Raw genomic sequence first — 144,179 nt, forward strand, 5'->3', positions numbered from 1 at the left:
AAACATAAAATATGCATTGCTGGAAGTCCTAGGATTGAAATAACCTTTAAAGAATCTCTCAGTTCACATTGGAAACCAACAGTTTTAGGGCCAGAGGGATGGCTCAGCAAGTAAACATGCTTGCTGCCAAGCCTAAAGACCTGCGTTCAATCGGGCACACCATACCAAAGGAGAGAACTGACTCAAACAAGTTGTTCGTTGGCCTCTGAGTGTGCAGCATGGCACAAGTGCCTCTCTCCCCTCCTTATCCCTAAGTAAATAAATGTAAAAAAAAAAAATAATTAAAAAACAGCATTGTCTTTCATAAGTTCTATCACTGGGCATGTCCGTGTGTTCTCATTCGACAGATACTCATGAGCACCTCCACTGCTCATACACATAGACACAGCCCAGCCACACCCAGACATATACACACATGAAGAACCATACAGACCGTAGCCCCCTCCCATGTTCACAGTCCTCCCCACATACTCCGCACCTTCTACTGACATAAAGCATCCCCATAAGAAAGTCATCAGTAGAGAACTTCTATTCCCAGAAGGTCATAAAGAACTAGATTCTGTCTTTTGTTCTCCAGCCTTTCAGGTAGGAAACTGCAATTTACAAGAACTCCCTTCAGGCACACAGGGTGGCATACACAGGGACGCTCTCAGCTGATGCCCCTTGTAAAGTGCTGAAGACATAGGTTGCAAAGACTTCTGGGCACCCATCCTATGTTGAAAACAGCCGACTCCGTACAATAAGATGATAGATAACATATCAAAACCAGCATGCAAGGCTTTTAAAACTTCACATTTGGCATTGAGCAGCATCAATTATTTAAACGCAAACTGAATTAACAAAATATTCAACATATGTTCTTTTTAGATTCTGCTAAATCGGATGAGGCCTCCAAAAGCTGATTTAAGGGTCAATTGTTGAAAGAAGAGTGCAGGCATCCTCTGGAAGGGGTCACATTAAAAGGCAGAGGAGGTGGTCAGCTTAACGTAGCACAGGACACTCAGCTCCCAGAGGAAGGGTGATTAATGCCTACACCTAACCCTGACCTCATCAGACCCTGCTGCCACCATCTGCTGGCTTAATTCCTCCGCAATGCCTGTATTTGCTGCCTCCTCTGACAAAGGGTGGGGGCAGGGAGGAAATGCTCCCTGCGCCGCACCAGCTCGCTGGTTGGCTGGCTGGCCCCAGCAGAAGGCATCTGTTGCTCATGGTCTGGCAGCATCTGCTACTATTTCTCACTTTCCCCACCATGCTGTGAGATACGGTTTCTCCCAAAGGTGGCCTTGCCCTGCACATTGTCAATCCCGGCATTGTCTGCCCCGCCTGTTCCCACGGTGCCGTCCTCGCTGCCATGCTGCTGAGCTTTGCTGTCTGTCTGTCTGTAATCCAAGATATTATGTGATTGATTCATGCCATTAGCCCTTCCCTATGCACTGGGACATTCAATTAAGCTCAGAGGCAGGCAGCTCCGATTGGGAGGGTTTTTTCTATCCCAGGAAGCTTGAGGGCTTGGGATGGTCCACAGGGTGCTGGCACAAACACATTTAATGTCCAGAAAGAAATAGCTTTGGCAGGCTTGCTTTCACTTCCCTGGATTTTCTTTTGAAATGCTACATAGGATGCACTGGTTTTCTCGGGATTCTGCTCCAGGTATTGAGCACTGAAACAAGTATGTATCAATACTATTCAAGTATCTATTTTTGAAACACCTCCAGGTATTGAGCACTGAAACAAGTATGTATCAATACTATTCAAGTATCTATTTTTGAAACACCTCCTGTTGACAGGATACGGTTTGACTGATGGTGATGCAGCACCCCAAGCTGTCACTTTCCTGTCTACTCCAGGCATATCCACTGCTTCTGGGGACCTTCAGAGCTGGCATCAGCCCTTACTCCCACAGCTACTTCTAATTCTAATGCTGTCCTTAGTCACAGAGTGAACAGAGAATCAAGGGCATTGGGTTCTCTTATTCTGGACATTCAGAGTTCAGGAGAGGCCTCACACCTGAACACCACCCTCCCTGTGGGCTGGGGAGGTTTCAAATGCCTGCAAGTCATAGAGCAACACGAAGAAGCTGCTGTTGTCTGGATAGTCTGTGTTTTATGTGTGGGCTACACTTCAAGGCTCTAAAACTACACAACTGTTTTGCATACAGTGGAAGACCACAAAGTAAGTGCTACAGAGGAAGTTCCAGATAGGACTGAACTACACAGGGGGAACTTAAAAAAAAAGTACTGATTTCCTTTAAAAGAATTTAAAGTGGGGAGAGAATTTAATTTAATGCTCACAGTAATAATATACCAAGTACTCAGTAATTCTTGAATATTCTAAATTTGTACATAAGTAGCAATTTGTATTCACTCACTCTTCATTAACCACATGCAAATAAGAATATGCCTTGGCACGGTCCTGGCACATGGTAATGCTGCGCTAACAACCAATAGACAGAACTCCTGCCTGACTTGGGCTACTAAAGCCTTGTGACCATAAACTATGGAGGAAAAATAAATACATAACATGCAAGGAAAGAACCACAGCTCCACTGCTCTCCTGGGGTGATCAAGAACATGGATTTGCTCAGCCTGCCGAAGCAGGTTGAAACTCCAAGTCTAAAGCTACCATGAAGAGCTCTCACTCAAAAGAAAGCTGCTCATAGTAGTCAAGGTACAAGCATGCCACATCACAAAGCGGGGAGCTTTACAGTGTGACCTTCTGCAGAAGGAACCTCCCTCTTTCTGTTCCCTTTGGGGTACTACCCAGCTCTCTTGTACAGTGGATCTTTGGGAGCAGAAACCCTGCTCCCCATAGCTTCTAAGAAACCATCAATAAAGTCACTTTAAACTCCAAGGCCCTCAAGACTCTCTTGATGAGGACTGGGTAGCACCTGGACATCTGGGTGCCTGGAGAATGTGTGGCATGATTGATAGGATGGGGCTCAAGAAGCATTTGCACACTCCACAGGAGCAGAGGTCCAAAGAAACCTGTCTTGGTTTGTCCTAGAGCTCTCATGGGAAGAAACTAAACTTGAAGGAACATTGTCAAACCATGCCACTAACAAGTACAGAGTAAGCCTGAAAGACCACATTTCTGTGGACATTACCTGATCACTTCACATTTACTGGCTGGAAGCAGGGTGAGTACAACCTAGCCTCACTAGTACCAGGACTCCGTCATCATGGATTACACAAGTCTTTCTTGTGTATAACCCTCACCCCCAGCGATAGGACAAGGAAGGATCCATAGTTGGGGCCAAGCCACCCACCCACCCAGCCCACCCACCCCCCCCACCCCCCCACACACACCTTTACCACAGACAAAGCATAAACCTGGAGACAGGAACTGATGCAGATGCCACAGAGAGTGATGTTTACTGGCTTGTTTTCCCCTGGCTTGTTCAACCTGCTTTCTTATAGAACCCAGGACCACCTGACCAGGGGTGGCGCCACCCACTATGAGCTGGGCCCTCCCCCATTGATCACTAATTGAGAAAATGCCTTACAGCTGGATCTCATGGAGGCATTTCCTCAGCTGAGGTTCCTTGCTCTCTGATGACGCTAGCTTGTGTCAAGTTGACACACAAAACCAACCAGTACACAGACTCAGAAAGCCAACACCATGGGAGTCTGTTAACTTTCCTTGAAGGTTATTAGAATTATTTTCTATGAAGAAATTGTCAGGGAAATTGTGAGTTCAAAGCTCTAGACCTGGCTACAGGTTATAGCCTTGTGTGTTGCCTTGGGGCAGGTTGGCCAGTGGTGGTGACCCTCATGATGGAAGTGGTGGTATTGGATACATTTATCAGTAGCTCACCTTTTTTTTGGATCTGCTTATGCTATTTATAGAAATGGTCTATTCATCTCACTGCATTCTATGAGAAGGTGGAGATGGTTTTTTAAAAGGCAATTTTTGAGAGAAGACACAAAGTTACAGGAAGAGAACACTTTTTATACCAGACAGTAAGTCATGTAACAGGAGGAAAACTTTTGGATTCTGTGAAACCATGTGCTTATAGTTTTGAGCTACTATGTTTCCTGATTTCCCGACCCAACAATGAGTCCCTATTCCAAGATGCTAGGAGAAAGGGTAACAAGTCTTACTCAACAGGGCCATTGTGTTTAGGTGACTGATTGATGCACTGAAAAGTCTAGGGTAAAAGAGAAGGAGTGAGCAAAAGACACTGGGCGCTTACTGACTGGTTCATGGTTCCCAGTTGTAGACTTTCAGCAAAAGGCAAGTTATGGTCCCTAGGACTCAAAGAGATTCCCAAAGATTATCCTGGACCTCAAGAAGGATCTGCAAAGGCTTCCCCTCAAAGCCATTTATCTATGGATCCAAGTCATGGGATTGATTTTTGTTCCAGATGAAAGTGGTCTATAAGATGTTATATCTCTTTATCCCACAGTTTGACTCTTGACAGATCTTATGGCATTGAGTCTGGTGAGGGAACCTTTCCTGAAGAATTAGGCATGTGCCTCCAGGAATGGCTCTCAGCAATGTCCCAACATGGCTGACAATGCTCAGAAGACCAGGAACCCTGCAGGCACAGCCCAGACCTTAGGATCTTCTTTATCCCCTCCAATAGAGTGAACTCTACAGCATGTATGATAAGATGAAGCTTTCCAACACAACCCTCGCTCTCTAGAAGCCCATATGGACCTAGCTTTGGACCCTGGAAAAAGCAGAAGTTATTTCAAAGTCAGAATTCAGATGGGGAACATCACAACTCATGACTGCTCATTATTCATTAAGCATGTGAATTCACTAGACATTCTGCCCCCTGACAGAAAAGAGAATATAGTGTCTAATACACAGAATTCAGGTACTATGCAGGTGAGGTGAGTTGAGGTCAGGTTTGACCATTATAACACAAAGCCAGGATTTAAATTTTTAATCCCATATGCTTCTGAAATTTACAAAGAGAACCAAAATAAAATGTCATCTATGTGTCTGTTGTATCCAAAACATTGTGTAAGGAACCACATGGTTGTGGAGCTGTGTGTTACCTATGAGTTTTCAACTCCTATTACCTTTGGTCTCCAGCTATGAGTTTTTCCAGCTAGCAATGGCAAGCCAAGAGCCCTGTAATTATCCTTGAAAAGTCATGGTAAATAAGCCACTCATTTGTCTGTGGCAGAACAGATACCACTGAGAGACAGGTGGGACTACTGTTAGCTGAGCAGCTGGGAAGGACAGGCTCACAGCAGTGTGGATGCTCAGCCTGTGGAAGCTAGAACAGCCTGGGAAAATGCCCTGACTGTCTCAGAAGCTGATTCCACATGGATAGAGGTCATAGATCAGATGGCAATGAAAATTCCTAGTACACATATACTAACTCAGTAATTTTATTTATCTTTTAGATTGACTGACCACAATCCGAATAAGTTCTAAATATGGTCCAGAACTGTTCTAGATTCAGGAAAGAGATGGAAAGTCATTCATCTCTGGGGAAGAAGCAGACATACATCCCTCAGCCTTGCTGGAGAAACATTAACCTTAAACTGTAATTGGATGGAGACTTCCTGGAGGAGCAGACATAAAGGATAAATAGGACTTTCTTAGGATCACAACATGTTAGATACAGTTTGTGGAACAGAATTATTGGAGTTATCTGGAGCCAGCAGGTCCTGTCCAGCCAAAGTGTGAAGCTTGCTGAGGAAGCAGGCAATCTGGGATGGGTAACTCAGGGTAACCATGCAGGTATCCATCTCCTGAGGACATATGGGCCACCAAGAACACTTCTCCATTCACTGACTTAGACCCTTGCCAACATCGCCACAGACTAGCAAGAACTAGGCACTATGGAAATGTTGAGTCTCAGGGAACATTTCTTTGACCTTCTTCCATGGAGACCACTCTGGGATGGGAATCTCTACAACAGGCTCAAGAGAGAGCCTGGAGACCATGCCTCCAGGAGAAGCTCAGCACTCATTGAGAAGGCTAACTTCTCAGGAGGGGACCCAGCTGTGGAGGGCTCTAGGCCCAGAGCCCAGAATTCACCCCCCTGACACACACACACACACACACACACACACACACACACACACACACACCCCTCAGTCAGAAGCAGGGAGCTACCTGCTCCAGCATTTAGACAGGAGATGGGGCTATGTAGGTCAGACCACTCAGTAGCACAGGTCATTAGCACCTTTGGTATCTGGTTTGCTGCCTTATCTATTTCCAATCTCTCTCTCTCTCTCTCTCTCTCTCTCTCTCTCTCTCTCTCTCTATCTATCTATCTATCTATCTATCTTTCTATCTATCTCTATCTCTCTGTCTGTCTCTGTCTGTGTCTATCTCTCTGTCTGTGTGTGTGTGTGTGTGTGTGTGTGTGTACCTTTCTCCACACCTCTCTACCCCTCTGTCTCTTCATTCCTATGTCTGTCTCTCCATATCCCTATCATCCAACTGCCCTAGGCTTCAGTGATGATGTGAGTGACAGGTCTGATGACACCTCAAAGAGCTCTATGTCTCATTTTTCTATAATGAGCCATCCTGTGGAGGCTGACATCTCTCTTAAATCTACCCTATCAACCTAAGGACGAGAAAAACCTTATCCATCCATACAGTAGAGATCAATGGTGCTTCTTCCTGTAGCTAAATGAACATCTTGACTAATGGCATCATGGTCCTCTTCAAATTCTACCATAAATAAAAATGTGTATTCTTATTTCATCTTAAAGATCCTCATTCTGGAAAACACATGGCATTTAGCTTCATAAGGCTGGATATTACTGCTGAAAAACATTTCTGTTTCTAGTGAGAAATTAAGGTCTATGAGTTCTGGGCACTTACCTAGAATAAACCATGAACTGACTTCCCAACACCATTGTTGTCAGGGAATCCTTTACATAGTACCAGAGGCCCTTAAAGCTGTTGCCCATCTCCTGTTGGCTGGGCGCACACTCATGACTGCACTGTCCTCAACAGTAGTTCTATAAAATGACTAGGAAAAGACAACCTGAACAGAGAACAGTCACTATCTGCTGCATCCCATACCTATCACCCAGCCTGACTGCCCCCATCAGCCTCCACCTGCCCACAGTGTTATTTGATTAGGACTCTCTCTGTGCCACTCCACACTGATGTACATCTTCTCTTGTCAGATTGAGCTCACATACTCTCCTCAATGATGCACCATGAGTGCTAGGGAGGCAGTCATGGCCCTAAGAGGAGAAGCTGAGAGCAGGCGGCTTATCACTGGCTAACCCTCCAGAGAAGGCACATGAAACCCTGAAGTGGACATGAATCTCTAGGAAATCTGATAAACTGTTCTCAGGCTTTCGGAGAGGAAATGCACTCTCTCCTTCTACCAAGGTAGGAAATAACAGCTAACCCAAGACTACTCAAACTCCATGGAACAAAGCCTCAGGTAGACCAGACAAGCTTCTCAGACTGAGTACACACCATATGCCAGGGATAGGCAGAATTCAGGCTCAAGCTTAATGAAGATGAGGCCCCAGTGCCAAAGTGTGGCTGCAGAGAAACAATCATTCTCAAGTAAATCTATTGGTGATGACACCTGAGGCCTGACTGCCACGTGAACATCTTGGGATGCAGAGCCTCTTGTGTGCCATAATCACACTGGGATGCTATAAGTGTTGCATTCAGACATTTTCAAACTGCTGACTTCATTCACCAAAGTTCTGTGCTGAAGGACACAAGATGAAAAAGAAGAAACAGGCTCACTGCCTGTCATTTTTTTTAAAATCTCTTTATTTTATGAGTGTTCTGCCTGCCTATGTGTATGTGCACCAAGTGCACGCCTGATGACCAGAATGGTCATAAGATGGGGTCAGATCCCCTTGAACTGGAGTTATGGATGATTGTGATCATGTAGTCACTGGGAATCAAACCTGGGACCTCTGCTGCAGTAACAAGTGCTCTTAACCACTGAACCATCTCTCCAGGCCCCATCACTCGTTCTTAATTCTTGTGTCTCTTTAGAGCAGTCTCAAGTAGCCCAAGTGGTCTTCAACTCACTATGTGGTGGACAGTGATACACTGACCTTCTTCCTCCACCTCCACTTGCTGGGATTACAGACGTTCACCACCCATTCTCCTCTCCTTTCATTTCACTCTGTGTAAAACCACGTGCAGGATGTGACCAGTGCCCAGCCTGGAGCCAACTGGTGACAGTGAATTTTCTTTGGATTATCCTGTATGAGTGCAACAATGCTAGCTCCAGAGAGCACCATGGGCTTCTGGAGTGACTTCATCCCCTGAAAACTGAGGGTTTTGTCTCCATGCAGCCAGCTGTTCCTGTCGGCCCAGGGCACATGGCACTTTGGGGCCTCCCCAAGGCTGTCATCAGCACAAAACACATGGGGCAAAAATAAACCTTCATGCCAATAAATGAGCAAATGAAAATAGAATTTCTTTTTTTGGTTTACTGCTGCCACACATAGACCTGTGTTGGGGATGGGCTGAGGCACTCAGAGCACTTGGTCCCACCCTCATCTGACTCCTGGGAAGCTGAGAAGGTTGACAAACATCGGCACATTCCATGCTCTGTTGCCAGTATGTGATGAGGGCGCTGCTTGCAACACCACAGCCCTCTCAGAAGAGCAAACACAGCAGCTACTCGTGGTCACTGATACATGGCTCCTTCCTTCAAACAGCTCACAGTCCTGTCTGGCACAAATGTGCCTACCCACTCAGGCACAGATGTAATCACTCCAAGACTTGAAGTGAAGCAGCAAAGATATGTGCCTAGGACATCAGTAAGCTTTCTTACAAATTTATTTACACCCAAGAATGCTCTGAGCCATAAAAATAAAGTGTGGCCCAGGAGACAGTACCTTGTCTGAGCAGAATAAACATGAGGGCTAAGAATTCATATAGAGTATGTCTCTAAGCTCCTTCACAACTACTTATAGGATCAGCCTTCCCAGAAGGAAGTAAAGTAGCAACTATTATCCCAACTTTTCAAAAAAGGAGAGCGTGTGACAAAGTCAGGCAGAGGATTCAGATGGAGCTAATGATGGAGCCCTGCTAGAATGCTGGAGGCTCAGGCCCAAGCCCTCACAAGACCCAACGGTGCTTGGAACTCCTCAGGCACCTTGCCATGATACTAAAAACTTGCCACAGCAATAGGGAAGAGGTGCACAATTCTCCCTTCTCATCTCAGTGAGCTTGGTCAAACTCTGGAAGGAAATTCTAGGGCAGAACCATGTCTTCTGCTTTGAGCCATTCACTACTGCTTTGACACCACGCCATAAGCTTCACAAAAATGTTCAAAGCACTTGCTGAGCTTCTCTGGAACTTTTGTTGCTGAAAATCTTCTAATTATATAAAAAACACAAAGAAGAAAGTGAGTCCCTAAACTATGTATCTGGGCCACAATGTCTAAGCTTGAGGAAGAGATTCAGGTGCACAATGGTGAAATCTCAAAGAAATGTATGTGTGGGACAGCTCCCAAGTCTCCCCTTGAGCCAGGAGCCAGTGAACAATATGATAGAATCATAGAGGACCTGGGCATCATTCCTCACCAACTTTGTGGCCAGAAAAATATTCTCACCTCTGTGAGCTTCCAGTCCATGCATCCACAGTTAGCAACACCAGCCTTTTAGAACTCCCTTAAAGGATGAGGATGTTGTGTAAGAGGTTGAGCTGGTCACCAGCACACAATTAATGGCAGGTACTTGGATGTAACTGGCATTGGCCTAGTTTTCTCCATGTATTGGATGCAGATTATTTGAGAATTTCATGCATACAGTTTAAAGCACAGAACCAATCACTCCTCACTGACCAGCAATCATGCCAGGAAACTGAGCCAATGCCCTGGACATTGATGGCTCTGGGCAGGAACCAGATCATGAGCTGAGAAACCAAAGCTGACACTGGAATTCCTGGGCTTCTTTCAAGCTCTTACTACAGAGAAAAAACCATACAGACTCTTCTTCTATGGCTGAAATAATTTCTGAGAGATTGGTGAGTTGGACAGCTACCCACTTTGGCAGCTGAATGCACCTTTGGTCCCCAAAACAGTAACACATATCAAAGTAGAAATAAGCAAGGTTTAAGCAAGAAAATAATCTTTAAATCCCTAAGTTTCCTGACATTCTGATAAGAGTTACATCAACATTGAAAAGAGATGTTTACTATGTAATAAGTTCATAGGAAAATCATTACTATGCTGCTAGACAGTGGAAAAAGAAAGATCATAAATCCTACAACACACTTAGGAACAGCACACTGGAGTCATCACATGCAGGAGCAGCACACCGAGGTCAGCACACTGGGGGAAGCTCATTGGGTACAGCACACTTAGGATCGGAACCCTGGGAGCAACACATTCAGGGATAGCACACTCAGGGCACACACTGAGAACAAACACACTTTGGGGTGTCACACTGGTGATAGTCCACTGTCAGCAGTACTAAGGCGGGGAGGAGAGGAGGGTAGCACAAGCAGGCATCCCACACCATGGCAACACACACACACACACACACACACACACACACACACACACACACACGCCTTGGACACAGCACACCTACTTAGGCATAGCACACTTAGGCTAGACCTCCTTGGGCCCATCATGCTAACAGGTTGCTTTTGAGGGTTGAGTCAGAAGCTCCAGGTTTGCACCAAGGTCCCCCTCGGATCAATACCTGAGCCCCCAGGCACCAAGGTAAAGGATAACATAGACAAACTCTAGATCCTTTTCCATGGCATAGTACATACCAGGTTTATATATAAGAACCTGTCACTCAAAGCTGTCTTTCCTAAAAAGTGCTTCTCCTGACCAGATTAGAGCCTGTTTCCATAGCCAAGGGAACAAGGAACACTCAACGGAAGTAAGATGTAGGAGGAACACTCCAGACCCCAAAACCCAGTATGCAGGGAAGCCAGGACATTTGATGGGCTGCATAGAAGCCCACATCGATGAGGTCTATCCTCAGTCCCTCTGACCTGTCCTGTGGGTGTTTGTCCTCTGAGCATGGGACTATTTATAAGCAGATGATGCAAGCACATAATGGATGATGTACGTTCATGAAGGCAGGCATGAAGGGAGTCAGTCCCACAGGACACCAACCTCAGGAAAGGCCTCCACAAAGGATAGTTAGCCCCCTGCAAAGGGCTGACCCAGTCTGGAAACAATGAAACTTCTCCTGCTGGACCATGCCATTAGCATTTGGGGGGAAACGAGAAAACAAACACTGAGGAATTTCCGAGAAAATGTTCAATGTTCATTTAGCTGATGGTATTTACTCTTTTAAATATACTCTAGAGTACAGGTGTTGAGGAGAAGCAGGGAGTGGTGGGCTGAGAGACAGATGCAGACAAGGACCTCTAACTCCTAGATCCCTTTCCTGCAGCCTGAGAAAAACAGAAGGAAGTCGGGAAAGGGCAGACTGCTCACCATGGAATCTGCACTGACCTCCACCCACCCGTTATGGCTGTGATTTGGGCCTTAGCTGTTTGAGACAGTCATTAACTTTCTATTTTGTTTTTCAAAGAGGTCAAAGATTGGAGGCCTAAGATGAAGAGGCCAGAGACTCAGTGTGGCTTCTTAGAAAACAGGCCTCCTACCAGGAGAAACACTACTGTCAAAAAAGCCAATGCCAACCAGATGTCACTGCCTCTTTTTCTTTTTTTCCTTCACATGTCCCCTCAACAGCTGGCAAGAATATCAGTTTAAATTATTCACTACAAGCATACACTTTCTATTTGTCTCCAGATAAAGGGATTTAAACGTTGTTTGTCAGTAATGGGTGGGAAAAGCTATGGAATGGACTTTTCTAGACAGACGGTACATGCTTGGTTCTCCATTGCCCGGCACCATTTCCAGCTGTGGCTACAGCTCCTGTAATTCAAGGACAATTCCCTGGACTAAGCAGGCTCAGCAGACCAGGCCACCTGTCCACACAGCTGCAGCTGCTGATGGAACACCACTCTACCACATGTTAAGAGTTTCCCATAGTTTTCGCAGTGCCTGTCACACTTGGTATCTGGTCTAGAATGTTCTTCCACATCCACTCCTACAGGCTTTCCTGGAGGACCTGGTTGGTTCCCGAATCAGTCAGCACCTCTTTACCTCAAGAATATTGCTACACTTCATTCACTTCTCTGGGTACTTCAACAGAGAGCTCTCAGAAGTCACCTGCTGAGGAAAAACCTGGGACAGAGGAGCTTTTGAGACCTTGTTTGATGATGGTGATGGTGTATCTGTAGAAGATATGATGGGGCCTCTCAAACTCCAGTCCACCCACTCCTCACATATGACTCTCACTAAAGAAGGGCTTTGCTGTAGTTCTGAGCAGAAGTGAGGTCGGCTTGGTCTACACTGGACCCTAAATACAGACTGAGATATGTAGGGCAGAAGGAAGACAGAAAGAGGATATGTCTACACACTGGAGTAAATTGAAGACTTTAGCATCTGCAGAGGCTTGAGGAAGACAGGAACAGACTCTCAGGAGAAGCCCACCCTGCCTTCCAAATCTCAGACATCTATTCTCTTCCATCCTTCCATTTTAAAAAAGTAGATTGTGATCCTAGCCTACTCTATTTGCAGGATTAGTTATAGAGATTCTAGGAAAAGCCAAAGAGAGATAGGTACTAAAGTGAAGCATTCAAGGTAAAGGCCTGGCTTCCCCTTGATGGAGGTCAACTTTCTATGGAATAGGGCCCCTAGATTAATTGATGCCATAAAGGGGCTAAAGAATCTATCAGAGAAGACCAATTTTGTGAGGTGAGCACCCCCAACCATGTCCTCAGCACCACAGGGATGAAGTTTCTCCCCAGAGGAGCTTCCAGAGACCTGGTATCTCAGTCACTGTTCTATTGCTGTGGGGAGACACCATGACCAAGGCAACTCTTACAAAAGAAGACATTTAATTGGGGCTGGCTTACAGTTTCAGAGGTTTAGTCCATTATCAGCCTGGTGGGAAGCATGGCAGCATGCAGGCAGAGGCTGGAGCAGTAGCTGACAGCTACATCCTAATTAGTAGGCAGAGAGAGAGAGAGAGAGAGAGAGAGAGAGAGAGAGAGAGAGAGAGACTGGGCTTGTCATGGGCTTTTGAAACCTCAGTGCTCACCCCCAGTGACACACTTCCCCCAACAAGACCACACCTCCTAATCCTTTTAACCATTTTAAATAGTACCACTCCCCAAGCATTCAAATATATGAGCCTTTGAGGGCCATTCTTGTTCAAACCACCACACCTGGTCCCTAAGAAGTTAACTCTGGCACTGAGCTAGTGATGGGATGGGAAAGAAAGCCATTGTGTCAGCTTGACATGCTACATCTTCCCAAGTAGCTTTGGAGGTGGCTGCTTAGATTTAACTAGATAATTTCCCATTTTACTTTGGGATTATAACAGCAGAGAAAGCAAAAGACCAGACACCTTTTCTACCTACCTGGAAACAAGGAGATTCCACCTAAAGTTGAGTAGTAGTTTGTTAGTTATAGGCTCACGGAATAACCTGTAGCAGGCCCATGGAAGGGTCAGGCTCTCAACCCCAGATGGGGGCAGTGCACAGTAGAATGCCATGCGTAATGTGCTGTGCCTTCATGCATCAGGCTCAACAGAGTCTGGGTTCTTGAAGGCAACATCCTTTGTCAATTCTGAAAATATCTGTGGAACTATTTATTCTCAAGGCCCTGCATTAACACCCTCCCAAGATTTGGACATGCAGCACCTGTCAATAGGCGCCAGAGTGAGGCTGTTTCCTCACCGTTCTCCAGAGTTTTGCTGCAGTAGCAAGTGAGGGCATCTTTATCACCAAAATAGAGAAACAGAGTTATTGAATGAAAATCGAGAGTAGAAATTGTTGATTTTCCTGGGGAGTCTAAGCGCTGTGAGGCCATGGACCCAGGTTCCAGCTTGCAGGCACAGGGCCTCATTTTATCTCCCATGTACAGTAGACACATTGCACATCTGTCCTGTGGGCCATAAATGTTCTGCTGTGAGCAAGCACAGGCTCAGTGCCAGGTAACTCAATAAATATTTGTGGAGTGAGTGAGCAAATGTAATTACAGCCTGGGATATGCCGTGTGTCCTGGCTTGCTCACAGGACAACCAACAGTGCTAGAAATGCTGTGTGACAGCAATACAGAAGGTGTCTGCAGAGACCAGACCAACCCCTAGCTTGGTCCTGCCCCTCCCTTCTCCTTGTGCCCTTGAGACATTTGCACAATTCACACTCTCTCTGAGAGTTTGTAGTGGTCTAGGCTTGCAATGGAACCAACAATTCATCTCAGAAAGATACCAGGGAAGAACCAAATGCTGTTTCAAAGCAACTGCAAGGGGTTAGTAATTGAGGTTTTTCCTCTGACCTGTGGCTTTTCAGGGCCCTACCTCCTGACTCAGCTCAGGAATACCAAAACTGCTGCAATAGGAAAAGACAGGAAATAGCCTTGAACATTTCAGACCAAAGCACCTCTGAAAGCCCTTGGTTTCCCCATACAAAATAGATCTGAAAGAAGAGCTACTGATCATCAGCAGCTGCTCCTGGCACCTGTTATTTATCCCCATTGTTGAAGCTCTAATGTCATTTTGGAAAGAACTGTGCATTTTTTTTTCCTGAAGAAGTACCCGGGGCTCTGGACACTCAGTTGACTGCATCCAACTGATGGTCAAGAGAAAGGGGCTGAGACGTGGGTCCACAGCAGACCCAGTCCCTGCTGACTTCGACCCCAATCTTCCTTGTACCCTCCCTCCCTTTTTGTGCCCACTCTGCAAGGGCACAGGAGTCCTAGAGAAGAACAGGGATGGCTAAACTGGTCTCTACTGTCATTAGCGTCTGGATTAACAGAAGCCTTCAAGGCATAAGAAATAAAATTCCAATATCTCAGAAGGCTGAACAAGATTCTGAGCACAGAACCTGCCCTAGGAACTTTTATCCCCCGCCCCCCATAATCCCTCCCAAAGGAACTGCCCTGTGCATTAATTCCCTGGCTGCTATAACAGCACACCATAGCAATGACTTTAGCAGCACAAGTTATCACTAGAGTCCAAAGGGCAGGAGTTAAACTGGGTACTTACTTGACTAAAGTCCAGGGGTCCTTAGGGATCTTTCCTCTTGAAGATTTCAGAAGAGAACCTATCTCTGCTCCGCCTCAGCTCCCAGGAACCACCCCAGTGGCTCATGGCTTCTCTGCACTTCAGAACACTTGCTTTCATCCCCCAGCCACTCAGGGTCACTAGCCCCATGGCTGCCTTCTTTCCTGACTCTAGCCCTCGTGCCTGCCTCTTCTATTAAAGGCCCTTATGACTCTATCAGGGCTCTAGTATTTGGGGGAAATCCATGATGTAAGCACATCGGCAGGGCTAGAGAGATGGTTCACTTGTCGATCTTGCAGAGCACCCTGGTCCAGTTTCCAGCCCCCACATGGTAGGTCACAATCACCCATAGCGTCAGCTAAGGGGATCTGATGCCCTCTTCTGACTTCTGAGGGTGGCAGGCACAGTATGCACATGCTACCTACCTACATACATGCATGCAAAACACTCATATAGAGATTTTTTTTTAAGTTACATCTGTAACAGGCCACTACCATATGAGGTTCCAGGATTAGAACAATGGCATTTTAGGGGATTATTGTTCTGACTACAGTACTGCTCTCCATAAGTGCTTAATGACCAGTTTTTGCCATCCCATGCCACAGACCTCTCCACCCAGTCTTTGACTTGGCTTGTAGAACTTGTGGTTTGTTTGTTGTTTGTTTGTTTGTTTGTTTGTTTGAGACAGGGTGGCCTCAAACTCATAGAGATCCTCCTATCTCTGTCTCTCAAGTGCTGGGATTAAAGGCGTGAGCCTCCATACCGGCCTTAGGTTGTAATTCTTCAGAGCTCTGTAGGATGGATGTTATCCAGGTATGGTGAAGGAAGTTTCTTTTAACTTTCCCTTCCACTAATCTACTCAGCAAATACTGATGAGTATACGTCATGTAAGACACTATTCTGGAGACATAGAAAGATGGTAGGTCTCAGGAGCTCTCCAGGTCACATTTGGGGCAGCTACCATTAAATATAGTGTGGCCACAAAGAATAGAACCCTATGGACATTGCCTAACATTTCTGCTGTAGACATAAACACAAAACCAAGGAGTCACCACAGAAGGACTACTCTCTTGCCCAGTAGATCCTGTCTTGAAAAAAATTAAAAAATAATTCAGAACCTGAAATCAGTATCATTGATCAAATCCCTGAGTCACATGTGGCAAACAAGCTTTTAATTACAAACCATCTTCTGGCATCACACTGTCTACACTATCTGAATAAAAAACAGTGTATGGTTAAAATAATAATAATAATAACATAGACCATGTTAACCTAAATGACCTCATGTGCTAATTTAGGACTTTTACTTCCTCAGTAGGCCAGAAGAACAAAGTGTAAATGTACAGAGTTGCTAGAGATCTATCTGCTTCCTACAATAGTGAACATTGAGATTTCCTAAGGGGAGGGGGTACCTGATTGACATTGTGCAAAGAGGAGATAGCTTCAGGCCCGAAAGGAGTCACCACAAGTAAGAACTGTCTATAGTACCTAGGGCTCCAACAGTCTGAGCAATGTCACTCATGGGTTGCCTCACGTTTTCTCATTATGTGGCCTACAGTAAGGAGCTGAATATTTTGGCACATTGATTTGGGGATATATAAAATGTGAGAGGGCAGCAGGCAGGTACCATGGCTTGGATATGATTTGAATATTCACAAGGCTTTCCTGAGTTAGTCCCCACTGTGAGGGGTAAGACAGTAGGCACTTCATCTGATTGTGGTGGTCAGGTAGAACATGTGGAGGGTGGTCAGATGAGTAAGACCCTGAGGGTAGTAGATAGAGCCCTGGGGTTGAATCCCTTGGGATTTGTAAGGAGAGAAAGACTACAGACACCTGAAGAGCCCCAGTCTTCTACACCTCAGAACCAATCAGCAGAAGGCCCTGGCTCCCAACCTCAGCGTGGGCATGGCAGGCTGTGCTAGAGATCCCTCACAGGCAAAATCATATAAAGACACTGACGTCATTTTGATGGCAGCAAGGCTGGTTTCTCCAATGAAGGTTCCAATGAGGGACCCTGGAGGCACATGTCCATCATCTGCTGCCAGCAATGACCAGCTGAACCAGACACTGTTTTTTTATTCAGATAGTGTTTACAATGTGATGCCAGAAGATGGTTTGTAATTAAAAGCTTGTTTGCCACATGTGACCCAGGGATTTGATCAATGATACTGATTTCAGGTTCTGAATTATTTTTAGTTTTTTCAAGTTAAGTGGATAATTGATTAAACTCTCCCTCACTTGGCATGAGAATGGGTGTTAAGATGTGTTTAGTGACTGGGAGAGGTCAAGTTCTGGCTCAGGCTCTGGGAAAAAACCCGAGAGGCCACAGTCTTGATGACAAATCCAGGTAGATAGTGGCACGGAGGTATCGAGGCACATCCAGGTCTTGTGTTTTCCATTCTCATACTTACAAGTCTCCAGACCCCAAGTCACATCCACAGCCCCTAGGTGCCCAATTTCCCTTCCCTGCCTGGCCCTAGGTATCAGCCAGAGGTGATGGTTTAATCTGACAGACAAATAATGGGTGGGGAGGGAGGTAGCGGCCACTCTTGCTCCTTCCTGAAGCCATTAGGAGGACCATTCCTTGCTGTCCTAGCCCTGTCCTCCAAACTTCCTAGAAGAGCTGGCATTGTGAACAAATGTCTAAGACCTTCAACAGGGGAGCAGTAACCTCAAAGAAGCAGAATGGCCCATTAGGTAGAAGGTCAGCAGATTCAAGGGTTCAAGAAAAGGGGCAGGGAGCTAATCAAAGCAATCACCATTGGGAGCCTCCACAAGACAGCATTAGACAGATTAGGAAGAGAAGACAGATCCTATCTTCTCATGTGAGTGGGGAATGAGATTATGGTTCCAATCATCTGTCCTATCCATAACAATTCTATGGAATTGCTAAACAATGAACTAAAACAGTACCAATTCCTACAAATGCTGAGGTATAATACAGACACATAAGAGAAAATTCCACATCATAACATTTTTATCTGCATACTGAGGTCAGACCTGTGGTCTCAGTGGCAAGAACTATCCAGAGTCTCTAGGTGCAATGGTGATGTTTTGCCTGTATCACAGATTGGATCTCACAGTGTATGTTCTTTTGTGCACATGACACATGCGCATTTGATTATGTGTAAATCATAGAAACACATCTCCCCTCAGTGTATGCCTCACTGTATATAACCCATAGACATATATCCACCACACTATATGCAGACCATTGACACATATCCACCACACAGTATGTAAGCCATAGACACATATCCACCACACAGTATGTAAGCCATAGACACATATCCACCACACAGTATGTAAGCCATTGATAAACACATCACCATATATAAACAATTGACATACATCCATTGTATGTAAATTATTGACACATATCTACCCTACTGGGTATAAATCATAGATACACATCCACCTCACTATATATTTAATAGGCACATGCTTATTTCACTGCATTAAAATCATAGACATATATGTCTATGTGTATGTCAATTATTGAGTTTGTACATCTCTGTGTAAGTCAATAATATGTATGCATATTGCTGCATGTGAACCCCACCTAAAATAATTCTAGTTCTAAAAAAAAGGACAAGCCAAGTGCCTGTAATCCCAGCAGTCGGGAAGCTGGTGTGAACTCAAGGTCAGCCTGAGCTATATAGCAAGACCCTTTCTAAAAAAAAAAAAGAAAGGAAGGAAGGAAGGAAGAAGAGCAGGAGGAAGAAGATAAGACAAAACCACACCAACAAAATAAATAATAGATAAAACACAAAGCACATGGAAGAATTCTCTAAATATCTGGTCATTTCAAGCAAAGTGTCCAATGATCTGTAGAGGAATGTCCATCAGCCAGGCCTTCCAGAAGGCGATGCCCACATCAGGCTATGTTAAACAGAATTTAAAAAAAAAAAAAAAAAAAAAAAAAACTGAGCCAGGCTGTGGTGGTGCACGCTTTTAATCCCAGCACTCAGGAAGCAGAGCCAGGCAGATCTCTGTGAGTTCGAGGCCAGCCTGGTCTCCAAAGCGAGTTCCAGGAAAGGCGCAAAGCTACACAGAGAAACCCTGTCTTGAAAAAAACCAAAAAAAAAAAGAAAAAAAAAATGTGCTATTTTTCATTTCTCACATTAACAAATGAATTTCTAAAATCATAGTGTCTCTTGATGAGAGAACAGCTGGTAACATTATGAATTGGTACACATTTTCTGATGGGAGTTCAGAAATACATAACACACTTTAGAATGTCTATTCCTCTTTATAAAACAATTACACTGCTAGAAATCATTGTAATTAAAAATGGGACAATCAGTGTGTTAAGTGTGTGATTATTCAGTAAAATGTTATTAAACTGACAATATTTTGAATCAATCTTGAGGAAATGGTTACATTTATTGGTTTGTTAGCTGGTTGGCCTGAATAGCAAGCTTTAAAGACAGATTATTTTTATAGGACTGGGTGTAGTACCAGACAAAAGAAACCAAGGCTTTAGGGATAGGGTTAATAAAGCCCAGAGCAGGACCTCAGCATGAACTGCTGTAGTCTAGGTGACTACATCTCCTCACTGTGGTTCCTTGGCCAGGATGATCATGTGGTCACATGCAACCCCAAATCTGAGGGAAGCATAACTTTCATGCTCCCAAGAAAAGCCAGTCCCTAGAAATCTGTGCCTTCAAAGTGTGTGTGGTTCTGTTATTGTTCTGTTATGGAGACCGGCATGGACACTGGATTCAGTAAACACAGGAATCCATAAACTGCTTTAAGGAAGTTCTCTAAAGCATGAACAAATAGTCCCAGTAACAGCATATGGGCATTTGTGTGGTAAATTGACTTTTCCAAGGTCAAATCATTCCAGTCATTTCAAATTTGTGGCCTCTTTTTCTTTAATTTTTATTATTACCTACATATATAAGCATGTCAATACACAAATACAGCCTACTCAGTCTGTTTTTTGTTGTTGTTGTTGTTGTTGTTTGTTTTGTTTTGTTGATCTTTCACATATTAGTTTATTTGTTTTGGTTGTATAGCCTCAGGATGAGCCCAGGGCCTGCTGAGCTTGTTTAATGTTGATTGTGATTTCTTGGTTGACCACTTGGTATTAGACAACCAATTAAGGGCCTCATCCCTGGGGAAGACCAGTTCTCCCTCTCCCAACATTCCTAACCTGTCTATAGTTTTTTGTCTAAGAGTGAGGCCCCATAAGCTCCCCGCCCCCTTTCATGTTAGCATGTCTGTTTGTTCAGGTCTTGTTTAGGGTGTAGCTGCCCTGTCATTTCTAGGAGACCCAGACTCACAGCAGAATTCCTGTCCTGGCTCTTAAAAATCTGACCACTCCATTTTCTGTGGTGTTCCCTGAGCCTTAGATTCAGGGGTTGTGCTGTAGATATAACCACTGGGACTGGCTATCCCATGACCAATTGTCTGCATTTTGACTAGTTGTGGTTTTGTGTAATAGTCTCCATCTTTAGCAAAGAGAAGCTGTTTTGATGAAGTGTGAGAGCTACATTTAACTTTGGTTATAAGTGTTTATAATGCAGATAGAAATTATAGTGGTTTAGTACTATTTTTTTTTCCTTTTGAGACAGGATCTCTATACAGCTGTCCTGCAACTTGCTTACGTAGACCAGGGTGACCCTCTAACTCACAGAGATCTGCCTACTTCTTCCTCCCAAGTGTTTAGACTAAAGCTGTATGTTACCATACTCAGCACCATTCTAATTCACAAAGAAATGATAATTGTTATTCTGCAAGTGAGAAAACTACCTAGGAGCCAGAAGTCCACCTACGTTCCCTCCCTCCCTCTCTCTCTTCCTTTCTCTCTCCCTCCCTATTTCCCTCCACCTCTCTGTCCCTCCCTCTTTCCATCTATCCCCTTCCCTACTCCCCTGAAACAATCCTAATCCTATCAAAGATACATCTCAGGTTACTTTTTTTTTAAAGCACAATGACCCTGAATATCTAGACCAAAGCAGAACCCACAGTTTGAACCACCATTGACATCTGCAATGTCTAAGTGGGGTTAGCTGGGGCAAGAAAGTAACAGCTTCTGATTCTGTCTCTGAAAAGAGATTTTACCCATCAAATGTCCACATCCAATTGTGAAGCAAGCCTCCTTGAACTACCAAAGTTTCATAAAACAGCCAGGACCTCATAGCAGATACGCCTTCTATCTGTCCTTCTCCTTTGATCACTGTGAAACTCAAGTTAACATAGAAAATCAGCAAGCTTAGCCTCAATGGTGTTCTTTTCTGGGACAAAGTCAGAGAAGCTTCAGACCTAAGAAGGTACGTGGCTGTATGAACACTAGCTCAGTTTGAATGCTCTGCTGAAGAGTCGCCCACCTCCTGGCCAGTCATGGGCCATGCACCGTCTTCCTCCTTTGCGGCAGGAAGTCCAGCCTGAGATCCTGAGCAGTTTACTGCCATGAAGCTGCAGTACCCCTGTTAAGATTTTGATGAGTGGTCCTAGTCTTGTCATTTTTCCCGTCTGTAAGGACATGATACATCCTACAACACAGTTTCACGGTTTCTGAGGTCGAAATATTAAGAATAAGTATCCAGAAAGGGCTGGCTGCAGAGACTTGGATGTTTCCTAAGAAGAAAAATGAGAACGCTTTGCTTCTCCTCAGCTGGAAGACCCAACAGTGGACCTGCTTCCCCCTCGGCAGTGACCTGAGATGGAGACACTGCTTTACTTGTGTGAATGAACATAAATACAAGCTGGTGTGCTAAAAATAAAAACAATGCTAATATTCTGTAGGGACACATATACTCCTAAAACGTTGTCTCTGACTTGTTTTCAAATGACAAATGTCAGAAATGTCAGGGAATCTTCAAGCATCTTGGACTCCCAGCGGAAACACTACTGTCAATACTATCTTATGGCACACCTCCTGAGTGTCGGCTGTGTTACAATCAGAACAGGACCCTCTTCCTGCAGGTTTCTAGGTATTCCAGTGCTATGCATTAAAACTACCTTCCCTGATGATTTTTCATAAAGCTCATAGACTGAAAAGTAGTTAACTGTGCTCACTCGATACCAGGTAAACATGCACTCACTGCATAGTTGGGCTGTATCTCTACAACTGGCTCTCAGAATAAACACAAAGTAATACAGTCACTCACTCAGGTAATTTCTATGCTTGGATTCATGTGATGGGTACAAATTCTTGGGACACTGATCGTGATCCAATGTCCAGGCAAAGCCTTCCTGAGTGCAGGGCATTTTTAGGGAGTTGATCAGAATGACAGCAGAACACAGCCTACAAGCAGCTGGAGAATGACTTGCAAAGTTCCAGGTTTAGGGAGCTTCCCACAGCCTATTTGGCTAGAGCCAAGGGCTAAAGGGTCAGAGGGAGAAGAGCATGAAATGAAATGCCGGGGACAGTCAGGAGCCAGATTACACAAAGGCCCAAGAGGCCAAGTTAAGAATTTGGAACCCTATGCTGAAAGCAGTCAGAAACTATTATTCATCTCAGCACATGCTCAGATTGGTGATTTGAACCACACAGTGGTAGTAATAGGACCTTATGCAGTCCCACACGCAGCATCAATACTGCATCACCACTAGTCATAGGCTCAGGGGAGCAGACTGATCATGTGCAGAGCCCACAGGTAGCAGAGTTTAGACCCGAGATTCTGGAACCAAAATCCTTGAATGAACTGCTCTCTCCACCCAACATAAATTGCTTACCTTGAGTTTTGTAAGAGCTGAAAGATGCTGAGATGGAAAGCCTCAGTTAAGCCCATCACACTATACCACCTGTTAGAACACCACAGCCCACAGAAAGATCACTGAACACATACTCACGGAAAAGTTCATCTTAAAAGTTCTGCTTATGGGAAGTTTCAAGCATGCAAGAAAGAAGTGAACTTGACTCTAATTATCTTTATCCAGCTTTAACCACTTGGTGTAGCTCGTTTTTTCCTATTCCCAATTGGCAGCACATCCCATCTGCGGGACTGAAATAAATTCCCCAACTCTTACTAATTCATTCATAAATGCTTCTGAGTTTTTCTCTAAATGATAAGGACTCTTCTGTTTATTGAATTCAAAGCAAGAATATATCTTACCTAAATACTGAGCAAGTACACTTTTTCAACCGCTGAGGTAGCTGGGCAACATATAAGTTTCTCCAGTTTGTTCATAAATTTTTAAACTGTTTGAAACAGGAACCAGATCTAGACATTGCCGTCAGTTGATACATATCATCCCCTTTTAATTTGTCAATTCTCTATCAATTTCTTTGTTGTTCCAGAAGCTCATCTGACCTATATAGTTCCCAGGATGCTGAATACAGACCCTGCTGTCCTTGAGGATGCTCTTGGTCACCTGTGATCCTCTGCTTGATCATGAGATTAGAACGCCGGTTCAATCTGGAGGAAAGAAAATACTTTGTCACTGCCATTGTTGACCAATATTGAATTTACATTTACCAATTCACAGCAGGGAATACACCTGTGGAGTTCTGCCCATTGGATGAGTAAGGTCATACGCTGAGCCCTTGACAAAGCATGTACAAAGCCAGCACATTGATATTTTTGTGACGGCCATTACTTTGAACTTCATAAACACACAAAATTAACAAAGTCGATGCTGGTTTTCCTCCACCAAAAGGAACCAGGGAGGCTGAAGAAAGGCAAATTGCAGGACGCGTATAATGAACTTGCAGGGAAGAAAGTGCTCAGAACACAAGATCTTGTGAGACAGCCCTACCAAGAGGCCAGCCATACTCAGCACCATTCCCTGCTCTGTGATATCAAGAGAGATAGCCACAACTGTCTCCACTGGGTGACAACCACCCAGGATTCCAAGCAAGCTGTGACTAAGTGGAAATGCAAACACTCACCCTTGGCGTAAAGTAGCTGACCCACATGGAGAATGATGAAATGGAAAACCCTCACAGACTATGATTTTAGTAATAAGTTTCTTCCCAGGAGTCATACATGTCTGGAAGCACAAAGTTAAGTCCAGACAAAAAAAGAAAGTAAGAAAAAATGAATAAACAAGATGTGGTGGTTAGAAAGAAAATTGGCCCCAAAGGGAGTGGCACTATTAGGAAGTGTGGCTGGTTGGAGTAGGCATGGGGATGTTGTTGAAAGAAGTGTGTCACTGTTGGGGTGGGCTTTGAGGTATCCTATGTTCAAGCTACTCCCAGTGAGACAGACCACTTCCTGTTGCCTTCGAGTCAACATATAGCAGCTCTTTCTCCAGCACCATGCCTGCCTGCACATCACCATGTCCCACCATAATGATAATGGATTGAACCTCTGAACCACCCCAATTTAACATTTTCTTATATAAGAGTTGATATGTTTGGTCATGGTGTCTCTTCTCTGCAACAGAAACCCTAAGACACAAGAATATATCCCTCCCTTCCTTGCCTTCCATCCCAACCTGTGGTCCTACTGAAATCCAGAGATACTGGCTATGGGATTTGACAGGAGGAAGTAGGGGGGAGGGGGGGTTGAGCCTCCTGTTCTGACCACTAGATCCGTGTTGGCACAGGTCTTTCCTACTAAGTTGGCAGCTAGCCATACTCCAACACTCCTCAGAACTTGAAAAATACTGAGATCCAGCTCAAGTATTATTCCCATTAAAAAGGATCTTCTATTTTTACACCATCATTTTAAGAGCATTCATTCTTCCTTCCTCGTTCCTTATGGCATACTTGGAGAGAGACACTGTGCAGGCTTTGGCAGGCATGACCAGAGGCTAAACATGGCTGGGCGCTGTTTGGTGTGGTGAGTCACCACTGGCCCACTCACGTCTATGGTTTTATATGGCTGTTTTTAACTGATGTGCTTGAATTTCCCACTACAAGTGGCATCAACTCAGACTCTGAAAAACCACCTGCACACAGACAATTTAGCTTCCACTAGGGTGCTGGATTCACAGCCGGAAGTTTTAAGCTACCTACTTTCTTCTTAAGCAGGTCACTTGCTTTCCCTAGATGAAAGATGAGTGATCCTTTGGTTTTGACAAGGTTGGGAAGATGAAAGAGGTGTTATGTTTAAACACTTGTGTAGACTGGGCTTCACAAGAATCCTAGCATGTTACATACTCCTGAAACTGGTGTGATGAACATACCAGTCACTGCTTATCCCTGACCACTTACTTATAGAAGGAAAAGTAGAGCTTTCATATTACCCCTCTCCAGCTCCCTGATTCAAAGAGCCCCAAAGAAATCAAGAGAGAGGTTGAGTAAGCGCTGGAGTGGAAGACTGGGCCCTGACTCTACTTCACTACAGACTTTCCCATTATTCTAAATTAACAGCCAAGGTGGTCCTCAGTGAGAACTGTGCCTGGTGATGCTCAAGACAGAAGAGTCTGTGGGTTGGGCCTCCTTAGCACTGTTCAATCCCTCAGCACCTTGATACAAAGACTGGTGTGTGACCAGCTCTGTCTGATTTTTTCAGATAGTCATACCAGGAAGGCTTTCTCCCACAACCTGCCCCCTTTGTACACAAGAGTAAGGACCCTCTTCCCCAGCATGGACTTACCATCTGAGAGCTGAGTCTGTACTAATTCCTTGGAAGGAAGACAAACATAGGTCTTAAATTCCCAGATCATGTTTGCCTGGATCTTAATGTTGATACAGCTACTTAGGAGTCCAGAACCAGTAACTTCACCTATAAGCTCCATTTTCCTCTCCTGTAAGGTAGGAATAATAACATCATCCATAATGAGGGCCTGGCACCCCATAGGTGGCCAATAAGGGAGACATTCACTAGTATTTTTCTTTCCCACAATGACTGTTTGAACTAGCCAGAAACTAGCCCGTTTGAGTTAACTAGAAATAAACACACTAAGAAGTGAGTAAGCATTGTTATAAGACAGAACACCTTTGCCACGGTAATATCAAAGTAACTGACATTTGATCCTATTGAAGCTTTGTCCCAAGTCTTTAAAAATATAAAATTTGGAGGAAGTCACAAGCTCTCCAAAATACCTTATTAACACTCAAATACAGCATTGAGGGTGCAAATGCCACTCTAATGAAGACAACTTGTCCTGGCAAATCAGGAGTTCCAGAGAAAGCAGAAGGAATAATGTCTCCCATGCTCCACTGAACCAGGCAAGGCCTTTATAAAGACGCAAACACTATCCCTCTTCTCATGGTCTCCTGAAATGGATGTGTGAGGAGGTAATGACTAGAAACTACACCTGAGGTTGTAGTTCATTATATTTATTTTGGAAAAATATTTTTAAGATGAATTTCTTCATTAACAAAACAGTAAAAAACTCAAATAACATTTGCACAATATTCCATAAATACATTTATATACAAAAAATATAGTCACATAGACCCGAAGTGCCTTTGTACATATTTACCAAAATTTAAATTATAAAAAAATGAACATCACAAAATACTCAAGCTTTACAGATATCATGAAAAATATTTTTACAAATCCAAAAAAATAACACACGTTTTTTTTCCATCTAGAAAAAAAACACATTTCAGTATCAAAAAAGGACAATAAAGGCAGTTGTGTTTCTAGTTCAAGAAAGACTGGCTCATAGTAATCCAAGATAGACACGTCGGCAGTGCGTGCTTCCTTTATGCATCCAGTCACTCATCCACTTAAATATATAATCTTCAAAGCAACTGTCCATAGTGCAATGGGATCATCCGGCAGTCAGTGCAGCAGTGGGGGCTGGCAGTGTCCGGCACCTCTGCTAACTCCGAGAGAACCAGCTCCGCCTGAACCTGTTTCTCAGCAGCAATCCCTGGGGTCTCCCTTTCCTCTTTCAGCAGCATCCGTGGGGGCTATATCCTTGGAATTTTAGTTAAGAGAAATGGGAATTTTACCACATCGCTTCCATCTTACACCTAGAAAGGCCCAGGAGACAGGACAGGAAGTTAACTTTGGGCAGAAATGGACCTTCCACCATATTGCCCACCTCTGTGACAAGAATGCTGCACACTGACCTCAGTTGCTATGACACACTCGTCCTTCTCTGTAGACAGAACATACACCGACTGGTACTTGGTGTCCTTTGAAGTAGAGTAGACAGACTCAGGCCTTTTTCTGTCAGGTACCTCTCCACTGAAAGGGAAATGAGAAAGAGCCACAATAAACACACAGGAATGTGGTTGAACAAGGACATATCCAGAACGTGTAATGACCTCCCTGCCCTCCTCGCCCAGCTCACAACACACACCCCCTGAGTGTTGAGGTGCCCTTCTCTTCTCCCGCAGAGCCCTGTGGCTGGCACTTGGTGTCACGTTTGCTGTGTGCATCCCTGATGGTGGCTTCCTCTCCCTTGAGGTCTCGAACGAGGTTATAGTCCACAGCAGGGTAACGGGCCTTAAAGCTGCTCTTGTCAGCTCCATGGTCTCCATGAAAGTCCGCCTTCTTGTTGGTGTTCTTGATCTGTGTAGCCCCAATGATGCTGACGGAAACATCCTTCTCACGCTGGCAATTGGCCAGGTTGTTCATGGTCTCTGTCTCTCCCCCACAAGGGTCAGGTGGAGCCTGGTGCTTCTGTAGCTTCAGCCGGACGCAGACCACCACAGCAGCACAGCCCAGCAGCAACATCAGGACAAGCACCACCCCGGCACACACAGCCACCCAGGGGAAGGGCCCGCCCTGGCTCTCCATATGCCTGTCAATAATGTCCACCACCATGGGGCCCTGTGGTGGCTCAGGGAGCAGGAACTGGCAGTTGGGGCCACCGTAGCCCTGGGCGCACTCACACACGTAGCGTTGGCCCCTCTGGTGGCAGGTGCCCCCGTTGTGACAGGGTGCATGCTCACACCTGTTGACGGGAGCACTGCAGTTCCTGCCTGTGTAACCAGGTGGGCAGGTACAGGAGAAATCATTGACACTATCCCGGCAGGTGCCCCCATTCGCACATGGGGAAGAGGCACAGTCATCCACGTTGTCCTCACAGTGCCTCCCAGAGAAGCCAGCCTGGCACCGGCAGAGGTAGGTATTGCCGAGGTCCACACACTTGGCACCTGGAACACAGGGCAGACCTAGTCATATATGGGCACACAGAAGTTTGTTCACCAGTCAGACATGTTGATATAGCACCTGTAAATCCATAATCTACACACACCACAGAGACAATGATACTTTAGTTTTGTACTGCATAGCCTAGGATCTCAAATACAAGGTTGTTGGGGAAACACCAGGTCAAGACCTACACATTAGAAATAATAAGAGTTTGGGGTTTGGTTTCCGTTGGCTTTTTTTTTTTTTTTGGCTGTATTAGGCAAACTCTCTACATCACCAGTACCTTTGGTCCCCACATTTCTGCCTCAAACAGGCTCTTGCTAGATTTGCCAGGATGGCCTTGAACTTGATCATTTTGCCACAGCCTCTGGAGTAACTGGGATTACAAGCCTGTGCCACCACATCCAGCCTCCAGATTAATGTTTTGACAACACTGTGTAAAGCATCTTGTCTGATCACTGTGTTCCTCTCACAACCACCAGACAAGGGATAAGACACTGCTAGATCCAGGTTACAGGCGGAGAAATTAAGGATTAAAGACAATGTCACATTTGCTGACATCATACTGTTAGTGAGAAAAGAGGACCGAAAACAGAGAGGAGGGAAGGCAGGCAAGAATGAAGAAAGGGAGAAAGGGAGGGAGGGGAAGGAGAAAGGAAGGGAAGAAAAAGGGCAAGAAGGAAAGGTAGCTAATGGGCCCGACTTCCCTAAGTCTATACAGGTATCCTGACCTCTCTCCCACTAGCGAGAGGTCCACAGTGCACAAAGCATGCCTCCTCATTCTTGGTACCCAAACTGCTATCTGGAGAGAGACTCCCTTCCCAAGACGCCATGGCTGTGTTTCCTCTATCTGAGCAGAGCCTGCAGAGCCACGGATGGTGCCAAGCAACTCCACACAGAGCCTGAGCAGGTTGTGGCCTGCTGACCAGGGTATTCCCTGCATTATGAATATGCAACTAATCCTCCTGATTGTCTTCCTTCCTCCTGAATCCTCATGGAATTGATTCAGGGATCCACAAACCCACAAAGCAATGTGTTCCTCTACTAAGGAATGCACATGCTTTTGGAGTCAGTCCCCAGACATCTCCATTGACCCTCACCATTAGAACAAGGGGAAGAGCTGCAGAGATCCATCTTCTTCTCACAGTTGAAGCCAGAGAAGCCCAAAGGGCAACGACAGGTGTAGCCTCCGTCGGGGTTGTCTGAACACCGTCCCCCATTGAAGCAGGGACCATCTGCACAAGTCATGGCACTCAGCTCACAGATCTTGCCATAGAAGCCAGGGGGGCAGGTGCAAGAGTAGCTGTCCTCAAGGTCCTGTTCAAGGAAGCCAAAGAGAGGCTTTCTTAAGCTGTTCCAAGAACTTGCACACTTTATTTAAAAGCCAGGATCCCTTCTTCAGGTAGAACAACACAGTGCACCTGACTCACCGTGCAGCTACCTCCATTCCGGCAGGGGCTTGGCGCACACTCATCTACCTCCAGCTCGCAGTTGGCACCTGTGTACCCAGGCCGACAGGAACACGTGTAGCTCCCCTGGCCCGTGTTGGTGCACGTGGCTCCATTCCTGCATGGCTTGTGATGAGTGCAATAATTCAGGTCTGCCAGGGTGGAGACAGGAAGGGGCAGGAAGCCCAAGGTCAAATACAGGAAAACGCTACTTTTCCAGTGGGCATCACCTGGCAATCATAGAGGGAGTGGCTTACCCTGGTTGCAGAAAAGGCCCCCCCAGCCTTCCTGGCAATTACACTGCCAGGGCTGCTGACAGGTACCATGGAGACAGCCTGGGTACCGGATGCATTCATCGCAGTAGCGGCCCTGCCATCCAACTCTGCACCTTGGAAAAAGCAAAACACAATCACATTGCCTTCTAGATTCATAATGTCCTTCTCACACACCAAAAAAACATATCCAGAAGCACCAATCAGCTACCAGTCCTCAAACTAGGCAGGATGAGGGCTAGGTTAAAGCCCCTGAACTGTCCACTCTCAAAGTCTTAATGAAGGGCACAGAGGCTGCCCTGGTTGCCTTTAACATGCAGAAGGACTATGGATGTGAAAGCTCATTTTCCACACAAACTTTGTAACTGAGGCCTATATATTCTCAGTAAGAATATGAACATAAGTTCATACAGCTTATACATTTTCAGACCCTTATTAGAGTAACATCTCCCACTCCCTGGGAGTGTTTTACATACTATATGTGAAGAAGAAAAAAAAAAGCAAGAGGAAAAGGTGAACCAGGCATGGTGGTATGGGGAGCCTGCAGCGAAGGACTGCGAGTTCACAGCCAGCTTAGGCCATCAACACCTCTGGGCTACATAGAAAGTCTCATAGAAAGAGGAAGGAGGAGGAGGAGCAAGAGGAGGAGGAGGGGACAAAAACAACTTTGCAAACTTACTTGCATTCCCCTGGCTTGTCACAAAATCCATGTTGGTCATCACACCCCGGCAGACAGATTGCTGCAAGCAAATAAAAATAGAGGTTGAAGCCCCACCCTGGGGATTCCCCAGCATCACACCAGGTGGGACTCAGGCAAAATTAGCGGTACCCACTCTGTAGGTCCAGGCTGAGTGGATCCCAGGCTTCAGAGCCTGGCCCACCCTGGCTGGTGGCTTTGGACTTCATTCAAGCCTGGGATGAGCATTCTTCTTAACATAGTGCTTCCAGGACAAAAGGGCTCTCAGAAGCCCCCACTCCTACCCTGTCCCTTTTTCTTCTAAAAGAGGGTCAGAAGTCTTCTCCCTCCTCCTCCCCCACTTCCCAATTCTATGCACAAAGCTCCACCTCTTAATATCCCAGAAAGTGTGTGTGCAGATAAGAGTGGACAGCTGGTGTGCAGCGTGCAGGGCAGGACAGCTGCTCCATTGTCTCTTCCCTCCCGCAGCTGCCCCAACACAACAATGCTGCCCCCACCCAACCCCCAGCCTGAGCATGTGTGTATGCACTCACACAAGCGCGCGTGTGTGCACATACCCTTCTACCAATGGGAACAGGCAGTGTCCCCACCGCCTATCCTCGGAGAGATCTAATCTATGGCACGTGTAAGCAGGGGCGGGGAGAGACCCCAGTGTTTGAATAAGAAGAAAAGTTTAGATTTCTGGCTACCACAGAACCATTGGTCCCTAGAGAGGAAAGCTACAGCGGGGGGGCCAGAGAGTCTGAAGAGGTGGGGGGCAGCCACAGGCTGAGGCTTCGAGCTGGCTCACTTCCCCAGTTATGAAACTCATTAATGATCAGCAACTCCAGTTCTTAAGAAAACAGCCAGCTCTGGCCAAGGCGGGCCATCAAAGGAGCTCCAAAGCCCTTAAGGATAGGGGAAACTAGGCAACAATGACATTCAGGCTTTTGCTGAAGTGAGGACCCCTTCTTCCTCGGCAAAAACTAAAGCTAGGAAGCTACTCCATATCCTCCCCCAGGCACTGACAGAGGTTCTGGGCCTCACAGAGTCCAATGTTCAACTGCTCCAGGGCAGGAGAACAAAAGTTCACCAATTCCTAACTGGAAAGAAATGCCATTCTTACGGGTTGGACAGATGAGGAGGGAGGTCTACTTATGAACCAGAACCAGAATAGGAGTACTCCCTTTGGCCCCGGCCCCCTGGTTTGCAAGGGCATTACAGGACATCAGTTACTGCATTTCCTTACAGACAGTCTGCTGTAAGCATTTAGACTACCGATCAAGTGCCCTTCACCAAGTGGTCCTGCAGTCTGCCTCGGCACACCTGCTGGCTTTCCCCAGCCCAAAAGACTGAAGACTTCACTACAGGACAGGACACAGAGAATATCACAGGGAATCTTTGGAAATGGATTACTCTGTGGGCAGGTCAGGCATCCTAACTCTGTGGAGGAAAGGGAGGGCTGCCCAAAGAGACATTGTCACAGCAAGGAGAACTGTTGGAAAATGAGCCCTCCACATCCCCTCTCTGTCCCTCCCTTCCTTCCTCCCTTCCCTTTCTAATACAAAGGCCTAGGGAGAGCACAGCCTTACTTCCTGACCCCTGGCCTTGTCTCTGAACTCCTCCCTGTGAAGAAAAGCGGCTTCCTACAGTGGATACAAGGTCTCCCTTGTTAAAATGCCTGAGTAGAGCCTAACTCTGACACTGACTATAAGACCTTAGCAAGACACATCTGCTCTTTAGGCCTCAGTTTCCCCTACTGGGCCATGGCTACCATCTCCTGCTGCTAAGTCCTGTGAATTTCCCCCTAAATGGACCCTTAGGAGTCATCCTCCTGAGGACTCACGTTCAGTGCAGTACTGGCCTTTCCAGCCAGGGTCGCACACCTTCTCCCCTCTCTCCCCGCAGGTGAAGTGGCCAAAGGCATCATCCCTGGGTCGGCAGAACACGGAGCAACCTTCTCCGTAGTAGTGTTCATCACACACAAAACGGTAAGAGTACCGGAGGTCTGTGCGCCCGCTACTGTGAAGGTCCTGAGACCACTCCTCTCCCACAGTCAGGTGTCTCTGCGTGGTCAGGCGGCTGATGAGCCTTTCTGGGTTTTCTGAGAGAGAAGATGCTCAGGTTGGTTCTGATACCATTCAGAGGCCAGGAACCGAGGGAGTGTCGGGGATGCTGTCAACATGGGTTGGACTCTGAACTCCAGGTGCAGGCAGAATGAAGACATCAGAGGATTTGGGTGAGTGGGTAAAATAAAATGTGTATCAACGAGGAGTTTGCACAGCTTGTGGGTCTGGAGTCTTACCTGTTGCGAGGTCATCAGGAGAATCTGTATGGAGGGCTTCAATGATCAGAGAGAAGGTACCCTGGGAAAAAGGGAAAGGGTGCATGATAAACCAGAAGTGTGGAGGAGGAGAAGGAAAGACATTCAGGGAAAACAAGTACAGAGTCAGACCTCTGTATGGTGCCAGTGAGGGTCAACTCCTATCACTTTCCTTAAGAAAACAGAATAATTTTAGCATGGTTTTCCGGTGTGTGGTCTGTTAATACGTTAATATAGGATATCGTGTTTGCTTTTAAAAAAGGGAGCGAGTGCTGGAGCCAACAAGGTGGCGTGGTGGAAGAGGAGAGGGCATCCGTGTCTGTAATTAGTTTTCTGGGACTGAAATCTCGAGACTGGAGAGCAAACGCTACTCTAGTGGTGATACAGTCAGAGGCCTAGGAGCTAGGGGACACGAACTCTCCCAGTCTTGGGAGGAGAAAAAGAGCACTCGACCCTCCAGATAAGTACCAAGGTGTATGAGAAATGCCCTGGCCTTGCGAAAGCTTCTGATGCTCCACATCCCCACCTCAACCTCCAGAGTCTGCAGGTCAGTTCTTGATAAGAACTCAAGACCATAGGCGTGTCTTTGTGGGGTTCTCCAACCCTTTGCAGTGGCCAGTGTCTTCCTCCCGCTGCCAGCCACCCGCCCGCCACCCCTACCCCTCCAGGCCCAACGGGGTGCGCGCAGGTGCCCACTCACTGGCCAGGTGAAGCCGAAGGGAAAACGGATGGGGTTGCTGAAGGCAGGGTCAATGCCTGCGCCATCAGGCAGGCTGAAGGAGTCGACACCCAGCACTGGCGTGACTGTGCTACCGTAGGTGCAGGGTGGCTCCGGGGACACGCTGGCCTGATAGTGCTTGAGGCATACGCGGAAGAAGGTCCTGCAGGCGCACGGCGGGCCTGAACCCCCGCGGCAGCAGTTGCGGTTCCCCAGCAGCCCCTTCTTGTTGACGAACTCCTGCAGCTTCAGCTCAAACACGCCAGAGCTCCAGACCTGCGCGGGGAAGGGGCGTGAGGACGCACTGGCGGCGGAGGGGCCCGGGGCGCGCGGGCTCTTGCTAGGACGCAGAGGCCGAGCGCACCGCAGCTCCCGTCCGGAGCCGCCCGCTGCCGGGCAGCTCGCAGGGTCGTAGCTGCCGGAGTCACTTGGGGATGGACAGCTGATCAGCTTGTCCAGCTCCCCTCCCTCCACCGCGCAGCAGCCCCGCCCGGCACCCTACCTGGCACAGCAGGGCCGAGACCACGGCAAGGGCTAGCGCGCTCCGACGGCCCATGGTACCGCTGGACACCCTTGCTCTCCGAGAGTATCCTCTGTTCTCTCTTCAAAGACCCAGGAATGCCACGAAAGTCTATGGTGACGCGTGGAGCACCGGCGGAGAGGCGTCTCTCGGCTCCAGGTGTGATAATGGGGGCCAGTTGTTTAAAGAGGGTGCGGAGCTTCAGATACGTCCCTGGCAGGCTCTGCGAGGCACTGAAAAGGGCAACTTTCGGTTTCCTCTTCTGGCTTTCAGTCCACGAGTAGGTGAGGGTCGCCCGCTTTCTGGTTTTGTCTTAAGCTTCTTCGCGGAAGGAAAGAGGAAAAAGGAGAGAAGACACGGAGGAAAGAGAGTCCAGATGTTCGGCTTAATTCCCAAGAGAGCTTGCAGTGGCTTCCTTCGGAGGCCTATTAGAGAGCGGCGCTCTGGAAATCCCACCGGTGAGGCGATAATCCGGGGCCCCGAGGGGCGCGGTGGGAACGGACGGCGGCGGTGGCAAGAACTGCGGCGCGCGCCCTGCTTTCCCGGCCGGGCGTCACTCGGCGGCCACTGCCGCTCCCGGAGGGTACTGGACCGGTATCTCTTGCGCCACCGCAAAACCCCGCGTCTTCTCCAAGAATTCAGCCAATGCCATGCGAGAACACACACCCAGGACCGGAGGCCGAAGCGTGGGAGGCTCCGTGCCGCACCGGTGCTCTCCCGTGACCTGCCTCGGTCAGACAGGGTAACCGCGGGTGCACGCCGGAGGATCTGGCCGAGGCAGGCGCCCGCCGCCCTTAAATCCCGCCGGCCTCTCGCATAACTAATGAGATGCAAATGAGCAGCCCCCCAATCTGGCGAGAGCTGTCACAAAGGAGCCACTTTTCCAAACCCTCCTCTCAATGGATCGCCAAATGGTCAGTGAGCTGTAAAATGTGCAACCCTCCTCCCCGCCCCCACCTCCCCGCCCCCTAGTCCTCTCTGCCTCCGCCCTCGCCCCTTCGCCTCCCTCCCCCAGCGCAAAACCCGCTCATTTACATTCCTGCAAAACGTTCGCTGCGACGAACTGCTCTGCTCCTGGAGCTCGAGCCGACGCCGTGTCTCCCACCGCCCTACCGACACAGGCCCGAAGACCCCAGGCACGCTGGGCCGCCTGCGCCTCCTACCCGCGGTCACCGATAGACTCGCGCGCAGGACACGGCCTCCGGACTCTGGCGTCTCCAACGCTGGCCGCCTGGGCTCTCCTCGGTTGTTCTGTCCTCGGGATTGAGGAACCGGGGAGAGGTTAGAGGCCCGCGTCCCTGACGCTGCCCCTCCTCCCTGGCAGGCTCTATCAAAGGAGGAGTCTCCCGGAGGGGGCGGGGGCGGGGACCCGGCAGGAAAGGGACCCTTGAAGAGGTGGGCAAAGGGTGGCAAGAAGACCGCGGCAGTTTTGGGAAGTTTGGGGAGGTTAGACACGCTTATACCTCTGGCGGAGGATGGCGATTGAACCTCGGAGAGCGCCGCTGGGCTCGCGATCCCGGTCGGGCTCCCCCAGAGACCGCAGCGTTCAGGAGCCCCGGTGTCTCCGTGTTGTCCGCGATCACTGGAAATGGGAATCCAGGTCCGGGAAGCGTGTTCCCTGAGTCAGGAGAGCCAAAAGCTTCAGCTTACCCCCTTCCCAATGCACACACCCTCTCCCGGGAGATTTTCGACCGCCACCACCTTCACTGGTGTCCCGGTCCCACTCTCCCGGGTATTCCCCTCAGGCCTCTCTCTGCTTGGTAAAAAGTGAGTTTGGTGTGTGTCGTTCGCGTGGCTGTCATTAAGGCAGTCTGTTATTGTGCGAGGCTGAATCAGTGGTTCTTTGTGCGCTCAGCTGTATGGTAATGCAGACAGCACCTGCTCTCCGCACAATGCGGAGAGAAAGAGCTCCCCTCCGCGCACGCCGCGGCCTCTGCGACAATGTCCGGCACATGTTCGAAAGACTCTCCCCCCCCGCCCCCCACCCCCAACACACAACCTTTACACAACCGTCACCTTATTAGGTTTTTACACATCCATCAGACACTAGAACTTTCGTTTTCACCGTTTTAAGGGAAATGAGTTTATTGGGAGGGCCCAGGACACATGTATCACTATGAATTATCTAACCTGCTCCCCTGTTACAGGCTCCAGGGAGAAGTAAATGGAGGTATAGACTCTGACTTAGCACCTAGCTTTGTGTTGAACATGCAATGAACTCGGTGTTCCCATCTCTGGGGGGTCCTTCTCATTCCACCCCTAACACCTTGGCCGCTTCGTTAGAATCCCAAGCTGTGATTACTGGAACTAGTGTTGCTTTGGTTGTAGAACAGCCCCTAGGGTGTGCGTGGCAGGTGTCCTCACTGTAGGTGTGTTGTCCTGCTGGTGAGAATGAGCCCTGTCCTGGCAGGGTATCTTTATCTTTTAGGCCAGTATCTGGATCAAGATCTCTATAATGCACAGAAAGAGAACACACACACACACACACACACACACACACACACACACACACACACCACAGCCAGGAAAACACTGGTAAGAATCTAAGCAGTTGCTTGGCAGAATCATCTCTGTTGGGCCATCTGGCAACTGGAATTATAGCTCCTTTTCTGATGACCCAGCCTGTCTTTAGCTACCCTGTCTCCCAAACACTTGCAAAGTTTCAGAATCAACAGGAATCTGCACTTCAAGTTGTCATTGCTGACTCATAAAAAGAGTTAACCAAAAAAACAAAACAAAAAAACAACAACAACAAAAAAAATAGAAACAAACCCTTGTGTACAATGCTCAAGGCTGAGTGAGGCAAGAGAAGCAGGGTTGGACCCCGCTTTAAGAAAAAAAAATCAACTGTTTATCATAGAACAAATGGGGTCTTCAAAAGACACTGCTAGCCCTCTGGCACACCCCCACAGCAGTGGCAAAAGCAGAGTCCCTGTCCTTTGTAAACTGTGTAGGGACTTGCTACATCATCACCACAAGGCTGGGCTAGCTTGAATCCTAACTTAATCTTGCCACCTAGTGTTGGGATCCCTTTTTCATTGGGTTACCATTTCCTCTAAAAGTTACTTTCCGAGAACTCGGCTTCTTCCAGCTCAGAAGCTGCTCTCTGTGGGGGCCGGGGAGAGAGACCCAGGTGAGAGCCGTCCTGCGGCAGGCAGAGGGGAGTCAAAGGAGAAAAGAAACAAGGTCAAATGCAGAGTCCTTCCTCTGTGCCTTCCAGATTACAAGATGACAGGAAATATCAGGAACCTTTCAATTAGAAGATGGAAGTGGAAGCCAGGGTCATTTGAATGCCTGTTTAGAAAACTGGAAATGAAAAGTTCCACGCGCAAGGGCTTAGACCTTGAGGGGGAGGACTTGTCCCAAATCTTTAACAAACCCCCCTCGGTATCAAGTATTTGTTAAATGGACATGGCACAGATTTCTCGATTACAGTGGCAAAGCAGGACTGAAAGGCATCGTGAAATCCATCAGAATCCTTCCCCAAGCTTCCATTCTTTTCCAACTTAATTTATGCCACACCATTCTGTATTGGGGAAATCAAGCAGAAAGCTCTTTTTTTTCCCTCCCTCCTACTCCTTCTGCTCTTCTTCTTCTTCCTCTTCCTCATCCTCCTGTTCCCCCATTCTCAGCCTCCCACCCCTAAGTTGGTTCCTATTCCCCTCTCTTTCAAAAGCAGAGCTAACGGGGAGACGGTTTAACTTCAGTGTTTCTATAGGAGCCTGTTGTAGGTTAACTCCTGCGTACCAGTAGCTGAGAGGAACAAAGGGGAGACTCGAGGTCCAACTATTCATCCTTTCTTTGCACTTTAATTTTCATTGATTGGGAAGACAAGGGGAGCCCTTAGGGATTCGAGCTGGAGGGGAGGACACGCCTTTAGACGCCATCAGCCCCCTAGCCAGCCATCTGCTCTGAACCAAATGGCGTTTTTTCACTCCCTAACTGCATGTCTCTATACTCCCACAGCTAAGCACTCAGAACCCCCCAAATGCAGGAGGGAGCTTAAGCCAGAGTATGTTAAATAGATTTGCCTGAATGTTGGCCCAGCCAACAGATTTCCCCTCCCCACACACCATAAATCCTCACCTTGACCATTAGAAGAAAGAAGGAAACTTTCTTTTAAATGCTTTTTGATGTTTCAGCAAATTTACTGTACAAAGTGAGGCTCATTAGAACTGAGAAGACACCGAATACATCAGATACAGGACTTGAAGGAAACATTTGTTGTCTGGTGGTAGTGTTGATTTTTTTCCACCACCACCACCCCCCAGTCTGAATAATTGCAGTGGGTGGATAGGGCAGACTCAGGTTGCATAATAATCAGAATTCAGACCACAACAAATGCATCTGGAGTTCTGTCTGTAATTGATCCTGATTGTTTTCTGTATTTTACTGGTCCATGTGGTAATAAAAACTCCCAGCCTCAATCTTATTGAATTAAATGGGCCCATCCTTAGCATAGGTCACCTAGCTCTGATCCAGCTCCTTCATACACACACACACACACACACACACACACACACACACACACACACACGGCTCAGTTTTCAAGGTACAGATATAACCGTGGCTGCAGACAAGGCAGTATCCATGAACAGCTCCCGAACAGTTTCAGACAAGACCAGCACAGGTTCAGTTTTCTGTGTAAACAAATCTGGAGACTTGAGTGGGGTTTGTGTTTTCTCAGACCAACTGAACACTGTATACACAACAGAGGGTTCTCTTATTCCTAAGAATTAGGATCCTTGTTCAGAACAACAAAACTGAAACTTCCAAGCAGCAAATCTGGTGTTGATCAAACATGCCAGCTTGCTTGAGAGGAGGAGGAAGAAGAGGAGGAGGAGGAGCCTGCGTATTAATTAGAACTAACATCACATCTTGCCCAACAGCCCTTCTGTCCACTTTCCTCAGCCAGTTTTAGAATCAAAAGCAGTTAAAACATTAAGGGGAAAAAAACCCTCCTTGCAGTGAGATGGAAAGCCAGCAGGCACCTGTGGCCCACCTGTCTGGTGTGATTATGGTAGGTATTTGCCAAAATCTTCCGCAGAACCCTTTTTTTAAAAGCCTCACTATAGTGTCGAGCTGTCCTGGAACTCGAGATTCTCCTGCCTCAACCTCCCGAATTCTGGGATTGCAAGCATGCCAAACATAACCCTGGCACACACACTTAATGTTTGTACAGACATGTGCATACTTGATTGCAGTTAGCATTTGGCTTCCATTTAGATGAGAGAATTCGCGCCTCAGATTCACCAGCACCAGGTGGGCCGGGTGGGCCTAGCCTCTCCTATGCTGTTGGCAGCACACTCAAAGGAGTAGTAGACCCAAAAGGTTCTGGCATGGCGCCCATCGAACCCCAGAGTGGATCAGGGTCCTAACTCCATCATGCCTTAGGATCACAACCCTTTCTTTTTTCGATGGAATCGGCTGTCGTGTCCTCTGACCCACAGAGTTTGTGGTGTTTTTCCTTTGGGTGGCTAGATAGGAAACTCTGAGCCATTGTATGAGCTCCGAGGACACCTCACCCTGGGGTGCGTGGGTCTTGGGAAGCCGGCTGCAGAAAGTTGCAAAGGCATGTGCTGATTTACATGAGAAAAGGGGAGGCGCGTGGCTCAGCTGGCGGCTGCCGCGCAGATGACAGATCGCCCCACCCGCGGCCCCTCCCCCTATGCCTCTCCTTCCGCGGAATCGTGGGTTGTCTGCTCCGGGCTGTCCTGCGCTGATTTCCATGACAAAGCGCGTGTTTACCTGCGGCTGCAGCCCAGGCGGGCGGGCCTTTGTCCCAGGATCAGATTACCCCAGCAGCTGCTTGTGGCCAGCCGGAGAGAGTCACGCACGCACCTCGCACTCGGAACTTTCCTCGGCCCTTGGTCGGGAATGGGTAGCAATGGGGTGAAAGGTTTGTGGGAGGAAGGGGGCAGCAGGGGAGAAGCTGCGTTTAGCTTGAGCGTAGGATCGCGACTCTCAGCTAGAGTTAGCGCCCCTGGGGGCTTCCAGACCGTGGCGATGCTAGGGAGGTGCGGTTGGGAAAGGGGTGTGTGTGTGGGGGGGGGTCATCCTTAGGCCAGTAGATGGGGGTACGACTTGAGGGCGTAGTAACTTGAGTCACGAAGCCTTGAGGCAGAAGTCGTGACGGTTCCATGCAGCTGGGCCCAGACCATGGCTCTCTCACCTCACCTGATAATGAGGAGGACCAGACGGCTCTGCGACCGACGTCAGAATGAGCCGCCCCCACCGCTTCACCCAGCGTCTAATTTCCCAGGCTCTGGCCTTGGGCTGGAGGGTTTAAAGATAAGGCTCATAGAGTCTCTTAAACAATAACCTCAAAAGCCTGGCGCTCTCCGGCTTGTCACTACTAGAGTCTGGGCTAGGCTTGCTGTGTGCGCACGTGTGCTTCACAGCCTCCCCGCCAAAGTCCCTGTGGGGCACAACAGCACCCAAAGGCCACTCCCAAGGAGCCCTAGACAAGCCTCGGGACCTTGGAAGCTTTCAGTGCTCCAGGCTTCCCTGGCCTCCCCCACCTCCCTTTTCTGTGAGCATCTGCCCTGGAGAACAGATGTGGGCACCTGCAGTGACAGGCCGCATATGCTCTGTCCTATTCACAGGCATTCAGACGTGGCACAATGAGCGGCTTTTGTGTGCCGAGAGTCACTAAATATATTAATCTGTACTCCCCAGAGCACCGGGCTGTTTAATTTTTCACTAGCAATAACATCTGATCTAATCCTTAAATCGGCTCCCAAAAGCCTTCCCTCCCGCACACCCCCTCTCCTGAAGAAAAAAAAAAAAAAAAAAAAAAAAACGTGTGAAGTTATTCAACTTCCCACCTGTTGCCTGCTGTATTGGGCCGGGTCACTTCGACTTCTAATGTTGGTTCCCGTAGGGGGTGAGTGGAGGGCACATGCTTGCTACATGAGCATGGCCACGGTGTGTTTATCAGAAGGAAAATGAATACTAAGTGTGGAGTGTGGCTCCCCAAATGTTGTGCAAACAAAGAACAATAATTGTTAGACAGCTTCCAAAGCAACTCAGCACACTTACCCTGCCTGTGTGAGCACCTTTAAAAATATACATTGAGTTCCCATTTATCTTTGTGTTTATTAAACTCTAGTGGTTATTATAAGTACTGGTCAATGGGCTATACAGCCCAGAGGTAACATAAATCTCAGATGTCTTTTTTTTTTTTTTTAAGCAATTTTGTTGCAGAACTCTTTTATCTTAGCATCCCTTATTCCATTTTGATTTGTTTTGGGCCACAATGACTCCTTTAGTGCCATTGTGGCTGTCACAATGCCCAGGGACATCAGGCTGTGAATGAAGACAGAAGCAGTCTAAACAAGCCAAACCCTTTCTTTCCTTTCTGTGCATTGTCTTATGAATGGGCCTTCGGCTGCATTCTGCTGCTAGGAGACCAGACTGGCAAAGCTCTACTCCAGTAAATCTGCTGGGCAGAAAGGGACCCAAAAAGCAGCCTGAGTACTAGAGAGGAAAGAAAGGGGACAAAACCATACTTTTCCACCGCAGTCAGCATGTTCCTTGATCTCAAAATGTAAAATCTCTAAATGTTTCTTGAATGTTGCGTTTAAGTTTTCTGTCTTCGTTTTCACCCCCTCATCAACTTCCATCAGGACATGGAGGACAGACAGCACTGGGTCACCGCCAACATTTGTTTTCAAAGGGTGATATTTTCTTTTAGGAAAGCGAGAGCATGTCCTTCCCAGTGCTTCCAGAATGTGCATGCTGCTAGTCAATGAGAACATGGTGATGCTCCCAGACTTTAAGTTATGATCACAGCTGTGACCTGTGTCAGTGATGACCGGAATTGTTCCTGTTGTTCCTGTTCCCGATGATAAGTTGAGACAAGAAATATCACTGCTTTCCAGTAACGAAGGTCCTAAGGACTGCTCTCACTACTTGTTAGCTGGTGATCCCTCATTCCTCAGGGATGGGTGGAGTCCCCTTACCACTGTCCAGGTCAGTGGGAAACCAGATGACTCAGAGGCAGGGATAGGGTCAGGCATGGCAGGGAGTGGAAGGTTGTTCATTCTCTGCTCCCAAGGCTTGGAGTCCGTCTGAAATTAGACATATTGTCTGTTTCTATAACAAGTATAAAACAAGTTTCAAAAAACTTTCTTGTTTTTCCATTTCCTGAATGGGTTTGAACAAGATTAGCACTCTTCCTTAAAAGCACGACAGAATTTGTCAGTAAAGCCATCAATGTTTGTTTGTTTTTTCTGCAGAAATACTTTTGCCCAATTTCTTGAATACACATAGGGCTCGCTCTCTCTCTCTCTCTCTCTCTCTCTCTCTCTCTCTCTCTCTCTCTTTCTGGTTTTTTGAGACAGGGTTTCTCTGTGTAGCTTTGCACCTTTCCTGGAACTCACTCTGTAGCCCAGGCTGACCTCGAACTCACAGAGATCCACCTGCCTCTGCCTCCTGAGTGCTGGGATTAAAGACGTGCACCACCACTGCCCAGTGGGTTTTACCTCTTAAATTACTTCTTTGGTCAGTTACACACAAGAAATTTCCTTGTCTAAAATTGCTCAAAATGTTGGGGCTGGAGAGATAGCTCAATTGTTAAAAGCCTTTGCGGCTTTTTCAGAGGACTGGGGTTAGATTCCTGGTATTCACATGGCAGCCCAAAACAGCCCCTAACTCTAGTTCAAGGAATCTGACTCCCTCTTCTGGCCTCTTCAGGTACCAGTCATGTACACAGTGCACATGCATACACACAAGCAAAACATACACAAAAAAATAATAAATCTTTTAAGTTGATCAAATATTCTTTAATCTCTTTACTGTGAGTGAGATCTACGGTAATATGATCTAACATTGTTAGTGGGGGTTATCTGTGTCTCCTCTCCTTATCACATCCTTTTGTTCATTGATTTTCTCTGTGGATCGAGGCAGCTACTGAAGCAGTTATTAGTCTCACTCATTTCTTGATGTCTGAATATGGTAATTTCACATTTTGTCAAGCTTTGTGGCTGTTTAAAGTGGGAGAAAAGTTCTGTTGGAATTACGCCTTCACAGGTGGAAGCTGAAACAGACACTTTGGATGCAAGTAACAGAAAATCCTAATTCTTTATTTAATACATGAACAGACTTTGCTTTATTCCATTAGTTGGGAGGGGTGGTCTGAGTGTGAGTAATTTGATGGCTTCACTCATCACTCATCCCAAGGCTTCCATCTACCCTGTACTTGGTGAGCTCCTATGTCCTGGAAATTTCTCATACAGCAGTGACCATGAGAAAAGAAGGGGTGTTTTATTCCTAGATGGTACCCTATACCAAGTGTGAAACACTAAAGTAACCATGTGACCATGTTTGCATAGATATGATTTTCTTCTTTCCCATTTTCAGATGATCTGTACCAAATAAAATTTTGGGCCCATGTGGTTGCCACATTCAAAGGCACTCATTTCAATATTGTTCTTCATTCATTATAATGATTACCCCTTTTGAGAATGTGACCACTGGTAAGTTTCCCATGCTCAAGTGAATGGCTCCACGTCCATGCACACTTGGGCAGTGCTAACTGGACTCAAAGGGTTATTAAAGCAAAAACAAAAACAAAAACATGAAGTTGGGAGGAGTATTTTGGATGGGACATTGGAGAATAGTTGATAAGAATTGAGCATGGGGCCACATCCTCAAAAAAGAATGATTCTTCCTTCCCTAGCAACTACCAATGGCCAGCAGCTCCTCAGTCTTGTCTACCCCATATGCCAGAATTTTGCCTTGTTTGATCTTGGATAGGTCTTATATAGGTAAACACAGCTATTTTGAGTTCATGATTGTGGTAGTTAATGTCATGTCCAGGCGACAGCATTTCACAGAACTCCTCCTCATCCTTTGATTCTTATATTCTTTGTAATTTTTTAAAATCCATATGTGCATTGGTATTTGGCATGCATGTTTGTCTGTGTGAAGGTGTCAAAGCCCCTGGAACTGGAGTTACAGACAATTGTGAGCTGCTATGTGGGTGTTGGGAATTGAACCTAGGTCCCCTGGAAGAACAGCCAATGCTCTTAACTGCTGAGCCGTCTCTCCAGCCCAGGTTCTTATATTCTTTCTGCCTCTTCTTCCTTCATGTTCCCTGAGTCTTAGTGATTGTGGGATTAATATAGATGCCCCATTTCAGGCCAAGCGTTCAGCACTTTGGCCACGTATGTGTCTCTCCACTGACTGCTGCCCACTGCAAGAGGAAGCTTCTCTGACCAGGGTTGAGAGCGGCCCACATCTAGGGGTATAAGCATAAATATTTAGGCAGCAATTTGATGGCATGAGCATTCAGCAAAATAACAATAATGGCAGGTTTATCCTAGGGCCTATGTCCTTCTCAGCCATAGGCTTCTGACTGAGGTTATACCAGGCAAGAAATGCCCTCCCATGGAGCAGGTCTCAAATCCAACCAGGAAGTGGTTACCATTAGGGTCGCTGTTATACCAGTAGACACATCTTGTCTTGGAAGGCCAGTATTGCAGCATACAGGACGCAGTGCTAGGTAAAACCGTTGATGTCTTTTCTCCCCAGAAACCTGATGACACCTCTGATACTGTGAAAGTTAGCCAGCAGGAAGGGAACTTTTCCAGCAGACTTAAGATTGATTTCTCTGTGTTCTGCAGTCAAAGTGTAGTGGTTTCATCAAAAGTATCTTATTGTGTAGTTTTGGTGGCTAGCAATTGCTATGCACCATTTTCTTCTAGTCTTGAAAGAAAGAGACTTTCAGATAGTCTTTGACTGGCCCTCCCTCCACTGTAGTATATAATAATCTTTGTAGGTTTATTTGGTTTTTGTTTTTCAAAACAGGATGTCTTAGTTAGGTTTCTATTGCTGTGAAGAGACACCATGACCACAACAACTCTTATAAAGGAAAACATTTAATTAGAGCTGGCTTACAGTTCAGAGGTTTATTCCATTATCATCATGGTGAGAAGCATGGTGGTGTGCAGTCAGACATGGTGCTGGAGAAGGAGCTGAGAGTTCTTACATCTTGATCCACAGGCAGCAGGAACAGACTGAGCCAATAAGCCTGGCTTGAGCTTCTGAGACCTTATACTCTGCCCCCAGTGACACACCTCCTCCAGCAAGGCCACACCTCCCATTAGGTCCACTCCCTCTGGGCCTATGGGGCCTTTTCATTCAAACACCACAGTCTCCATATCAGTATGATTTCCAATCTCTTAAATTTAAACTTTTTGTTTCTTCCGCCAGACATTTATTTTATTATTATTTATTATTTATTTTATTTTTTTTACACAGAATTCTCACTATGTAGACCAGGCTGGCTTGAACTCACAGAGATGCACCTGTCTCTGCCTCCATGTTATAGGATTAAAGGCATGTGCCACCATGCCCAGCAACTCAGAATCATTTATTTCTGGTGTTTTGAAGTTTTGTGAGGATGTATCTTGTAGATCTTTTGAGGTTTGCTTTTTGAGCACTGACTGGCATTTCCAACATTTCTTCTAGATATGAGAGGTTTTCTTCAATTATTTCTTTGATGATTTTCTTCTCTTCATTCAAAAAATTCTCTCTTCCTGTAATTCCTATTTTTGGATGCCAGGACACTTGTTTTAATCTAGTTGTCTTGTGTTTTGTTTTCTGTCTCTTTGTGTCCCATCATCTTAGAGACGACCTCCTATTTATCATTCATTAATTTATTTATATAGTAATTTTTATCATTCATAAGTTTGTCATTTTAATTTTTAAGATTCCCCTTATTCTAAGTATCCCCTCTTGTCTTTTTCCATAAATGTAATATCTTCTGCAATGGCAGATCTAATTTTGCATGACATTTTTCTCTTCCTTGCATGTTTTATTTTTTCTACTATCTTTATTTTTAATAGTTTTTTTCTTCCTTGGTTGTATATTTTTAGGAAACAAATGCTTTGGAAAGCTCTGCGTGGTACATGAGGACTATCAGATTGGCAGCTGCTTGGGGCTTTGGTCTGCTCATCGCCACAGCCTACCCTAATTCTCCCTTACCTCTCATCATGAATCCTCTTCTTTGAGAACTTTGTCTCCTTGGTGGCTGTATCACAACACCCAAGTTTTTACCTTAAGCTCTCTCTTAGATTTATACTTTTTGCTAATCGGTCCTTTTTTTTCTAATCCTCTCGTCTTCCCACCACCTTGTCTCTCTGTCCTTTGTCATCACTGTCCTGATCCTCAGGCTACTCTGTACTGCAGTCAGAGTACAGGCTTTTCACATAGACCTTGTGCTGGTGTCTGAGATCAGAGTGCCAGGACAGCTGGATTCCAGCAAGATCTCTCCTTTAGTTGATTGTCTTCTCCTTATTCCCTACGTGGTAGAACAGGGCAAAAGACCCTCTGGATCAAATGAGGGTTCTACCATCAAGCCCCATTCACTTCCCAAAGCACCCCACACTTCAAATAGCATCATAGATTTCAAAGTCTGAGCTATTGGGGACACAAACATTTAAAATCTTACTGCATGTTTCACTGGTGTTCTAGTGTCTAGTGTGTCCGTTTGTGTCCTCAACCATAATGAGTTCCTTAAGACTAGAAGCCATTTCATGTATTTTTGATGAAACCCAACTATGCTTAAGCAGCAGGTTCTGGGCACTATTTGTTGATTTTACTTAGAAGGAAAAACTCAATAGGAAATGATAGCCTTGATTATCAGAAAGATGTCTTTCCAAACCCTTTAACTTTAATATAATCCATGATGTTACTTCAACTTAGTTATGTATTTTGAGTGCTTCATTGAGTGTCCTACCAGAAATCCTGAAACAAATCATAGAATGTTTTCCCTACTCTATTTGAATGAAGTTTCATTAGTTCACCAGGAATCAGAAAGTCCCCACTGGGATCAACAGATAAGTTTTGGGATGCACCTTAATCAATTTGGTATATTAATAATTGGATTTTGTCAGGAGTTCACAATTTATATTGATCTCAAAGCCATCTGTCATACAAATGGCGAAAAAGAGTTCCCCTGATTGTACAGAAGCTGAAATGGAAACTACAGAAGTGAATGAAACTGTGATGTAATCAAGAACTAGGAGCATCGTACTACAAGGATTAGTTTAAGAGTATCCTGAGTGTAAATGGCCCTATTTAGGCTTATCAAGACTCAATCCTTAAACTTATTGCAGGATGGAGGTTAATAATTTAAGGCAATGCTCACTGAAGGAAAGTGTTAACGGCATGTCAAATCTTTGTTAAAAGTGTCCTTTGAGGGCTGGAGAGATGGCTTAGAGGTTAAGAGCACCAACTGCTCTTCCAGAGGTCCTGAGTTTAGTTCAATTCCCAGCACCCACACGGTGGCTCACAACCATCTGTAGTGAGATCTGGCACCGTCTTCTGTGTACATAATAAATAAATAAATCTTTTAAAAAAAAAGTGTCCTTTGATATCTTCCTCTGATGAGTGTTGTGTCTTAGTCAGGGCTTCTATGGCAGTGGTAAAACACCATGACCAAAAGCAACTTGGGAGGAAAGGGTTTCTTTCACCTTGTAACTCTCAGGTTACACTCTATCACTGAGGGGAAACCAGGGCAGGAACCACAGCAGGAACTAAAAGCAGGAATTCAATCAGAAGCCATGGAGAAACTGGCTTGTTTTCCATGGCATGCTTAATCTGTGTTATAATACAAATCAAGACTCCCTACCCAGGGGTGGCACTGCCCTCAGAGGGCTGTGCTCTTGTACATGAATCATTAAGCAAGAAAATATCCTACAGACTTTCCTAAAGGCAATTTGATGGAAATATTTTTTTGGTTTTGTTTTTGCTTTTTTGAGACAGGGCTTCTCTGTGTAGCTTTGCCCCTTTCCTGGAACTTGCTTGTAGACCAGGCTGGCCTCGAACTCACAGAGATCCATTTGCCTCTGCCTCCCGAGTGCTGGGATTAAAGGCGTGCGCCACCGCCGCACGGCGGAAATATTTTCTTAATTGAAGTTTCTCTTCCCAGAAAACTCTAGCTTTGTGTCAAGTTGATAGAAAACAGAAACAAACAACAAAAAACCCAACCAAGATCATGGATCTCTTATGAGCCTGACAATTACACTACTATTACTGCCAAAGCCCTTCCCTTCTTTTGTTTGTCCCCAAGATCTCATCATGTCCTTATCAATATTATATACAAAACACAAATAACTTTAAAAGTCCAAGTTCTCTTTAAAACACAACGTGTCTCTTTAAAAGTCCAAAGTCTCTCAACTGTGGGCTCCTATAAAATCAAAACAAGTTAAATATTTTCTTACTCCAAGAGGGGGAAACCAGGGCACAGTTACATTCAAAGCAAAGCAAAAACCGAAGTCCAAGAGTGTGAAGCTTGTTGTCAGATGCCTGGGACTCATGATCGTCAGGGCTCTAAAGGACTCTGCGGCCGTGGCATCCATAGCACATAGTACATTTCACAGGCCCAGGCTACCTGCATTCTATAGTTGCTGTGGCCCTTGATGGCCATATCCATGGTTACTGACATCTCCAAAATGCTGGGGTCTCCGCTGGAACTGGATTGCATCTTCACCTATGTCCTCTCCTGGACTCTCACAGTGCCAAGCCTCAGCTGATCTCCATGACTCCTTCATGTTTTCAAAACCAGAACCACCGGGAAGACTCTTACACATTACCAAATTCGGCGGCCAGTACAGGTATAAACATGGCCCCGGCTGGATCACAGCTTCTCTGTGCTGGCACTAGTGAAACACTTCCTGGAAGCTGCCTCAATAATGCTGGTCTGTTCTTAATTACAGAGGGTTCTCCAACCTCAGCTAGTCAGTACTGATCATCCTAGCAAAGCAAGTTTCACTTCAATAGTTCTGGTCTCTTGCTAAACATAGCCAATTCTTCAGTTCCACCTGACCAGAGCCACAGATTATTTTATTATTTCATTTTTATTTTATGTGAATGAGTGTTTCTGTATGTATGTGCTTGCCTGATGCCCTAGAAAGTCAAAAGAGGGCATCAGATCCCCTGGGACTGGAATTATAGATGGTTGTGAGTTGCCCTGTGGGTACTGGGGATCAAACTTAAGTCCCCTCAATAGCAACAAGCTCTTAACCACTGAGCGAATTTTCTAGCTCCTAGATCCTTAATTCAAAATACAGAATGGTCCTAATAGTGCCTTTAAGAGCCTCTCAAACTTCCCTCTCAACTTTGGAAGCCAGACTTTCATCATCTGTACCGTCCTCAGCGTTATCTTCTAAGTTCCCACAAGAGCTCAGTAAGCTCTGAACACTCAATGGCTTTTCTAGTCCAAAGTTCCGAAGTCTTCCCACGATCATCCCCAGACATGTCAAGTCTGTCACAGCAATATCCCATGAACTTTGTACCCATTTTTATCTTAGTGTTTTCATTACTATGGTAAAAACACCATGACCAAAAGCAACTTGGAGAGGAAAGGCATTTATTCAGCATATATGTCCTGGGTCACAGGCCACTGAAGGAAGCCAAGGCAGGAATCTGAAGGCAGGAAGTGAATCAGAAGCCATGGGGGAATGCTACTTACTGGCTTGTCTTCTGTGCCTTGTTCAGATTGCTTTATTACCCAACTGAAGACTCTCTGACCAGGAGTGGCAGGGCCCCCCGTAGCCTGGGCCCTCTCACATGGAATCATTGATCAAGAAGATATCCTACAGTGTTGCCTACAGGCGATCTGATGGCAGTATTTTCTTTCCAGATAACTCTAGCTCATGTCAAGTTGAAAAATATCCAACCAAAACATGTTGGATGATTTGCTTTCTGGACTGACAAGTGTCATCAGGCCATAGCAGCAGTTGCCTGAGAGAGAGACTGGGAATAGGGGTTTGAGTGAGGATGTCCCCCATAGGCTCAGATATTAAATTCTTGGTCCTCAGTTGTTGACAGTTTGGGGAGGTTTGGAAGGTGTGGCCTTTTTTGTGGAAGTGTGTCACTTGGGAGTGGGGGGCTTTGAGGTTTTAAAACCTCAAACTATTCCCTTTTCATTTTCTCTGCTTCCTGTATGTGGTTGGAGATGTGAGCTCAGCAGCCCCTGTTGCCAGACTTCCCTACGGGGATAGTGATTCCCTCTGGAATGGTAGTCATGGTGTTTTATCGAAGCAATAGAAAAGTAACTAAGGTCTGGGCGGTGATGGCGCATGCCTTTAATCCCAGCACTCAGGAGGCAGAGCCAGGCAGATCTCTGTGAGTTCAAGGCCAGTCTGGCCTAGAGCAAGATCCAGAACAGGCACTGAAACTACACAGAGAAAGCTTGTCTCAAAACAAAACAAAAAGAAAGAAAAGAAAGGAAAAGCAACTAAGATACTGAGAAACTAACCTAATATTGGCAGAGATGAAGGCTGAATTGGGAACATTGCACTGTCTCCACTATTCCCAAGTTTGCTAAGGCTGTGAGTGATATTGCTGCCACTCCTGAAGGACTGAAGGACTATCAGGATGGTGGCAATTGCAACTTGGGTCTCACAATTTCTGGAGACCTCCAAGTTGTCAGTCAAGCAGGAACTACAAATCAAGCAGCTGCCCTTGGAGGTTCCTCAAGCTGACATCAAGGCAACTGCAAAACTCTTGCTCTAGGCACCAGTGTCCAGAGACAACTTCAGGTCAGATGTGGATGCCCCAAAGAGACTGCTTCAGTCAGGGAAACCACTGCCATTAACCACCGGCCCTGCTGAGGCACTGCCTTAGGAAACTCTGCTTTAACCATGACACCTCGAGATGATTCTTAGATGACCTTCCTCAGTTACTCCGGACCTCATGACCTTAGGCAGATGTTTTTACTGCAAGCTGGCCCTGAGCTGCCAATGGTGTTTACTCCAAGTGGTTTTAATGCAAACTTGTACTCTTTTATCATTGGTAGGGAGGCTGAGTTGGCTTCATGAACAGATGAGTCCAGGGTATAGCTCAGGGTACAGCACCCAGTAGAAGAGAGAGGGCTGTTGGAGAGACCATGGAGAGCTGAGGCTGTGCAGGGCTGCCGGAGTGTTGGGAAAGCATGATACAGACAAGAACAGAAACTACCAGAGGTAAAACACTACAAAATGCTGAGACTCGAAAAACTGTGAGCTGCAGCTGCTGCCAGAATCCGGGAAAGTCACTTGAGTAGCTACCTCTGGCTGCTGAGGAAGCATCCGTGAGCTGTTAGGCTAAGGGCTGAAAGCCCTGTCACCATAAAGCTAAGTGTGTTGACTCAAAGCTATCACAGCCAAAGCTGTAACCTTGAGATCCAAGGGTTTTCAGCACCCCAAGCTGGGGGCCTACTGACACAAAGGGAGCTACACTTTGCCTGTTGGGAATTTCCATCCAAAATACGGCCCCAGACAGCACAAATGTGGCCCACACCAAAAGGCTGGCCACGCTAAACACTACCCAACACAGTGACCGGTATCATGGTCTGTGACCACTCTGTATATGGACCCTTAGTGCTCAGGTGTCCAACCTGGGCCTCCCTTCACTACTGGTATTCTCAGGAAGGTTCAAGACCAGGCCAGTGTCCTCACAGCCTCCTACACTTGGCGGGGACACAAGTTGTGGTCTATGGAGTGGCCAGGGTTTCCAGCCAGTAATCTCAGCGGCCTGTGTGCATGCACTGCCAGAGCAAGACAAGAAGAGGTGCTAGTGCCGGCTGCCACCGGATCCTGAAGATTCAGTCTAGGGACAAACCAACCCATCTATCGCCGACAGGCTACCCAGGGGTGGGCGGGCCTCCTAGGCTAGTCCCCGGTTGCTGGGTAACGGGTTGAGGCTGTCCGTCTTCCACAGGGCCTGAGCACCACCCACCTCGCGTCTGGATCCAGCGCCTGCGTACTGCATCCCTTTCGTCCCACCGTCCCTCTACACCCAGTTATGTAAGCACAAGCTTCACCTTGTCTAAAAAGGCACGGGCGGAAGTGCATATTACGGAAGCGGAAATGATCATGCCGAAGACTGCGATCTGAAATCTCGTGGATGCGTCTGCAGTTCCTGCTGCGCTCCTCTAGGTAGGCCCTGACAGAGGGATCGGCCCTCGGTCTCGGCCGTCGCGCCTCCCCACCCGGGACTCCTCCCAGCGGCAAGTCCGCTCTCCGCCGCGACCACGCCCCTCCGCCCCGGGCCCTGACTGCTTCTGCGTCCGGCTGGTGCGGTCCCAGCGGAAGGGGCAAGGCACCCACCCTCCTGCAGGCGGAGCGGGGTGGAGGCTCTTCCCGACCCCAGCCGCAGGACGCTGAGGACCAGCGAGGTAGAGTCTCTCAAGCTGGTATAGAGGCTGGGGAAGGAGGAGCTAGTACCTGCAAACCCGTGGTAGGGGAGCTGTGGGACGTGAGATGCTGGAGAAGGGGCTGGGCCTTAGCTGTGTCGAGTTCCTCTGGGGAGGGGGATCATCCTTTTGGTTAGGCTTTTTCTGCACATGCTCTCAGATTTTTCCGTCTTAGGGACTAGCTGTTACCCACGACCACGTTCTTCAAGAAGTCTCTCGTTGTTTTCCCCATCTCACACCCATTAGCGGATATTTCCTGGCCTTTCCTGACGTTAGTGTACTGTAGGAGCCCTGGCTACTTTTTTCTTACCCGTTTTTGAAAGGCACCAACAACACATGCGTTATTTTTCTTACCACTCTCACTCTTTAAAAAAAAAAAAAAAAAATAGGGTTGGGGATTTAGCTCAGTGGTAGAGCGCTTGCCTAGCAAGCACAAGGCCCTGGGTTCGATCCTCAGCTCAAAAAATAAGAGAGAAAAGAGAGAGAGAGAGAGAGAAAGAGAAAGAAAGAGAGACAGACAGACAGAAAGGAAGGAAGGAAGGAAGGAAGAAAGAAAGAGAGAAAATACTGTCCAGCCAGTCTTCCAAACGTTGGTATCTGTGAATGAACATCTTTGGCCCGAGAAAACTTAAATGGCTGACATTTGAGGTCATTTGTTTTCAGCATTCGGGGATTCTACTCTATCTCCAAACTGGAATCTGGGTATATTTATAGAATTGAAAATGAAATGTTCACGATTTCAGGCTTTGGGGTCTCTGCTTACATGAACAGCTTTCAAGGCATTGGGAACGCAATAGCTCTCTGTTCATAATTGACATTCTTTTTTTTTTTTTTTAAGAAGTATCCCCAACTGTATATTGTAGGCCCTTTACAACTTGCCATTTGTCCCATTTTGCTGCTTTGCAAATATTCTTGTCCTAATCTTTCCCTTCCCAATTTCCCACCCTCAAAGCAGTGCTTACTTTTGGAATGTTCTAGCCATAGGGTTGAACATTGTAACTTCTGTACTTCAGGTATTAGATTAATTTCATTTAATTTCTGAGTTGACTCCACCTTGGTAAGAAGGATATATCCCACATAATGCTATCGATTGTTATAGAACTTAATACCAAGTATAAATAGTTTTTATTTTATTGTTAGACATTATTTCTCTACTTAGCTTTCTCTTTGGCTATCATGGGAGTCTGTAAACTGTGAGCTGGTGCTTGATCTTACTTTATAGACCGGCCCTTGGTTTATTCATTTATTTTTTTCCAGTAGGCATTGGTCCTAGCATATAGGAGACATTGTGGAATATGTTGTGCTGTGACGGTGATGTCATTGTCTCAAAAGGTCCACTCTGTTTGTAGTAATTCTCAGAGCATCTCAGGCTGTGTTTTAAGCAATAGGACTTCTGTCTAGCAGGAGAAGGAGTGGGCTCTTTGGAGAGTACCCTCACCTCAGCATTTATTTACTGCTTATGTACCTGGCAATTATCTAGCTGTAAAAATTCTCCAGTTAATTTGTACATTTTTTTTCCCAGTCACCTTGTAATAACTTTAGGGAACTAAGAACCTCCTTACATGCTTTTAGCAATAAAGAAAAACAATGATAACTTAAACAATATCCATAGCTTTCTGTCTCCTGTTTGGCCATTTTATTTTAAAATGTACTATCTGTGTTCTGTGATAGACACTTTCTGAAGAAGTGTAAACATGCCTGTTCACCCCAGGTAGCCCACTGACAACAGACCAAAAACCAGTTCCAACTAAGTCTGGCTTAAGGAACCAGTATGTTTATTGAGGTCACTTACAGGAACATGGTGACTCAGACGTGGCGCTATAACCAAAGCCCACCCCAGCATGAGTAACAATGCAAGAAAACTATATCTGTGAAGCTCCTGTCACAACTTGCAGGCACCCTGGCTATTTGGAAACACCTTCTCCTGAGCAGTTACTGCTTTTGTAACTTTGGGACAGGTCCTTAAAAATGTTATAAGTCTGGAGAGCTTCCTGAGTCTTACGAGGTTCCCTCTTCCTTTCAGGAAGGAATTGGATGTTGTAAATATTTAGCAGTTGAAGGCCTTTAAATGTCAGAAGGCATGTTCTAATATCATAGGTCCCCATACCTTTTCTAAGTACCTGCGTGTGCGTGTGTGTGCGCATGCATGTGTGCGTATGTATATATGTGTGTGTGTGTGTGTGTGAGTGTGAGATACGCCATTTTCCTGAGGTGGTTTGTGATTCACAGTGTGAGGAATCAACAGCGTGAAAGCTAGGAAGAACTGGTGTCTGCTCTGTTAAAATATCAGGCTTCCCATTATGGGTTGAGGAAGGAGCAGAAACATTTGAACAAAACCAAAGCAGTGTACCGAGCCTGGCTTCCTGGAAAATAAGGAGACTGCCTCAAGAAACGCGTTGTCTTCGTGGCTTTAGTAGAAAATATTTGAAACAAACAAACAACAACAAAAGTGCCTTCTTACTGGCATTGGGGAGACCGCAGCTCCAACATGGAGGCTGCCATGATGCACCTGGCAGCTTGTCAGTCCGGAAAGGGTGGAGGATGTGTGCTGCTGCCTGTCTCACTCTCTCTTCACGTGTTTTCTGTGTCGTGAGTGATGCTGAAGGCTTCTGGAGCCGCTGCCCGTGGACCATGTTGCCACGGCTCGTGTCTTAATGGACACGGCTCTTGGATCCTAGCACCCCGTGAAGAGCCAGGAGAGAAGTGGCATTTTCTCAGCGCATAGAAATGTAGTCCCTGAATGAGTAATATTTACATCCGTCAGTCCATCCGCTGTAAACTGTGGGACTTAATCTAGAGGTAGGCACAGACCAGTGGTCTCGAGTTTGTGAACTGTGTGTCCTGACTAGCCTTGTCTTCACATACCCCCTTCACAAAGTCTGTCTTCTGCATACTGGGTTGGATCATATTAACGCAAAAACCACACTTTTCCAGAAATGAATGTAAATTGTCAGGGGTTGTGATATAATTCAGTGGCAGAATGTTTGCCTACATATGTGAGACCTAGAACTACATCAAAATGACAACAACAAGAACAGGAAGTGCCACCTTCCCAAATGCAGGGTCCAAACCCAGGAGTCCAAGAGATAACCCTGATAGTTGAGATAATCGTGTCGTCATCAGGCTCAGTTCCGACTGCAGTAACTCAAATATTGTCATTACAGTTTGATGATAAATCTTTGGTGTGTGTATATATATATATATACACACACACACACACACATATACATATATATATATAACAATAGTAGTTTTAACATAAAATATATAATATTTATGTCCACCCAACTTTTGATGCCTAAATTGCTAATGACAACTTCAAATTCTACCAGGAGCGAGCTAGCGTCTATTAGTAACCAGTAAATTCCTAAAATGGTAGTCCTGTGAAGGCGCCTCTGTTTAGTCTAGAGTTTCACAGCTTCTTCATTAGTATAGTGCAGCTTGTAGCTTTTACCATACTTCGTCAGTTTGTTTTACAGGTTAGTGTTCATGTGTGCGAGTGCTCAGCTCTGCCTGGCTGGTGAACACACTATAAGATGACATAGTCTCTCTGCCCTAGGTCTTCAAGAGGCATTATTTTGTGTTGCTTTTTGTATATTAAGGACTTGTTGTTATTACTATTTTATCAAAGGACTTAGTGGCTTGATGCCATGGTAAACCAAAAAAAAAAAAAGAAGAAGAAGAAGGAAGAAAAATATACCATTAAGATGCAAGGTTTCTTGTGGAATTTTTTTTTAATTATTGATGGACCTGTTGTCTGCCTGAAGAATGTCTTTCATTTATATACAAGGACATATATAAGTGTTTCTTACTAAGTAAAGAATTCTGATGATACTTTCCCACATTTTGAATTCTGACTCTTAAACTATTTTGTATCTATATCTCAGTTTTCTCATAGTCGCTGCCTCAAATGATGCAACTATTCAGCTTAGTACAATTTTATGCAGCTCCTGGTTAACACCTTTATTGAGTGTACCTGACCGGTTTCCGGAATGTATCAGCATAGTAACAGTAGTATCCATACCTGTCATTTCCAAAGTATACCCTCGGGCATGCTTTCTTCCTGCCTGCCTCCATCAGACACACCAGTTAGATCACAGACCCGCCACATGCCTGTGTCACCTAGAAGGGAGCTCAGCCTCTTATGCCAATCCTTAAGAAAACCTTGAATATGGGCTGGAGAGATGGCTCAGAGGTTAAGAGCACCGACTGCTCTTCCAGAGGTCCTGAGTTCAATTCCCATCATCCACATTGTGGCTCACAACCATCTGTAATGAGATCTGGCACCTTTTCTGTATACATAATAAATAAATAAATCTTAAAAAAAAAGAAAGAAAGAAAGAAAGAAAGAAAGAAAGAAAGAAAGAAAGAAAGAAAGAAAGAAAACCATGAATAATAACTTTACTTTTATTGAGTGCTTTCATGTCTTACGACTCCTGGCAAGTAGGCTAGGTCATATGATATGGAACTACCTCCCCTCCAAACAAACAAACAAACAAATAACAAAACCAAAACAACATTACCATCCGTTTGTTTCTTGTAAATGGAAAGAATTCTCTCTTCCTTCAGGACCTCTTCATGTCATCTGTGGTTTGGCGCTGTACCTCCCTTACCATTCTGGGAACCGAACAGTCTGGTTCTCTGCTGTAACCACCCCTGTCATGCTCGATCTGTTCGTGAACCTCTATTGGGACCTGAAGTCTTCCTGTCCTGCTTCATCGCCCCATCATGGCCGCCGGTCACCATCTAAGCCATAACCCTAATAAAGCTCCCATCTGAAAGGAGATCATGTCAGCCTCTTTTCTACAAAGCATGTATTTATTTTTTATTTGTGGCAATCACTGATCTGATTTTGCCACTACAGACTCGCTTAGCTATCAGTGAACTAAAATTCTATGTACATCAAGTCAGTGTGTTCTTTTGGGGGTGGGTGGCGTCTGGCTACTTTTAGTTATGTAGTTATTCAGGCCAGGTGTGATGGCACACACCTTTAATCCCAGCACTCAGTAGGAAGAGGCAGATGGGTTTCCCTGAGTTCAAGGCCAGCCTGGTCTATAACCAGAGTTGCATGGTGAGACCCTATCTTCCTCCCCGCCCCCCCAAAAAAGGAAGTATTTTGAAGGTTACTCATGTTTCGTGTTCCAATTTATATTTTAGATTTTAAAAATAACTAATACTTAAGTTCTAGTTGGGAAATAATTACCCATTTAAAAACCTAACTCAGGCTGAGATGGCTTAGTGGGCGACGACACTGCTGCCATGCCTGATGACTGGAGTTCTGTTCCTAGGACTCACATGGTAGAGGAAGTTACACAAATTGTCCTCTGACCTCCACACATGCACCCTGGCTGCCTCCCGCCTCCCACCCCCTGCTGCCTCAAGACATAAATGGAAAGTAAAACTTTACCTCTTTGAATTTAACTGAGAAATGCCTTGAATAATAGGTGAGATTTCAAAAGATTGCAATGCTGGATATTGTCTTTGTGAAAGTCCCGCTCTAGAAATTAATGTATGCTTAGTAAAAATGCCTTCTGTATTTCCACTGAAAATACTACACTCCTAAATCAGTATGTCCTTAGTGTGGTAACACAAGATCTTCAGAACATTAAATATTGTCTGTGTCTGCTTTGATGAATGTCACATGTCTAGAAATAATGCCATAGTTACTAATTATGGATTCTTTCTTTCTCCTTTCTTTTTTTGCAGATTCATAGAATCAATTATGGGAGTGAGAGGTTTACAGGGTTTTGTGGGAAGTACCTGCCCACATATATGTACAGTAGTAAATATCCAAGAGCTGGCAGAGCGTCACAGAAACAAGTACCCTGGATGTACCCCTACCATTGTGGTGGATGCCATGTGCTGTCTCCGATACTGGTACACACCAGAATCCTGGATCTGCGGTGGCCAGTGGCGAGAATACTTTTCTGCCTTGAGAGATTTTGTAGCGGCCTTCACATCTGCCGGCATCAAGTTGATATTCTTCTTTGATGGCATGGTGGAGCCAGGTAAGAGAGATGAGTGGGTAAAGCGAAGACTTAAAAACAACAGGGAGATATCCAAGATTTTTCACTATATCAAGTCAAAGCGAGATCAGCCGGGCAGGAACATGTTCTTCATTCCCTCTGGGCTAGCCATATTTACACGGTTCGCTCTGAAGTCCTTGGGCCAGGAAACTTTCTGTTCATTACAGGAGGCAGACTATGAGGTGGCTTGTTATGGTCTCCAGCACAACTGTCTTGGGATCCTTGGGGAAGACACTGATTACCTGATTTATGACACTTGTCCCTACTTTTCAATTGGTGACCTCTGCCTGGAGACTCTGGAAACCATCATGCTCTGTCGAGAGAAGCTCTGTGAGAGTCTGGGCCTCCATGTGGCAGACCTTCCTCTGCTGGCCTGTCTGCTTGGCAATGACATCACCCCAGAGGGCATGTTTGAAAGCTTCCGGTACAAGTGCTTGTCCTCCTATGCCTCTGTGAAAGAGAATGCTGGCAAGAAAGGAAATATTATCTTAGCTGTCTCAGACTATATCGCCAAAGTTCTTCACTTGCATCAAGGTGAGAAAAAGATAGAAGAGATGTTACCCTTGGGACCAAACAAAGCTCTTTTTTATAAAGGAGTGGCATCATATCTTTTGCCAGGGCAGAAATCTCCATGGTTAGTTCAAAAACCCAAAGGGACAATAACAGACAAGCAAGTAGTGAGTTTAAACCCTGAATCTAAGCAAGAAGTCCCTATGTGTGTAGATCCTGAGTCCAAGCAAGAAGTTCCAGTGTGTAGTAATCCTGAGTCCATGCAAGAAGTTCCCATGTGTGTGGATCCTGAATCCAACCAAGAGGCTTCCATGTGCACAGATCCTGAATCCAAACAAGTTCCCATGTGCACAGATCCTGAATCCAAACCAGAAGTTCCCATGTGCACAGATCCTGAATCCAAGCAAAAATTACCTCCAGAAACAGAGGCTGAATTTAATCTAGAAGTACTCATGGGTACACACCCTGAAATTAAACAAGAAGACACCATGGATATGGAACCTGAAATTAAACAAGTAAGCATGGTTTCAGACTCCAAAATCTTAAAGGTAAGTGGACATGCTTCCCCCACTGCCACCTATGGGGTCATATTTGAAAGTGTACTTACTAATGGGAATTTACTAATTATCTGCAGAGAGCTGTAGGAAGACACAGACTAGACACCTCTTGAGTCTAGTTAGGAAGATTTATCATAAATATGAAATCATATTGTAAGTACATTTGATATTGTCTTATAAATATGGGAAAGAGCTGTCGGAATTCTAAAGAGAGAATGTTGTGGATTAAGGTATAAAGAGGTTTCCCAATGGATTCAGGCCTTAAGGAAGACAACATTTGCTCTGAATAAGTCAAATGTGGGGTTGTGGGAACCCTACAGATGTAGTGATTAAATTAGTGTCACTGTGAGGCATACTGGTAAACTATCCAGGCAAGAGCCTAGGGCTTGGGTAGAGGGAGACTTGGAGGAGATAGAATGTAACCACACTATAAAAGTAGCTAAGTGCCAGGCGTCTAGGCTGATTCTAAGTTAACAATCTGTAGACTCTGAAGAGTTATCTGTAGGCTCTGAAGAGTTCACTCTGGTGGAGAGTCACTGTTCAGTACCTATTTACACGAGGTCCATGTTAGGCACAGGGTTTATCATTTCTCAGTTGACTCTTACAACAGCCCTGTGAAATAGGTGCTTTTCTAATCATCCCCAACTCCACCATCATGGCTTCACTCATGCTAAGCATGTGCTAGGCCTTGAGCCACATCCCAGTCCTGTTATCTTGGTTGTCCTAATAAGGTGGATATCCACAGGAATGACCACAGATTGCAAGCTGAGAACCAAGCATGATTTTACCCACAAACTTTGAGTACTACAGTGTATTACCGTTCTTCAACTACAGATCTAGGAATTCTGTCTCACTTTTGAGACAAGGTCTCACTATGTAGCCCTGGCTGTCCTGGAACTAACTATGTAGACCCAGGCTGGCTTTGAACTCACAGAAATCCAACTGCCTCTGCCTCCCAGATGCTAGGGTTAAAATCATGTACCACCTGGCTTTCTCCCTTTTCATGACCAATCTTTTTGAGTCTTGTTATATCTATTAAATGAGTTTCAAATTTGTACAGTATCCATTTCTTCCAGCTATCTTTTTCCCTAATCCCAGCCATCTCTTATGGAAATTACTATTTTAATTGTCAAGAAATCCTCCTGAGGGACTTTTGCCCTTTTTAGTTCATCTTGCTGTATGAAGAAATAAAGCCCTTTATTTTGTATTTTCTTCTAATTCTTATCTTGCAACAAAAGACATGTAGCCAAGAAATAATGGTATGTAGCCTCTGCCTGTCTCCAGCCTTGCACCACACTGGTTTTCTTCCTCTTCCTCTGGTTATTGGTCACCATATCTTCTACCTTGTGGACCTCTACCACGATCCTTTCTCCTGGTTAATGCTTACCGAGCTCTTCTGTTACAGCTTCTGTTAAAGTTTCTTACCCACCGGTCTGTGTGCTCCAGTTGGAATCTGTTTGTATGATCAATGTCTTTCTTGTGGTCCTCAGACAGGTCATCTGTTTTTCCAGTGCTGTATGTGTTAAGCATCATATACGTCTTTTGTAGCTTTTCTCTAAATATTGGTGGGATAAATGACGTCCTTCCCCAGCTTTAGCTCCTTAGTGACCTCCTGCTATAACAACAGTCTTTCTCCTCCTTAAAAAGCCATCGGCCTTTTTTCTGTTACATGGATTGTGGCAGCTAAACTAATAGCAAGTTACAGTGATTATGGTAAAATGTAGACTCTCACATCACCTAAGAGGATCATAGGTAGGCAGATATTGAGAATTTAAGAAAACAAAATGATTGCCTGCACTTGGAAGTATTTGCTAGTGCTTCCTAGAAAGGGCAGAGGGTTCCTTCAGGAAACTGTGGGCAGCCTGGAGAGTAGTGAAGTGTATGTGGTGTGGCAGGAAGGTTGGCACTCTTCAGCACTGGGAGAAGGTGAGTCTGACCTTGCTTAACTTCTCTCAGTTTTATTATGCAGATTGGATGTAATAATGCTACTTCAAATGCAGATCCTGTAAAGATTCTCCTCAGATTCCTATGTCCATAAGGCTTCTTGTTTGTTGAAGGCAGTGCTCACACTCACATTCAGTCACCAGGAAGGTCTATGGAGGTGGAAGTTCTTGTCTCCCTTCTGACCTGAGGGCAGAGGGATCCAAGGCCCATGACATCCAGTACTAATGCCAGGTTCCAGTCTCTGGATCTCACCTCAAGCTGAAGCCCAAGTCTGCATCCATCTTCTCTGCTGACCTCTTGGAGATGAGGTGTGGTCAGGAGTTGCAAGAGCACAGACATGAATAGGATCCCATGAAGCTGCCTCCTGGTCATGTGTGCCATTTGAGGTGATATGACACAGAACTTAGCCTAGGGTGGCCCAGAGGGAGATCATATTTCTGATTCTGCAGCCACTCAGCTTGCTTCTGTCTCCATCTGTCCCTTTCCCATTCTGTCTTTCATTCCCATTGCCTACTTGTATCCTATGCGTGTTCTCTGTGGCTTAGGCTCTGTTGTGAGGGTCCTTCTACCTTCTACCAACTCCACAGCCTGGGTTGCTCTCTCAGCTCCTGCAGTTGTGGTGGGTCTGACTGCTCAGGTTAAACCTCACAGGGACCCCTGAAAGAACTTAGTGCTTGATTTCTGTACCTAGTAAAGCAGTATTGCACATTTTTAAATAGTATGAGATGGGATTGTATGTTTGTTTTTGAAACACTGGTTATACTGCAAAGAATGGATTAAAACTCACTACTGTAAAAACTCAAGTAAGACAAACTTGAGAAAATGAGCTAGAATTGGGAAATGGCAGTCGGAGAACCAGCTGCATCGAGCTTTTTGGTTTGGGGGTTTCCCATCCTAGTTTAAGAACTAGTAATCGAAGGAGCCGTGCTGTTAGAGCTTTAGCACTGGCTCTGCTTGGGTTAGTTGAAAATGCTGAGGGGGTGATGGAGCACACACAGGAGCAACAGATTGCATCATTTTGATGGTCAAATAGCATGATGCAAAGGTCTGATATCAGATGGGGTGTTGCTCAGCAGTAGATCATATGCTTAACAAGGCCCTAGATCCAATCCCTGGCACCAAGAAAATAAATAAACATAAAAATTGATGTCAAAATTTGAACTTATGTTTCCAGTGTAAAGAAAGAAAATATGGGAAAGAACTTGGAGTTCCAAAGTGATCATGACTTATCTGTACTAGAATTCCCGATCTTTCTGCCTGAACCTCCCGCGTGCTAGACTTGCAGGCATGTGCCACTGTGATTGGCTTAAATCCTGTTTTAGAAGTGATACCAGTAGTAAATGGGTTTGTGTTGTCGTAGGACCCCCAGTACAGCTGCAGCGGCTAAAAGGGGCCAAGGGCCATTTGCAGGAACGTGATTCACTGAATTTTACTGCAGGAAAATGTAGTGTAGCACCTTTGACATGTGCACACAATGAAATATGGGCCTGAAGTTCCATTCCTAATAGGAAAGAGACAATTAGAAGCCATTCTCTTTTTAAATGTCTTAGAAGCCTTCAGTAGAAGAATATGTAGGATGGAGGTTTAAACACACAGATCTACATGAACAACCTGGACGAGAGTGGGGATAATGAAGGGCAAGGTTCGAGGGAAAGAGAGCTTAGGGGAGCAGGAGATCCCAGCTGGATCAAGCACAGAAAGGGAGAACGAGGAATAACAGACCATGATAAATGAAGACCACATGAGAACAGGAAGAGGCAGAGTGCTGGAGAGGTCCCCAGAAATCCACAATGATACATCCTCTGTAGACTGCTGGCAATGGTCGAGAGAAAGCCCGAACTGACCTAGTCTGGTGATCAGATGGCCAAACACCCTAACTGTCATGCTGGAACTCTCATCCAATAACTGATGGAAGTGGATGCAGAGATCCTCAGCCAGGCCCCAGGTGGAGCTCCAGGAGTCCAATTGTTGAGAAAGAGGAGGGACTGTAAGAGTGTGAATTGTTGAGACCAAGACTGGAAAAGAACAGGGACAAATAGCCAAACTAATGGAAACACATGAATTATGAACCAAAAGCTGTGGAGCCCCCAGCTGGATCATGCCCTCTGGATAAGTGAGACAACTGAATAGCTTGAACTATTTGGGAGGCGCCCAGGCAGTGGGACCCGGACCTGTCCTTAGTGCATGAGCTGGCTGTTTGGAACCTGGGGCATATGCGGGGACACTTTGCTCAGCCTGGAAGGAGGGGACTGGACCTGCCTGTACTGAATCTACCAGATTGAGCTGAATCCCCAGGGGAGTCTTTGCCCTGGAGAAGATGGGAATAGAGGGGAGGGGCTTGGGGGGAAGGTGGGAGCAGGGGCGGGAGGAGGGAGGACAGGGGAACCATGGCTGATGTGTAAAATTAAAACACAAATATAATAATAAAAAAGTCAGAATTGAAAGAGAGAATTGAAAATTAATTACAAGTAATTTTGTCATAAAAGACTCCATGAAATCCGTAAGTTGAACATCTGTATTGGAGTTTACATTGAAAGGGCTTCTCATTTTCAAGGTTGGTTGTCCAGTGCCAAACGATCTCCCTGAAAACTTACATATAAGTAACATTATATGGACTCAACAGGTTATATTTAGGAATATATATGTATATACAAATACATATATGCATGCAATATCAGTTCATTAAAAAAGAGGCCTTATATTTGAAGAAGAGTGGGGAGGGCCATATGAGATGGTTTGGAGGGAGGAGAGGGAAGAGAGAAACATTTTAATTAAATTACAGTCACAAGTAAATAAACAAGAACAACTAGAACCTGGTAGTAGGATTGCCTTGGTTTAAAGAAATCTGGCGGTGAGTAGGCATTATGTCAGGAGTCCTGAGTAAACATTTGTTGTTTACTGACACTGTAAGCAGTCAGACGTGTTAAGCACATTCTAGGTATCTGCTCATTTAAACTACACAGTGATCAGTGGCTTTTTAAATAAAACTTGTGTTATAATGAAACCAATGAATAGGGTAATTAAAACTCAAGTCTCAACAATGAATCCATATAACTAGTTCTACTTAGGTGCTTATAAACTAGATCCAAAAATTTGATAGCCCAAGTCATCCTAACAAAATCATTTTAAATGCCTCTTGCTAAGACAGTTTGGATATAAAATTCTGAATAATGTTGTAACATAGACTTTATTCTCACAATAAAGAGATGTGTTTTTTATAGGGGGAAAAACCCTATATGTAGGTCATTATAGACTTTTTGATCTAAACTGCTTATTTAATGAGAAAGTAAAGTTTAAATCACACCTATGGCCTGCCACGTAATGTGCAGAGGACAAATACATATGCTGAAACAAAGATTTTGCTAATTATTGAAGCCAGGTGCAATGGAACATGAGAAAAAAAGGAGAGAAGGAGAAAAGTTGAGCAAACAAATGAGCACAGCACAGCTTCTAACACCAAGGTGTTTGGTATGAGAAGTTAGAGTTGAGTCTCATGAGCACAGGGTGGTTAATTCCAGTTGGGAAGCAGGGATAGGTTTGTAGAGAAGGTAGGACATGATTGAGTTGAGCCCAAGATGGTTAGGAAACCATGGTAGAGCAGACTGGCGGGGTTCGTGCTTCTAGAGCACCAAGTGGAAGAGAACCGATACTTGGAGACAGTGATGTCCCCTGAGATGAGTAGAGCAGTTTCTATGAGAGCAAAATGGTGTACAGAGAGATAAAGGAGATTTGAGGCCTCCTGGGACTAAGAATGTCATGGTGAAGTTTGTGGTAGCCATTTGGATGTCTTACACAGGGAAAGAGATTCATCTGTTTCTGAGAAGACAATATGGTGGTCATATGAATGAGCAGTAGGTATGGGAAAAGTTGTGCTGGAGCTCAGTTAGGCACTTTGTACCAACCCTAAAACAGTAAGTGTGTTTATTGGGAGTCCTTGAGTGGACATAATAATAAGATACTGAGAGCTGGGCATGGAGATGTGCGCCTTTAATCCCAGCACTCGGGAGGCAGAGGCAGGTGGAGCTCTATGAGTTCAAGGCCAGCCTGGTCTACAAAGTGAGTTCTAGGACAGCCAGGGCTACACAGAGAAACCCTTTCCAGGAGGATGGGGGGGAGATACAGTAAGTGTAAAATTGGTAGATTGGAGGCCACAGGAGAAGAGTAATACAAACAAAGTTTGAACTTGTTAGTCCAAAAGAGAAAAAAAAACATAAATACCACTTGATGTGTTTGAATGACAGTTTCTCATTTGAATATCTTAGATTAAACTGATAAGTGGTATTGACTGTTTCTGTTTGAAACTCAAAAGTTTGTTTTCAAGGAGAAATCTGTTGCATCTGAATTCTTGAGCAGGTTGCCAGGATGAATCATGTCCACTCAGAAAGCTACCTAGTCTACAACATTATGAGCAGTGGAGAGATCGAGTGCAGCAACACCCTGGAGGATGAGCTGGACCAAGCTCTACCCAGCCAAGCCTTCATCTATCGCCCAGTCCGGCAGCGTGTGTACTGGCTTTTACTTGGGGACTGGAAAGGTGAGGGCCAATTGGTCTCTTTTACCAATGATTCTGTTTAGAGTTGGATTCTGAGAAATATAAGAGTGCATTCTCAAAGGACAAGCAGACAACAGGTTTTGTTTGTCTGTAAAATCTGTACTTACGAATGCTATTAAAGATTAATGCCACAAGATATTACCACCTAATTAGCATAATTGGTCAGAATCATTAATGAGAACTGCACTGTCACTATGAAATGTCACATTTTTATGTCTTAAAACTATTTGTGAGCCGGGCGGTGGTGGCACACGCCTATAATCCCAGCACTCGGGAGGCAGAGGCAGGTGGATCTCTGTGAGTTTGAGGCCAGCCTGGTCTACAGAGCTAGTCCAGGACAGGCTCCAAAGCTACAGAGAAACCGTGTCTCAAAAATACAAAACAAACAAACAAACAAACAAACTGTGCTTTTTAAAAACTGAAAACTCTTTCCTGCTGTAGTCATGTATGGTGTGTTTTTTGGGTACTATCTATATTTCCCTCAAAGTAAGATTTTCATAAAACAATTGTATAAAATCTGATATTTTAAAAATATAAACAGATGTCCTTTAGCGTTTTTATATGTTTATGTTTCCTAAAGTGTTTTATATTGTGAACATAGCAAAAAGAGTAGTCGAGGAGCATGGGTGACCAGAGCAGTAGAAATGAGGGGTTCTTGAACACCAGGGTTTCATAACTCACAAAAGGGTGTCTATGTCTGTTTGTCCGAACACCATTACTTCCAGATAACAGTATTGTTATTATTTCTTCAAAAAAATAAACCTGTCGTAATTGAAAGGTGGGATACAAAACAAGGGCCTGGTCAGTCCTGTTTACAGCCCTGGGTCCTTTCCTTCCCTCAGAAGTCAGCTGCTGTCTAACCACGTGACGGCTTTCACTCAGTCTCACCACAGTGGCCCCTGCCCGGTTATTTGTGTGCCTATTTGTCTAATGTCCATGGCCAGAGTAATATTATAGTGACTTGTTTTGCCCTGGTGTGAATCAAGTAATTTCTGTGAATGCTTTGAATGTGTGTTTAAACTTAATCTTCCCTGGGGTATTGGCATTTAGTAAGCATTCCTTAGGGACAGTAGCCATAGTGGTTGAATTGTTTGCTCAGATGGAGATTTGGATTCTCAGTATCATTAGGTGAGCAGCAACAGCCACATTAATTTGCCTATCCGGAAGAACCCATCCATGTACCATGCAGATTGGAGGGTGAGCGCCTAGCACTGGAGCTCAGCTTGTACTTGCATGTCCTTTTGCCTGAGGATCTGAAGCTACACACACTGAACTTGTGTTTGGAGTATCTAGCGCCCCTCATGACTGCCTTTGGATCCTGGCCTCCTGGGAACACTAGGGCATCTAATTGTCCCGCAGGAGCCTCCTCTGGGACTATAGACTGGTGTTGCTTTATTTGTGCTTACGTGGTATTCACATGATTTGAAGGCGTTGTGGCTAACACTCACTCCCTCTGAGCATGCTTGCTTTTATACCTGTTCTTTGCTATGATTATCTCTCCCTCTTTTTTCTCTCTAATAATAATCATAACATAAATCAGAATGTCTTAAGCAGTTTTTACTCATGACCCTTTTTCATGAGACTTTTTCCTATGACTCCAGGTATATAAAATATTATGCACATGAAAGGTTTGATGTTAATAATGAATTTACTTAAAACAGTTCTTTGGCATACATGTAATCTGGCCTTCGTTAAAGGGAAGTAAATGTAGACACTAATGAGATGCATGTGCTTGTCTGACACAGTACACTCCAATGACATACTAATTTGATATGTATATACTGAGAAGTGACTGTAAGAAAACATTAAAAGTCTTTGTTTTACATAATTAAACCATTGTGTTTCTGTAGTACAGAAAACTATGCATAATGAAAACACTGCTGTTCATAACATAGAATAGTCTTGAATCTAAGCTGATGCGTTTTGAGGAGTATTGTTGGGATTGCATGGTATAAAGGTATGTGTGGTACAAAATGCACATGTTGTATGTTCAAGGTTGCACTGACGTTGTATTGTGCAACATGGGAATGCCGCCAGAAACACCCCAGATTTATTATACATTTGGTTTTGAATTAATCTTTGGTCCTTGAGTGAATGGTGGTTAGTGTTAATTGTCAACAGAATCTAGAATCACCTGGGAGACAAGACCCTGACCATGCCTGTGGGATGGTCTTGATTACTGTGGTCGATGTAGGAAGACCTGTGGACTGTGGGTGGGACTGTTCCCTGGACAGGGGGTCCTGGACTGTATGCAGCGGTGAAAAGAGGCTGAGCAACAGTGTTCATGATCAGCCTCTGCTCTCCGACTGTGGCTGCTCCAAGCTCTTATGGCCATGATTTCCCTGTCCTTATGGCATGGCACTCTATGAAGCAGTATAAATAAACCCTTCCCAAAAGTCACTTTTCTCAAGGAATTTTATCACAGTTACAAAAAAAAAAAAAAAAAAAAAAAACCTAGGAGAAGTGTTCAGAAGCCTCTTACTGTTTCCGGTTTTTGTTTGTTCACACTGAGCAAGTCGGTGTTGCAGGAAACACTCCTACTGTGCCCTAGAAACCCACTAGTTGCAGTGCTGGAGGAACATTATCAGTCCTCAGCTTTGGACGTTTGGTTGAGTCCAGTTTCTGCAGACATTCTGAGGACAGCTTTAAGGCAGCTGATAGCATTGTGTGAGGCAGCCTCAGCCGAGCCTTCAGTCTTCCAGAGTCCCAAACATGTTCTTAAGGATCAGTTAAAGTAGTGTAAGAACCAAAGCTGTACACATTATGAATTAAACCAATAATATAAAAATATAGAACTATAAGAACAAAGATGTTTTTCTTTAAAGTTGGAGGAGGGCTGTGGGGATGGTTCAGTGACGAAGGGTGTTTATCCCAGAAGTGGGAGGACCTGAGATTGCGTCCCCAGAACTCATGGAAAAGCCAGACATGTAGCACAAGTGTCTGTTATTCTAGTGCTCCTGGCGGGAGATGGGAGGGCAAGACAGGAAAATCTCTGGAGCTCTTGGGCCAGCCCTCATTGCCCAGTGAAAACAGCAGAGACTTTGTGTCAAACAAGGTAGAAAGCAGGGGCCAACATCTGACATCTGAGGTTGTCCTCTAAACTTCACACACTTGCACTCAAGCATACCAGTGTGTTCACAGCACTCAAGCATACCAGTGTGTTCACAGCACTCAAGCATACCAGTGTGTTCACAGCACTCAAGCATACCAGTGTGTTCACAGCACTCAAGCATACCAGTGTGTTCACAGCATTCAAGCATACCAGTGTGTTCACAGCACTCAAGCATACCAGTGTGTTCACAGATCCCCACACACCGGCTAGAGGAAGCCAGCTTTGATGGCTTACATCTGTAATCCCAGCACTTGGGGAAACGGGGGTAGGAGAATTACCACAAATTCCAGACAGCCTGGGCTATCAAATGAAATCTTATATTAAAAAACAAACAAGCTGGGCGTGGTGGTACACACCTTTAGTCCCAGCACTTATGAGATAGAGGCAGGAAGATCTCTGAGTTTGAGGCCTACGTAGAGAGACCCTGTCTCAACAAACAAACAAGCAAAACAACACAAAAAACAAGGGTAAGACCCTGTCCTCCTGACAAATAAGCTTGCAGGATTGTTACCAGATTGGAGTGTATGAGTGATGGTTAGAATCAACTTAGCTATTCCATTTTCTCTTCGTTTGCCCAATACCAGCCTCATCCCAGGTAGTTGAAATCAGTATCTCTTATCCCTGCCTGTGAGAAGAGGCCAAACATCACTTTATAAATGTGTACAAGTAGTCCACATAAGGGTTTTTAGGCAAGAAACCAGAAATATAAACACACATATTTAGGTAGTCCTAGGAAAAATAAGTACTGGTTAAATAGAAAAAACTTTTCAAAGTGTAAATGCATTGCTGGGAGAGAGGTGGGAGTGTTACCGATCAGTCCCTGAACTGAGATGATGAGATTAGGTACAGGCAGCCTTGATCTCTTCAGTGTAGGATCCGTGGTGTGAACGTCTGTTCCGAGGGTAGTGTGTGACACGACCTACCCTGCCTTCCCACTTACCCTCTACTGTGCCACTGTTGTGAAAATTTTTAGTAAGAACTGCGATATTATGAGAGTCCTTTTTGGTCTTTAATTTTCTTTTTTTTTTTTTTTAATGTATCAGAATGTTTTGTTTGCATGTATATCTTTGCACCATGTGTGTGCCTGGTGTCTGTGGAGGTCAGAAGGGGGTGTCAGGTCCCCTGGAAGTGGGGTTATGGTCGTTTGAGAGTGGCCATGTGAATGCTGGGAATTGAACTCAGCTCTTCTGTAAGAACAAGTGCTTTTAACCACCAACCCATCTCCAGCCCACTCCTGGCCTTGAACTCAATATTTGCAGTCACATTCAAAACTTACATTAGACTTTTCAAAATAAAAGTTCTTGTGTATGTTTGGTGAGTAATTATTGTAAACTTTGAGTTGGCTCAGGTTTTTCTGTGTTTGTTTTTTCCTTTTTAGCAAAGCAGTGTGAAAGGAATGGACGGGGAAGCCTTTCGACTGAAGAAACCTAGTAGCTGTTGGGGATACAGTCACTTTCACCCCTGGGGGAAAGGAAACATTCATGAGGCAGATGGGTATGCAAGGGCTTTGTGGTCCTCCTGCACCTACTGACCTGCTGTCTTTACTCAGATGGAGCCAGCACCGGCCCCGTGGTCAAGGAGTGGTTTGTGTACCCTGGGAACCCCCTGAAGCAGCCAGACCTTGTTAGGCCTCTGCAGATGACTGTTCAAGGTATGTACAGTGTAGTTGACATTTCCTTTGGGCCACCAGTCAGCTGGGTGTCAAATAATGAGACAGAGACTTCTTATTAATTATCAAAGCTCAGCCTTAGCTTAGGCTTGCCCCACTAGCTCTTATAACTTAATTTAACCTGTTTCTGTTCATCTACATTTTGCCTCAGGGCTTTTTACCTTCCTTTCATTCTGTATGTCCTGCTTTCCTGCTTCCTCTGGGTCTGTCTGGCTGGCTGGCCTCTGACTGGGCTGGCTGGCCAGCTCTCCTACTCTCTGCTCACCAGCCCTGCGTATCTCTCATCTGCCTAGCTTTTTATTAGGCCAGTCGGGTACCTTAGGCAAGAAAGGCAAAACAACAACACATCTTTACATAGTTAACAAATGCAGCACATCTTTACATAATTAAACAAACATTCTATTCCACAACAATACAGTCTTAAGCTATCTGTCTTAAGGTGTCAGCTCAAGAAAGAACACACTATATGAATGTCTATGTTGCAGAACTACATGTTAACTGGTACTAGTTTTAATTCCTATCCCCTGAAAGAGCTGGTAATTGATAGGCTTTGTGGGGTAAGGGGTGGGAAGGGTCTGGAAGGGGTGTGGATAGAGGTCAACACTGAGAATCTTCTTCAGTCCACTTTGATTCTATTTTTTTAAAGTGGTTTTTTAATATTTATTTATTTATTATGTATACAGAAGAGGGTGCCAGATCCCATTATCGATGGTTGTGAGCCACCATGTGGGTGCTGGGAATTGAGCTCAGGACCTGTGGTAGAGCAGTTGGTGCTCTTAACCTCTGAGCCATCTCTCCAGCCCTTGATTCTATTTTTTAAAGATAGTCTCTCACTGAACTTGGAACTCAATGGTTTGACTAGACTTGCTGACCAGTGAGCCACAGAGACTGCCTGTTTATACCTCCCAGCTCTGGTATTGCATAGTGGTATGCATAGCATTGCACTTGCCTATTTTGTATGTGTGGATTCTGGAGGATTGAAATCAGGTCCTCATGCTTATGTAGGAATTTTACCTACTAGCCATCTCTCCAGCCACCTGGTAGGCTTTTTGTGACTGGATCTTGAAGGCACTGACCTAATCAATGCCTCTGTCCATTGATGGAGTCATAATTTGATGGTATTATTGGGAACTTAGGAGGTGGGCCTAGTTGGGGGAGGCGGGTACCTGGGATATGCCTCTGAATGCATTCTCACTCACAAAGCATGTGCTACACACTGGGAGATCCTGTCAGTCATCCTCCTCTCTGGTCAGCAGGAAAGACTTAGAAGGGCTTTGTTTCAGCCTTGTCTCCATCGCAGATGTTAGTTTTTCTTTTCTTTAAAGGTAGCTGTCATTGGCTGCCTCATAATGCTTCACTTTTCAGTGGGCCTTCTCTGTTCTTTCTCTTTTTAAAGGCCTTTCCCGAGACTATAATTCCAGAGGTCATTTCTGTAGTTCGTTAAGGCCTTTTCCCTAACAGTGCTGTTTGCTTGTTGACTAGTAGAATAAAAAAGAAACCAGATATTTTCAACAAAGTACAGGGGGATAGAGGATTGCAGAAAAAATAAAAAGAGCTTCCTTAAAATTTAGGAAGGAGGGCTGGAAAGATGGCTCAGTGGTTAAGGGCACTGACTGCTCTCCCAAAGGAGCCGGGTTCAAATCCCAGCACCCACATGGCAGCTAACAACTGTCTGTAACTCAAAGATCTGACCTGCAGGCAAAACACCAGTGCACATAAAATAAAAGTAAATGAATTTTTTTAAAAAATTAGGAAGGAGAGTTGGATGTAGTGGCGCATGCCTGTCTTAACCTCAGTACTCGTGAAGAGGAAGGGTCCAGATTCAAGGCCAGCTTGGGCTGCACAGTGAGATAATATCTCAAAAAGAAGAAAGAAAAAAGCAGGAGGTAGTTCAGAAAACGGGGGGGGGGGGGGGGGGGGTAAAAGTTGGTCAACAAGGAAACAGTAAAAGAAGACACAACACGCTCCTGTTGGCTTTGTTCTAAATATGTCCTCCAGACTTGTGTATTGGAAGCAGAGTCAGGAATAGGATGGTTTTCGACAGCCAAGGGACCTTTGGGAAGTGGTTGACAATTAGGTGGGAGCTATGCCCTTATAAAAGGACACCAGAGGAAATTGTCCTGCTCTTTCCCCCATGAGGACACAGTGTCTGTGCACCAGGAAATAGGCCCTCGCTAGACACAAGTCTCTGGTCTCAGGCTCCCAGCCTCCAGAGCCTCAAGGAAGGGCTCTGTTGCTATGACCTGCCCAGTGTGTTATATCAGCTCAAGTGGTCAAAGGTACTGGACGGCTGTATTCAGAGAGCTCATTGATAGTCATATCCCTCCCCTCCCCCTCAGTGTTCCCGTGTTTACGTTCTTGCGTGTGTATGCACAATATACCACTTGGTAACGCATTGTGAAAGATGGTGTTTTGTAACACGGGAAGGGATTTAGTTTCGTTCTCTGGCTTGAGAAGTGCATGTATTCCTCCATTCCTCACCTCATTTATGGTCTTGTGTCCTGAGGGTTGAGTCTGGAATAGCCATGCCTGTCTGCAGAAGTAGACGTTCTTTGGATGAAAATAGGTGATTTCTTCCCAGTGTTGTTTTTGAGTCATTCTAAGTAAATCTTTACTTCAGAAGCCCAGGGAAGCTGACTGGATACACTAATTGCTTGGTTGATTCTCTTGAATAACTGTTAAGTGTTGTTCAGCACGTAAGTAAACAGTTTTTTGACTACATAAGGGCATCTGACTTACCACAGGCTTACAACAGGATATCTTAGAAGACTCTTACAGAATAAAGAAGGTGAAGCCTTACATTTCGTGAACAATGGTTCTGTATTTGATCCATTCTGTTACTGCTTTCTTGTTTTGGCTCCTCCTACCCTGATGATATACATAGGTCAGGAACGATTTCTGTGTCCTGAATATGTGGACAGTCACCTGTTGATGCAGCTTTGTGGCCCACCTGTGAAGAAAACAGTGTGGAGCTGTCAAGTAACTGTCATGAATATGTATGGCAGGATAGCAGCTGCAGTCTACACCATCCACCTTTTAGGAACCACTGTGGCTATTGTGAATGCACTAGATAGAAATGGGGTAGCAGCAGACATGAAAGTAGATCGCTTAGCCATGTGTGGACAGAATTTAGTATTCTAATGCAGTCTACTTCATTTATATATGAATAATTTTTTTATTATGAGAAATAGGCAATTGAAATGTATCCAGATGAGATTCACTTGAATATGAGCATTCAGGGGTTTTTCTTTAACTGATAGCTTCACATTTCTTATCCTGAGTGGCCACAAGCCAGACAATTCTATATATGTTGGAGGTTTTTGTTTGTTTGTTTGTTTGTTTGTTTGCTTTATTTTAGTTACATTTCTCGCTTAAAAATAGGTAACAAGAAACCCCTTTAAGATAAATAAAAATCCCTAGCATTTAATTTGCTTATTTCCATATGAAGAGAACATGCAGGTACTGACTTCACATCTTTATATGTTTATCTGTCATATCTTATTCGTTTATGTTTATAGCTGTGAAAACACAAACTTGGTATTACTGATACTTATTTGGGGAATCCCACTGTAGTCCCCCAAATATGTCTTGCAGTTTTCAGAAGTGGCCTCCCCTTGCTTGGCTTCGGGGACTCCATCCTTCCTGAAGCCTAGACTATTCACATAGACTTTTACCACATTTGCAGTTAGGTTTAGAAGCTATGCTCACTCACTGTGGTCTGGAGACAAGAGTGCATGTTTTGGTCTCTGGATTCTAGCTGTAAATACCTCAGCTCTCCTTTCCTTGTTCATGAAGTGTAGGGGTTCCATTGGCTCCTCAATGGTTTGTTTTAGCCCAGACTCTAGATGAGACTGTGTGTGTGTGTGAATGTGTGAATTGAAGAGAGAATGTGCACCTGATAATGTGTCTGCTTGTGTGTATCACAAGTGTGAATGAGTCTGATTGCATGTGAATGAAAGTGTGTTAGAGCACAAATAAAATATCACCACATTTCCCCTTTTTTTTTGTCTAAAATAAAAAAAATTATGGGCCGGGCAGTGGTGGCTCACACCTTTAATCTCAGCACTCAGAAGGCAGAGGCAGGAGAATCTCTGTGAGTTCAAGGCAACGTGGGCTACAGAGTGGGTTCCAGGAAAGGAGCAAAGCTACACAGAGAAACCCTATCTCAAAAAAAAAATTTTTTTTTTTAAACTGTGCTCTAACAAATACAGCTTGCCTGGAGATCAGAGGAAAAAGCCAGCCACTATATTAAACATAGAGGCCAGGCAGTGGTAGCACATGCCTTTAATCCAAGTGTTCAGGAGACAGAAATTCATCCAGATCTATGTGAGTTCAAGGCCACACTGGGAACAGAGCCAGGCATGGTGGTACATGCCTTTAGTACCAGCACTAGTTAACCATAGAGGTCTGGAGGTCTGTACAGACAGACAAGAGGAAGTGATGTGGCTGGGCAGAGAGAGGAAGTAAGAGGGCAGGAAACAGAAAGGTATATAGGTGTGAGAGTATACAGGAAGTAGCTCTCTTAGGCTGAGGATCTCCTAGTGGTAAGACGTGCCTAGCTTGCTCTCTGATCTTTCAGCTTTCACCCCAATATCTGGCTCTGGGTTTTTTTTTTAATTAATAAGTCCATTTAGCAATTCATATTACAAAAGTGTGTGTGTGTGTGTGTGTGTGTGTGTGTGTGTGTGTGTGTGTGTGTGTATTTGTGGTTGTGCCTGTACATTCATGTTGATTTGTGGATGAGAGTGTATGTATATAGTTCTTTCCTATGCTAGCTGACCTCCTGAGCTGATCATGTTATAATTCTATTAAACATACTTTTTGTTGGGGCTAGAGAGAGATGGTTCAGTGATTAAGAGCACTGGTTGCTCTTCCAGAGGTCCTGAGTTCACTTCCCAATACCCTTTGGCACCTCACAGTCTGATGCCCTATTCTGGTCTGCAGGCCTCCATGTAGACAAAGCATCTGTGTACATAATATATATATTATAATGGCAATTTTTTTAAAACATACTTTTTATACAGTACAGTTATTTAACTTTAAAAAAAAAATCTCTATTTTTAGGCAGTCTCAGCAACCAGTTAGTCATTTTCCTTAGAGCTTACTATTAAAAAGAATTAATCCAGGCATCCTTCAAAACATACCCTACCCTACACTGGTAAAGAGGTTACTGGAGACCTATAGGAGAAGGAAGAGAAAAGTCCTGTAACAAAAGCCTTTGTGTAGATGCATCAGAGGGTCACATATTCTGAAGTGTTCATTTATGATGCCTGGAGACAAAGCCTTGGTGTGTGCAGTGTGTCATAAAAGACCACAGCTTCTCCAGAACACCACAGAGATGCTTTCTCCTACATTCCATGGACTTGGGCATTTGGTGTTCCATGACTAAACAAATTATTGATTGCATTTGGGAATGAATTTCTCCTACATTAAAGGATTCTGAGGGGAAGAAGGAGGCACCAGCAGCCTCTGCTGCGAAGAAGCAAGAGGCCAAAAGGATGGTGAATCCTGTTTGAGAAAAGGCCCCAAAACTGTGGCCTTAGATAAGACATCTAACCCCAAAGAGATCTCACCCAATCCATTCAGCTGCAGCAGCAAAGGGCTATAAGTGCTAAAAGTACCTCCTGCAATTAACCAGTTCACCAGGCCCTGGACCATCAAACATCTGCGCAGCTTCCTAAGCTTGCCCACAAGTACAGACCAAAGACTTAGCCAAAAAAAAAAAAAAAAAAAAAAAAAGAGTTGATTGGCTCATGCTGAAAAGAAAGCTGCTGGGTAAGGGGACAACCCCATTGAGAGACCACCTGTCCTTTGAGTAGAGGTCAGTACCATGATTCCTTGGTCGGGAACAGGAAGTCTCAGCCGGCAGTGATTACCCATGATGTAGACCCCATTGAGTTGGTGGTCTTCTGTTCTGTGTTGCAAGATAGTGTCCCCTACTGGATCATCAAGGAGGAAGCCACACTGGGGCACTGGTCACAGGAAGACATGCACCATCATTGCCTTCACACAAGTTAACTCTGAAGGCAAAGTAACTCTGGCTATGCTAGTGGAAGCTATCAGGACTAATTACAATGACAGATCTAATAAGATCAGCTAAGCGGCAGTATCCTAGGTCTGTGCCTTCCATTGCCAAGCTGGAAAAGACATAGGCCAAAGAACTCTCCACCAAACCATGTTAAATGTACACTGCTGAGTTTCTGTTGAATATAAATATAACAAAAGATTGCTGAGTAGGGGGAGAAGAGGAGGGAGGGAGGGAGGGAAGGAGGGAGGGAGGAAGAGAGAGAGAGAGAGAGAGAGAGAGAGAGAGAGAGAGAGAGAGAGAGAGAGATTTTGATTGACTGATTTTGAGGTACTGGAGAGATGGCCTGACAGTTAAGAGCACTCTTGCAGAGGAGCTGGCTTTGGCTCCCAGCACCTACATGGCAGCTCACAACAGTCTATAGCTTTAGTTCCAGGGAATCTGATGAGCTCCTCCATGCACATCACACAAGCACACACACACACACACACACACACACACACACACACACACATTTTTATTTTTTTAAAAGAGAGATTTGAGGTATGGTTTTTCACTCTGGTGGCTCTCTGTAATCTCTTAATTTCCAGGCTTCTCAAGAGCCAGTTTCTCATTACTGGTAAATATACCTTAGCCTGTAAATGGTAAAGGATGTCAAGGATGCTGGGTGATATAGGGACTTTGCAAGTATCAGAATCTCCTGGCTTGAATGCAAAAACCCAGTTGCTGGCTGACTCCCAAGATTTTCTAATTGGGTATAGTAGGATGGGCCCAGGACTGTCCCTCTGAGTTACCAGGTTATGCTGTGATTGCTACTCTTCCAAAAAGACACTGGGCTGGGAGGAGAGAATGGAGCCTGCCAGCTCCACATTCGTTTTTATTCATTGCTGATAGGTCACCAGTGTGTCCACAGCATTTGAAGACCAGGATCCAAAGAAGCAGTCTGTCCGTTCATATGCACCACTGCCTACAGCCCAGGGCTCTGTACTGGTCCCTGTGAGGCCCCACTGCAGAGCCACACTTTGCAATGGATGCCTCTGTTTTCTAATGCAGGGAATGCCACCTCAGCTTCTCTTAGGATTGGCCTGCCCTTCCCCTTTTCCTTTTGGCGTCTCCAGTCAGTTCCCATTACGGCTTCCTTTGTGGTCACCTCCATTTTATTTCCAAGGCTTCATCCTAAAGGCCTGAGACATTTCTCATCTCTGAATGTCTCTTCACACTAGCTAATTCCTTTCTTCAGTCATATCTCACACCTAACTTCTTTCTAGAACTCTGTCGTCATGGCTGCATTAGTGTCGTGTGGTTAGTTCCTGCTGCTCCCCACGCTGTGAGCTCCTGAAAGGTGACACAGGCCTATCTTGTCCCCCATTGGGCCTTCAGTCCCCACGGTTGTGCCTTGTTATTCAGAAGCAGGTGCCGCGTGGAAGACTGTCTTCTCATGCTCCACAGATTACATGTTTTTATATTTGTTATGACTTATTCGGAAATTCTGTACAGGCTCCTATCTCCAACAGTTGGTCCTTGGATAGTGGTGCTATGCTAAAGGCTGTGGCTGCTTCAGGAAGTAGGGTCTGCCTGGAGCAGTGGGTCACTCATAGTGAGCCTTACCTGCTTCGGATTACAGCCCGGGTCTACAGTGTGTGGGCGGCAGTGTGAGTAGCTGCAGCTTCTGCTGCCATCACTGTGGTGCAGCGACTCCTCTGAAACTGAGCTAAAATCACCCTTGTTCTTCTGGCTGCCCTGCCACGTGGCTAATGTGATATTGGACTTTTGTGTGTGAGCAGAGGGAGCACCAAGTAAAACCTCACTGCCTGTGTCGGTGGCTCTCAGCTGTGCTGCACTTGAGATTTGCTTGGATGGGGGGAAAGGAAGAGGATCTTGGCACGTGCTCATTGCTGCCTGCTTACAGTTCCAGAAGCATTCTTCCAACAGCACTCAGAACACACGTGCCTGCCCCTCCTTCATGAAAACCTCCTTAGAACCTTTCCTCAGTTCTCTGGTTTTTCCATTTGACCTTCAATGATTTTGTGGTAAAATCTTTACATTTCTTTTGCAGAGCTGGGATTTAAGCCCAGGGGCTTCTGCATGCTAAGCATCTGTCTGACAGAAAGCTAAATACCACCCCTCAGTCTTTGCATTCTTAAATTTCTGTTTGCTTGCATGATCTTCTTTCTTTCTTGAGACAGGATCTCTATACAGCCCTGGCTGTCTTGGAACTCGCTCTGTAGACCAGGCTGGCCTTGAACTCACAGAGATACACCGGCCTCCTGAGTGCTGAGATTAAAGGCGTGTGCCACTGCACTTGATGCATAATCTTTTTACTGCAGGTTCTTCCAAGGCAGTAGTTGGCATCATTTATATGGATCTGCTTCATATAAGCTGACAGAGTACCTGTGATTACAGACATCAGTACATAGGCGCCATTAGACACTTCTGTGACAAGAAATGAAAAAAATAATAGTTGACTTGTTGTGATTTTCTTTGGTAGTTGGGGGTCAGACGTAGGCCCTCACAGATGCTTGGTCAGAACTCTCCCCACAGTGCCCCCAGTACACTGTCTTTTGTTGGACAGATGCTTAAAATTTTCAGCTCAGTATCTAAAGCTACCTCTTGGACTTGAGTCCCTGAACAAATGAAGGCCATGAATGAATAATATCACTACTGTTCAGTCAGGGAGCCCCTGGTTCATCACTTCAGTGACTGTGATTCTGGGTGGGGGAAGTGCAGGTTATTTTGTCTTCTTACCTTTTTATTTTTTAAAAACTTTGCAACATTTGACTTTTATAGTAAAAAAAAATCTCTGAATACTTTAACATTTGAAATAAGTATAGTGGTAGAAATTTATTATTTCCTTGATATCAGAGGTTAGTAAACCTTTTGTTTCTGGTGTCTCATAGTAAATGTGGTAGGCTTTGTGGGTCCTGTGACTTCCGGTTACTTGTAACCTGTCATCAAATGGAAGGAATTACAGCTAGTATGTGCACAAGTGAACACAGCAACTTTCCAGGGAAACTTGACCAACTTTGAATTGACATTGGGACTTTATATTCGCTTGTGCTAGCAAAGAGCCATTTTCTTTTTATCTCCTTTCAACCATTTAAAACAAAACTTCTTAGTTCTGAGGCAGACCATCGTAAAGATTGGGAATCGTTTCCATTAGATTCTCAGACACCCTTGGAGTGTGGTCGCTTGAGTACCAGTCTCTTAGGTGACAATTATATTTCTTTCTCTCAAAGAAAATGTTCTTCCTAAAATAATAACCAAAAAAAATGCTTTTGGTAAATGAAACACTAGCCTTTCAGGACTGCAAGTGACTTGCCGCACTGTGTTGCTCCTGATGGTGGGAAATTCACTACTGGGAAGAGTGATTGGCAGTGTTGACACAAAGGAAGAAAAAGAATTTCCTTTGAGTCACTGGCTTCTGATGCCGTTTGGTTAGCTGCTTTGTTTTCATTGTGATCGCGTGAGACATTCCACCCTAGTTGCTCTGGACTTTTGGCATAGGCTTTCAATCAGTGCCCAGCAGAGAGCCACATCTGCCGGGAGAGGTGCTACCATCATAGTTCTTAGACCAGCACCTTCATATTTGTGTAGAGTTGCCGCAGTTTGTCACCCGTATTCACGACAGTTTGTCCTTGTCAAGTTAACAAGTAAAGACACCTCTCTCTCTCTCTCTCTCTCTCTCTCTCTCTCTCTCTCTCTCTCTCATCTCATGTGTATGCAATTGTTTCTATGTACCTGCATGATAAAGAAATGGAACACTAAAAATTACCTTTTAGGAATGTTTGTTTGGTGGTTTGTGGCCATAGATCCCATGCTGTCGGTTATTCAAATGCAGTCACCAGCACATACACCTCTCGGGTCAGCAGGTTTATATGTATCCCAGAAAATGCATCACAAAGTCCCTGCAACTGATTCTTTTGCACATAAAAGTTTGAAAATGACCAATTTGGAGGAGTCTGAGCCGGCTGAAGGGGTGGACAGACCGCATTTTCTCACATGCCATCCTGTTACTAGATCCTTGAATGGAAGGTTGTCTTTTCTGAAAAGCATTCCTAACTGTAGGGTGTACAGCATGAATATAAGTGAAAGCCCTATTTTCCCTACAAACCTAGTTATTGAAAAGGATAGGTCAGTGGGGTATGTGCTGGCCCTGTGGGTTTGTTTTCTTGAAACCAGGAAGCTGTACTCAACATTGCCCTCTGGTTCTCTTAAGCCTTAATGCCCCAAGTAAATCCGATAGAGGAGAGGTGTGAATCATTCCTTGTTGTACTTCCAAAAGTCTATTATGATCATGCTATATGAATTTCTTTTTTTAAGGGGGAACACCTAGTTTGGAAGTTTTGTGGCTGAGCCAAGAGCCAGCGGCACAGGCCCGGCGCCTGGACACTTTGCTAGCCTGCTTCAACCTCTCCTCCTCAAGAGAAGAGCTACAGGCTGTTGAGAGCCCGATGAGAGCGCTGTGCTGCCTCCTAATCTACCTCTTTGTCCAGGTAAATGCTGCGCTCACGGTTCTTACATATAATAAACATATAAAGATGCTGTAACTGCCACAAGTTTCTGGTCTCATCTTCCTGAGTGCTGTGAGTGTTTCTGTGGGCCAGTTCCCATGACCTCTTTCCACGGAACACAATTAATTCTTCAATATGCTCATAGAGATGTTAAGTCAGGACTTCTCACACAAAGAGTTAGTGTATCAACAAGTCAGTGGTGGTGTCTATTTGTTCACAGGATTGACTGTCTTCTCAGAATACTGTAGTAAACCTAGAAGGTTAAATTATAAAAATGCCATGGTTTTATGTAGGTGAGCTTAGGTTAGGCTTTCATTTTATGTGTGTGAGTGTTTTGCTCCACCCATTGCATGTATACATGTGTACCACCTGTGTGCCTGGTGCCCATGGAGGTCAGAAGTGCCCATTGTATTCCCTGGAACTGGAGATATGGGTAGTTGTGAACAACCATGTGGATCCTGGGAGTAGAACCCTGTCCTTTCCAAAAGCAACAAGTGCCCTTAACTACTGAACCAGTTCTCCTAACTTAGCACTTTTGCTATGCAACATGGAGTAAAATTGTATATCATTCATTAGAACTGAATTGAAACTAGTTTGATTTGGTCTAACACACTTAATAAGACTTAAGTCTGATTTGAAGAAATCGTGGAAATGCATTTAAAGCTTTGGTTCTTACTACAGTAAAATTCCTGGCCAGAGTGACTTAAGGAAAGAAGAGTTACTTGACTCACAGTCTGCGGGCAGTCTCTCCAGATGGAGATCAGGGTGGCAGGAGCACAAGGCAGTCGGTCCTGTTCCTGCAGCAGAATGATAGATGCTGGGCCCAGCTTTCCCTTTTTCCTTCAGCCTGGGATCTCCACCCACAACTGGGGATCTTCCTATTCAGTTAACCCAGTCTAAAAATTCCCTCACAGGCATGCCAGAGGCTTGTTTTCACAGTGAATTCTAAACCCCATGAAATTAACGAATCATGCTTAGTTATCTGTGAGAAAAGACATGGCTGTCCACTAGGCTGGTGTTTTAAGAACAGCCTCCAAACATGACTAATTGTGGGTAAAATTAAATACTAAGTCTTTAGTCTAAGCAGAAATGGCAGTTTACAGATTTTAAAATCTGTATTTGTGCTTGGCTTTGTCACAGATACTACATTTGCAGATTTTGTTTTCACTCATATAATGGTGATGCCTCTTTTGGAATAAACATGGAAGAGGGTGGTGACAGGTCAGCATTTCCAGATCTGTTAGCTGTGCCTTCACTTGAGTGGTAGCTCGTGCCTTGGTCAAGTGCTGACAGTGTCTTTCCAAGAGTTTCAAGGTTAGGGTGTCAGAAAGCCAGTGCTCTTTCTGGTTGTTGGGGCCATTTTATCTGAAGGAGATATGCAAGCATTTTCTTTCCCAGGTGCTCTTGGTTACGTTTCTGTGATGGGTTTGTTCTGTTTCTCCCCCCATAGTTTGTGCTGCCACGGTTACTCCTTCCTCTGAAAAAGTGCTCTGTGTAAGAGTAGAGTTGCTTCATAAGTAGTTACCATGTTGATTCTGCTTGATTACAAATGTGGTTATTGTGCTGGCTACTTTTATGTCAATTTGACACAAGCTAGAGTCTCTTTGCAAGAGGAAATCTCAATTGAGAAAATGCCCCCACCAAATTGGCCTGTGGGCAAGCCTATGGTGCCTTGTCTTGATTGATGATTGTGGGGGGGGTCCAGCTCACTGTTGGTGATGCCATCCCTGGGTTGGTTGTCTTGGATGCTTTATGAAAGCAGGCAGAGCAAGCCATGTAAGCAAGCTAGTAAGCAGCTCCCCTCACGGCTTCTGCTTCAGTTCCTGCTGCCAGGTGCTCTGACTTCCTTTGATGATGCACTAGGATTTGGAAGTTTAAGCAAAATACACCCCCTCCAAGCTGTTCTGGCCATGCTGTTTCATCACAGCCCTAGAGTGCTAACTGAGAGAGAAAAGGTTTATTTTGGTACAATTTGAGGAGGAACAGTTCATTGTGGTGGGGAAGGCACATTGCTTCCACAGTCAGGAAGCAAAGAAAAACACATGCTGAGGCTCAGCTCACTGTTTTATCGGTCCAGACCTCCACCCATGGGATGGCACCACCCACATTCATTATGGGTCTTTCTCCAAGTGAAGCCTTCCTGGAAGCACCCTGATAGACACACCTAGAGTGTGTTATTCCATGGCGATACAAAGTTCAGTAGTGTTGGTTTGAAGATTTACTATCACGGTGTCGCAGACAGTGTCAGCCTCAGGAGTATGTGAGGTTGAGTGGAGAGCTACCATGTCCTTGGGTCTCCTCATCACATAACTTATTTTAAAGGCCAAGTTAATCCCTCTCTGTCTGTGTTGCCCTCATTTCTCTGTCTTCCTTTGGTTTTTCTCCCACACTTTTTGATTCTAGAGAATGGGAGGGCCTCATACTTTGGGACCCTTATTTATGTTGTTGGGATCCAAGGACAAAGGTTACACCCAGGATTGTAGTCAGATGTTCCTTCAGTCCTGGCCACCTCACCTCAGCCTCTGGGTCATCTGTGTTTGACATTTTATGCAGAATGTTAAGAGCTTTGTGGCTGCTGAGAATAGAGACTGTGCTCTCTGCCCATCCACACATGTCACTGTTCATTCACTATGCACGTATATGAGCACATGTGTGTTTTCCTGTGTGTGTACCTCTCTCTGTGTTTGTGTGTATATGTGTGTTGTACATTTATAAAAAATGTTGATCACTTTCAGTACGCTCACACTGGCCCTTTTCTGTGCTTTTCAGGTGGACACTCTTTCCCTGGAAGATCTACATGCGTTTATTGCTCAGGCTTTGTGCCTCCAAGGAAAATCAACCTCACAGCTTATGAACTTACAGGTATAGTCATACTCATTCATCACAGCCACAGAGGCAACCATGCTGTGGTCACAGGGTCAGCATTCTTCCTAGCCTTTTCCCGTTGTTGTTCATAGGAAGCACAAGGCAGGCATGTGTGGTGAGGGTGTCTCCACAAGGAAAAAGATTGTCATCCTCCATCCATGACTCCTAGATAGGTGTGGTTTCCGAAGCCAACAACTGCTGGACCCTTGCTCAGGAGCGCAGCTTGTTCCAGGTCTTGGTCTGGTCATCTCTGTTTGAAGAAAAGCTTTTGTAAGCCTCTTTGGCATCAGAGAAACAGTGCCTTTTCTGGTCCAAGCTCAACTGTCACGTCCCTTTGTACACAGCAGGGTGGAGCCATGCTGCCCTTCCTGTATCCTCCTCACTCAGCACCTAGTGCTTGGCATGCACTTTGTAGTTCTGTTGTCTTGTTTTCTATGAAGAAGGTGGAGCCCCAGAAGCCATATATAGCAGAGTGACTTTATGTCCACCATTTAAATAAAGCTACTTATATTGAGCATACAGAATTATTTTTAAACTATATGTATGTATACATTAAAAATCCAGAGTTAGACTATATGTATAAAGGTCTGTGTACATATTTTTATACTAACCTCTCTATGGCCATAGGTTCCCCATCTAACCATAGATTGAAAATAATCATTTTTAAATGTCATCTGTACTGAACATGTACAGACTTTTTTCCTGTCATTATTCCCCAAACAGTATGGTATAGGTGGAATTTTTCATCAGGGCCACCAGCCAGCTCCCAAATATCCACACAGAGACTTATTATTAATTATAAATGCTTGACTGGTAGCTTAGACTTGTTCCTAATTAGCCCTTACAACTTAAACTAACCTGCATTTCTTATCTACCCTCTGCCACGTGGCAGTACCTTCTTTCAGCATGGCATGTTCATCTTCTTTCTCTCTGTGTCTCCTTGCCACCCAGAGACTCCGCCCCTTCTTCCTGCCTAACCTTATCCTGCCTAGCTATAGGCCAATCAGCTTCTTTATTAACCCAATCACAGTGACATATATTCACACAGTATATAGGAATATTCCACAATACAGCATAACAAATACTATTTCACTGGGTATAATTACACTGGGTATAATTAATTTAGAGGTGATTTGAAGTATATAGGAGCATGTCCGTAGGCCATGTGCAAATATTGGATCAGGAGGGATGTACATGGCATGATGAGAGAGAAAGGGGGGACACCCACCTAAAATCAACCATGGTAATCAGTGGGATGACAGATGTTATGGCTAGATTGCCCTCACATTCCAAGGTCATTTTGAAATTATTTTCTTGCTAGGATCTTTGTAATCAAAATAGTAGTCTCTTGGTTTCAAGACTCTAACAATCTTTAAATTTTTTGTGAACTTTTGTACTCTGATAACTTAAGTTATAAAGATTCTGGGAGTAAGTTGGAAGCTCACTTCATTATGCACTGCGCAGTTACAAGCTGCTGTTAACACTTGGGCCTTTGGAGATGACCGTAGGCCCAATCCTTCATGCCTCTCTCTTGTTCTCACCTTCATACTTTCTTTCTTCAACTTAATCTTTTCTCCTGGTTCTGCCTTCTGGTCGGAAAACTCAGTGCCTCTCAACTTAGGAGAAGATTCTCCTATACCAGAGATTCTAATCTGTCAGTTGTTGCTCTTGCTGAGTTGTCTTGTGGCAAGTTCCATATTACTGGACTCTTGACTCTATGTCCTTCATTCCCTTTCATGAGAATTCTCCAACACTGTACAAAATTGCTGAGACAAAGATGAAAACATGGTTATGTGTTATGTCCAGTGTACTCACAGAAATGTAGATGGATTCAGGCCATTCAAAACTTTCTTCTATGTATGTGTATAAGGATAGACATGCAGATGCAGGTGGTTCTAGGCCATTCACTACCATTCATGTGTTGTCTGTCTCTCTGTGTGCGTGTGCGTGTACGTGTGTGTGTGTGTGTGTGTGTGTGTGTGTGTGTGTGTGTGTGTGTAGGCAGATTGTGAAAGGATTCCAGTCATTCCTACTACCTTCTTCTCTCACTTGGGAAAGAGTAATACTGTGACCCATCCCAGCAGTAGGAGATGAGGGTATTTGAAGGAGATTTCACTGCCTTAATGATTATATAGATAGAACCAGAACCATGTTGTCATTTTCTCCTTAAATGTAGACATAATGTTGGAGCTATAGGGACCTAACTCCACAAGAAGAAAGCGTAAATTATTGGTGACATTATTTAGGCCACTCCATGTAGTTAAAAGGGAGGTTTATTTTGTGGGGTAACTTACAAATGAAGGGATAGGTAACAGGGTCTAGGAAAGGTGTGGCGCAGTCCACCGGTGTTCTCTGGAGAACTCTGCTCAGTCCACCTCCAGCGTCCAGGGTCCACAAACCAAGAGAGCTGGCACATCCGGATCTCAGGTCTTCATGGTCCTCTCTCGGCCCTGCCTCATAGTCGTGACAGTTACCGAAGCCTCAGTGGGGGTTGGAACTTCCAGATCAAAGCTGGAATGGCTACCCACTACAGTTAACAGTTTTGAGTCAAGACAGGAAGAACTGTGGGTCTAGGGTGATACTAACCCCAAGGTCACTGAACCCTGCTTTTCTGTCAGCTAAGCGATAACTGTTACAGATCCCTCCACTGATGCCTGTGGCACCCGCACATCTAACGTCCTCTCAGGCACTTGCACTAGTATATCTACAAGTCCAGATTCGCCTGCCCATAGCTCACCTCACAGCTAGTCCATCCGTGTTCACGAGGAACGTGGAAGTCATGCTAGAGTCCCTTGAGTCCTTGCTTCCCAGCTGAACTTTGGATAAGTTTAAGGAGCATCTCAAGTGATGCATTCAGAGAGGGTAACAGGTTTGGAGCCTCTGAGGATAGATGTGATGGACAAGAGAATGAGCAGTTGGATGGGTTTGGATGCCCCTTCCTCCCATCTGTTTTTACCTTCATCCTCCTTCTCTTTACTTCATCTTTTCTGCTGGCTCCACCTTCTAGTTGGAAAACTTGTCTCTTAACTTTGGCAAAAATTCCTTCTGGGCTAACCTCGTGCTGGGGTAGCTTTCCCTAGGCAAGTCCACACCAGGGAAAGGAGTTACTCGTAGATGAAACAGAGCCATGTCTCTTGGAGACCCCAGGAACACCTGAACAGGAGCCTGCATTTTTGAAGGCATGTGCCTGTAGCCAGAGTGTAGAACAGCTCTGGGTCTTGGCCTCTGAGCACAGCCTTGGAACACCCACCTTAGAGGTACCTAAAAGCCTAGAGAAGGAAGAAGGAATGCATTGCACAGTGATAGATAGCCCTGACTTCTAAAAGGAGTCACTGCAAGGGGGAGGGGCCACCACAGGAGGAAATGACTGAAAAAAGACAGAACAGGTGGAGAGTTTAAAATGTTTTCATTTTTAGAGCTATGGATCTCCAGGAGACCTATCAACTGCCCCTAGGAAGCCTCTGTGCTTCTCTTTTATGTGAATTTATGTGAATTTATTTATCATTTATAATCTTTATATTTTGCTATTCTTACTTATTTGTGAGTCCTTTCAAGAATCCATCAGAAAAAAATAAGAGAGCTTGTTTTCCTGTTGATTATGGATTCTAAGCCTTAGAGAGAGGAAATTCGAACAGCTAGTGGCCAGTGGCTGAGGACACTAAGAATGTGAAGGATGATTATGAGCAGTTGATGATGCAGAGGATGCCAGTGGTATGGGTCACTGAAAACTGTGTCTCGCCTACTTATGTACAAAGACCTGGGTTCTGTCTCCAAACCCAGAAAACACAAAGCAGAGAATCCCACAGCCGAGGGAGGATGAAGGGTTTCAGAAAGGGCTGACAGACGTTTGTTGAGCGGAAGGCATGTCCTTCTGCACAGCTGATGGAGTCGTACCAGATGGAAAAGCTGCTGGTGGAAGGGCACAGGACAGAAAGAGCCCCAAAAGTGGTTGACTGATTTGCAGGTGGGAGCTGAAAGTGACCCCAGCCAGGGCTGAGTGCGGGGAGGGCTGAGGGGCTCAGTGGCTCTCCGTGCTTTGCTCTTGCTTGTTCCTGCTTCATTGGTTTCAGCCCTGCTGTTCTGCTGTTGATTATGTCTTAGCGTCTGCTGTTTGGGGGTTTATTTCTTTGTTGTTACAGAGCTGTCAGGTGTGTTAAGTAACTGGTGTGAGATGGCTCTCGTTTTTTCATGTAGACACTTAGTCCTATGAACTTGCCTCTTGGAACTTTATTGAGTCCCATGGATTTGGGTATGATGTGTTTTTATTTTCATTCAGTTCTAAAAAGGTTTTAATTTTCTTCTTGACTTTTCTCATTTTTCATCTAGTAATGAGTTGTTTAGTTCACATAAGTCTGTATACCTCTGCTCTTTCTGTTGTTCAACTTTTTTATCACTGGTGGACAGATAAGGTACAAGATGCTATTTCAGTTTTCCTGTATCTGCTGAGATTTGCTTTGCGTCCCAGTGTCAGTTGTGGAGAAAGTTCCATGAGCTGCTGAGGAGAAAGTATATTTAATGTTCGGGTGAAATGTTCTGTCCTTTTGATTTGTGACTTTTGTTTTGTTTTGTTTTTCAAGACAGGGTTTCTCTGTGTAGTTTCGGTGTCTGTCCTGGATCTCACTTGGTAGCCCAGGCTGGCCTTGAACTCACAGGGATCTGCCTGCCTCTGCCTCCCGAGTGCTGGGATTCATGACGTTGTTTAACTCCAGCATGTCTTTATTTAGTTTTTGTCTTAATGATCTGTCTGTTGTTGGCGAGTGTGGGGTATTGAAGTCACCCACTGTCATTGTGTGAGGGTCAATATGTTATATTAGCCATAATAATATTTGTTTTTACGAACTTTGGTACTCTTGTGTTTGGTGCATAAATGTTTAGAATTGTAATGTCCTCTTGGTGGCATTTTCCTTTAATACATATGTCATGTCCTTCCTGATCTCTTCTGATTAGTTTTGGTTTGAAGTGTTATTTTGTCAGATATTAAAACAGCTATATCAGCTTGCTTTTTAGGTCCATTCACTTAGAATATCTTTTTCAAACTTTTACCCAAAGGTGATGTCTTTCCTTGATGGTGAATTGTTCAGAGGTATAGCAGAAGGATGGATCCCATTTCCTAATCCAGTCTGTTAGTCTGAGTCTTTTTATTGGGGCATTGATACTGTTACTATTGAGAGTTACCAGTGTCTATTGATTCCTGTTATTTTGTTGTGGTTTTGCTCCTCTTTGGATTTACTGTTCTGGGATTCTTTATTCCTTATTCTTTATTCCTCTTTCATGTAGCTAACCTCTTGAGACTGAAGTTTTCCTCCTAACGCCTTCTGGACTGGCATCTGTGGTCTCTCAGAGTTTATAGACCATCCACCCAGGCTCTTCTGTCTTCCAGAGCCTCCATTGAAAAGTCAGGTGTTACTCTAATGGGCCTGCCTTTATATATGACTTGGTCATTTTCCCTTGCAGTTTTTAATATCCTTCCTTTGTTCTATACATTTAGTCTTTTGATTATTATGTCATGGGGAATTGCTTTCTTTTCTAGACTATATTTTTGGTGTTCTGTATGCTTCCTGTACCTTGATAGGCATCTTTTTCTTTAGATTAGGGAAATTTTCTTCTGTAATTCTTGTTAAAAATATTTTCTGTGCCTTTGACCTGGGTTTCTTCTCCTTCTCCTTCTCCTTCTCCTTCTCCTTCTACCTCTCATTCATAGGTTTGATCTATTTATAGTGTATCAGATTTCCTGGATGTTTGTGTCTGTATTTTTTTTTTTTTTTTTTTTAGATTTAACATTTTATTTGACTGAGCTATTCATTTCCTCTACCTTATTTTTAAGACTGAAATTCTTTCTGTGTCTGTTGGTGAGGCTTACCTCTGAAGTTTTTGTGTGACATCCTGAATTTTCCATTTCCAGTTGTAGTTTAGTTTGATTTTTCTTTATTAAATTCTATTTTCGTGTCTTGAAGTGTTTTCATTATTTTGTTCAGCTGTTTCTGTTGTCATAGTCTTCATTACAGCATTTGTTTAGATCCTCTTTAAGGCCCTTGAACAGATTCCTAATTGCTATTTTGAAGTCCTGGTCTGGTGCTTCAGCTGAACTGCTTTTCTCAATGTCTATTGCAGTAGGGTTGCTGCCTTCCGTAGGAGGCACACTGTCTTCGCTATTTCGTGTCTGTGCTTTGTTTAGACCTAGGCATTTAGAGTTAAGATGTTCGAAGTGTTTCTTGCTATAGACATCTTGTCTAGTCTTTGTTGCATGGGTGCTCCATTCTTTAGTTGTTATTGCCCACTTTGGATCCTAGCCAAGTGTGGTGACTGTAGGGTCCCTGGTAAAGAGTGTTTCTAGGGGTCAGCAGGTGTCACAGAGGAATGGAGATGGGCTAGAAGGAAAGGCTGAACAGGGTCGTGGGAAAGAACTGGGGAGACCCTGGTCCATACCAGGAAGTTGAGTCTCCAGGGAAGGAAGGTGGGTGGGCAGAGAAGAGAGGCTTCTGCTGGTAGGCTTCAGCAGGACCAAGAGTGACTCTGGGGAGGCTGGAGTAGGGGCTGGAAGGACAATGAAGGTCACCTGCCAGGTCCTAGACTAGTGTGACCACTGGGGGTCCTGTAGAAAATGGTTCCAGGGGTCTGGGAGTGTCTCAGAGAAGTGGAGATGGGCTAAATGGAAAGGTTGGAAGAGGCAGCAGGGCCTGATCTACAGAGAGAGTTCTGGGACAGCTAGGGCTACATAGAGAAACCCTGTCTTGAAACAAACAAACAAAAAAAAAATGAAGGGAGGAGGGAAGGAAGGGGAGGAAGGGAGGGAGAGAGAGAGAGAGAGAGAGAGAGAGAGAGAGAGAGAGAGAAGGAAAAGGGACCCTGGGTTCACACCAAGAAGCAGAGTTCATCCCTGATACTCTGCTTCCACGTGGTCCATTCTATTGGTGAGACTGTCTACTGTAGTTGGAGAGCTTCTCTCCAGGTTCCACCAAGCCCCCGCGGGCCCACAACCCACGTATAAAATAAACACACAGACACTTATATTATTCAAACTGCTTGGCCATTAGCTCAGGCCTACCATTGTCTAGCTCTTACTCTTATATTTAGCCCATTTCTGTTAGTCTATACTTTGCCACATGGCTTGTGGCTTACCGGTGTCTTTACATGTTGCTTCTCCTGGCAGCGGCTGGCAGTGTCTCCTCCCAGCCTTCCTGTTCCCAGCCTTCTCCCCTTCCTTGTCCCGCCTAACCTATCCTTCCTGCCTGGCTACTAGCCAGGACTTTTTATTTGACCTATTGTGTTTTTCTTTTCTATCATTGTTTTGGATTAGGTTTTCTTCAGTATTTATCTCTTTATTCTCTTTTTATGTTGTAGAAGAAGATTAAGATTAGCTTCTTATTTCATTCAGCAGCCTGTTTGTGTTCTTATAGAAAATATTGGAGTCCTCCTTATAATGTTTACCATATTTATAATCATTCTTTTTGATCTTACATCCAGAATTTCATCTAAATAATATGAGTTGTCTTGGTTTTTCCTGTTACTTGTGTTTTTGCATTGGGATTTGCTCATCTGTGGTTACCATATAGGCTAAGATTGGTTGGTTGTGTTCTTTTAATTCAGCTTGCCTCTCTTCTTTACATGGACATGTTTGCAATGTTTGGAAGAGACTAGGTTCTGATACAGTTATGATGTTGTCATCTGTTAGACTATTGTTTCAGGCACTGGACTCCCATCTACACTCTACCCCTGTGGGTTGAGTACCAGCTGCAACTCCAGTAGTTAAACAACACCAGTATTATGGTTGCAGTAACCACAAAACAGCCACTTACTAGTAGGGATTGATTTAGAAAGTCAGTGGACCCCAGAAGTACTGTGAATACTAGCAATGTTAGTGTGAATGCAGAGAAGAAGAGGTCAACAGCCATGGTGAAACAAGCAGTAAGCTTTAGGTGTTAGATGGAAGCAGAGGAGAAGGGGCGTGGTAATCATTAAGCAAAGGGAAAATGGGATGGAAAGGTGGGATTTGGATTAATAGTGGACTGAAAAGAAGTAAAGATATACTTAGTGATTGTAAACCAAGCCAGCCGTGGCCTTTGGGAGATGCAACACCAAGTGGAATAGGTATCGGAAAAGAAAGCAAGAGCGTGAGTGTGTAATGAACAGTAGGGGACAGTGTTGGCCTGTTACAGTGCCCTCCTGTACTGTGTAGATAAGCAATAGCTGTAGTGGGGAAGGAAAGCTGGGAAGATGTAAGAAAATGTGAGCAGGAGCCTGAATGTGGAATTCTTCTTCTGGGCTGCCCTGCTGCCACGGTCCTGGTGGAGATTATGTTGCCTGTTGCTTTGAAATGATCTCATTCCCCCCACCCACCTCTGCTACCCAGGCTTCCAGCTCCCCTTGTGCGTGGAGTTTTCTTAACTGTTTTGGTGGCTGTGGAGAGCTGAGGTAAACTCAGGCCAGCTGAGGCTGCTGCCCTCCCACAGGCTTGGGAGCTGCTGATGGCTGTGTGGCACCCAAAGCACTAGTGACAGCTCCTGATTAGCTCCCTCTGCAGTTCTGTCTTTCTTCATTTGCAGCGTTGATGGTGTACCTGGGAGCAGTCACTGGGAACCTTTTATGTGACATTCCTATGGCTGTATTGTAGATTTCCTGGCAGGAATCTTTTAATGCAGTTTCCTTGGGTGAAGAAGAGCTGCTTTGGAGCCTGGAGGGCGTTTTGAGTGGCAGCAGCGAATCCATTCATGGGCCCTGTGGCAGAAGAAACTTGTTGAAGTGTTGATCAACGATTTCAGGATTTGGAAAAGTAGCAGATGGAGTGATAAAATATTCATATTCCCTTTAATCCCAAACTGTAATCAGCAACTCCGTCCAATGCAGCTTTTGTTTTTGCCATCTTATCCAGAAATCTTCTAAAAGAAAGTCCCAAGGGAATTGCAAAGCCAAAACAAAACAGTAATCTCCTAGCAAGAGTTAAGCATCAGGATGAAAGACCCACATACAGAATCCAGTTACATTTCCAATGTTATCAGTGAGCACATAGAAACTGAATTATGGGGCTGGAGAGATGGCTCAGAGGTTAAGAGCACTGACTGCTCTTCCAGAAGTCCTGAGTTCAATTCCCAGCAACCACATGGTGGCTCACAACCATCTGTAATGAGATCTGGAGCCCTCTTCTGTGAACATAATAAATGAATAAATTTTAAAAAAAGAAACTGAATTATGAAAACAATGCCATTCATAATTTTTTTTGTTAAATTGAATTACCTAGATACAAATTAAACATGATCTGTAGGTCCAAACTTGCAGTCCTGCTGGGTGTGCTGGAGAATGCCTTTTATCCCAGCTGCTGGGAGGAAGGCAGAGACAGGATCTACATATGAAATTCCAGCTGGAGCTATATAGAGAGCCCTCCCCTCAAAAAAAATTATAATCTTGATACAACAGGTGAAAGAGAAGCTCATGTATGTGGAGGTTCGAGGAGTCAGTTCTCTTTATTCATACTGTAAATGGAAAAAAATAGGGTTGTGTTAATGGACTTTAGAAATATTGTATTAAATTAAGTTCTGCTCATGGTAGACTATGGTGATATTTTATTTGTACTGAAATGTGATTTTATTTGTATATTAATTAGTAAAGTTGCCTTGGGGTCAGAGCAAGCTATAGCAGAAGCTGGGTAGTGGTGGTGCACGCCTTTAATCCCAGCACTTGGGAGGCAGAGCTAGGTGGATCTCTGCGTTCAAGGATACAGCCAGCATGGCAGACACACACCTTTAATCTCAATACCAACCATAGAAGACCTGGAGGTCTGTACAGACAGGCAGTGACGAGGAGGTCATGTGGTTGGGTTTACAAACAATGAGAAGGCAGAACAGAATGTCTATAAAAAGGAAAAACACACAGAAGTAGCTCTCTTGCGGAGAGGAAAGACAACAGCAGCAGTGAAGGGTAAGGTTCTCAGCTATTGTTCTGACCTCTTGGCTATTAACTATGTATTTGGCTCTGTGTTTCTTATTTAACAAGATGGTTACATCTACAGTAAACTCTGCAGACCTGACTGACAAGTTTTACATTAGTGAAGAGCACCCACAGGCCTTACGAAGCATTCTTTGTAAAGAATGGGTACTTTCACATTACACCTCTAAAAACAGTTTGTGCAGCTAAACCCCTTCAGAGTAAAGGTTAAATCTGCAGTGATCCAAGTTCATGATAAACAATGTATTTCATGAGACAGGTTCACACACTGTATCCCCTGTTGGGACTCACTGTATAGACCAGGGTAGTCTTGAACTGGTAACAGTGGCCTCAGCCTCCTCAGTTCTGGAATATAGCCATGTGCTACTGTACTTGTGCTTCAGTTCTTAAAATAACTGTCAAATTCATTGAAGTGAGACCCTGTCTCTGATACCCTGTCACTCTCTCTTACCTTTCTCAGTTTTATTAACTATGTTAGATATGTGATAGTGTGTAGGGTAACATTGGTCAGTGTGTGTAGCATGAATTTTAAAGGCTCTTATTAATAAAATCAAACCTGGAGCTGGGTAGTGGGGTGAATGCTGGAAGATCAGAGAAGCAGAACAAGCCACATCTACCTCACCTTGCCAGTTCCTCAGCTGATCCTGTTTCCTCAGACTGGAAGCCTCTGAGTCCTCATCCAGAATGAATCTCAGCTGAACTGCTGCTCAAAAGCCTAAGAGCTTAACCAGGCTATAGTTACTCAAACTCACGCCTTGTTTACCTTTCTGCCTCCTGCCATTACTTCCTGGGATTAAAGGCATGAGTCACCATGCTTGGCTGTTTCCAGTGTGGCCTTGACAGATCTTTGCCTCTGGAATGCTAGGATTAAAGTCCTGTGTGCCACCATTTTCTGGCCTCTATATATAATGGCTGTTCTGTTCTCTGACCCCAGATAAGTTTATTAGGGTGCACAATGTATTGGGGAACACAGTATCACAAGTGTGAGCAAAGCAGATTCCCGGAAGGTGACTGACCCACCTGTGCTCCCATTCCATGGGGTTTTTTGGATATTTGAAGTGTTGGTGCCTGTGGTAGGTTCAGCATTCCAGACCCATGGCGAATACATGTCGATTCTTGTTGGCTTGTGGAACTCTTTGTAGCATAAAGGATGCCTTCTCCATCAAGAACAGAAGGGGGCTGAACATAAAGGTTGATTTAACAAAGAAAAGAAGTAGTTCATGTTAGCAAGAGATTTTTTTTTTTTATGTGTATGAGTGTTTTGCCTGCATGTATATCTGTGTACCATGTGCACCTCTGTACTCTACCTGCAGAGGCCAGAAGAGGGCATTGGATCCTCTGGAGCTGGAGTTACAGACAGTTGCCAGGTGGTTGCTGGGAATCAAACCCAACTCCTCTGGAAGAGCAGCCAAGCTCTTAATCACTAAGCCATCTCTCCAGAGCTGAGGCAAGATATTCTGAATTTGTAAAAACCCAGGCACCAGCCTTTTAAGATTACTTCATGTCCCATTCTATTCTTAAATGGTATTCAATTTAAGAGACATCATGACCAAGGCAACCTAGAAAAGAAAGCATTTAATTGGGGGCTTGCTCACAGTTTCAGAGGGTGAGTAGAGTCCTTGACCATCATGGTGGGGAGCATATCAGCAGGCCAGCTCGGCACAAGAGCAGGACTGAGAGCTTACATAGAATCCACCAGCCCAAGGCAAACAAATACACACACACACACACACACACACACACACACACACACACACACACACACACACGGGGGGGGGGGGGGGGGGGGGGGCAGAGAGAGAGAGAGAACTAGGAATGGTGTGGGCTATTGAAATTTCAAAGCCCACCCCCAGTGACACACCTCCTCTACGGCCACTTCTCTTCCAACAAGGCCACACTTCCTAATCCTTTCCAGTTTCACCAGCTGAGGACCAAGCATTTGAACATGAGCCCGTGGGAACCATTCTCGTTCAGACCATTACAAGCAGGGTGGTTATGTTCCAGATCTGTGTAAGAAGAGAGCTCAAGTGAGTGTCTGCTGCCCTAGTGGGTGGATGATGGACAAGGGTGTGTACCTGGACTGGGCCCCCATAATGCTTCTCTGGCATTGCTTGTTTGTCAGGCCTCTTTCAGTCTTGCTCAGGAGGCCCAGTGCCCTGTTCAGGATTTGGCAAGCACCTGTTCTGAAGACTTAACACCATGGGACTGTGTGGAGGCCCACAAAGGTTTCCTAGTGAGATCAGAGCTTGCTTTTCCCAGCAGGGCTGCATTAGAGGATTGCTTGACCATGTGCATGGTTACCAGGTGATTGGAAGGGTCTATATTTTGCTGAGCTAGGGGGAGTTCTTCTGCTCCACCCCTTGGCATTCCTATAAAAGGCCCTTTAGAAGAGACAGGAGGGGTTGGGGATTTAGCTCAGTGGTAGAGTGCTTGCCTAACAAGTGCAGGGCCCTGGGTTCAAGCCTCAGCTCCCAAATAAATTTTAAAAAGAGACAGAAGGGGCCAGTGGATAAGGATCCAGGCCCTCCCGAGGCTATCCTGTGTTTCTATCTGCTTCTCTCCCCTCCATCCTTCTGTCTGATATCTTATCCCTCTCTCCTCAAGAGTACCCTGTTATAAAATGTGGGAGCTGGGCTCCCACAAATGGTGCCCAAACAGAGACTGGGACTTGGTGAAAGGAGTGGGGGGGGTGTCACAGGTGTAAGGGGGCATGCTCAATAATGAATTAAAAATAAAGGCGACAGTATTTTATTCTTAAGAGTGAAGGCAGAAATCCCTCTGGATCTCTGAGTTCAAGGCCACATTGAAAACAGCCAGGTAACAAACGCCTTTAATCCCAGGGAGTGATGGCAGAAAGTAGAAAGGTATGTAAGGCATGAAGACCAGAAACTAGAAGCATTTGGCTGGTTAAGCTTTTAGGCTTCTAGCAGCAGTTCAGCTGAGATTCATTTGGATATGAGGACTCAGAGGCTTCCAGTCTGAAGAAACAGGATCAGCTGAGGAATTAGCAAGGAGAGGAAGCTGTGGCTTGTTCTACTTCTCTGATCTTCCAGCTTTCACCCCAATACCTGGCCCAGGTTTGTTTTTATGAATAAGAACTGTTAAGATTCATGCTACATCTGGCGCCCAACATTGGAGCTACGAATTCACGAGAAAGCCTCTTGCCTGTGACCTTGTGGCCCCAGCTCAGACCCAAGCTACACTCAGCCAGTTGTGGTGGCGCACACTGGTTGGATTTACTGAAGAAGGCAGAGGCAGGAGGATCCCAAGACCAACCTAGGAGAAGCTTCAGCCGAGCCACAAACAGTGGTGGGACTATGGAGGCAGTGGCTGCTGCTCCGAGTTGCAGGCTTCCCCTCATTGTGTTGGTGACTGTGGTGATGCTGCTACCTGGGACAAAGGGTTTACTGTTGCTTGTTCAGAGAAGAATTGCCAGGACCATCATGTTACAAGAAAGCATCGGCAAAGATCAGTTTAGAAAAGTTTGGCAAGACAAATGGTGGGGAGAAATTGCTGTGAAGATTTTCTCTTCTAGGGAAGAACATTCATGGTTCCGAGAGACAGACATTTATCAGACTGTGATTGCTCCAAACCACAGAGGAGGCACCAAAAAAAAAAAAAAAAAAATCTATAGGGAACCATGATCACACGTAACCGCAACTTTGAAATCTTCAAAAGGATGACAGGACTCCACAAAGATAATTCTACAAGGACTATGGTAAAGCCATTAAGCTGGGTTTTGGACTACAAACTGTTCAGGACAGTTTTGAGATGGCTAGCTGAGATGATCCAGCCTGACAGGCTACTTGAACAAGGACTTGAAACAAGCCCTGCATGTTCTCATTATGCAACGACTAGACAAATGATACAGGACTTGACAACTAACCCAAAAATTTTCTTTTCAGAATCTCCTAAAGATGTCTTCACTCCCAGAATGCAGGAAGTAATATTAAGAAAATGACACCCATATTCCCAAGAGGTGGGGTGGGTGTGTTTTGGTCATTCAATGGCTTATGGATAATTGTTATTGTTTATGATTGTTGGTTACAAGTTGTTAATTGTTAATGGTCAGGAAAAAAGCTGAACAAGGAGATTAGATTCAGAGTTGTTGTTTAAAAAAAGAAAAAAAAAGAAAAAGAATATAGATATGAGGTAGATCATTGAATCTACTCTGAGAAAAAAGATAAAGAAATAAGATAAATGAGTAGAAAATTGAATCTACTCTAAAAAGAAAAAAGGGAAGATATAAAAATGACAAAAGGTATATTATTGAATCTATTATGAAAAGAAAAAAGAATATGGATATAAGATAAAAAATTGAATCTACTTTTAAAAAGGAATTGCTTGTTTTAAATAGGATAAGTAATGAAAAATTTTTCTGTCTGAGTTTATCAAATGTTACTGGACTGGACATTGTTATATATATATAATGGAGTTGTTTTGTCTGAATCTGTCTAATGTTAATAGACTAGACATCGTTAATGTAATTCTTGACTGTATATATTGTATATACTTATTGGATAGTTTTTCTTGTATTATATGCTTTTTTTAATTTTAGAAAAAAAAGGGAAATGTGGTGGTATTGTGTTCCCCCAAATATTGTGCACCCTAATAAACCTATCTGGGGTCAGAGACAGAACAGCCACAATATTAAACATAGAGGTTAGGCAGTGGTAGCACACACCTTTAATTCTAGCACTCCAAAGGCAGAGCCAGGGGGATCTCTGTGAGTTCAAGGCCACACTGGAAACAGCCAGGCATGGTGACTCACGCCTTTAATCCCAGGAAGTGATGGCAGGAAGGTATATGAGGCATGATCACCAGAAACTAGAGCTGGTCAGCCTTCCAGTCTGAGGAAACAGGATCAGCTGAGGAATTGGCGAGGTGAGGAAGCTGTGACTTGTTCTGCTTCTTTGATCTTCCAGCAGTCACCCCAATAACTGGCCTCAGGTTTGATTTTATTAATAATACCTTTTAAGATTCCTGCTACATAAGGCGGCTGAATGCCGAAGTTAAGTGAGGCTGCAGAGACTATCTCTCCATCTAGGTTTCTTTTTTTTTTCTCTCTCTCTCTCAATTTCTATCTGTAAAATATAAGGGAAAAAATGTAAGGTAGAATATAGGAGTATTGGATAAGAAGAAAAGCAACTAGACATAGGAGCTGTGTTCTTGGGACTCTGAACACAGACTCCTGGGGAAGAATCACAGTCATGAAAAAATATTGTGAAAAACACTGGCAGGAAAAGATTCCTGTGGAAGCTTTTGGCCTGTGAAGAGCTTAGATCTAAGCCCTGAGCAGCAGGGAAAAGAATTTCCCGAGGCAGATGCAGATGAAATAAAACTCTTCACTCCGCTGTCTCTGCCACTGTATGAAAACATCGAACTGTCAGAATTAGTGTCCCCTTGGCCATGAAGCCAAAGTTTAGGGAACAGAAGTCTTGGGGAAAACTTAGTAATCTTTCTCTAAAAAACTGAAGGCTTTTCAGGTCTTTCCTTCTCAGATCCCTTTTTTTTTTTTTTTCCTCTAAGTGCAAAAATAGATTCACCTGGAAGTAACATCTATCAGAATGGGAAAATCACCTAGAAAAAACAAAACAAAAAACCTTGAAAACATGGCAAATCCTCTCTGATAGTCCTGTCTCCCCTTCATGCCAGTATTAGAAAAACAGCAGCCAGAATCCCCTGTGGCCAGAGCCTATGCCCCAGTAAGTACAGGCAGAAGGCCGGGTAGGGACAGCTTACCCCCAGAGTGGGGCCGCAGGACCCGGGGAGGGGCTGCTGGTGTGGACAAAGCAGCGGAGGCTTTGGAATCCTCCCTGCAATGAGGGAGGCAGGATCTAAGTTCCTAGATCAGGAACTCAAGCCCCTATCCCCAGAGCAGAAAGCAGTTAGCAGAGAAACTGAGCCTCTGCTAAGGCATCAGGGACTCTGCATCTTGGGGAAGGGGACAAGCAAGAGATCTGGGGGGGCGCGGGAATCTTACCAAGAAAACTTTATTTCAAGTACTTTCGTTTTGTTATTTTATCTTGTTTTATAATTAATTTTACATAATTTTCCATATCAGCCATGGATTCCCCCATCCCTTCCCCCAATTCACCCCCCCCCCATTCCCACCTCCTCCAAGGCAAGGTCTGCCCTGGGGAGTCAACCCAGCCTGGTAGACTCTGCCAAGGCAGGACCGACCAGTCCCCTCCTCCCTACACCAAGGCTGAGCAAAATGTCTCAGCATAGGCAACTAGGTTCCAGAAAGCCAGCTAATGCACCAAGGACAGGTCCCAGTCCCACTGCCTGGGGGCCTCCTATCCAGAGGGCCTGATCCAGTTCCATGGGGGCTCTTAAGCTATTGGTTCATAGTTCATGTGTTTCCACTAGTTTGGCTATTTGTCCCTGTGCTTTTTTTCCAATCATGGTCTCAATATCTCTTGCTCTTATAATCCCTCCTCTCTCTCTCACCAAGCAAGTACTTTCATTTTTTTTCACTGACCCAGAAAGGTGGGAGACAAGTGTTGATCTGTAAGTGCACACCAGGGCCCGCTTCTGGGACGATGTCAGGTAAAGAAAGCACACCTGTCGATGCCAGCTCAGGGAGAACAGAAACCTCCTGTGGCAAAAAAAAGCTCACTTGATCTCGATTTTCAGTATGAACACAAACCGTGTAAATGGAAACAGGAATGCAGCAGACCCAAAAGGAAGCTTGGGAAATGTAGTCCATAACATAGTTTGTAACAACAAGATGCTATAGAGAAAGGCAGCTTGGGAAATGTAGTGCGTAAAAGCGAGGCAGCATAGGCAACCAAGCCTGGAGAAAAGGCAGATAGACTAGGACAAAAAAACTTTCAAGGGGGCTGGAGAGATGGTTCACAGGTTAAGAGTACGGACTGCTCTTCCAGAGGTCCTGAGTTCAATTCCCAGCAACCACATGGTGGCTCACAACCATCTATAATGAGATCTGGTGCCCTCTTCTGGTGTGCAGACATACAAACAGAATACTGTGTACATAATAAATAAATCTTTTCAAAAAACAAAACAAAAAACAAAAAAAAAAAACAACTTTCAAATGTTCCTGGTAACTTAGCAGCAAAATCCCCAAGGGAAATACTGCCAGTATAGCCCCCCCAAAAAAGAACCCAAAATGCCATTTTTCCACAAGCTTTGTTAGCTTGCCTCCTGGAAATGAGAAACAAGTGAACAGCCTGCCTGTCAGGTAGGGATTATTTATTATTGAAGAACAAGAAACAGGTGATGCCTGTCAGAAAGCAATTAAAATGCTAATGACACTTCTCAAGTCATGAGGATAATCAGAGAAGTTTTTTTGTTTTTGTTTTTGTTTTGCCTTTTGAACAACAGCCAGCAGTGAGTGATTCCTTTGCAAATATAATGGAGAACAAAGAAGCATGTATTTAGAAAGGAGTGACTGTTTGTAGATGGGGACCAAACTCCAGAAAGTCTAGCTGTCTTACGAAATAGAGTCACTTCGCTTGCAAGTTCCCTACAAGAAAACAATGCTTAATTGGAATGGTTGCTCAGTGGAAGCACTGATGCTCGTGAGAATAGGAAAAATGGGCCAAGTACTGAAGGGTAAAGTTAAAACTACAGTCAGAGCTGAATGACTCATGATCAAAGTGTATCACAGCTACTGGTAAAACTGGCATCAGGGGTTGAGAAGCTAGTGAATGAAATGAAAATACTAAATCATGAAAATGTTCTTCCTCAGAGTGAGCTAATGAAAGATGTGTTTCATGATAAATAAAACAACTCTTTTGGACAGTAGCAGTATCTGTGAACAAATAACCTTATCAGAAACATTGGGCTCATAAAAATCTATCCAAGACAAAGCCTTGTTAAAAGAGGCAATTCTAAGATGCAGCTTTAAAAAATTAAGAAAAGGGAGTTTTACCCTCAGTCAAGCTTAGAGCCACTGATGAATTAGGCACTTGTGGTGGGTATTGTGTTCCCTGAAATATTGTGTGTTCCCCAAAATAAACATATCTGGGGTCAGAGAACAGACAGCCACTAGAACAAAGCCAGAAATGGTGGCTAGAAAATGGGAAGAGTAAACCATAACAGAAGTTGGGCGGTGGTGGTACACACCTTTAATCCCAGCACTTGGGAGGCAGAGCTAGCTGGATCTCTGAGTTCAAGGCCACTTTAGAATCAGCTAAGCATGGTGACCCAAGCCTTTAATCCAAGAAACATAACCTTTAACCCCAGGGAGTGGGGGCAGAAAGAGAAAGGTATATAAGGCGTGAGGGCCAGGAACTAAGGAGAAAAAAGCATGTAGTGAGTAAAGCATTCGGCTGGTTAAGCATTCAGGCTTTCGAGCACAGTTCAGCTGAGAGCCATTGGGATGAAGACTCAGAAGCTTCCAGCCTGAGGAAACAGGATCACCTGAGGAACTAGCAAGGTGAGGTAGCCGTGGCTTGTTCTGTGTCTCTGATCTTCCAGCAATCACCCCAATAACTGGCCTCGGGTTTGATTTCATTAATAAGACCTTTTAAGTTTCCTGCTATAGGCTCTAACTTCAGACTCTCAAGAAAAGTTTCAGAATGATATCAAGTTGACTATAAACTCTGAACTTAGAAATGATTTACATACTTCCTATCTTGTTAGAAGAAAATATAATAGTTCAGTTAAGAAATCTCTTCTAGAAGTTTGCTAATAGAGTTTGCTTTTAAATGTAAGTTAGTTCTGTTAAGAAATTCTTTCTAGATGTTTGTTAATAGAATTTCCTCTTGAATGTAAGTTTGATAAATGGTTCTTTTAAGAAATCTCTTCTAGATATGTGCTAAAGTTTGTGAAATAAGTTCTGTGGAGTTTCCTTTTGAATATATGTTTGTAAAAAGTGTAAATATATAATGTAAGTTTGTAAAAAATGTAAATATATAGTGATAAGAAGTGTAAATGTGTATAGCATAGTTTTATTTATGCTAGGTGTAAATATGTATAGTATTATTTATACCAGATATATTTGAACATTTTTTATAATAGCCCAAAATATAATTTTATGGTCTCAGTGGCCCCTGGAAAACCTAAATGAAGGTGACATAATTAGGGGAGCTTTTCTGTCTTCCTAGAAGTTTCCATCCTATTCTGTTTCTGTTTAGAAAGGGGTAGGCCTCCCACAATTGAATTAGTTTGTACCGAAACTCTACTGCTGTGATAAGAACACATGATATGAGCTATTTAAACAGCCAAAACTGTCTTTATAATTAGTATGAGCTTTTGTTTACTTGAGTGGATACTTTGAAGTGTTTTGAAATGGCTATTTTCTCCTGTGAATCAAAATAGTCTCTTGAAATTTTTATTGAACATTTGTTAGGAGAAAGTTTTGACTTAGAAAAAGGCTTGGCCCGGCTAAGACTGCTGTAGTCACCTCAGACCCATTCCAAAAAGGATATTTCATCTTTATTATCCTCTACTCCTTTACTGGGAGGTGTGACAGCTATGGAGATTGCTGTGGATGTTTGCAAGCTCTTAGTAGGAACCTGGGTCAGAGCTGAGTTAAGCTCTGTCCCCACTCCTGCCAGAGGCTGGTAGGCAAAGATGGGCAACTTTCTTCTTCATAATTTAAGATTATTCAAGAATGACCTAAGACAGGCACAGTCTATCTGAGGGGCCTGGAGGGCCCTTTATTATATCAAGAAGGGGAGTTGTGGAGGCCCACAAAGGTTTCCTAGTGAGATCTGAACTTGCTTTACACAACAGGGCTGCATTAGATGATTTCTTGACCACATGAGTGTTTACCAGGTGATTGGAAGGGTCTGCACTTGGCTGAGCTAGGGTGAGGTCTTTTGCTCCACCCCTTGGCATACCTATAAATAGCCCTTTAGCTGTGCAGTGGTGGCGCACACCTTTAATCCCAGCACTCGGGCAGAGTCAGGCAGATGTGAGTTCAAGGCCAGCCTGGTCTACAGAGGGAGATCCAGGAAAGGCACCAAAACTACACAGAGAAACCCTGACTCGAAAAACCAAAATAAATAAGTAAATATCCCTTTAGAAGAGACAGAAGGGGCTGGTGGATAAGGACCCAGGCCCTCCCGAGGCTGTCCTGTATTTCTGTTTCTCTCCCCTCTATCCTTCTATCTAATATATCTTATCCCTCACTCAAGAGTACCCTGTCATAAAATGTGGGAGCTGGGCTCCCACAGGACTGAGACCCTCTAATCAGCTTTTTGCTGTGCACACCTAATTTCTGCTTTGAGCCATCTGTCTTGAGCTCCCTGTGTGTGTGTGTCTCCACAGCTGGATTACATTAACTCCAGAGCTGTGCAGCTGGGGTCCCTCCTCGTCCGAGGCCTCACCACATTGGTACTAGTCAACAGTGCGTGTGGCTTCCCTTGGACAACAAGCGAATTTATGCCCTGGAATGTGTTTGATGGCAAGCTTTTCCATCAGAAGTACCTGCAGTCTGAAAAAGGATATGCTGTGGAGGTTCTTTTGGAACAAAATGTGAGTTCTGGTTATTGAATATTAGAACAATGAGTAAGTTTGAAGTCAGCCACTCTAGCTTGCCTGGAAAGTCTGCCCATCTCATTAGTCTAGAAGCTTTAGAAAAAAATAGGCATGTTCTCCAGAGTCATCCCCATCACCTCACACAGCTAGTAGGACTGTGCTTACAGTCTGTAACTGCTGTCCACAGGAGGGTGGCTTGGTTTAGCAGCATCAGTTGGAATCCACATAGCTAATTGCTTCTGTGGGGAAAATAAGCTGAAAGAAGGGTTTACACTGTCTGCAGAGGGTTTCTCCAGACAGCAGACTAGATGAGAAGACTCTGCTGCTACAAAAGGCTGCCCATGTCCTGGGGACACTGACTGCTGCCCTAGCTTTCTAAGTACAATTGCTTCATGATTCCTGGAAGATTTCCAAATGAGGCTTCCCGCCAAGCTCATTTGGAATGTTTTATTACCCACAGGGATGAGAAGGCGGTGTGATTGTGAGAGAACATGCTGATCTGTTAGATAAAACACTCCCAAGTTTTCACACCAAAGGGAAAACATTTGGCAGTGTGTTGCTGTCACCATTTCTCACCGAAGTTCCAGGGTGTTACAGGATTTGTGAGTGTTTAGAACTTAGGGGAGCAGAACAAGAGCAAAGCCCCTTCTCAGATTTGGACATTGCTCTAGCAGTGATTGAAGGAGATGCAGCCCTGGGGCACAGCTGCCAGTTGTTTGTGTACCTCAAAATACATGACTCCTCCTTGAGCACCCCAGAGGGACTTAAAAGAATCATCAAGGATGAAATATTGACCAGTAATCTATGAGAACAGTGCTGATGTTCATACCCCTCTCTGCTGCTGTTTGATGACCCCAGCATCTCCACATGGCATTCTTAGATTATCACAAGAGTAGATTTTTAGTCTTGACTGTTTAGTCTATAATGTCTAGAAGCAGGCATCACAAGTATTTGATGCTATTTCCAGGGGACTTGGGAGGAGCACAGTCATCTAAGTCCCTCTTGAGGTGATGCTAATTGAGAGCTGCCACTGTCTTCACTTGGTGCAGACCGTGCAGCTGCGCTGGTTGATATCTTGTGGACAGAGACCACAAATAGGTTGTCCCCCATCCTTGCCACCTCACACCCTGCTCTTTCATAGAATGTGCAGCTAGCCTGCATTTTCATCTCATCTGTTTGCAGAGATCGTGGCTCACCAAGTTCCACAACCTGAAGACAGTGGTCTGCAAGGCCTGCTCAAAGGAGAACCGACGCATTGTAGGCAGAACACATTGGAATTCTCACTATACAGGTGGGCAAGAGTTGGGTGCTTCCCTTTACCTGTCACTTAATGTGCTGGGGCCAGGGTAGACTTACCTGCTTTCTTGTGATTTACTGATAAAAGAACAATGAAATTATGACAGATGAATATGATTGAACTGTACTCAATAGCTTAAATTCTGGTCCCATAAGGAAAAACATTTCAAGAAGGATTCGTTTGTTAATTGAATAAAGAACTCTTTCTCTGATGTATCACTGTTTCCCACAATTCCCCCAATTAAAGACCTCATGAATAGTATTTGTCTACCTGACAGAAGTTGCGGTTTTAGTTTTTCTCATTAACAAATGGACACTAGAAAAGTTCAGTATGTATATACCTATGTGTGTACAGTGACATAGTGTTTTACAAAAGTGGTCATGACTTTGAAGAACAGTAGGAAAGGGCAAATGGAATGGTTTGGAAGGAGGAAAAGGAAGGGGGAAATGTTGCAATTAAATTATAACCTCAAAAAGAGAATAATTAAATAGGAGCTATGGAAGATTTATGGTTCTGTCACCTAAACTGGCAACTGTTGGAAGATAATACACTTCTGAAGTGTCTTCCTGTGTCACAGTTCAAGATTCTCACCCTTCCACATAGCATTCATCACGTTAAACAGTGGCCAGTCCTCCACTACTGTCCGTGTTTGCAGTGGATCCTAGACAACCAAGGGCCTCGGTGGTGAGGGTGTCAGTAACAGACATTCCAATAAGCTGATTGCTGGGCGCCACAGGAAGGGAGCCTGGTGGTCTGGGGAAGAGTGGCTGTAGATTTGGGTGAATTGCAACAGAAGAAGCAAAGAAGGTCAATAGGAGTTGGGTATAGAATTCTTCTTAATGCTAACCTTCAGAGTTGATGTTTGTATCTAATGAACTGAGGAATTTTTGAAGGTTTTGAAGTGGTGTTGCTGGAAAGGTTCTCTCAGGTCAGCAGCTACTTTGGGAGTGAAGGGAAATGGGATCAGGAGAAGGCTGGCCCAGGGATTGACCTGGGCCCCAGGTGAGAGGTGGCCCTGGGGCAAGTGCCTGCACCCTTAGAGTGTCTCAGGCATCACATAAGTTGTGCTTTGATCGTTTCCCCTCACTTGTGGGTGAATCTAGTAGTATGGGTGCATTGCTTGGGACCTTGTCCCTTTTGTCCACAGTGGCTCCAAGCAGAAGAGAAGTTTGGTCTCTGAAGGTACCTTTAAAAGTCCAAGATAGCCAGGGGGGGGTGGTGTACACCTTTAATCCCAGCACTCGGAAGGCAGAGGCTGGTGGATTTCTGTGAGTTCGAGGCCAGCCTGGTCTACAGAGCGAGTTCCAGGACAGGCTCCAAAATTACACAGAGAAACCCTGTCTCGAAAAACAAACAAAAAAGTCCAAGGTAGTATGTAATCAGTGGGAATGAGTGATACAAGGAAGACATCAGTGTATAAAAAGTATGTGTTAATGCATTTGTGGGAAGTGTGGAGGAGCTCACCACATCCCAGGAATATGCTCAAGGGGAACACATCCATATGATGGTGTTACCTGAAGAGACTGGAGGTGGGCCTTCTTATAGGGGGGAATAGCTTTTGCAATTGTTACCTCTGGGACAGAGTCTGGGTAAGCAACAAGACTCCATTTTAAATACACATGGTGAGATATATCTTAGTGCTGGTCATAAGCTACCATTTGACTTCTAGTCCAGATTGGCCACACCTCTACTAAGGCCTTTGTCTATATAGTCTTAGTCCCATTCTGCTGTTGTGAGCACACTGAAGGTTTACTTGCCTGGTATCACTTGCTACGCTATTAAGTGTGAGACAAAGTGAGTGATAGTGTGCTGATGTGTTGACCATGTTCCCACAGGGAGACTGGGGAGACAGGGCTCCAGCTCCCACAGGACAGGCTCCACACATGGCCATCCTGGGCAGCCATGGAGAGATCAGGGTTCAGGTAAGAGGCTACCATACCAGCCATCAACTGCTCATAGGTGCTGCTTTTCTTTATGCTTTGTTTGTGCTGAAACATGCTATGTTTCCTGTGTTTGAAAACAAGTTGTGTATTTACAGTTAGAAAACAGATCAGTTGTTGACATACCTAATTCTTTGTTTAATGGATTAGAGACAAGTAATAATCTTGCTTGATGGTGATATGCTTCTTACTGCTTTATTTTCTACCAGTTCATCTCTTAAAGACTCCATTTTTACAGTTTACTCAAAGGCTTTTCTAAATATTGCTAGTAAAGAGCTCAAATAGGAGCACTCTGCTATCTTTCGTGTCATGGCTTACTTTTTTTTTTTTTTTTTTTTTTTGTGGTTTTTCGAGACAGGGTTTCTCTGTGTAGCTTTGCGCCTTTCCTGGAACTCACTTTGGAGACCAGGCTGGCCTCAAATTCACAGAGATCTGCCTTCCTCTGCCTCCCGAATGCTGGGATTAAAGGCGTGTGCCACCACCGCCCGGCCCCATGGATTACATTTATAATGTTAGAAATGCAGCTTTTTATATGTCATATGGGTGTATTGATAATCACACTATACTTAATTTGATATGCAATTATTTCACTTCAATCAGTATTTGAATTCAAATTTCTTTTAGGTTCCAGAGCTAAACTTGATAGACTGAAATTACCGAAGACTTAAGGTTTTGTCCTTTTATAGAAATATACTCAAATGTGATTTTTACTTTTGTAAACCAGATGTGTGCAGATTTGCATGTTGCTCAGATTACTGTCTAAGACACGGCAGCTCTTTAGCAGTCCTGAGTGCAGCGAGCACATCCATTTCTGTGATGTTGCTGAGGAAGGACTCTCCTCAGGCTGTAGACAGCACATGTGTACAGTGCCCAGGCTTATCTTCTCAAGTGTGGGTATTGAGCAGCTTTGAAGCTGCTGATGTTTAGAACAATCCAGTTCCTGGTGGACATCTTTGAAAGGCTGCTCCCTGGAGAAGAAGCACCATCAATATAGACTTAGGTTGGCTTTTGACTTTGAAGTAGCTGAACTTACACAGGGTGCTCCATCACTCCTACCACTGACTGTCTTCTAGGGCCTATGGTGGCCCAGCTGAAGCTCTCCAGCACAGCCTGTGTCCAGGGCTCCCTGCCACACTACCAGCTCGCCCATGACTCTGAGCTGACCCAGACAGATGTTTCTTCAGAATAATGGCAAGGGAGGGTCAGAGGTCTGACTAGATAGATGTCTCTCAAGGCCAGAGACCACCAAAAGCAGTGAAAGCCTATAGACCTTCTTTGTAACGCTACCATGACATTGGTAATGGCTTTAGCCCACTTGAGTTAGATAGGATCTAGGTGTAGGCCCAGTTATCTGCATGTCCCACCCTGAAAATATTTACACATCCTGCATCCTGACATAAGGCACCTGGCTGAAAGTCAGGCTAATACCCTTAAGGCTTTGGCCCTTTGCCCTTGTGTGGTGGGGGAAGAGCTAGTGGCCCTTCCTTGAGGCAGCTGGTCCCCTCTGATGGTTCTTCCGCTGCTGGCAGCCGCAGTCCGCCTTGCCTGGTATGCTAAGGAAGGTGATGCCTTCTTTTTGTCCTCTTTGGCTTGCTGTTGTCCCATTCCCATGTGCAGAATCTTGATGCTAGGCCAGATGACAGCTGTACAGTTGTGGGCAGTAAGAGGTTGTCGTTCTCTAGGGAGGCTAGCCCCCTCACCAGCTGCATCACCAGTGTTGTCAGATCTCCACACTCAGACTGTCTGGTGACTGTCCCAGGTGACTGACCTGGCTCCTTCTTCTGTCAGGCAGCTGGCATCAATAAGCTTGTGTACCTACAGCTCTGCAGAGCTGTGATTCTTTGGTTCATGGTTGGTGGATGAGTATAACTCCTATAGGTGAGTAGGAAAGGTGGTAAGGTGCTATTTACAGAGGCTGCCATAGAACCAGGCCCGGGCCAGACTTCTCTGGGAAGCCTGGGCCTTAGTAACCTCACCTGCAGCTCTTAGGACAGTCTCAGAACCTGCACCAGAATGCCTTTGGTTTTCCAGACAGGTATTTCTTAGTATGGCTATGCTACTGAAACTGTAAACCCTACGAAGAGTTGTCTGTATCCACAGAGCCCTGTCCCCGGCCAAGTGCCCAGAAAGAATGTCACAAGAATTGGATTATTCTCACCCTTAGTGACATGGCAGAAGTTACAGGGATATGTTTCAGATATGCTAGGGGAATCAATTCTTCCTTGGGTTGTTGTTGGTCATGGGGGGGGGCGAGTGTTGATTTCTTCACATTCTCTTAGCAGAGGGTATTGAGCGTGTCCTCATATAGACAAAAATAATGGAATGCCTCCCTAGGAGAAATGATTTCTAAGTCCCAGTTCTCTACCAGAGAGATGTCTACCCTAGAAACCACATCACTGAGCATTTCCATTGTCCCAGAGATATCATGGTATCTGTATGTCCCACCAGTGTGACAGCTATCTATCTTCTTGGCACCAGGATGCATCCTACATATGTGACGTGTCCTTGTGGCCAGTGATAGAAGGCTAGAGGCCTTTAGCCACATGTAGAGTGGATACGTGTTTTAGGACATAAGATTGAAGACTAGTGAGATAATGGTGGTAGCCTCCTGCTGGGCCCAAAGCTGAGGTCAGGAGATGTCAGAATTCTAGGACTGGAACTACAATGAGTGAACTAGAATCATCAGTTTAGGTAACCCTATTCAAGCTGCAGATGTCTTTCCAAGCGTGCTGTTCCCATTCATGTTTATAAAAATATTTGCTACCAGTGAGGAATTGTAAGCATAGTGAAGACCTCAGGGCACAGCCACAGCTCTTGTGGTTCTTTGTATGTATGCCATGCATCTCCTGATTTTCTGATCTTTTGACCCATATGCTCTGCAGCTCTCTCACACACATCAGTAGTCCAGCCATGGCCTGGCCTGGTAAGATACACTCTCCTTCTGGACCTTTTGCATCTTCAGGACTTGGTCCTCCCTAAGCCATGGGCTCTTATGTCCCCAGCATTCTACATGCCACTACTTCCTGGCCTCTTGTCTGCAGCCTGGGCCACAGTCCTATAGCCCAGCATTGACATCCCTTTTGGTAACTCTAACACTCACCAACTTAATGAAACAGATGTGGTGAACAAAGTATGGACAGCTGTGCATTTCCTGGTTGTGTGCTCTACATTGGTTTACTTTGCATGCGTGTTCTTCGAGTTCCATAGGGCAGTGATGGAGACAAAGGTCTTGCTCTTGTTGAACTCAGTGAATAATGTCATGCTTCCCATCATATACCCAGTGTTTTAGTTCTAAATCCAGTATGCACATCCACAACCACCAATTTCCTATATCTCACTTCTGATATACATATCTTGAAAACTATGTTTACACATATAAAGGAAAGGCCAGATAATCAAAAGCAATAAGCAGATCTTCTGATCCAGAAAAGAACAATGTGAAGTTGTCATCACTGTTATAGATGTGCAAGCCCTGAGGACACACAAGGCCCTGGACAGTTTAGTCTGTTCAGTGATCGACTATGCAGTACCACAGTTCTCTTTACTCAACTGCCTAATTTCCTGCTACCAGCCAGGCTGGAAAGTTCCAAGAGTTGGCTTCTATCCTCCACCTACATGGCCACACTAAACCTGACACATTGGGAGTCTTAAGTGGTGTGTGTGTTATCTAGCTTTAAGACCAGAGAAGCCCATTTACCCTGTTGTTCTGTTTACTTGAAAACAGAAACATGGCACTGGTCACATTAGTTAAAGCCTAAAATCTACATAGACATTGTGCCCTGGTTTGAAACTTGGGATTTTGAAGGAAAGCTCTACTTTATTGGGGTAGGTTATAATAGAAACATAATCACAGTAGTGATTGTGAAGGTTGGGCTGGGGAAAGTTCTAGGGTCCTGAGTGGCCTGGTGCTGGGTTGATGTCAGGTTGAATGGCTGGAGGTGAGTCTAGAAGCAGCTAGGGGCAGTATGTGAGCAAAGGACAGTACTTCATTGGCACCTTGCCCATGTGGTAGAAAGTCCACAGGCCACCTGCTGCTGCTGCTGCTGCTGCTGCTGCGTTAGTGCTCTTTGGTGTTGTGTACAACATCAACTTTCACACATTTGGTCCTTAATTGGAATTTTTGTTGTTGTTGTTTTAAAGATCAGGCAATCTACTTTCTCTGCGAAATTACTGAGGTGTTGTTTTGGGCCAGCACGTATTTGTAGTGGGTTTTTTTTTTCCTGTCTTAAATATATTTGTATTCAACATATGAAGTGGAAAGTTGTTACTATTTCAAGATTAGAAAAAAATAGACAAAACTCTTCATGTTAAACAAGACTCGAAATGCTTTATGTTCAAAATGGCAGTGTTCAGTTTTGGCATAGTTGGCACATTTTCAAAGTCTGGACCTAACTGTGTACATGTGCGCCCTGTGGAAGCTGAGGCTTCAGGGTCACTTCAGGGACTGCAACCTGGCAGATAGGGGTGGGGTGCGCCTCAGAGATAGTCATCATCAAAGTCTGGGGCCCAGCCTAGCCTCCCTGTGACCAAATGGCTACCAGAGTTGAAGTTTTGGCCTTTCTCTTGCTATTATTCAGCCCAGCTGGTGAGGGAAAACGTGTTAAATTCCATTAAGAAGCTGTAGACGAGGTGAGATTCTTCACTTCACCCCTCCTCATGGTCAGTGAAAGGGGCCTGCACACTAGGAGACTTCAGGAGTGGAAGCGGAGATGAGAGGGTGGACACCTGTCAGGGCCATCACCCTTACACCTAGGGGTCATTAGGCAGAGTGTGTTAAAGCCATTGCTTTCATGTACCAAAGAAAGCCAAGAGCAAGACTTGCAGAGTCTCACTATGTGGTATTGTCCTGCCTGGAACTCACAGAGACCCACTTGCCTCTGAGTCCTGAGTACCACCATGTTCAACCAAAAAGTGTCATTTTTAAGATGTGGAAACTCAGTTTTCTTCAAGGCTAGCTCTGCTCCAAGTCCCTTCCCAACACCCCATGTCTGTCAGAGGCAGGAAGTGGCCAGCTACACTGTGGGGTTGGGGGGCTTGTATGCTCAGCCCTGGAAAAGCCACACGTGGATTTTTCTGTGCTTGGCAGAAAGTCCTCTCAAAGCCATCTGCATATGAATTTCCATTTCCAAAGTCATTAGCAGTAATAAACATCTAGATGTCCTGCAGATGGTTAGAACTGGCACCAAGAGAAACAATTTTGACAGTTTCCTTCTACTAATAGCACTACCTCCTAATTAATTGCTTCCACTTTAATGGAATAATTATAGAACAAAATTTAATGACAGGTGGTCACAGCTGAAAATGTTCTGTCTTCCAGTACAACTCAGCATTCTGTCTTTATGCATACTTAGAACCATGCCACTTCCTTCAGTTAGTGTTTGGAGACAGTTCTTCTTAGAGTTAGTGTTTGGAGACAGTTCTTCTTACTTTGGTTTTTATTTCTGTTTGGTGCAGGAGGCAGACAGTATGAGCATGACCAGTGGAGACGATACTAGACGTCTTGCAGGTAAAATCCTCACCAGCATCTTCAAATGAATCAGTAGCTGCTCTGTCTTTGCAGTTGAGAGCCAGTATGTCACATGTGACAGCTTCCCGGCTAGGATCCACCAACTTAATTCAAGATGTGTTTGCTTCTTCCAGAAAGTGTGGGAAGAGGATGCAGTGCCCAGACTCCACCCTCCTTCAGAGTAATGTCACCCAGTCTCACCAGCAAGGCCGATGGCAACTGGGACCACACTTCAAAGGAAGGAAAAATTACCTTTCAGAGGTTTTTCCCACATGTATTGTAAAAAATGTCCATTGGTTTGGTTTCAAAGGTTGCTCCTGACTCCATGGCCCACAACATTCATCACTAGCACCACATATGCTCTCCCGATCTTAGCAGGACTCTAGATTGTGAAAATGTTTTCCCAAATCATTAGTCTTTGAAATCATGGAGTCTTAGTTACTTTTCTGTTACTGTGAAAAGACACCATGACCAAAGCAACTTATAAAAGGAAGCATCTGACATGGGGCTCAAGGTTCCAGAGGGTAGCAGAGTCCATGACCATCATGTCAGAGAGCATGGTGGCAGGCAGGCTAATGAACTAACTGGGAATGGCTCAGGGTTTTGAAACTTCAAAGCCCACCCATTGACACACCCCCTCCAGCGTGGCCACACCTAACCCTTTGCACCAAGCATTCAAACATGTTAGCCTATGCGGGTCATTCTCATCCAGTCCGTGACACATGAAATCTAGTAGCCATACAATCTGTCAGAAATTCTAACAGAAGTCAGTTGTCTAGCTACTTCTTTTCTTGATCCTCAGAAGTATTTGGATAGAAAAAATAAACTAAACTCTTGCTTGCTTATGGGAAAGTTGGTTCTGCTTGGAGGAGAGATGGCTCAGCAGTTAAGAACAGTGGCTGCTCCTCTAGAGGACCCAGGTATGGTTCCTGTCACCACCATGATAGCTCACAACTGTTTGTATCTCCAGTTCCAGGGGATCTAAAGTGTCTTCTGGCCTCTGTGGACTCTAGACACACAAGTGATGCACAGACATCCATGCAGGCAAAACAATCATTAAGATGAAATAAAAAAGTAAAATGAACTTTTTTAAAGAAGCACACTGGGTTAGGCTTAGAAGTAAGGTCCTCTTTAACCTTGGAGGTTATTACCTGTCTCCACTGGAGACATGAAAATAGCTGTGCCAGGGCCCTTATGGCCATGCTATGTCTCTGAGGACACTTAGTTCACTTGGGAGATGCAAGCACTCCTGACCCCTGGAAGATGTGCCCTTCAGTGCTGCTGTATCTAAATTCTTAGTAAGCCTCTAAAAATGCTCATTTTCATCTTTACACTGACAGTTACCGAGATGACCCTGGCTCAAGTGTGCTTCGCAGAGCTCTTGGGTTTCACCTTAAAATTCTTATATTTACCAGAAAGGTATATATATATATAGCTCACATGTGAACATGTTTGTATTTGTTCAGCTTCTTTCTGCTCCTGAAGGACTTCTACATACTGTGTCTTGTAGCTGCTATGACTTTAATGCCTGGATTTGGAACTGGCCTTTCTGATCCTCCAGTGAATGTTTCCCTCTAATATTCACTTCCTGTCCTTTTCATGTGTGCTTCTTTGAAACACTGCTGCCTTTAGATGTTCTGTTACTCTGCTGTTTACCTGTGTAACTTGGAGTTAAGTTTGTGATCTCTTAGAAAGTATATTTCTATGAAAGCTGTTTTCCTTCACAGAATCTGTATTTTGACCTATCAATAAAATATGGATGTCATTCACAAGCTAAATAAGCCATTGTGTTGGTAGATATTTATCACATTTAAAATATCAGTGTGCAGAGCTTTGATAATGAGAATATTGCTTATGTTGTATTCCAGTCAAGTCTTGTATAATTTCCACATCGATTTAAAATGCTCATGATTGACTCCTTCCTTCCCTCCCTTCCTTCCCTCCCTTCCTCTCTCCCTCCCTTCCTCCCTCCCTTCTTCCCTTCCTTCATTCCAAGACAAGGTCCTACTCTATTGCCTACACAGTCCCAGGAGTCCTAAGGCCTCAGTAATATCCTCCTATTGTACCAAACCTTCTTAGGCATGTCATATCTTTCTTTGTTCTTATAGAAATATGATGTTGAGCACAGAATCAGATAGTGTTCCTAAAGTAGGAAAAATCAACACATTTTCAGGAATCAAAAAATCAAAAGAAAACGCCCATCTATCCTTTCTAAGGACATGAGTGTTCTCTAATGGAATGAGCGCTTCATTCCACAGAATGCAGGGACTGTGTGAAGCAGTGTTGGACAGAGAAACAAGTGAAGCAGGCAGGTGTTACTAAGCAGTGCTGAGCGATAAAGCAAGCAAGGCAACAAGACAACACGACTCTGGATTAGTACATGGAAAGTGGTGGTGAAAGTGAGGCATGTTTTCTTTTCCTTCTTAGAAAACAATATTTTTATTAACTGTCAATATTTTTAGAAATATATGCTAAAATATATGTAAAATATGATATGAACTAGAAAAAAAGTAAAAAAGGAAAGCCACTTATACACTCTTCATGCTGGAATCAATTCCAAAGTACAGGTACAATGGAAAGATAGAATAGCACGTGTATTTTAGAAACCAACAGGTCAAATACAACAAAAATAATGACATACATGTGAGCAGTCAGTGCCTTTTGGTTTATATTTTTTTCACACATGTGTACAGTTCATAGAACCTAACTATGAATTAGACCCATAACAACTCACCATTCTAAAATATTTTTTGAGGAAATGACTTGCAAATTTATTTTAGAAATACTAATAAAGGTACTACATTTAAAACTCACAGAATGGAAGTGATGTCACAGAAGATAAATCAGGAAGCACCAGAAGTCCAGCTCAGTCACAATCATACTTGCGTAAATGTTGAAGCTGGCTGCCAAGGTAAGCTTGACTGACACATTGTAGTTCATTTCCACTTATTTCAGTTGCTTAGCCAGTGACAGCCCCATGTGCATTTCTGATTCAAACTGCCAGAGCCAGGGAGCAGAACATCTTGTCCTCTGAATGGGGTGCTGTGTGGCAACTGCTGCTTTTGTTTCCTGAGAAGCAGGCACAGAGGCTGACTACTGTGTGTCCACTCCCCTAGCTCATGTAATCCCAGGGGGTTAAAGGAATACTACCTGTGGGTAAAGATTAATTAGGGGATGGAGAGATGTCTCAGCAGTGAAGAGCACTGGCTGCTCTTCCAGAGACCTGAGTTTATTTCCAGCACCCACAGGGTGGCTCACAACCACATCTTACAGCACACATGCGGTTTATACACACAGGCAGAATACCCACACACATAAAGTAAAAATAGCTACAAATTTTTTACTATTTAAGAAGCCAGTCTTTCAGTGATCAGAACATTCAAAAGCAACCTAGTGTAAGGGCAAGTTTAGCAGTACAGCAAAATGATCAGGTACCAGCAAGGAGTGGAGAAGACTCCAGGCTTTTCATTCAGGTTGACTCGCAGCACCAAGATACCCTTTACTCATCAAAAAACAAACCCTGAGACTGATTTTCAGAGATATAATTACATAAGACTCAACATTTCTAACTTCCAACAACAAAGTCACAAACACGAATCAGGAAAATGTAGTATATTCAAAAACAAATTATCCCAGAAGAAATCAAGACACCAGAGTCATTGCACAAAACTAAATCTTAAAGATGCTCACAACTCTAAAGGCAGGCATGAACAACATCTGTTAATGCGTGTTTGAACCAAAAATGAGACTTGATATATAAAGGAACCAAAAAAGAAGTGTAATAACAGAAATGAAAATTTCCCCAGGGGTGCTCTAGAGTGGATTTAAGAAGACAAAGAGCAAATTTGAAAGTTATTAACCTTAAAAAATTAAAGAATAGGGCTGGAGAGATGGCTCAATGGTTAAGAGCACTGACTGCTCTTCCTAAGGTCCTGAGTTCAATTCCCAGCAACCACGTGGTGGCTCACAACCATCTGTAATGAGATCTGGTGCCCTCCTCTGGCCTTCAGGGACACATGCAGACGGAACACTGTATACATAATTAATAAATAAATCTTTTTTAAAAAACTGAAGAATAAAAGAAAACAAGGAGCCCATAGAAACCTTGTATTAGTTACTTTTCTGATGCTGTAATAAAACACCATAACCAAGGAGACTTACAAAACAGTTTGTTTAAGCTTATGGTTCCAGTGGGGTGAGTCCATGATGGCAGAGTGGAGGCATGGAAGCCAGAACTGAAAGCCAAGGGCTCACATACTTAACAGTAAGCACAAGTCAAGCAACTAGCTCTCAAAGCCCACCCATAGAGACATACTTTTGTCAGTAAGGCTACATCTCCTAAGCCTGTCAAAGAGCATCCAAATGGGGACAAGTGTTAAGTGTCCGCGACTATGGGGACATCTCATCCAAACCACCACAGGCTCCACCATGCTGTAAAGATGTTGTAAAACCTAGAACATAAAGAGAGAAGGAGCACAGAAAATGTTTAAATCAAAATCCAAAAGAGACTGGAGAGCTGGCTCAGCAGTCAAGACCTACGTGGGGCATCTCATGACTGCCTGTAGCTTCAGTTCTAAGGGGGTCTGATGCTTTCTGGCCTCCATGGGCACTTCATGTATATGATGCACATACAAATAAATAAATTTAAAAATTAATGCAAAGGAAAACTTGTCAACTGAGAGTTCTTTATCAGGCAAACCTATCTTCCTAAAATACAGATGAGGTTAAGGTATTCCCAATAAGTATAAGCTAAAAGGACTCATTTACCATTATACTAGCCTTGTAGAAAATGCAAAGCGAGGGCCAATGAGATGGTTCAGCAGGTGGAGACACCTGCTGCAAAACCTGAGGTCCTAATCAGATCCCTACACCCACACAGTGGAAGGAGAGGCAAAGGATGAGTTGTCTTCAAATCTTCACATATGCACACACACAAATACATGTAGTAAAAAATGGTAAGCAGCTTAAGATTTGTAAAGGAAGAAATGGAAAAGAAAGTCCCTCAGGTTGAAATGAAAGGATTTAGACAGTAACAAAACCAAATGAAGAAATAGAGACCTCCAGTAAAGGTAATTACATGGGCTGTTAAAAAGCTAAATTTATTATAATTTTAATTTGCAACTCTGATTTTCCTATATGTTTTGAAAGACAAATACAATCTGTTACTGATCTTATGGTGTATGAGGAAATGATCGTTGACAGATTCAGATTGTATTGTTATGACTTTGGGATGATAAATGTAATTCCTGTGGAAACCAGAAAAATTAACTGCAGAATATACATAAGAGGGAATGATAAAGTAATCAAAACCTCACTACAAAAATATTGGAGGAAGTGAGGATGAAGACAGACCATTTTGTGACGATACAGAATGAGGATTTTTGTATATTGTTTAGGCCAGAGGCAGGTCAAACTCAGTCCTCCTTCCTCAGTCTCCTAATAGACAAGTATGCAATACCATGTCCACTAAAATGAGTCCTTTTTTTGGGTAAATATTTGTTTATTTTTGTGTTTTACCTACATGTCTGTATGTCTGTGTTTAGTTAGAGTTTTCCTGCCTGGCCCACAGTCAGGACAAATCTCTCTCACCCGCCAGGCCCATAGACACTCAGAACCAACCAAGAAAGCACACAGAAACTTATATTGTTTACAAACTGTATGGCCGTGGCAGGCTTCTTGTTATCTACTTCTTCTATCTTAAATTAACCCATTTCTATTAATCTATACTTTGCCACATGGCTTGTGGCTTACTGGTGTCTTTACATGTTGTTTGTCATGGCGGCAGCTGGCGGTGTCTCTCTCCAGCCTTCTGATTCCCACAATCCTCCTCTCTGCTTGTCCCGCCTATACTTCCTGCCTGGCTATTGGCCAATCAGCATTTTATTTATACAGAGAGATATCCACAGCACTTCCCCTTTTCTTTTTTGTTAAAAAAGGATGGTTAGCTTTCACATAGTAAAATTACAGATAACAAAACAATTATCAAGCAAGAATTACAGTTACAATATTAAAGAAGATATCCTATCTTATATTTGTGAGTCTAAAGTTTTTATATCTAACTTATCTTTTATCATAATTGAGGAAATTATAACTATCTAGTCTTCAACCACATCAAAGACCTCAGAAGGATATAATATTACCTGAGAACCAGGAGAAGGATGCAAGCAACTTTCGGGAGCCTTGCAGGGTAGACAGAGACAGCTGGCAGCCTGGACAGTCACCTAATGTTCCTTTGTAAAGTTGGGGCATTTGTCTTCAGCCCACAGGGCTAGAGTCTCTTGGTCACTTTTTTCAGTGTCCTGTAGAATGTCTGGCAGTTTCCTCTGCGAAGCAGGAACCTGAAGGTCCATTTTGTCAAGCAAGGTTCAGTGGTCACCTTTTTATGGGTCCTGCACGTCCAGTCGATCAAGCAGTCCAGGCAAGAACAGTTTCTTGCCCAAATGGCTATTTTTGCCAAGGTGAAGATAAACTCCATATGAAGTGTCTTTAATGCCCATCCTCCTCTCTGAAGTAAATTGGTGCTTCCAGGAGCAGACATGTCTCACTGTCCAGAAAGTCTAAATTTTAAAAATATTTTAAATGCCATATTCTGTAGGTCTTTGAAGTGTTTGAAGATTACCTGTCTATCTGAAATATCTCTGTGTATACCTAGAAGATATACCTAACATGGCTATGAGTATGATTATCATAAATGACCAGTTATTAATCTATTTTTAATTATCCATTACAATTTTAAATGAGCTGTACAAACATAATACCTTAAACAAGAGTAGAAATATACACACAGTATAACAAAATTAACTTTAAGTTTGTATCAATAGACTAAAATCTATACCAATGTAAAACATTTTAAATGAGTTGTTGCTCTTTAGAAGTTCATTAATCTATCCTTTCATCCTATCATATCTATATCATATCCCTTTTTTATCTTTAGAAAGAGATTGCATTTATAATCAACCTGTTTTAAATAAAATAGTGATTTTTCTCTGTCCCATACCAGATCTTCTGATCTGGGACACAAGAAGCTCTTAACCTTTTCTTTTAACAATGTGCTTGGGTTTAGAGAAGGAGTGAGCAAATTCCATCTCCAAAGCCAGCTTGATAATTTTGGGAAATTGGGCGTAGTTTCTCTTACTACTTCCTGCTGGAGGGGGTGCTGTATCTTATGGGGACACAAAGAAAATTTTAGGATTATGGAGTAGTCCATGAGGGTAAACCTCTGAGCCAGTTGCCTTGAAACCATTTTGGATGTCGGATCATCTGGGCCATGGTGTCATTGGAAACCTTTCAGGTGGTCTTGGCTGATCAAACCTGATGTATCTTAATTTGGAACAAATCCACAGCCTCTGACTTTCTGTGAAAACAAAAGCAGAGACTCTTTTCCAAAGCAACATCTGTGTAGCACTTGCATGCCTGGTACCCACAGAGACAAGAAGAGGGCATCAGATCCAGAGAGTCCACCAGAGAGTGGAGTTACAGCCCTGTGGGTGCTAAGAATTGACCCTGGGTCCTCTGGGAAAGCAGGCAGTGCTCTTAACCACTGAACCATCTCTCTAGCATAAAATGAGTCTTAATAGATTCAGAAGATATATGTGCAAAGTGTCTTCTCCAGTCACAATGATACAGAAATGAATAACATAAGGAAAAGTGGAAATTTCACAAAAATGTGGCAACACCCATGGTACTAAACAATCAGAAGCAGAGACGAATGAAAATTAGGAAATGCAGTAATAGCAGTACCAAGGAAATGTATAGCCATAAAACTTACATTACAAAGAAGAAAGCCAGGTGTGATGGCTCATTCCTGTAGTCACAGTTTAGGAGTCTGAGACAGAATTAAAGGCCAACCTAGGCCATAAGTCTCAAAAACATTAACACATACATATGCACACACACACATAATTAGTGAGGGGCTGAAGCAGAAGGATTGCAAGTTCAAGGACTGTCTGGGCTATGGAGGGAGTTCAGGACCAGTCCTGGGGAACTTAGTGAAACCATGTTTCAAAAAGTAGAAAGAGCAGCCAGGTGGTGGTGGCACACACCTTTAATCCCAGCACTCAGGAGGCAGAGGCAGGCAGATCTTTGTGAGTTCGAGGCCAGCCTGGGCTACTGAGCGAGATCAGGAAAGGTGCAAAGCTACACAGAGAAACCCTGTCTCAAAAAAAAAAAAAAAAACCAAAAAACAAAGTAGAAAGAGTGCTCAGTGGCAGAGTATTTGCTTAGCTTGCACAGGGCTCTGAGTTCAGGCCCCAACTCTGGCAGTAAGAGTCTATCTCAACTGACACAGAAAGTTTGTTCCTGCCATGCTTATCTCTGCACACACCCCTGCCAAGTGACCAAATTAAGTTTGTCTCTCTGATCCCTCTTTTCACATGATCTGCATTGGAAAGAACTATTGAGTGCCCCTCAGTCAACCTGATAGCCTCTTCATGTGGGCTTTCTACTGTGTGTTGAGAAGCTAAAATTTGAAGGTATATTAACAAGTTATCAGAGCCCTGCTCAAGCAGCAATCCTCTATTGACATTTCTGCAGTGGGCAGGAGACAGTGAATATTGCCTATGTATCCTGGCCAGTGTGTGTGTGTGTGTGTGTGTGTGTGTGTGTGTGTGTGTGTGTGTGTGTGTGTGAGAGAGAGAGAGAGAGAGAGAGAGAGAGAGAGAGAGAGAGAGAACTTGACACAAGCTAGAGTCATCTGAGAGGAAGAAACCTCAATTGAAAAAATGCCTTGGGGGCTGAAGAGATGGCTCAGAGTTAAGAGCACTGGCTGTTCTTCCAGAGGTCCTGAGTTCAATTCCCAGCAACCACATGGTGTCTCACAACCATCTACAATGAGATCTGGTGCCCTCTTCTGGCCTGCAGTCAGAACACTCACTGTATACATAATAGATAGATAGATAGATAGATAGATAGATAGATAGATAGATAGATAGATAGATAGATAGATAGATAAGAAAAAAGAAAAATGCCTTTATAAAGTCAGACTGTAGGCAGGCTTATAATTAATGATTGGTGTGGGTGGGGCCAACCCCTGGGCTGGTGGTGTCCTGGGTTCTAAAGAAAGCAAGCTGAACATGCTAGGAGGAACAAGCCAGTGGACAGCAGTCCCCTCTAGCTTCTGCATCAGTTCCTGCCTCCAGGTGCCCACCTGCTTTGAGTCCTGCCTTGGTTTCCCTCAATGGACTGTGATTCAAGATTTGTACGCCAAATAAACCCTTCCCCCATGCAAGTTGCTTTTGGTCATGTTGTTTCACCACAGCAATAGTAACCCTAACTGATATACCAGGGTCACCAGAGAACAAGTCATGTAGGTACTGGTTTCAAAAGAGCAGGGAATTCATGAATCCAGTCAATGTTACAACAGGCCAGGGACAGAATGAAGTCATAGGGACTCTGCCTACTGAGCACTGTTGGGTCCAGGGACCAGCAGACACCATAATAATGGGCCTAAGGACAAAGGTTTCATCCTCTAGTGGCTGCAGAGCCGGTGCCCAATCCTTCACCCACCCTGCTAGATAAGTAGAGACTCTTAGCCCAGTATCCAGTATCCAAAAATCCAGCTGGCTGGCCGGTGGCTGTGGGAACCCAGAAATGTATCCTTGTGGAATTAACAGCACAGCCAGTATGAGACAGCTGTGTAAAGGTGCGTGTTCTGTTGAATCTTCACCAAGACCCCTTGAGTAAATCCCACATTCATGATAGTAGAGAACAATATTTGACATCTCATTTGGTCATTGCAAAGGTTGATCCACTGCAGAGAATATCTGAGCCACAGGAAACTGAGATCACTGTGTCACACCAGCCAGAACTCAGGAAGCATGAAAATGCATTTTCAACTTTTAAGTTCTTGCCACCTCTCAGGACACCATTCTTTCTCCCTTGATCCCAGTCACAAAGGAAAGTGTGGTTTCTGCTGTAAACAGCCACATAAACTGGAAGCTGAAAATGCAGACAGGCAAGGTAACAGCTGCTAAATGAGGCTGGGTGGCTCCTGTGGCTGCCGATGTAGCCTCGGTTAAGCAAGACTAAAGCTGCACTGTGGTGTTAGTATCCATACAGAAGCCCCCAGAACGCTAATTTCAGTCAATGCCCTCTGACAATGCACCCCAATGAGCAGGGAGAGAAGGAAATCTCAGGTTATGTCCCAGGCCCACCTCCTGCCCACCCTCCATCTGTGCCTGTCAAGGCACACGGGAACATATGCTGCCTGTTGCTCACTGACCATCTGTTCACAGGGCTGTGAAGTGTGCCCGTTACCTTGGAGATGGGACCCTTGATTGGCGCAACACCACAAACATTTGCTGCTCAGGTTCCACTTTTATCTGTGCTCTGGAATGGGGTTAGGGGAGGCAGAGGGGAAGGGGGCAGACTGGAGGGAAGTGTGAGCTAAGAGGCCAGGCAAAGGGGACCGGGCTGGAGGAGGGGCCGGTTCCAGGGTGGGCTGGGAAGGGCTTTCCTAGGCATCCTTGTTTGTCCCCCCCCCCCCCCCCGCACCCCACCCACTGCCCGGTCCCCACTCAGGCACAGCTTGGGCTGCGGCTGGTGAATCCAAAGCAGGAATCTGCCTGCCTCTCTTTCCCAGGGCATGTTGGGCCTGACTCCAGCACAGACTCCAGCTCAAAAGCTGGTGTCTGCTGAGCCTCAGCCTTCCATCCCAGCTCTGCCTCATGATAGGACATCTGTCCTCCCCCACCCTGTTGGAGCTGGTGTGAGAAGGAACAAGCAGGCTGTTATTAACAACAGTCAGTCCTGGGAAACATCTCATGCTTAGTTTGGATGATGGAGGGGGCTCTGCCATGGTCCCAGGGGGAGTTCCAGGTTTCTGGCAAGGGTCAGGAAATCGGAACCACGTCTTTTAAACAAGCTGCCCTATTCACATTGCAGCCATCCTGGCATAGGAAAGTCACCTTCACACAAGGCCAGGGTCAGAATGGGTTCTGTTCTTTTCTTATTAGAAATTTGGGGTTCAGAGTCACTAAGTCTCAAGTCTGTTTTTTTCTGCCATTGAACAGTCTGGTAACAAACTTACGTAAGTGCATGGAGGCCATCAGAAAAAGGAGCTATGACCACGGGGAGCACACTCTAGTGCTTCATCACAATGGGCAAATGTGTTGGCACCCCCATCAGAAGGAAAGACTGGACAGCTGTGGTCTAATTGCCCAGCTTCCCACATTGGGACTACAGCCTGGTCCAAGCTCTGCTTGGGGTCTCTGGAGCCTCTTCGTCACTGGCAAAGGAACAGTGTCTTCCATATGTTCTCAGGGAGCCAGCATCCCTGTAAGTTTCCATTTGGGACAAGGAGAAGTCATATCGGAATGGCATCATCCCCCCCACACTCTTGAAACCCTTCCAAAAATGCCCTGGCCAATATGCCTGTGGTGATCACAACTATTTTAAAAGCTTTTTTTGTGACATTAGAAAGTGTCCAGACCTCAATTAGAGCCTGGGCCTGGGTCTCAAAGGCCATCTTACCAGGCTATCCGTCCCCAGTTTAGCAGGGCCTGCCCTCTGTCCTACCTCCTAGCCTTCCAAGGCCAGAGGCCTCCTTCTGACCTCAGCACCAACCTTAATGTCCTCAGTACTCCCTCTTCCATGGCCAAATGTCTGTCGTGCCTTGCTAAGCCTGTGAGAACCTTGTTTTGTAATATCCTAATCAACTTCCTTAAAGACTGTCCCTCAGTCAATCACTTATCATTGCAAGTCTTGAACCTAAATACCATCATTTAAATAAAATTAAAATATGATCTTTAAACAACTTCCAAAAAAGAAACGTGTTGGGCACAAAATGGATGTAAGAAGTAAGTCAAACTTGGAATTTTTACCAACTCCTACTTTACACATTATCATAACTGAGATCTGAGACCAAATCTTCGTCTCATTTATTCTTTAATTCCCATAGGTGTCCACAAAAGGCCCATCTCCAAGGATAAGAACTTCAAAGTCATGGCTATATAGTAAGTTTGAAGCCAGCCTGGGTTGCATGAGACCCTGTATCTAAAAAATAAATAGATAGATAAATACCCGCTTCCAAGCTGTCAGTATAAGGAATGAGAAACATCAGTTTTCATGTTGCTATTTTCTCTGACTCCACCCCTGATATTCCTGACACAGACGAAAAGCCTCAAGTTTCCTTACAGAGCTAGCATGGCCTTTCTACCTAAGAGTAAAAAGACAGCTTCTAAAACAATATTTCTCAATCTGTGGGCCATGACCCTTTGAATTCAAGTGACCCTTTCACAAGAGTTGCCCAAGACCATCCTACATATCAGATATTTACATTACAGTTCATGAAAGTAGCAACATTATAGTTATGAAGTCACAACAAAAATTATTTTATGGTTGGAGGGTCATCGCAACTTGAGGAACGGTATTAAAGGGTGGAAGCTGTGGCAAGGTTGAGAACTACTATTCTAAATGCTGATGCCTCAGTAGCCATGTAAAATCCTGTGTAGACCTTGGCAAACTGCATCTCCTAGCTGGGAGCTAGGCGGCCTAAGGGTAGAGGTGTGGTGATATATGTCATAAAGGCTTGTAGAATTACCATTTAACAGAATAAACAAGAACAGCAGCATGATCATTTAGAGCTAGACACTGACAAACAGGTGAAATTCAGGGTCCACCCATTCTCTCTTTTAATTACCATTACTGCTGATGAAGAGGAAGTGCTGGGGGACCCTGATGTATGCTGTCAGGTGGAGGAGACGCTGGTGTGCACTCATTGTGGGGGAAAATACAAGTCACAGATGAAGAGAGTGCAAAGGAGAAAAAGTGAAGGTCACCATAGTGGGAAATCCAGAGTCTGCTGTGGGAGCCCGTTTTCGGGTTCCTCGTGGCTTTACCCAGCAGGTCCAATAGAGGACGATTAAGGCCGCGGGCCTGAGTGCAGGGGTCTGAAATGCTCTGCACTTGGCTGTGCTGGGGGAGGAGGGCTTTTGCTCCATCCCTTTGGCATCTCTATAAATACCCTGGGGCACAGACAGTCGGGGCCTGTTGGAAAAGGTTCCAGGCCCTCTCGATGCTGTCCTTTATTTTCTATCTGTTTGTCTCCACATTATAAATCCTTCTATCTAATATTTCCTGCTGCTCACACTCAAGAACTCTGGGGAGCTGTGGGGTTGGTGGGTAAACGCCGCACATCTGTTTAAAGGGCAAAGGATTTTATTAGGAGAAAAACTCACTGCACAGAACAGAATAGTCGCAGTTTCTGGAAAACTGTACGGCAGCTTGAGTCAGTCCCGTATACAAAACCATGAGGGAGAAAAGAGAGTGTGTAAGTGCATCTCAGGTCTTAAGGGTTGCCAAGAGGCCATGCCCAAGGTCATAGGCAGGTGGAGCAGTTATCTCCTGCAACTCTGAGGGCAGTGCTTCAAGGTCATAGACAGAACAGCTATCCACTGTTGAATTTGAAGATTATTTTACTATGTAACTGGGTAATTCCAGGGAGGTAGCCAGACAAAACATGAGAGAATTGGCTAGGTATAAAATTAGATTAGAAAAGTCAGTAGTCTTCTGGCTCTGGAATGGAAGACCCATTGATCTTGAAAAAAAAAAAAGACTCTGAGAATAGCTCTGGGAATGTTGAAGCCCCACCAGCCAGGCTTTGAACTGTTTCTAAGGACACGGAGAGTTGAGGAATGCTACAATTGATCCGTCTTTGCAAGGTCCTTTGGCATATCTAGTGTAACCTTTGTTAAGGGACTTTGTTTTTCCTTAAGTATTCAGACTAAATCTAAGTCTCTGTGAAGAAATGTCCAAGAATAAATATGAAAACCCTATTTTTAAAAAGGGGGAAAGTAATAGAGGAATTCATTCTTATCAGATACTAACTTTCTCTGAAGTGCTATTTAAAACTATATGCTACTTGCAAATGAGTAACCTAAAAATACAGAATTTTCAAATTATATGAAAAAAATACTAAAAGTACTACAGGATTTTCCTGTGATGGTGTTGAGCTGATAATTTCCTTAAAATATGACAAAGCTTGTCTGAATTCAATTAAAATTAATTATAGGCAGATCAGAGATTTAAATATTAAGGATACAGTGGGGACAGGTAGCAACAAAGTGTACTAGAAAAGAACATGGAAAGGCTGGAGAGGTGGCTCAGTGGTTGAGAGCACTGACTGCTCTTCCAGAGGACCTGAGTTCAATTCCCGGCAAGCACATGGCAGCTCACAGCTGTCTGTAACTCCAGTTCCAGGGGATCTGACACCCTCACACCAATGTACATAAAATAAAAAATTAAATAATTTTTTTTAAAAAAAGAAAAGAACATGGGAGAAGTTTTTATTATGCATAAACATAGCAGTCTAAATATAAGACAACCAAAAGCTACAATAATAAATATTATTCCCCAAATTAAAAATATTTCTACCTAGGGTAAAAAAGGAAAGGGTTCAACAGTCCACGCAAGATGAAGAACAAGACACTCCTCACCTGTGAAAAGATGCTCACCGCCACACAAAGTCACTGTGTGCCCCACAAAGGCTGAATTTGTGGCGCTCAGATTCAAGCTGGTTCTCTCCTGTACTTCACCCCTTCCCGAGGGAAGAAAATTTGTCCATATCCATCAGAATTAGAGAGACACACAGAAATTTCCCAGATGTTCTACCTCTGTGATGGATTGTGACAGAACCTTGAACATGTGAAAGAATGTTTCTGTGAGGTTGTTTATGAAGGCATTGCTATAAAGGTTTGGAAATCGAAATTCTCCGAATAGTGGATCAGCCCAGAGTCCAGGACCAGGCACCACTGTCAGCTGGGCATCACCCTCAGTCCATCCACCTACAGATGTTACTGGTCATCAGTCACTCCACCCTGTTGAGCAGAGAAGCCTCAGGCTCCCCAACCTGACCCCAAGCTCAGGTTCTGGCTCCCAGGTTTATTGGGGGACTCTGATCTGCTGCTGTTCAGGGAAAAGCAGAGGAATAAATAAAAAGAGCGTTAGTCTCCAGAACCATCAACACTTGGGAACTCCACAAGTGACTCTGAGTCTTGGCGATCTTACTCCTTTAATGGATCCCAGAGAAAGGAGGTGTTAGGGAGAAATCTCAATTTCTGCTTCCAAGACACTCTGACAGGTAGGAAGCCCTGGGAGTCCCTGACAACACTCTCTGAAGCCGTGCGCACATGTGTGTCCCCCATTCTTCAACATGGTTTGGGGCCATAGAAGGGAGGCCCTGGACTGTCTAGCCTGGTAAAAAGCAAGTGATGTAACTGGGCAGGCAGCCTGACCTGTTGTCCAAATGGCCTTGCAGCATGAGGCTTTTCCCGAGGCTTGTGCTCTCAGCTGTGTGCTTATGAACAATTGACCTAATTGCAAGAATTCTGTGTACTGAATCCCCCAAGCATCTGTACTTCTCCATCAGAAATGCATTGTGCGTGCGACTGTTTTAGTGTTTCTTGTGCTTCCTGAACTTGGAAGAAGTTCCCGTAAGAAGAGGTTGGTGCCAAGAACAGAAGCTGCCCCCCTGAATCAGACAACTGCTTCCACAGCCTGAGAGTGAGGAACAAAAAGGAAGTGTTAAGTGTCCCCAGCACACAAGGCTGCATGCTGTGAGGCTGGAAAAAAGGCTTAGAGGTTAATAGTGTTTCCTTCTCCTAAAGGACCCAGTTCAGGTCCTAGTATCAACATCGGTGGCTCTCCACTGCCTGAAGTTCTGGCTCTGGGGAATCTGATGCTCTCTTCCAGCCTTTGTAGCCACTATACACATGTGGCTCACACACACACACACACACATGCACACATACACATACATACACACACGAACAAAAATAAATTTTATTTTAAAGGGCTGCATGTTGGGGTCCTTGAATGCTACTAGGGTACCTAGGGGATGTTGTTCATGCTGTGAGTGGCCTGGTATGACTAAATATGAGCCCATGGGACCCCAGAAGCTGGCCCAGGTTCAGGGCAGAAGGCTGGCATTGCTTGCAGCCAGTCAGCATGTGTCATTACGAGAAATTTACTCAAGCTTTGATGAAAACACTGAAGGACAGACTACACAGAGGTCTAGGGCCAGATCTGCCTGCCTCTTTCAAACTGGTTAGAGACTGTGGTGGGCATGCAAGTGTGTAGGCTTCAACCCATTGTCTACCTTGCACCCACAACCTTGGGCTTCTTGACTTTGCTTCTAGACAAGCTTTGCTCTCAAAAGAGTTAGACTGGGTCTCTGGGGGATACTGGTTACTGCCACACAGCCTAAGTCTAGCAAGAAACTCTTTGAAGCCAGGTGGTGGTGGCGCACGCCTTTAATCCCAGCACTCAGGAGGCAGAGCCAGGCAGATCTCTGTGAGTTCAAGGTCAGCCTGGTTTACAGAGTGAGATCCAGGACAGGCACCAAAACTACACAGAGAAACCTTGTCTCAAAAAACAAAAACAAAAACAAAAACAAAAACAAAAAAAAAAAGAAAAGAAAAGAAACTCTTTGAAGGTTTTCAGGAATCCATTTGTAAAAGAGGTGGTCTACTCAATGCCCAGGGAGGTTTGCTGTAACCAGAAATGAACCACAAAACAGCAGTGGTTGTTTTAATTCATTGAGGCTATCTCCAGACACTACCTTCCTAGTTCTATCCCTTCTCATGGTCCCACTGGGCCCCAGCATACCCCCACCACCCCCAGTGATGCCCAGTGTGAGCATATCTCTTTCCATGGCCATGGGTAAAAGCTCAGCTGTGATGGTATTGTGTTCCCCAAAATATTGTGCACCCTAATAAATTTATCTGGGGTTAGAGAACAGACAGCCACTAGATACAGAGCCAAAAATGGTGGCTAGAAAATGGGTCAGAGCAAGCCATAGCAGAAGCTGGGTGGTGGTGGTGGTGCACACCTTTAGTCCCAGCACTTGGGAGGCAGAGCCAGGCGGATCTCTGTGAGTTTAAGGCCACATTGGAAACAGCCAGGCATGGTGACACATGCCTTTAATCCCAGGGAGTGGGGACAGAAAGAGAAAGATTATATACAGCATGAAGACCAGAAACTAGAAGCATTTGGCTAGTTAAGCATCAGGCTTATGAGCAGCAGTTCAGCTGAGTTCCATTTGGATGAGGACACAGAAGCTTCCAGTCTGAGGAAACAAGACCAGCTGAGGAACTGGCAAGGTGAGCAAGCTGTGGTTTGTTCTGTGTCTCTGATCTTCCAGCAGTCACCCCAATACCTGGCTCCAGGTTTAATTTTGTTAATAAGAACATCTAAGATTCCTGCTATACTCAGCTCCTGAGATTCCCAATGGCTATTCCTGAAGTGATCTCAAGCTGGCCCAGTCCTAGACTGGTGGGGAGCTATAATGTTCCCAAGAACCCCCATTTGGATCCAGCCCCCTCTTGAATGGGAAATAGGTCAGGGACTTTCCAAGAGACTTAACTGTGCCTTTGAGCTCACTTCGGCCCTCCATCCTGTACTCTAAGAGGGCTCCTCCGCCTGTTGCAGCACACTGCCTGCTTGTCAGGGTGAACTGTGGACTGTGGCGTGGACTGTGGTGGGAGCAGGAAAGCATAGACACCAAAGGAAACCACATCTCTTTTTAGAAGTCAAAATCTGGGATGAAGTTAGTACCAGTCACTTGGTTCATTGCTGTGAGCAAAGTCCTGACGAAGTCTATTTAAAGAGGGAAGGGTTCATCTGGCTAGCTGAGGGGTAGGGTTCAGATGGCAAAGGAAGGCATATTGTTAGGGGCCATGCAGGAGCTTGAGGGCAGCTGGTTACATTGTTGTCTACAGTCAGGAAGCTGAGGAATGATGTTGCTCAGCTTGTTTTCTGATTTTCTTCCATTTCACTCAGTCTGGGCCATGAGGTGGTGCTGCCCACATTCAGGGCATGTCCTCCTTCTTTAACTAAAACCTCTCTGGGAACCCCTCACAGCCACATCTGGCAGTCACCTAGACTCAGCCACTGATGGCACAGTTACCACTTTCTGCTGATTCCAGAGGTTGAGTGATACACAGATCTGGAATTGGTTCCCAGCACCCACACGGTAATTCCAGCTCCAGGAGATATCATCCTGTCTTCTGATCTTCTTGGGCACCAGTCATGTGTGTGGTGAACATACATGCAGGCAGGCAAAACATTCATACACACACACACACACACACACACACACACAAACACCTAAAGCTTTTTCAAGAGTTAAAGAAACATAGATGTGCCTCCTTGATATTTAGAAATAACTTGCCTGGCTTCCCTAAAAGTTTTGTTCAAGGGCACACACAGCACAGTCTCCTGGACCTAACCAGACCCAGGAGGCTATGACTCTGGATACCTCTCTGCCCCAACCCTGAATAGCTTACCTGTATGCCTGTCAGTAATCTCTCTGCATATAGTCCAACCCACTATTAAAGAACCAAAAATTGTGGAACTGGCCTATGTTCTGCCCTCACTGCCCTGCTCGCCTGTTACCTCCTGTCACAGGAGGAGTGCAGCCAGCACTTCCATAGCTCCCATGATCCTGTGCAGTGGAAGAACACCCCCTTTTCTCCCTAGCACCCACCTCTCTTCCCAACAGCTTCACAGAGTCTTCTCTGGAAAGCCATGGCTCATCTCCTGCCTGAATGTTCAATGTCATTTTCACATCCATCCTGCTCCTTCACCTCTGTGTTAAGCAACTCATCATCTAGTATTCAAAGTTCCATCCTTCTGTGGCCAGACACTGCAAGGAGCAGGCTGTGAAGTTGGAGCATTACCCCCCCCCGACTAAGGCTCACCCCAGCTAGCCCTTCATACTTCATAAGTGAAAAGGAATCCACCTTATTCAGACACACAAACAACTGTAAGCTCATGCCATTCATTGGTGTTCATTCCATGTGTCCACATACCACACACAAAAAAAACATCCCCTACACATATGTATCCATACTCACCACATGGAATATACACACACATACCCCATATAGTCCACATGCACATGCCACATGCTTTTCACGTATGCCACACAGGCAAAATACACACCAACATCAGGTGCTTCTGGGAACCTAACGTCCTCTATGTCCACTCCTTTGGTTCCATCATGGGTTTCTAGTTGGTTGACTAACTCCTGCTGCAGTTTCTAAATCACACCTCCCGGTCTCCTGACCACATTTCTCCCCACATCTGTTCTAAAATCAAGCTGTGATGGGAGCTGGTAGTCTGATTTCGTCTTCACCAACATAAACAAACACCTAAAGGACCGCAGGATGAACACAGCATGGCCAGTGCTCTGCTTGTCCATTCTGCATCCCCTGGGAGTGGAGTCAGTGGTCAGTGAGAGAAGACTGGTCAGAGGCCAGTGAGTTCCTACCACTGGCCTTTTCCAGGCCCAAACTGCTCTCTACTGGAGCTCCTGTGCCTGTTAACCACAGTTTTTACACTGCATCCCTTACATCTAGTGACATCTGCATCCAGACATCTAGTGTGGCTGTGAGCCTGCAGAGTGACATAAAGTTCCACACATACCAATTTAGAGGGTCCTGCCAGACAGTGACAAGGACAGCAGGGAAGGCTGCTGCTGTTTCATTATTGTTCCAATGAGCTGCCTAAGGCCTGTCTTCTCTATATACTACACTTGTAGCAGAGGCCATTTGTTGCACGATGAGGCTCCAAACAGAATGGAAAGTGGGTGATGTCTGACACACGAAAGGACAGTGACCTAATGATTTGTGATTGACAGGAGGCAGAGTGCTAAGGATTCTGCAAGTGAGCAGGGAAAGATAGTTGGTAAACAGTCTGCCTAGATGACAGACAGTAGCTACCAGACCTGTCCTTTGGCATCTCTTGTGTGGGGTGGTGGAGAAGGAACAGGGACATCTTTCTTCACCCCTCCCACCCTTATTGTTTGAATTTTCTACAAACTCATGTGGCTTTTATGGGTAAAAGACAAGCTTAGGTATAAGTCAAAGAGAGGCCCATCAGTCCATTTCTACCTCATTCCACCTGTGTTCCGGCCCCGATCTCCTGGCAAAAAAATATGATTTCCCATGGAAGTTCAAGAAATTAAAGCACGCTGAGAAAGGAAGGAGCCCCTGGTCAGCAATTAGAGAGTCCTTGCTGGGAACTGCAGCCTGACTTGGTGCGACAGAAACTCTTACGCCCTGGCAGCAGTGGCCTCGTAAGGAAAGTGTGGGGATGGGGTATCTGAATGCTGCTGGTGGCTTTGAAGTGTGTTTGCCCTTTCACACCACCTTCCTTAGCTACTCTCACACTTAGTTCTGAGGAGCACGGACCAGCTCTTCCCTGACCCCGTGTCCTTTGATCACACCCTCAGTCCTTGGTTTGGTTTTCACAGTCTGGATGGTGTCGCTCTCTGGGCCCAAGCGGCAACATCTGTACAAACAGCATAGACACTGTAAAGGGCAAGAGAGAGGACAGTTAGTTGAGCTGACCCTAAAAGGGAGAAACCCCTCCAGGGAGAAGACAGGATGGACTAGGCAGGGATTCTGGTCCATAAAGAATATCACTATTCTCCTCTCTCTGTCTAGCTCTCTGGCTCAGGATTTCAGATCCCAGGCTACACAAAGGTTTTTCTGAGCCAAGACCCAAGTGGGGAGCAGGCAGAAGGCATCCAAGATTAGGGTAGTTTACAGGCTGGCTGAAGCTCTAATCAGCTCTTTGGCAAGTTTCTTGGCTTCTCTAAGACTTGGTTTCCTGTGGTAGGGAAGGGATAACAGTAGAATTACGGCAGAGACCCACAAAACACGGGAAATAGTCACACAGTGCCTAGAGGAAAACCGGCTCTTTTTGAGTAGGGTCTCTCATCGCCTCTAAAGCATGGAAGGTGGAAGTCAGTGAAGGGCCATAAGGTCTTTCTGGAGAGAGGGAGAAAGAGAATGAAGGGGAGAGGAAGGGGGAGGGAGAGAGTCAGTATGCACGTGTATGTGCATGTGCGTGTATGGATGTGATGAGCCAAGGGCTGGTTACCAGAGAGCCTCTCACTGTCCAATACATTGCTTTAGAGTGCAGCATGACCACTTCAACACTCCTGCTTCGCGCATCTTTCTCAATAATGTGGGGTCCTCCCAACCTGCCTGGGAGGGGAAAGTGTGAGTCTCATTAAATCTCTGTTCTCAGCACCTATGATGGTGTCTATAGAACTATGGTGTCAGATTTTTCATGAGGAGTAGCAGATTCTCCTGAATCCCATATTTCTATGCAGTCTGAGCATTCTATGGACATCCCCTTTGAAATGTGCAGAACAAAGGACTTCCCAGAACTATCTGAGTTTTATGAACATGGCATTAAAAAATATTTGATCAGGTTTCAGACCACAGCAAAAGGAGGAGACAGACATTTCCCTTGCAGACATGGCAGGTGTACATTGTTCTTGTGTCTCTCAAAGACAGGAGAAGCTCCCGGACACTGGCCACTCTGTCCATCCTCTGCCCTACCCCCACCCTGAAAAGCCACCAGGAGATGGACTATGTCAGGCTTGGCTGTCTGTGGGAGGCCTAACATCTAAGCCTCACATTTCTTGCAAGCACGGGAGCCAGATGCCAAATGTCTGAAGTGGACCTACCCTGACCACATGGGCTCAAAGCCCCACTGTGGGTTGCTTCCTTGCTCATGCTGCCCTGTCACTAATAAATTAGGACAGCCCCATTGGAGGGTCAGCCAATGAACCAGTTTGCTCAGGGGCTGGGCATGTAGTAGCCATGCTGTCTGCCCACATTCTGAACAGGGTCTCATCACTGGTCCTGTCTGGTCCTCCTGTATAACAGGATGGAACATCTCAGTCCTTCAGTAATCTGTCTTATATTAGTGGAGAACTAGCATCCATTAGCATCTCCAACTCTGAGTATCACACTTCACTCTTGAGAGATGACCCTGAATTCGAGTCCATCTTCATATAGGAAAGACCAACATCCATCAGCGTGTTTAGTCTCCAGGTTCTTGGTCCTGTTTGAAGCAAAGCACTGAAGTACAAGAACCAAGATATAGTTGTGCCATGCACAAGGTGCTCATAGGGGAAGGAGAGTTGCAGGCTTCAGGAAAGTCAGGTATGTTTGTCCTTAAATTTGGGCTACAAAGGGTGCACTCCTACTGTATCCTGCTCTCCTGGGTTCTGGCCCAGGCTGGGTGGAGGATAGCAGTTCTTGTTGGAGCCTGGGGATTCCAAGTTAAGTGAAAAGCTCAGGAGAGGCCCCTAATCTACCCATCCAAGTACCCCAGCATCGGTGTGGTAGAAGGATCTGCCATGATAAATTCCCTCCCTGCTGAGCCTCACTCAGTATAGCTGATAGCCCAGCTTTTCTGTGCAGGCTTGAGACAGTACAACATGGCAAGCAGAAGTCTGTGGTTCCTGTCATTCTGCTCTGTTTTCAGTGTTTCTCTGTCTCTTGATGCCTCATTTGCTTCTGAAAACTCAGGAATAGAGGACTAGTGACATCTTGTTCCAGAACTGTCATTCTTAAGTGGTAGATAAATCTGCCTCCTCCAGAACCCTAACTTCAGGTCTGTGTCTCCTCCAGGGGCTGCAGTAGTCAGAATTGCTGCACTGGCCCTCCCTCCTACCTGGCTCAGGGTCCATCTTGGCACACACAGCTGCATTATTGCTTTCTACCTCATCCTCATAGTGCCTAAACCCAGGAGCCTCTTCTGAAGGTCATGACCCCTCCTCAGAAGCAAAACTTAGAAATAATTGTCATGGGATCCACTAAGAATACTGTACAAAGCTTCCAAGAATGAGAGTCCCACACAGTACCCTGAAAACACATAGGGTGCACGCACTATATCCCCCCAATGTCACCATGTGGGCTGGGTCCTCACTGTGCCCATTGTGCCATACCCACCCACTAGGGATTCAGCAGTGTAAATAAAAAGCAAAAAACAAAACAAACAAAAACAAGTAGGGTGCCTAGCAGTTAAAATTTGAAGTTTAGTTAAAGAAAAAAATTGATCTTCAATATACATATCTAAATACAGTATCTGAAACATACTTGCCCTACAATTTTTTGTTGCTTATCTAAAATTCAGACTTAGCTGGACATTGGTGGGTGCTTTGCCTGGTCCTGTCCTTCCCAGTCCTGCGGCTGGCCTTTCGGAGCAGAGGTCCTCTCTAACACGACCATCTTTACCCCTGTGACCCTCCAGCTCTTTCTGTCTTGTTCTTTTGAAATTCTCATTTCCCAATAATGATGCTTCTTCCTGCTATCAGAAGCGCTCGTGGTAGGCATGAATGCAGGACAGTAGCCAGGGCCCAGATTAGGTATGTAACTGGGTCTGTATACTGTGGGTATCTGTTATTTCTCAAGGGTTTTTCAGAAAAGAAGCAGGTTGGGTGAAGGCCTTCAGGGCCAGGAAGTAATGTTCCCCATTAGTGGCTGTGGCAAGCATACAGAGACAGGATCTACACAGTCACAGCTGGGACACTGTCCTTATCCCATAATGTGGTGATATATTGTGCACCCTAATAAACTTACCTGAGGATCAGAGGACAGAGCCAGACACCAGATTAGACATAGAGGTCAGACAGGGGTGGCCACACCCTTAATCCTATCACTCGGGAGGCAGAGATCTGTCTGGATCTCTGTGAGTTCAAGGCCACACTGGAAACAGAGCCAGGCAGTGGTAGAACACACTTTTAATCCCAGTACTGGGAAGTACACACACACACACACACACACACACACACACACACACACACACACACACGCCTTCCATCCCAGGAAGTGATGTCTGGGCAGAGAAAGGTGAGGAAACAGGAACTCACTCTCTTGAGGCTGAAAATTTCACAGAGGTAAGAACTAGTGTCTGACTACTCTGCTTCTCTGATCTTTCAGCTTTCACCCTGATATCTGGCTCTGGGTTTTTTATTAAAAGACCATCTATTGAGGGCTGGAGAGATGGCTCAGAGGTTAAGAGCACCAGCAGCTCTTCCAGAGGACCTGAGTTCAATTCCCAGCAACCACATGGTGGCTCACAACCATCTATGATGGGATCTGATGCCTGCGGGGATACATGCAGGCAGAATACTGTATACATAATAAATAAATAAATAAAAAGACCATCTATGAGTCAAACAACATATCCACACACCGTCTTTGATTTGAAAGCCACCAGAGAACTTTTTTCTTCTTAATGCAAGTGTCAGTGGTAGCAAGCATGGAGGTGGAGCTCCATGGTGTTGCCCACAGCAGCCTAAAGAGCTCTTTTAATCTCTCGGGAACTTTGACTCAGATAAAACTAGACCCACCAGGCGATGGTGGCACATGCCTTTAATCCCAGCACTCCAGAGGCAGAGCCAGGCAGATCTTTCGAGGCCAGCCTGGTCTCCAAATCAAGTTCCAGGAAAGGTGCAAAGCTACACAGAGAAACCGTCTCAAAAACAAAACAAAACAAAAACAAAAAACAAAAAAACTAGACCCAATGCTTCACTTCAGAAAAGAATTTCAGAACAAGCTCTATAAAACAATAATCCTTCATTATAGTGAACACAACCATGTGCATACCATCTTTCTTAAGTTTTATCTTTCATAACTTTTTTTTGTTATTTATGTAGCTCTTCTGTAACATGCTTAAGCTTTCAGGGTTTCTCTGTGTAGTTTTGGAGCCTGTCCTGAATCTCGCTTTGTAGACCAGGCTGACCTCGAACTCACAGAGATCCACCTGGCTCTGCCTCCCGAGTGGTGGGACTAAAGGCACGTGACACTGAGCATCCTCATTTCTTTTTATTCCCTTTTTGGAACAATCTTTAGAACAAAATTGTCATCTAAAATCTTTTTTCTAAATATAAAAGCATTCTCTTTAACCTTTTTTACTAAAACATCTCGTTTTTATAACTAAATATTTCTTTTCCCTATTTGGTGACTATTTTTCTTAGAAAATTTAGAAATTATTTTCTTTTTAAAATTTTTTTATTGCTTTTGCATTTGTTTTATGTGTTTGTGTGCATATGTGTGCATGCACGTGTCTATTTCTTGCATATCACAGTGTGCATGTGGAGGTTAGAGACAACTTTTGAGAGCTGGCTCCCTCCTTTCTTGTGTAAATTCTGGAAATTGAATTTAAATGATCAGGCTTAGTGTCATGTGTCTTACCTGTACTCAGCCATTTTACCACCCAAAATAAATGTAATCATAACAAAACGATGATATTGCACTGTATACTGAGGTTCTTCCTTCTGCCGTGGCTTAGACAAAAATCCTATGAGAGCTGTGTACTCAGTGTTTCTGCCATAGCCTGGGGTGTCGTCAGTCATCTGAGTTTTTTGTGACTTCTAACACTAAGGAACAGTGGCACAATGAGGCACATGACCATTCATCCTGTTATATCTCTAAAGCCTCTTCCCTTTTATTTCAATCCTACGTGGCACCCCTGTTTATCGAGTTTTGCACAGGATCGGCAAGTTGTAGTATGAAAACCCACCCACCAAATATCTCAGGATCCTCAGAAGTATCTGAAGCTCTTCTACATTTATGGGCATAGTCTACTGTAGAATATTTTCAATAACTTTGTCAGGTGTCATACATGCTTTACCAGACCCCAAAACTCCTAAGAATTTTACAGCTGTGTTTGGCTCTTGAAACTTGTGTGGACTGATCTCCCATCCCTATTCCTTTTGGTATACTTGTGTGTCTTTTAGATGCTTTTTAAATCTATAAAACCATGCAACAATTAATATTATGTTACCTATGCAATGAAACCTTTGCACAGAGGGTTATAAGGAAATGAAGCATGACAAATAGTGGGGCAGTGAAGGTAACTCTAGGGTAGCACTCTGAAGATCCATTATTGGCTATTTCAGGTGAATGAAAATTGGTCTTGATATCCAGCAGCTCAGGGAATACTAAAGAAAAATGTGCTATCAGAGTCTAATCAAGCATAGATAGAGCCCCCCACCCCTCCATTACTTGGAGCTGTGGTTCAGTCAAAAGAACAATATCAGGCACAGTGCAGTGGGTGGTAGAACTACCCTGTTGAGCTCTCTGTAATCCATGATTATTCTCCAAGAGCTTGGCTTCTTCACAAACCACACTAGGATTTTGAAAGGGCCTTTGGCTGGGCAAATGATCTCTAACTTTTCTAGCTCTTCAATGGTTTGATCACATCTTCTAGGCAGTTTCTACTGTTGGATACTCACCACCCTACTCAGGGCAGGCGATTTTACAGGCTACCATCTTGTTGAACCACTACCTTTACAGTTCAAGTCCTCAGGAAGAAAAAAAACTCCCCTCAAAAACATTCAGGGTGTACTCTAGCAATACATCCACTCCCAGAATGCTCTTTTGCAATGGAAAAATGAATACTGTATACTTCATGGTGGGAGAAATGTCCACCCATAAGACAAGCTTGTTCGTTTTTACCTTTACTGTTTTATTCCCATATTCACCCACAGCTGCCAATTGCTCCAAGTGCTTTTTGGGTCCAGTATCCACCAAAACCTAAGTAATTGGAACATTAATAGCAGACCAATTCTTTCATAATTCTGATGGAGGGCAACCACTTCCAGGGGCTTAATGAGGGTTGGTGGGACTGGAGAGAAGGAATCTGATTCTATCAGGGCCTTGTCACCCTGGACCAGGCAGTAATGTAGATTTGGGGAGTAGTAGGTACCTGAGACCCTTTTACGGAAGATTTTGTGGCTCTAGAAAAACTGATGAAGGCATGGGCCAAGTGTGATGCTTGGTCTGCAGCCCAAAGGCTGGGTGTCCACAGGCAGAGGAAGTGGGCAGGCAAGTGGCCTCTCGGATCTGGAAGGCAAGGCCTTCTTTCCATCATCTCATATTGAAGTAAATTCTGGATCTGCTAGACCTTCTTAAGCAGTGGTGACTTGGGGCCTGTGTCTGTTATGGAGCCAAAGTTACCCTTGAGATGGCAGCATGCAGATTTTAAAAGAAATATCTGTTGTAAGTGTGAAGGGCTGTGTAGGATCTGTGTACTAGATATACCTCATGGCCTTCCAGTCTAAATAGATAGCATGCATTGCCTAATCTTAGAACTTCTTCCAGGAGCTTATGGTTGCTTGAGAAGGTCTTCACTGACATAACCAAGTAGGGTGTGATAGGCAGGGCTAGAAGGCTGCATGTGTTAAGAGTTCCTACTCTTCAGACAGACCAGAGAGCACTTGCCCAGAGAGAGGCCTGCATTTGTAATGGGCAGAGCTATTTGGGAGTTGTTTTGTGGGGGGATAAACACAGATGAGTGGTATTAAGATGAACCCATGGAGGAAGTGCTTGCCTGGAGTGTTCTGTGCAGACACTGTATTGCTCTGAGAGAACACACTTCTTGATACAGGAGGCAGAATTATTTCTCCACCCCCCACTGCCTACCCTGCCACCCCTGCCACCCCACCACCCTTATACTTCAAATGTCATCTGTAAAAGGGCTAAGACCAGCAACAGCCACATGGGTCAGAAGAGCCCTCCCTGGCTTCCAGGATACTCAGTCCCAGTGAGATGTCCAACAACCCACTGTCTGGTTTGTGTGCTACAAAGAAAGCCAGAAATCTGTCTTAGCAGGCCTGTCAAATAGGAGTATGAAGTCATAAGAAACACTGAAAGTTCTCAGACATTCTGCAGGGAAATCTAAAGCAAGCCTGCAGGAGTGAGAAGTCCCTGCAGGAAGCATTGTGAAGCACCCCAAGGGCTCTTGCTCATGCCTCTCCTGGACAGAGCTCATAGGTGTCCCTGCCCATCTCTTACAAGACTAGTCCCAGGGACCCACCCAAACTTCAAGCTTCTTTGTGAATTCAAGGGTTTGATAAAATTAAACCATTCACACTTGCCTGAGAAGATGAGATGCACCACCTCCTTCCTTCCCCTCTGCTTACAAATGGCCCTGTGGATGAGATCAAAAGCTAGCCCTGCTCTCACACAGTCTGAAGGAGCTCACAAATGCCCAGGTGTGGAGAGTTGCATGACTAAGACAGCCTGGAAAAGCGGTAAGGAAGGGAGAAGGACTGGATAGCCGCCACCAGGTGGGTAACAAGATGAAATATATCAGCTCCTCCCCACCTTAGAAGATGGTTTGGGGATGGCTAATTTCCAGGAATCCTATATTCTACAAGGTGGCCCTGGTGGGGTGTGGGAGTCTTAGAGGTCCCACAGTGCTCCCCCTTCATCTTTCCCAGCCATAGCCCTAGCAGAGCTTCCTTGCCAGAGAAAGCAGCAAGGACAGTAAGTAGAGAGGAGGATGTAGTAGGAAGTCACAGTGTGAAAGGCCTAATTCAGGAGCTGGGGTGGAAAGCCTGGATTTCCTCAGGCAACCAATTTTCCTGAAGTTTTCTCATTGAGTTGTATTTGTTTTTTGTTTTTTGTTTTTTGTTGTGGTTGTTGTTGTTTTTTGTTTTGTTTTTTTAAAGCAAGCAGGCAGAGCAGCTATTTGAGTAAGTATCTATGAGATGAAAGTGTATTCACTGATTAATCCCTGAAATGGTCCAGAGGCCGGCAACAGGTACCTGGCTCCCCAGGGTCTGTGCCTGCTCCCTCTGATAACTTTTCTCACCGAGTAAATGATCTGATTCATGACAGACTGAATCCTATGGTTTATTTACTGTCATCAAATAATTTACCTGAAAACTTTTCAAATGATGTATTGCTAGCTATTCCTACTAATGTGGAATACTATTTTAAAGTAGCCAATCCAAGTAACTCTGTCTTTGTTCCATCTACAACTCTTTGGCTTGGTTGTGAAAACTTCTGCTTTGCCTTTTAAATGATTTTTCTCGAACAAGAAGCTTTTGGGTAACTCTCAAGTTACCAAGGCCCGAAGCCCACATCCTATAAGCAATACTAACAGGCCAAGAGTTAGGCTCTCTGATGGGCAGATGGGGAGAGGGACTGTGACTAGATAATAAAGATGATGAACTTCCAAAGTGGCTGGAAGCTTCTTGATAGGACAGCTTCACTTTTCCAGTCTACTTACTAGATGGAAGTCATACATAAAAGGTCCTGAAGCTGCTACCAGCTGATCCTGAGTAACAACACAAAACAGAACCTATAGTGCCACACAATCCACTCATTGGTTCCCTCTTAGAGCCATAAATACAAGCAAGAAAACTCACGGAATAACACACAGCAAGGACTCACTGTAGTTGCTGATGTCTTTCGTACTTCAGTGGCTTTATACTAGTTTAGTGGTGTGCAGACTGACATAGGAACTCTGAGCCTGGTGGAATCCATTTTGGTTTAACTCTCTCTGGTGGATCAGTTTAGAAAACAGTAAAACCACCGAGCGGTGGTGGCACACGCCTTTAATCCTAGCACTCAGGAAGCAGAGCCAGATGGATCTCTGTGAGTTCGAGGCCAGCCCGCTCTACAGAGCAAGATCCAGGATAGGCACCAAAACTACACAGGAAAACTCTGTCTTGAAAAAAAGGAAGGAAGTTAGGAAGGAAGGAAGTTAGGAAGGAAGGAAGTTAGGAAGGAAGGAAGTTAGGAAGGAAGGAAGTTAGGAAGGAACGAAGGAAGGAAGGAAGGAAGAAAGGAAGGAAGGAAGGAAGGAAGGAAGGAAGGAAGAAAGAAAGAAAGGAAGAAAGAAAGACAGTAAGATCCACTTGCCTGACAAAAGTCCAGACTCCAACTCAGGATTGTGAGTTGAGCTGCTGTGTCTCTGGGTCTTTGACATCATTAAACTGCTGTTGATCACCATGTGAGTAAACTTCCTCCTCAGGGACACTTGCTGGGTCGAAGGTGAGGTGAGCAGGTCACTTATCAGTTCCAGGCAAGACTTACTGTGCATCTGCATAGCCATGATCTTGTCCATTCCAGACAGAGGGCTCTGTGAGTAGAGTTCTTCCTGATGTGGGAAGCCATGCATTCCTGCTCAGAGCACTTGTGTTTACTATCATGGACAGCAATGAATGTCTAGTGCAACCATCTAAAAGCAAAGTGTGAAAGAATGAGTTTCAGGGTCCCTTAACTTAGTTTAAAGGGTAATAAAATTGCAAACTTATCTCGAAAGAGTGCTATGAAAACTGTAAGAGCTCATGTGCACAGAGCAGACTTTCCAACATGTGAATCCACCATATTGTGCCCACAAGCACCACAGTGGTGGGTCAGTCACCACTGCCCTCCAGGAACAAAGGGGTCCAGGTTCTGGAGAAAGTCTTGCAGCCTTTTCCCATTTCTTGAAGGAGCCTTGGGCTGCCCTTCAGCTTGGCGCTGGGTCCAGTTGGCCCAGACCTTGTGCCAACCCTCCTTCTTGACTGTTGACTATACTGGCTACTCTGACCTCTATTCTGTTTATGACAGGAAGGCTGTATCACCTACAAAGGAGCGATGGAAACCTCAGAGGGGACAAGGTAGACTATAGTGTCCAGGACAATGGAGCTAGCCTAGGAACTCATGGGACCCTCCAATCTAGAGTTGTAAACCTGGGCAACATCCCCAGCCCCATGCTAGCCCTAGACCATTGTAGCTGCTTTGCTTCTGCACTTTGAGAAAGACAAGAATCAAGGATACTAGTGGAAGGTGGGAACCCAGAGGGTGTGAATGTAATATATCTTGGATTTATTTGGAAGCATTTTATCCTATTTACCTGTCTTGAGGCAACTCTCCATGTATACCCCTAAGCTCTTCATTGGAGTCCATCTTCAATTTTGGCCTCTTCTTCCAGTAGAATCAGAACATCTATTGAGTGTCAATCAAAACCACAAACCTCAGACCCCTGGCTTACACTTGCAATATATGTCAGCTTCCTGACTTTTGGGGTACAGCCTGAGGCCTTATTCCTTCCCTTTCTACCAAGCTCCCTATAGAAAGTAGACCTCATACAGAGGACACATGCACTGTTGGAGGGTGTAGTAACTTGAATTTGAATGCTTAGTTATGAGGAAGTGGCACTATTTAAAAGTATTAGGAGCTGTGGCCTTGCTGGAGGAAATGTGTCACTAAAGATGAGCTTTGAGGTTTCAAAAGCTCAAGCCAGAACCAAGTCTCTCTTCCTGCTGCTTGCAGATCTGGGTGTAGAACTCTCAGCTACTTCTCCAGAACCATGTCTGCCTGAGTAAGACTGTACTTCCTGGCATGATGATAATGGACTAAACCTCTGAAACTGTAAGTAAGCCTCAATTAAATGCTTTCTTTTATAAGAATTGCCATGATCATGGTGTCTCTTCACAATAACAGAACACTAAGACAGAAGTTGGTACTAGAGGGTGGAGTATTGCTGTGACAGGCCTGATGGTGCTGCTTGTTGGCAGAGTGTGCACTTTGGGACTTTGGATTAGGAAAACAGTTGAATGCTTTCAGCAGGGCTTAGTG

General features: G+C 44.8%; 2 protein-coding genes and 1 long non-coding RNA gene across 5 annotated transcripts; 1 reads left to right on the plus strand and 2 right to left on the minus strand.

Moving 5' to 3' along the window:
• Positions 1–26,177: 26,177 nt before the first annotated feature.
• Positions 26,178–34,540, minus strand: Dll1 (delta like canonical Notch ligand 1). Its single transcript, XM_036168518.1, has 11 exons — positions 33,907–34,540; positions 33,387–33,680; positions 32,669–32,729; positions 32,210–32,467; positions 30,367–30,427; positions 29,673–29,803; positions 29,398–29,567; positions 29,068–29,284; positions 27,171–27,969; positions 26,938–27,055; positions 26,178–26,838 (listed from the first exon to the last, which is right to left on the minus strand). The coding sequence occupies exons 1-11, from the start codon at positions 33,958–33,960 to the stop codon at positions 26,833–26,835; spliced, it is 2,169 nt and encodes a 722-aa protein (XP_036024411.1). The 5' UTR covers positions 33,961–34,540; the 3' UTR covers positions 26,178–26,832.
• Positions 33,895–113,596, plus strand: Fam120b (family with sequence similarity 120B). Of its 3 annotated transcripts, none has more exons than XM_036168517.1 (11): positions 33,895–34,838; positions 57,818–59,195; positions 65,502–65,682; positions 70,362–70,463; positions 80,827–80,999; positions 83,787–83,879; positions 104,064–104,270; positions 105,456–105,564; positions 107,406–107,492; positions 112,965–113,016; positions 113,151–113,596. In XM_036168517.1, exons 2-10 carry the CDS (start codon positions 57,834–57,836, stop codon positions 113,003–113,005), a joined length of 2,355 nt encoding a protein of 784 aa, XP_036024410.1. In that variant the 5' UTR covers positions 33,895–34,838; positions 57,818–57,833; the 3' UTR covers positions 113,006–113,016; positions 113,151–113,596. The 3 variants fall into 3 exon arrangements, with proteins under 3 accessions (XP_036024410.1, XP_036024409.1, XP_036024408.1); XM_036168516.1 differs by lacking the exon at positions 33,895–34,838 and adding an exon at positions 51,726–52,093; XM_036168515.1 differs by lacking the exon at positions 33,895–34,838 and adding an exon at positions 51,726–51,854.
• LOC118570175 lies at positions 34,917–35,798 on the minus strand. The gene is made up of 3 exons (XR_004943159.1): positions 35,626–35,798; positions 35,388–35,542; positions 34,917–35,175 (listed from the first exon to the last, which is right to left on the minus strand). It is a non-coding gene; the product is annotated as an uncharacterized LOC118570175 (long non-coding RNA).
• Positions 113,597–144,179: the final 30,583 nt, after the last annotated feature.

The sequence above is a fragment of the Onychomys torridus genome, chromosome 19 (assembly GCF_903995425.1).
Source record: "Onychomys torridus chromosome 19, mOncTor1.1, whole genome shotgun sequence".
Classification (NCBI taxonomy): domain Eukaryota; kingdom Metazoa; phylum Chordata; class Mammalia; order Rodentia; family Cricetidae; genus Onychomys; species Onychomys torridus.

Excerpts from the sequence above, each read along its gene's own strand:
- Dll1 (XM_036168518.1), bottom strand. The coding sequence starts at position 33,960 with ATGGGCCGTCGGAGCGCGCTAGCCCTTGCCGTGGTCTCGGCCCTGCTG. Across the intron at positions 27,970-29,067 it reads CTCTTCCCCTTGTTCTAATG|GTGCCAAGTGTGTGGACCTC; the intron begins GTGAGGGTCAAT and ends CCTGTGTTCCAG. Across the intron at positions 27,056-27,170 it reads GGCACCTCAACACTCAGGGG|TGGAGAGGTACCTGACAGAA; the intron begins GTGTGTGTTGTG and ends TTTCCCTTTCAG.
- Fam120b (XM_036168515.1), top strand. The coding sequence starts at position 51,823 with ATGCGTCTGCAGTTCCTGCTGCGCTCCTCTAG. Across the intron at positions 51,855-57,817 it reads TTCCTGCTGCGCTCCTCTAG|ATTCATAGAATCAATTATGG; the intron begins GTAGGCCCTGAC and ends CTTTTTTTGCAG. Across the intron at positions 59,196-65,501 it reads CAGACTCCAAAATCTTAAAG|GTTGCCAGGATGAATCATGT; the intron begins GTAAGTGGACAT and ends ATTCTTGAGCAG.